Source organism: Cebidichthys violaceus, unplaced genomic scaffold (assembly GCF_023349555.1).
Source record: "Cebidichthys violaceus isolate CVI_PGR_0920_01 unplaced genomic scaffold, fCebVio1.0.p SCAF_2, whole genome shotgun sequence".
Lineage (NCBI taxonomy): Eukaryota > Metazoa > Chordata > Actinopteri > Perciformes > Stichaeidae > Cebidichthys > Cebidichthys violaceus.
The window spans coordinates 8,694,111-8,832,972 of record NW_027176372.1 but is presented as its reverse complement, the minus strand read 5'-3'; the positions used below and the strand labels follow the sequence as shown (position 1 = coordinate 8,832,972).

Below are 138,862 nucleotides of genomic sequence, written 5' to 3'. Positions count from 1 at the left end.
CCTTTTCTGCACTGATCATCAGCCAAGGTGAAAGAAGAATTTACTTTCAAATTTTGGGCACTTATCCATTTACTCCGAGCAAACCTGGGGAGTGATGAAAGCATCTACACGTCCTTGTCAACTGTGCCCTTTGGTTTGGCCTAAGGCCATGTCTTTTCAAGGACTGGGAATGAAGACTGACAAGTTGGATGGAAATCGAATGAAAGATTAAATGCTATTGACACCGACATTATCCTCACAGGAGGATAAACCTGTCACCAACCTAAACGCTTAAAAATGGGTTTAATGATCATATTTTTATGATATTCTTACTCATATTTAACAATATGCATTGTCAATATTTTGGATATCATGTGGTTCCACCCACCGTTCTCCTTTCCCCTTCAAAAAAATCCTCCATTATCTCTCATTGCTCTCTGATTAAAAGCACATATTCTTTCTCTGAAGTTTTTTTTTATATCCAAAGATGTATTTTTTTGTTTGTTTTGCAAGTAACACACCTGAAACTTTCATCATGTGAAACTGTCGGAAACTTCCACAGATTACGTAGCATGTCTATTTCTAGGATGTACATTTTTAACTTTCTTGCTATTTTATCCCCTTTTGTAAAGTGTCTTTGATTTTTTGAAAAGTGCGTATTAAATGCAATTTATTATTATGAGCATGAATAAAGTGACAATCATGTGTTCCCATGGCAGAATTATGTGACAGTATGTCCTCTTACATATATCATAATCTAGTGGAGTAAGATGTAGGAGTCACTTTAGCACATTTGGTTTCTGTGCACTAAATTCATAAGCATGCCTGGCTGATTTCTAGGCCTCAAAATTTTGGCTGTTTGCCGTGGACTTATGCAAGCGCTGCCAGCACTTCCTGAAGAGCCTAATTAGCAGTGTCCCCACGGCACGTCAGACAGGTTAAAGTCAGCGCCCCTGGAAAATCAGAAAGTATTTAACTAACAATGTGACCCCACTCTGTTGGCCATAAGGTTTTCAAAGCCGTTAGAGTTGTCACCTGTCAGGGGACGGTGCCCCCGCTACGCTAGCATCTGTCCCTCTGACATGCACACACACCACACACAAATAAAAATGACTCTTTTTGGATGCAAATACAGATGCTCCGGGCTGTCCGTCTCTGACCTCCAGCACCTGTCCTTTCTTGTCCACAGTGGTAAAGTCCACGGCCTCTAAAGTGCTGCAGCAGATGGGAGCTGATTCCCAAACTCACCTCCTGACTCTCCTGCTGTGTACCTGTTTACCCTCCAGGCACCTTTGCCCACATTAGCATACAATTACTTCACGTTATTATTTTCCATACATATTTTTTCAGCTTGCTCGCAAGAAAAAAAAGAAAACCTTGGTTAAAACCCTGGTAAAAACTTCCTATTACATGCAAAAAGTAAACGGACTGGTTCGTTTAAAAATGTTGTTCAAACCTTACCAACTGTTCAACTACTGAATGAACCACTCTACTGCAACATCTGCACCAAATTTAATGGCAATCCATCCAACAGTTTTTAGGACATTTAACTCTAAAACAAAAATGGCAACCTCCAGGTGGCACAGGGACAACCAAAATCATAAGGATTTATCTTCTGGTTATGATGAATGTAACCATTTCTGTGCCAGTGTATCTTAAAAATATTGAAAATAACTCTCTATTTAAACTGTGACTCTGTGGCCCTTCGATATTTAAATCAAGTTGTGTGACAATTCATCCAACAGGTATTGAGACATTTGACTCAAAACCAAAGTGGTGGACTGGCTGACTGCTTGCTGTATTGCCACCATAATGCCACAAAACTATCATGGATTAAAAACCAGTTGAATGCATGTTTTAACATATATTTTAACGCTGGTTAGAAAGCACTCTTTAAACCGTTTCAGCATGTAAAGCTTTTCAGTGTATGCGCTCACAAAACAAAGTTATAGTGATTAAACAACTTTTTGTAATGTTAACACCCAAAGCAAGTGTTTGAAAGACTATGAATATAAGAAACAAATATTGTAAATTCAGTACTACTGTACTGTAGACGCATGATTCAAATTGTACAGTTATTACGGCTGATGTGTTAGCAAACAGTTGCCAGTTTACAGATCCAGAAGTCTTTTGGAGTCATGTTTCTGGTCACCTGGCCAACAATGTCTCTTAGCTCTTTGATAGAAGGTTGAACCACAACAATTAAATACGTGACCTAAAATGCCTCATAGAGCTGCAGAGTTGGTGGTAATTCTCGGTGGATTTGTCAATACGAGCAGCTTCTTTTATAGTTTTATTAGAATATTTATTCGTTTAGCTTGGAAGAAACATTTCTGCAACATAATTCTATTGGATTCAAAGAGTCAGCAATGTTCTTATGAATGAGGACTCTTTTATTTTTTTCCACACGTTTTCTATCTACCTCCTGCATGAAACCTTGCGCAACTACTTGACCCTTTTGACTGGCAAAGTTAAAGTGAACAATAAGTTTCTCATTAAATTTGTTCCTAATTCATAAAACCTTTCTTGCATAAAGGAGGGGCAGGAGGTGGGTCGGAACTCTGGAGTCACTTTCAAAGTTCTGTCAGGAATGAGCACCTTATGCTTTGTTGTTTTTTTTCTTTGCACAACCTGCATTTAGGGGCGTAGGCTAATTATCTAAAAATAATGTCATAACAACATTTAAATGACTTTTTAAAATGTAGTTGCTTCATCATGCTTTAAATGCGTGGCCATTAATCCTATGTTTCCTCTTACCTGTTTACCCTCTATTTTCTCTGGTGATAGCTTATTGTCCTTGTTCCAGTATAGTTTGAGTATTGTTCCAGTATAGTTTGAGTATTTTACTTTTGCTTGCATTTGATTTTCAAAGTGCAATGCATGCTCTCTGAGCAAAGATTTTACAGGAGGCCAAGTTACACATCACACTGTGATCTGCTTTGGAAACTGTTTTGAACTGATATTATAAATAGTCATTGCATCAAACCATGGAGGTTGTGACATTGTCACTATTCTCACTAGGCTAGTTTGTGAACTGCTGTATCTGGTCTTGCCAGGCTTGAAGTCAGGATACCAAGCTTGCTAATGGTCAGTTAGCAAACTCATTAACTTGGCTCAATCGCTAATGGGACCACTGCCCACAATTCATTCAATAAAAGTTATTGGTGAAAGCTTCTTCCATTTTGTACACTCTCTGGCCCCTATAAGGTAGGCACTGTCAAGACAGCATATTTGGTCAATGGTGCAAATTGATGGGTCAAAGTAAACCAAATTTGAACATGCAACAAAAGCAACTTTGCCACTGAAAACTAATCTACAAATTGTAGCTAATTCCATTCATCCCAAGTGAAATGATAGTGATTATTGCTATTTAAATGCTGGTGTGTCCAGGCCTAAAACATCAGTGGTTCCATCCATCAGTCATTCTGTCAGTGAAATCTTTGCACTTTTGTTTTGTGGGGAGCTTTGTCCTTGTGCGCAGAGAAATGCAGGATGAGCAGGCTACACATCTTTACAAACAACATAGTCACTACATAACTAACTGTGATGGCAATAGAGAAAGGTGATAGAAAGGGAGGACAGTGTGACGCAGTGCAGCGCTGCTCAGACGCCCTCTGCTCCACTACTGAATGCTGGTGAAGTCAGCTGAACTGCTTTTGAACCACATTATTGCCGCCTGCGCTCGGATTTTATGACAAAACTGAGACCAAGATGCACACTTTTTATTTCTTCGAAAAAAGATGATCAAAAACACTAAAGGTGAGTCTTTTAGTTCCGATATGTAGACTATAGGAGCGGTGTAGGGTGGCTGCTGAGGTCTATTATAAATCACAATATTTTTGGCAAATGGGTTATTGAGCAGTGAATAGCACATTTCTCATAATCATAGGTAAGCCATTTCTCATTATCATAAGTGAGCCATCTCTGTTTAATTTTCAGGCACATGAGAGAAAGCGTGTGAGCATGTGTGTCCAGTATCTCTATGCAATGAGAGATAATCATCAGTGACACACACACACACACACACACACACACACACACACACACACACACACACACACACACACACACACACACACACACACACACACACACACACACACACACACACACACACACACACACACACACACACAGTGATATATTAGGCTACTATCCCAGTAGGGGTATGTCACGACCTGGCTCTGCAGCCGTGACACTAGTGAGGGAGATGCAGTCAGTTTGCACCAGTAAATAGTTTATTAGACATAGCAATGGTGGAACACGAGCCGTCCTCGCTGCTCCACGGGTGGTATGAGAGAGAGAGCGAGATTGCAAAGAGGGCGGATCCTTATACGGGAGCACCGGGCCCAGGTGTCTCCTCTTAAGGATCACCACGTCTGGTCCTGCTGGGTTAAAAGAACAACACGTAACCCAGACAGGGAACCGTTATTGAGCAGTGAATAGCACATTTCTCCTGATCATAAGTGAGCCATCTCTGTTTCATTTTCTGGCACAGGAGAGAAAGCGTGTGAGCATGTGTGTCCAGTATCTCTATGCAACAAGAGATAATCATCAGTGAGGCACACGCGCGCACACACACACCTACACAGTGATATATTAGGCTACTATCCCAGTAGGGGTATCATTACACCAGACCTGCTACTGTGAATACACAACATCACAGTGCATGGGCCTAGTTAAAGTGCGCATTTATGTGTGTGTTGTGCAGGCAATGATGATTGCTCTGACTGCTTGTGGCTCCGAATCAAAAAGTAATAATGTCTTTTCTTCCATCGCTCTTTTGTGTCCTTTCTCCCCTCTCGCTGCCCTCTCTCCTCACCCGTCTCTCGCATTCCTCAATTTATGTCTTCCCACTTCTGAAATCCCATCCAATTTGTTCCGTTTCATCTCTTTCCTTTCTCCTGCGTTTGTCGTATACACCTTACTTTTCCAATTTTTCTCCTCCCTCGCTAATCTCTTTTTGCCCTCTTATTCTCGCTCACTCGTCTTCCTCCCTCCCGCCTTTCTCTCGGTCTCATTTCCTCCGCGGTGCTTTGGCTCGGCTCAAGTGAGACAAGCGAGGAGCAGAAGGCAACTCTCCACCTGTAAAGCATGTCATCATCTCGTGCTCCGTCTACATCGTGGTGTACGATGGGGAATCGTGCTCACTGTAAATCTCTAGAAAGCAGCAATATATAGAATGTATGATTAAGGGAGCGACTGCATCCCTGTACTGTAACAGCGCCAGCATCGTCCTGCGGTTATACTATATGAAACCAACCTTTTTTATTAGCTGAAATGTTGCCAGCTCAGTTTAAACATAAGGTCACATCGAATGGTATTGACACGTGGATCATATCTGCGTTTTCAGAGTTGTGACTTGAAGAAAGAGGACAAATTTTGACTCAAATTCACCTCATGCAGTACCTTTTGTCTCACGTCTCTCACCCCCCTGTGGACGAGTTTGGCTTTGTCCCTGCTGAATGTCTATCTATTGCAGACCGCATCCTGTAATTCCTCACAAATGGCTTTGGACGGCATTACTTTTGAGCGAAGTGGTGAAAACTCTAAATATGCAGTGAGAGCACTGAATTATTGGGACGCATTAACATTCGTTTTTTGAATTAAGTTGAAAGTGTAGCAAATGCAAGAAAGGCTTGAAAAGACAGCGAGAGAAACATGTTCACATGCATTTTAGACTCGTACAATTTCTGGTCTGAATTAATTTGTGAAACTCTCTCTGGACAAAGGCAGACTCACCAGCAGGGATGAGAAGCTCATCCGTAATTTCAGTCAGTCATCCAGATGGTGAAATAATTTAGTTGGAGATGGACTGTGGTAAAGCAGGGACTCCCACACATATTCAGCCCACAGCACAGCAGAGCTGGCCTCTCTCCATTGTGGCGTTATGTGTTTGTAACACCAGATTCTGCACTCCTTTACAGAAAATGTTTTTCAGTTGTGCCTGAATGCATTTCCTGTCGTAGCTGACTACGATTCTGGATTCCGCATGGGGGATCATCACATAATCCCTGTGTTCTCAGAGTGAGACATGTTTAGCAAGAAAGAAAGAAAGAAAGAAAGAAAGAAAGAAAGAAAGAAAGAAAGAAAGAAAGAAAGAAAGAAAGAAAGAAAGAAAGAAAGAAAGAAAGAAAGAAAGAAAGAAAGAAAGAAAGAAAGAAAGAAAGAAAGAAAGAAAGAAAGAAAGAAAGAAAGAAAGAAATGTTGAGAAAATGCTGTTGGAGTCTGATGACTTAATCTAAAGGCCGAAAAACACACCATGACCAGGAGAGGAGCTGAAAGGGACTGTCAACCATGTGAGGGGTGTTTGAGACAGTGTCCTAAACTAAAGTGTGGTTAAGTTATTTTGAAGTTACATTAAGTGGTGTTTGTGATATGTTTTCCGTACTTAAGTTACATTGCTACTGTTAGAGAAATTCACTCGAAGCCGATGTAAAAGTAATAATCACAGGACATTTATTCTTGCAAGAAGGAGACAGAGTTGAAACGTGTACAAGTGATGTATCAAGGCTGCTCAGAGGTCTGTCTCTGAGTCTCTGATATTTATACTTCGGATAACACACAAGTGCGTTTGCACAGAATCATTTGCATAAAGCTACGTGGCATGTCTTGAACTCGCCCCTTCCGCACAAGCAAACGTCATCTTGATGTTTAGTAAGATATACAATCGTCCCTTACAGAAGGTCACAGTGACTGCTAAACGAGGAACATCTGAGGATAACAAGTGTGAAGAGATTTCACACAGTAGTCACAGACTTCATGGAGCTTGTATGTTAAACAATAAGAACTGGTCATTCTAAAAGTTATTTTTCTCCAACAGCTACCATTTTCCTTAGTTTGCGTAGCTATTTTAAGCCCAACTATGATGTTTTCTTAAAGGATGATTATGTGGTTTTGTTGCCTAAATCAAGCTTTTTTTTTTTTGAATTCACAAAGTTATTTTACATGTTGTGATTCCATTTACGAGAGGTTACTGAAGCCCCTTTCCTTTGAGCTTTGATAGTCTGGTCATTTGCCATCATCACTCCTGGACCCATGAAAGACAGACAGCTTATGCTAGCCAGATCCACATCTTCTTTTATGAAGTACAACATTGTCCCACCCCATGCGGGACGTCCTGGCAGCTCTGTGCAGCTCCTTCACCCACAGGCTGATTCACCCCTGGTGTGTGAAGGAGAGGTACCGCAGGTCCTTCCTTTCTGCTGCTCTCAGGCTAAAATTTTTAGTTATACTTTACTGTGCTTTTTGTACTTTTTTACTTAGTTGATATTCTTACTGTTTATTACTTATTTACTTATTTATATTACTTGTTGCTCTTGTTTTTTACTCTGTATCTTTTGTGCACTGTCCACTTTGCTGCTGTGATCCTGTGAATTTCCCCACTGCGGGACTAATAAAGAATTATCTTATCTTATTGAGCAGTTGTAAAGTTACATTTAGTGTGAATGCTAACAAACTAAAAAAGGTAAGGAAACTAGTGTTAACTTTCCAAGTGGAAGCGTGTTAGTTTGTTTCAGGATGCTTAAATGGGAATTTATAGTAAATACTATATAGGAAAAGGATATTTGAATTAAACATTCATAGGTACACAGTTTTAAGTTTCTGCAGTTATTAGTGTCTCATGACAACACAACTCTCTAACTTCAGTCACCTGCCATCCTTAAAAAACGCCCACCAGAAGGGTTGAAGCTAGTATATTGTTTCCACAAATCTGTTCAAAATATTTTAATCCCCCACTTGAAAATTAGAAAACTACATATTCGTACACAAAACTTTAGTTTGACTTTAATGAAATGGGTTCCCTTTAAATGTTTTGGCACTCAAACCTGCAACCAAATAACTCAACCAACTATCCAGAAGCCCCAAATTTCAGCCACTGTTCAATCGTCCTTTTCTATTCACAGCACATGTTGGTGCTCGAACAAGCTCAGCTCAGCCGCTGTTCCAAAGCATTCCTGTGTACAAGCTTAAGTCTGTAACTCCCTCTGTAACTTGCCTCCCTCCATTCCTTTTAGACCTTCACAGATGATGTTCCCACATTGATCAGGGCTGCACAGTTTGTCTATTTGACATCACTTACTGGAAATATTTTTTTTTCCAATTCTGCATTTCTCCTTCACCTCAAGACTGTCACCCGACCCTGACTTCACCCCCTACTAGCACTGCAGAGCCTCGCGTTCTTGCTGTTATACCAATTTTCAGACCGCTGACAGGATAGATGTTACTATTTACCCGTCTTTGTCACGGGGTGTAAGCCGAACAGAGGTGGACTCAAATGCTGGATTCAATTGTATGAAAAAGATTTATTTTTCTCTTTTAGAGAAGTGGAACGAGATAGGAACGCTGGATCATGAGCCGGAGAAACGTTGGGGAAACCAGGAGAACGCAGGAGTCCGAACGACAGGTGCAACTGGATGTAGAGAGATTGGTTAGTGTGGGCGTCCAAGTAGGGGAATGTTCCAAAGAGGGGAAACTGAGACTGTCTTACTGTGAGCTGGTGAAAGCACAACTGGAGGGTGAGGCAGAGACTGACTGGCTGGAGGGTGTTTTCCAGTGTGGCGGCAGGTGAGCAGGCAGGTGGTGAGGCAGATCCAGGTAATGCAGAGATGTGGGAGAGATGCAACAGGAAGCCAGGGAATCCGTCAGACTCGGGAGGAATGAGGCTTGAACGAGGAGACAGGTTAAAGACACAACAACAACTTCTTTAGTCAAAGAAAACTCGAGAGAGACAGGAGCTGGCCTGATTACCACGGGAATGGTAAAACGATCTGGCGAAGACTGGTGCTCCTGCTGCTCCTTAAGTAGGGTTCTTGATGGTGAATGAAGAACAGGTGTGACAGCAGGCAGCAGCCAGACTCCGCCCTGGTCTCCATGGAAACCTGCTCACCCAGCCTGAAACTCAGAAGACACACCTCCCAGCCAAGTCAGTTCATGACACTACCCCCCCCTCAACGGCTGCCCCCAGGCAAGCCGGAAGACTCACCCTGCCGAGAACGGAGAAAGTCGGTGATCAGTGAGGGATCCAGGATCTGCGACCGAGGGACCCAGGAACGTTCCTCCGGGCCATATCCTTCCCAGTCAACCAGGTATTGCTGGCCCCTCCCACGACGACGGACATCGAGGATCCGGCGGACTGTGTAAGCCGGGAAGTTGTCAACCAGCCGGGGGGGCGGAGGGGGTTGAGCCGGAGGGCACAGAGGGCTGGTGGAAACGGGTTTGATTTGGGAGACATGGAAGGTGGGATGGATCCGGAGGGAAGCAGGTAAGTTCAATCGAACGGCCGTAGGACTGATGATAGACTGGATCTCGAACGGACCGATGAAGCGAGGTGAGAGTTTTCTGGTGGAAGCCTTTAATGGCACGTCCTTGGTATTGAGCCAAACCCTCTGGCCAGGAATGTATTGAGGGGCTGGTGACCTATGACGATCTGCCTGGCGGCGATTCCGATCAGCGGTACGTAGAAGGGCTTCCCGGACAGTAACCCATGTCTGCTGTGCTCGTTGTAGATGATGTTGGACCGAAGGCACATCCAAATCTCTTTCCAACTCTGGGAACAAGGGGGGTTGGTAGCCAAGGGAACACTCGAAGGGAGAAAGACCGGTAGCTGCGGAGGTTAAGGAATTGTGTGCGTATTCCACCCAGGGTAACTGTTGGCTCCAAGTGGAGGGGTCCTTGGTGGTGACGCACCTGATGGTTGCTTCTAGCTCCTGATTGAGGCGCTCAGTCTGCCCGTTGGTTTGTGGATGGTACCCTGAGCTCAAAGAGACCTTGGCCCCAAGGGAAGAGCAGAACGTCTTCCAGACGCTGGAGATGAATTGAGGTCCGCGATCTGAGACCACTTCGGTGGGAATACCATGGAGTCTGAAGACATGTTTAATTAAGAGGTCAACAGTCTCCAACGCAGAGGGAAGCTTCATCAGAGGGACGAAATGAGCTGCTTTGGAAAAACGATCGACAATGGAGAGAACAGTTGTGTGACCTTGGGATGGTGGAAGTCCCGTAACGAAATCCAGGGCGATGTGGGACCAGGGTCTCATGGGGATGGCTAGTGGTTGGAGTAGGCCAGCGGGGGGACGGTTACCACTCTTGCTGCGTGCACAAATGGGACAGGTGGAAACATATTCCCGAACATCGCTATCCATGGACAGCCACCAGAAGTACCTCTTAAGGAAGGACAGGGTGCGTTGGACGCCAGGGTGACAGGTGAATTTGGCCGTGTGAGCCCAGTGGATAACAGGTGACCTCGCAGGGGACGGAACGTATCGACGATTAAGAGGCCCGGTACCGGGATCAGGATCGTTGTTAAGACCACGTTGGATCGGGTCTTCCACGGCCCAGGTAACACCTAAAACGCAGGTACGTGGCAGGATATTGTCGGGGGTATCCGGAGAGCTAGCGGAGAACTGACGAGAGAGGGCATTGGGTTTCACGTTGCGGGTGCCTGGTCGGTAAGTGATGGCAAAGTTAAACCGTCCGAAGAATAGCGCCCAGCGTGCCTGCCTGGAGTTTAACCTCTTGGCATCTCGGAGGTAAATGAGGTTCTTGTGGTCGGTCCAGACCACAAACGGATGTTTGGCACCCTCCAGCCAGTGTCTCCATTCCTCTAGAGCTAGTTTGACAGCCAGGAGCTCTCTGTTGCCCACATCGTAGTTACGCTCGGCTGGTGACAGTTTGTGGGAGAAATAGGCACATGGCTGCATCTTCCCTTCAGTCTCTGATCTTTGAGATAAGACGGCCCCAACTCCAGAATCAGATGCATCCACTTCAACAACAAACTGTCGCTCGGGGTCGGGCTGGATAAGGATCGGTGCTGAAGTAAAACGGTCTTTAAGGGTAGCAAACGCTGCTTCAGCCTCGGGAGACCACTGGAATGGCAGTTTCGTGGAAGTCAAGCGGGTAAGAGGTGCAGCAACCTGACTGTAGTTGAGAATAAATCGGCGATAGAAATTAGCGAACCCTAAAAACCGTTGCAGGTCTTTGCGAGAGGATGGAACCGGCCACTCAGCTACCGCTGCGATCTTGTGTGGATCTGTCCTGACCTGCCCACCCTCAAAAATATATCCCAAGAAAGGCACAGAAGTGGTATGAAATTTGCATTTCTCAGCCTTAACGTAAAGGCAATTCTCAAGTAATCTCTGCAGCACAGCACGCACGTGACGCTTGTGCTCCTCCAGGGAACGAGAAAAAATAAGAATGTCGTCCAGATAAACAAAAACGAACTTGTGGAGAAAATCCCTCAGAACGTCGTTGACCAAGGCTTGAAAGACTGCTGGGGCGTTGGTTAGGCCGAAGGGCATTACCAGGTACTCGAAGTGACCTAATGGAGTGTTGAAGGCGGTCTTCCATTCATCTCCCTGACGTATGCGCACCAGATGGTACGCGTTACGGAGGTCCAGTTTGGAAAAGATGGTAGATCCCTGTATAGGCTCGAAAGCGGAGGAGATGAGCGGTAGGGGGTATTTGTTCTTGACAGTAATTTCATTCAAGCCACGGTAATCAATACAGGGACGGAGTGTCTTGTCCTTCTTGGCAACAAAAAAGAATCCTGCTCCCACTGGTGACGAAGAGGGGCGGATGATACCAGCGGTTACAGACTCTTGTATGTACAGTTGTGGTCAAAAGTTTACATACACTTGTAAAGAACATAATGTCATGGCTCTCTTGAGTTTCCAGTTATTTCTACAACTCTGATTTTTCTCTGATAGAGTGATTGGAACAGATACTTCTTTGTCACAAAAAACATTCATGAAGTTTGGTTCTGTCATGACTTTATTATGGGTTAACAGAAAAAGTGATCAAATCTGCTGGGTCAAAAATATACATACAGCAGTGCTAATATTTGGTTACATGTCCCTTGGCCATTTTCACTTCAATTAGGAGCTTTTGGTAGCCATCCACAAGCTTCTGGCAAGCTTCTCGTTGAATCTTTGACCACTCCTCTTGACAGAATTGGTGCAGTTCAGTTAAATTTGATGGCTTTCTGACATGGACTTGTTTCTTGAGCATTGTCCACATGTTCTCAATGGGATTTAAGTCAGGACTTTGGGAAGGCCATTCTAAAACCCTAATTCTAGCCTGATTTAGCCATTCCATTACCGCTTTTGATGTGTGTTTGGGGTCATTGTCCTGTCGGAACACCCAACTGCGCCCAAGACCCAACCTTCGGGCTGATGATTTTAGGTTATCCTGAAGAATTTGAAGGTAATCCTCCTTCTTCATTATCCCATTTACTCTCTGTAAAGCACCAGTTCCATTGGCAGCAAAACAGCCCCACAGCATAATACTACCACCACCGTGCTTGACGGTAGGCATGGTGTTCTTGGGGTTAAAGGCCTCACCTTTTCTCCTCCAAACATATTGCTGGGCATTGTGGCCAAACGGCTCGATTTTTGTTTCGTCTGACCACAGAACTTTCCTTCAGAAGGTCTTATCTTTGTCCATGTGATCAGCAGCAAACTTCAGTCGAGCCTTAAGGTGCCGCTTTTGGAGCAAGGGCTTCCTTCTTGCACGGCAGCCTCTCAGTCCATGGAGATGCAAAACACGCTTGACTGTGGACACTGACACCTGTGTTCCAGCAGCTTCTAATTCTTGGCAGATCTGCTTTTTGGTGGTTCTCGGTTGACTCTTCACCCTCCTGACCAATTTTCTCTCAGCAGCAGGTGATAGCTTGCGTTTTCTTCCTGATCGTGGCAGTGACAAAACAGTGCCATGCACTTTATACTTACAAACAATTGTTTGCACTGTTGCTCTTGGGACCTGCAGCTACTTTGAAATGGCTCCAAGTGACTTTCCTGACTTGTTCAAGTCAATGATTTGCTTTTTCAGATCCATGCTGAGCTCCTTTGACTTTCCCATTGTAGCGTTTGTGGCCGTTTGTATCCAATGAGCCCTATTTAAATGGCCTCAGAGAAGTCACCAGCTGTAGTCACTCATAATCACTCACAAGAAGTTAAGAGGCCATGCTATGAAGCTCATTTCATTGACACAACTTTCTAAGTCACCAAAATTGCTAATTCATGTTGCTGTATGTATATTTTTGACCCAGCAGATTGTCACTTTTTCTGTTAACCCATAATAAAGTCATGAAAGAACCAAACTTCATGAATGTTTTTTGTGATAAAGAAGTATCTGTTCCAATCACTCTATCAGAGAAAAATCAGAGTTGTAGAAATAACTGGAAACTCAAGAGAGCCATGACATTATGTTCTTTACAAGTGTATGTAAACTTTTGACCACAACTGTACGTCTCCATAGCTAATCTCTCAGGGCGAGACAGGTTAAACAAGCGACTGGAGGGTAACGGAGCACCGGGGCGCAGATCGATAGCGCAATCATAAGGTCTATGCGGAGGAAGGGAGAGAGCCTTATCCTTGCTAAACACGGAACCCAAATCATGATAATCGACAGGGATGTTAGAAAGATCGATTGGAACCTCCGGCTGAGAGTTGGGCTGGTTGGTAGCGGGTGATGCGGAACGAAGACAAGAGGACAAGCAATGCAAGCTCCAACTCTCGATTCTCTGGCTAGCCAAGTGTATATGTGGGTTATGGATGGCGAGCCAAGGGAAACCCAAGATAATGGGATGATTAGCAACTGGGAACAAATAAAGCTCGAGACACTCGCGATGATTACCCGAAACAATTAATGTAATGGGTCTGGTCTTATGTGTGATGGTGGCAAGAAAAACACCATCCAGGGCAGAAACGGAGATAGGTGTAGGTAACCTAATAAGTAGGAAGTCAAGGCGAGTGGCTAGATCAGGATCTATTAGGTTCTTTTCTGAACCAGAATCTATTAGGGCCTGAGTGGAATGGGAGACTCTTTCAAACATCAGAGTGATAGGTAATGTAAGGCGAGGAAGATTTGTTCCACCCACCAGTATCCTCGCGTTCACTGGTCGGCGTATTCTTTTGGGCGAACCGAACAGGAAGCAATAAAATGCCTAGATGAACCACAGTAAATGCACTCCTTATTACGCATACGCCTCAATCTTTCCTCAGGCGTTAACCGAGTACGTCCTAACTGCATGGGCTCAGAAACTTCGGTTTCCGTGACAGGAGGATTGTCAACCGGGTGAAGGTACGGCAGCGAACGCAGACGGTAATTCTCGCGAGAGCTGCGCTCGCGCAGAGGCTTATGGGAGTTTGAGTCCCTTTCTTTTTTCCGTTCTCTGATGCGGTTATCAATTCGGATGGCTAAAGAAGCTAATTCTTCAAATGAAGACGGTTCATCACGGAACGCAAGTTGGTCCTTAATTTGTTCGCTGAGTGAATTTAGAAGTGTACCTCTTAAGGCATCGGAACCCCAACCGGTCTCAGCCGCGAGGATGCAAAACTCGATCAGGAAGTCCGCCACCGATTGAGTTCCCTGCCGTAAGTTCAGTAAGCGCTTCGAGGCGTTGTCATGGCCAAGTGGGTGGTCGAAAGCGTTGCGAAACTCTTTAATAAAGTCGGCAAAGGGATACGATTCGAGAGCGTTGGTTCTGGAGAACGCTAAGGCCCAAGCTAAGGCTTTGCCCTTCAGAAGGCCGATAACAAAAGCGTTTTTCGCCAAGTCAGAAGGAAAAGAACGAGGGGACTGAGTCATAACTAGGGTACACTGGAGAAGGAAGCCTTCACACCCCCCAACGTCACCAGCATAGGAGTCAGGAGTAGGAAAGGCGATATTCCGGAACTGAGGTTCGGCCGGAGGTGTGGGGGGCGCCGGAACTTGAGGTGGAACAGGTGGGTTTCTGTCAGCAGAGGGGACTGTGGAGAGAGTAGACAGATGATCATTCACTTTCACTATCATCTCAAACACTTGGTCCAGACGTTGGTTACAATGTCCTTGTTGGTCAATTAATGATCGGAGCGCCCTTTCATGCTCTCCCAAGAGCAATCCCTGGCTAGAAAGGGCAGTACGGAATGAATCCGCTGAGTCCATGCTTGGCCAGATCGTGATGTCACGGGGTGTAAGCCGAACAGAGGTGGACTCAAATGCTGGATTCAATTGTATGAAAAAGATTTATTTTTCTCTTTTAGAGAAGTGGAACGAGATAGGAACGCTGGATCATGAGCCGGAGAAACGTTGGGGAAACCAGGAGAACGCAGGGGTCCGAACGACAGGTGCAACTGGATATAGAGAGATTGGTTAGTGTGGGTGTCCAAGTAGGGGAATGTTCCAAAGAGGGGAAACTGAGACTGTCTTACTGTGAGCTGGTGAAAGCACAACTGGAGGGTGAGGCAGAGACTGACTGGCTGGAGGGTGTTTTCCAGTGTGGCGGCGGGTGAGCAGGCAGGTGGTGAGGCAGATCCAGGTAATGCAGAGATGTGGGAGAGATGCAACAGGAAGCCAGGGAATCCATCAGACTGGGGAGGAATGAGACTGGAACGAGGCTGGAACGAGGAGACAGGTTAAAGACACAACAACAACTTCTTTAGTCAAAGAAAACTCGAGAGAGACAGGAGCTGGCCTGGTTACCACGGGAATAGTAAAACGATCTGGCGAAGACTGGTGCTCCTGCTACCTTAAGTAGGGTTCTCGATGGTGAATGAAGAACAGGTGTGACAGCAGGCAGCAGCCAGACTCCGCCCTGGTCTCCACGGAAACCTGCTCACCCAGCCTGAAACTCAGAAGACACACCTCCCAGCCAAGTCAGATCATGACAGTCTTGACTGATATAGAACTCGCTTCTTATTGCGCTCTGAAGTACTGGACTCTTTACTCAGTTGATGCTTGAGGAATCGTCACTTTGGCACTTACTGTAAGTCATTCTGAATAAAAGCATCTGCCAAATGCCTAAATGTAAATTTTAATAGGAGTGAGAGAACACATCTGTGTTGAAGCAACAGCTTTCGCATGCCTCATTTACAGAGGGTTACTTTCTTTTTCACGTCAAAGTATTCCACAGGGTCGTCAGCTTGTACACTCGGCATCAAGCGAAGTGGCACTACAAGAACTACAATAACTTCGGTGAGATATTGGGGGGGACGGTACTCCAGATTGAGTGGTAGAAACATTTACTAATTTGGAAAACAGTCACCTATCTTATCTTCAAAGTGCTGGATTGAACTAACGTGCAACATAGCAGGTTGCGAACCAGTCATACTTAAACTCTCAGGAAGCAAAAACATGGAGACCATTCTTGGACCGCATCAACAATAGACCATGTACAACAATTGATGTGGGGTCGATTGCTTGGGGAGTGTTTTGGTATAAAAAATGTCCTAACAAATGTCAAATGGCAACCTTCATGTTATGAAAAATTAGTGGACACAAAAATCAATGATAAAAAAAGTAGCATGCCTATTTTCATTACATAGACAAATAACACTATTAAGGAAATAATCCTACAGATGAATAATAAGGCAAATAAGAAAGTACACACCAATTAATTTTGACAATTTATATCACTTTGCCATTAACTTAATAATTGCATTCAAAGGTGTAATTGCATTGACTGGTGAGTGCTGTGTGGTATACTGAACAGATATCATCCAAATTGATCCTGTTGACAGCTGCAGTCTCCCCTTTGGCAGCTGTGCTACAAATAACATTAGCTTACAGTAGTTAAACGTTCTCATTTCACAGACCGACAAGACAGCAGTATTGATCATGCCCTTGATTTTATGGGGGACAAATTGAGCCCAGGGAGGTTGCTGTGCAATTAAAAACACCTCATCTAATATCATCCCTAAAAAGAGTATATTGCTCCCCCGGAACGTCTGAGCTCCTCACACTCATCTCTAAGGCCGAGCCCAGCCACCTTACGCCGGAGACTCATTTCGGCAGCTTGTATCTTCGATCTTGTTCTTTTGGTCACAATCCAAAGCTCATGGCCATAGGTGAGGGTCGAAATGAAGATTGACTGGAGTAGAGAAGCTGCTGCTTCGCATCAAAAATGGCCAACTGAGGTGGTTTGGGACATCCGATTAGGATGCCTCTTATTAGAGTTTTTTTCCGGGCCCACCCAACAGGTAAGAAGCACCGGGTAGACCCAGAACTCCCTGAAGGGATAATATATCATTTGTCCTGGGTACATCTTGGGGTTCCACAGGAAGATTTACAAAACTTTGCTGTGGATAGGGTCCATCTGGAATAACAAGCAGATGACAATGGATGGCAGGGTGGATGAGGATAGGGATCAAAAAGACGGATCTCTAACAACTGTGAATGTTCCCTTTAGATAATGGCAAGCATATAGGCCTGGCATGTATTGTAGCTGCTATATATATATATATATATATATATATATATATATATATATATATATATATATATATATATATATATATATATATATATATATATATATATATATAGTAAGAAACATAGTAAAAAACATGACACATAGACTTGCGGTCATGGCCTTAAGTCTGTTCAAGTATTACTCAATGACCTTATAGTGTATCCAAGTGCATTTGTGCATGCATGTGTATGTTTCATTAGTCATGGAGCAAACTCTTCTCAGAAAATCCAATGACATTTTGTCCATCATGCTGTGTCCTAAACTTTATGTGAAGGCACAATACTGGGTTTGTATGCGAGTTTGAGTGTATGCCTTGCTTGTGACTATATACCTCTGAATCTGTGTATGATTGGCCAAACCCTGTGGATTAGCTGCGTCGTCGTCACAAAACGGCATCTGTGTTTGTGTGTGGTAAAAAAAAAATCAAAGGTTGCGTGTGAATGTTCTAAATACATGAGTAGGCTTCTGTGTCATCACGTTATACATTAAAAAACACTTGAGTGGGTGCGTGTGCCTTCCTGTCAATAAGAGCAGGACTCAAGCTTATCCTGTATTTGTAGCCTTATCCTGTAGCCTTTGTGCAGTCACAATAACAAGGTTAATGACTATGTTAAGGAACAAGAGGCATTTCCGATTTGGCTCCAGACACTGGAGCTGCTAATAGCCAGAGTCCGGCTGCTTGTACAGTTGATTCCCTGTCCGTTGCTCCTCTCTTTAACCTAGTCAGGGTCGTGGGCAGAAGGAGACTTGCAAGTAGTTGTTTGTGTTGCTGCTTTCTTCTGCATCCTAAGGAGAAATCCACCTTCATATCAGTATTTGAATGTTAGATATCAGCGTGTGCTGATTTTTGCTCTTCAAGTGTTACAGTGTATCATTATGAAGTCGTTATACTTTTGCTGTGCCCACATTACTCAACCTTCTTCATTGGATTCCTTTCATACTTTTGACACGTGCTGAAAATGTAATAAAATGTGCTCTAAATTTAACCCTAATCCGTTGAGAATGGTAAAAAGAATTGCCCACCAGATAATGTAATGAATCCCTAATAATGTAATAAGGTACTAGATTATCTGTAAAAACGTTATCATAATATTAGTCAAATTACATTATAGGGTTATGTTACATTTTCACGTTAACTGCAAAAAAAAAAAAAAAAAAAACAGGAAAAGATTATGATTATTATTATTAGTAGGCTTCTGTTGGTGGAAACATGACAATTTCTGCCTGTTCTGTGATTGTAATGTAATGAGGGCTTGCAGTGACTAACAATGTATTAGATAGCTGAGAACTTCATTGAAAACTTCAACTTTAAACTAGATTGCATGGTACAGGAAACATGTGAGGCTGGATTGACTATCTTTAAAGGGAAATACACCACCAAGTAATAAGTGATTTTTTTTTTTGGGCCACAATAAGGCTCTAGGAATGGCAACATTAGCTGCTAAGTCCATACATATTGGATGAATTGCAACACATTTTGGTACACACTTGTTGGGCCCAAGGCAACATATGTAATTAATTACCAAAAACTGGCGACATGGCCATTTGCCTCAGCTTTCTTCTATTGATAACTTGCATATCAGCAAATGTTAGCATACAAATAGGCTAAACTCATATGGTGAACATGACAAACATCACCTGGTGACTTGAGCATGGAGGGACGTTCAGTCCCAACAGTAGTAGTGTGACAAAATAGTCTGAAATCAACAAATTGAAGGGGCCTAGGTTCAACATGTGACCTAGGTGTGGAATTTCTGTTGGGTGATGACAACAATCACAATACATAATACCTGCTAAATATCTACATGTTGAATCTGTCATTATGTGCTAACTCAAAGGTGCTTTTACTGCCTTTTTACAGAGCTTTCAGTTGATTGCGAAACTTCTGTCACACATTAACACACACCGTATTACCTGCTAAATACTCAAATGCCCATTAATATTGTCATTGTGAGTTTGGCAAAATATATAGAACTAAATATATAAATAAAATGTATTCAAACAAACTGAATGTAGACAGGAATGTATACTTGTATGTGTAATGAGGTGAAAAATAAATACAGAGATATCAACGGGTTGTTGACAACAGTTAGGTAAAGTATATAAAGGTAAAAGTGACAGCCATCTACCACATTTACATTTACTTCACTGCCACTGTTAAAGCTCAAAAACTAATTTTGGACCTTAACTTTTATCCATCTTACTATTTTGTTTTTCTTCACAATAAGCATTATAGCCTCACAGAGATGGCTGCAGACTGTAACAAATGAATGAAACATTTGAGTAAACATAGAGTATCATAACTTCAATATGAAAATCTCTTGCCTTTTCCGCACTGCCGACACACCAGACTCCAAACTGCAATTGTTAAAAGGTTATTGATATGCAGTAGAGTAGGCTGACATTTACTCAGTGCCCTCACTATCACAGCTCCTGTTTGGCTTTTTACACAAGCAGTTATGTAAAGCAAGGAGTGATTTCCACCAGAAAACATGCCTTGTCATTTTCAGCCAGATAACCTGACACAAGCTCAGGCCAGCAGAACTCTGCTTCGTTTGCATTTGCCTCAGCAATCGTTTCATTCCTTTTCAGCTTTTATAGAATACCATCACATCGAGGCGTTAAACTACTCCCTGCTCCTTTCACTGCTCCTCCACTGCAATCTACATGAAGACATTCCAGCAAGCTTTTGACTGGCGAAGATGTGCAACACTAGGTGTTCTTAATAAAACACAATGTGGTAAAAAGTTGTCTTAGCTTCCATTTTGGGAGCAAGCTGCTTTGAAAGTAGCTGCAAGTAGTCGTGTAAATATCTATTCAATGACAAAATCCTTGCTGGGCATGAGAGTCAGATGAAACGAGATCGAGAGCTCATGTTTAGAGGTGGGTCTTGAATGGGAGATTACTACACTGGAGCTTTGCATATCATCTTCTTGTCAGGTCGGGTCGACTTTGCCAGGAAAACGTTTTAACATACTAACAGAAGTGCCATCTACCATCCAGCATGTTTCTATTGGCAACAGGGTGTAAAAACGCTGACAATAAGGCTGCAATGGGGGCGGTAAGGCCTAAGTCATGAACGAATCGTTTTTGGGTTGACCAAGTTAAGCGAAATATCCAGGCTTCTGCAGTTTCAGTGATGTTAGATAAATTGCCAGTTTAAAGCATCTCATGTGTTACACACAAGCATACATGGAAAGTTTATATGCCCACGTTTTGCGATGTCCACCAGCATGTTTGCTTAACAGTATTTCCCATATTTACAGTGCTTGTTCTTAAAGGTATATTTCAACATTTTGGGAAACATTTGTGTCACCACTGCACTGGCAAACCGACAGCGACGACAAGAGGTTAAAACACATCTTGATTCGCTTGTGTACAAATGGAACAAACAAGATACATTTAGAAGTTTTAGAAGGCTGCTTCCCGTGCACAGATATGAGAGTGGTATCGATTTTCTCATCTCAAAATTCTGTAGAAAATAAGCATATTTCCTAAAATATTAAATCATTCCTTTAGTGTAGACAATATGATATACAGTATATGTATCAGTGGCGGACCGTGCATTTTATACCTGGACCTTCTGTGCTGTCCTACTAGACTTGAGCCATGTCCTAATAGGCTCATTATGACGCCACAGCTATGGTTATTTGTTTCTAGGGGTGTAATAATACACGTATTCGTATTAAACCGTTTGGTACGAGGCGAACCGAACAATACGTTTGAATAATACTAGTGCATTTGGAAAATGCAGAAGCTTAAATTGTGGGAAATATAATGTTTTCGGTGGACTGCGGTCACGTAACAGACAACAGGCTTTGTGACCTCTGAACCCGGAACAATAACAAAAAACAGCTGAGACACTGCAGCTAAGCTAGCGGAGAAACAACAGCCCAAATGGATTCAACTGTCCAGACAATAACCCTGTGCATGACGGGATGCTTCGTAATTAACGGACAATGCATATAGTCCAAATCAATGTAATTAACACAATGACAAGAAAAACTCACAAGAACCAGTCACATATATTTAAATGACAACAAATCAATCCAGCAACACTGCGGCGCAACATTTATTATTCATAAAAATGACACAATAGACAAATGAACACAGTAGAAACGCTACTGCAGATGTAAAGACTCAAAATCAGTTAACTTACCACAGCTGCTCTTCACTTAAAAAGTCCACTCAGTTCTCCAAAAGTTTTCAAAAGCACGTAGCTTGTGCGTGTCCTGTCATGTAGCTCCCTTGGTTATCTTAGCATAGCTCCAAACACCAAGAGCTAGTTGCAAATGAAACACATTCTTAACCATAAAATGTACAACGCTGTCAGCCAGAAATACTGTTCGTACAAATCCTTTTCCATGCTGGGTCAGGGCTGCTAGCTGTGGGCTTGACCGACTCTTTGATATGATGTCCAGCTTTTCTGGAAATGTCCTTCTCCAGAAATCCATTTAAAAACGCTAAAAATGTCATGTTAATGTCATAACTTCTTACATATGTTTCAACTTGAACTCTTACTAAACACTAAGATCTGCTAGCTAGCTTTCTGTTTGACAAAAGTCACGCTGGCCCACTGACCAATCACAGCGCACCTTAATGCTGACGTACTTAGCAGGCTACCTGGGTAGCTCTGGCACGTCAAAGAATACGCCCAACATGTCAAACTAAAGATCTGATTGGTTAAAGACGATGACAGTCAACAATATCGTCCCAATATACTTTAATCTGCAAGGTCTACCTAGAGGACCTCGGCCCTCTCTCCTTACATAGAGAAATAGAGGCTGAATCTGATTGGATAAGAGCTCTACTTAAAACAAGCTGCACTGGAAGCAGAGCAACTGAGGAAGACAGGAGCTGTGCAATGACAAAATAAGGTAATGGGAAAAATATTATAATACTTGTAGTATTTGTGAAAAAATATTAAATTATAAAATAGTTATAACTTTGTGATTCTGTTTAGGCCAGCAGAGAAGGCTTAGCTGGCCTTGATGGCCCACCACTGATTTGTATATTTATTTACATTATATATTATTTCATAAAACTTTCATTTATATTATATAAAACTTTCTATTCATGTTTTTCATATGACTTTACATAGAAATAAAATGAACCTTATTCTATTGTAACTAGTGCTGGGCAACAATTACAATTTTTAATTGCGATTAATTGTATGATTTTTTTTGCGATTAATCGCATTATGTGCAAAGTTCAATAATTAATTCAAAAGTAGTGTATTGCGCACTTGTATTTTAAAAGTACTGCTATATGAACAAAAGTGATATAACATTTGGTTTGCAAACACTAAAGAAATAAGGTTCTTTTTAACAGCAGTATTCCCTTTACACAGTAGCAGTTAAAATACAGTTTTAATGATTCTGAGAATAGATATTCAGCCGGTGTTCACAACTTTATCTTCATGTGTGTAATAGATGCAATTTGAAATATACACCTTAATAAAACTGCAAACCTATCTACGTCATGGTTTTGTTTGTTAAATTCTCAGTAGTAATAACTAAATTATATGCTTATTATACATATTCCAAACAAAAACACTTTAAAAACTCTAAAAAAAATAATTGAAATTAATCATTTCTTTTTTGCTTTTTCTGGTATTTTGGTCAGACAAATATATAACACTGATTACCATGTGTGGTATGAGTTATGTACATAGAGGGTGATAAGAAGCTGTACTTGGAGGGACTTAAGACCCAGGGGAATGTAGGTGAAGGAAACAGGAAGAGACGCCACACAAACAGCTGTTCACCGCTCGCTGCCTGGTGTTACGGTTAAAAACTGCATCCGTTGTCTTAGTTACGGTGCAGTCGGCTGAAGGTTGCCAGTTAACAGGGTCCCTGGTTAAACCGTAACACCGGTTCTTGTGTTAAAAATGTCCCCTTGATAATAAAAAAAGCTGCATTAAAGCGCGATAAAATAATTGTTGGCGTTAATTAATGCGTTAACTTGCCCAGCCCTAATTTTAACTCATCAAATTGATAGAAGTTGATGTTACAAACAAATTTAATATGGCATTCAACAATCTAAATTACAGAAAAACTAAACAAGACAAAGTAAAGCAGGATGGAGATTTAATAAATGTACATGACCTAGCAATGTTCTCCCCGGTAACTCAGTGACCCACGCTTACGGCATATTGCTCAAAATGACAAACTCCTCCTGTAAAAAGACTGTATGGAGAAAAGGAGATTGGGAGAAACTGGGTAGGCCCAGTCAGACCCAAGCCAGAAAAACCCTTAACTTGATGTAGCCAGCAATATGTTCCAGGGTGAACCCAAAAACGAACAGTACCACACAGGGTGACATTGAGACAGAGAGAAACACGATGCAGTGGCACCGTCCACAGAGGCACCAGCAGCGCCTGCATCCACTGCCAGGTTCAGGCACCATGTTGGCAAGGAGTCTGAGAGAGTGAATGGCAAACATTCAGAACCATGGTGAGGACCACCTACACACATCCAGCCATGTGTTCACTCATACAGACAGCAATCACAGCAAGGCAACAGGAGTCCTTTCATTGCTGTCTTAGCTGTGTTGAGGAGGGTCTGCCAGGTGGCAATTACAGGTGGCAGTCCATCAGGTCACAGTTCGCCTTCTGGACACTCAGAGGCCCTCCAAAAGCCAGGCAGGTTCCCGAAAAACTGTTCATACCCCTCAGGGGATAAGGGCCTGAAACCTTGGTCCGCTGAGTCCAACAAGTCTCGGTTAGCTTTTTGGAAACTCCCGAGGCCCTCCAAGGGCCTGGGAGGTTCCCGCAAACTGTTCATACCACTCAGGGGATAAGGGCCTAAAACCTTGGTCCGCTGAGTCCAACGAGTGGCGGTTAGCTCCTTGGAAACACCAAGGTCCTCCCCTGGCCCAACAGATCTCCCTGAACGGGTCCAACAGGTGTGGTGCGAAGCGCACCAAATGGCGGTCTGCTGAGTCTGACATGGTTGGATCGTTCTGTCACGAGGTGTGGTGCAGGGGTAGAGCAAAGACTCAAACGCAGACACTGGAGACGAGGTGGAGTTGAAAACAAAGTCTTTTACTGGACATCAAAAGGGTAATAAACCAGAACCAAAAGCGATTCAAAACGAGAGCGAGCAAAAACTGTAGAAAAGGGCAAAGTCACAAACCATAAAAAGCAAAGTCACAAACCATAGGACCTAGTAACCAACATGAGGACAAAACGTCAGAACACGAAGCACACTCGGGGAAGGACAAATGCTGGAACATGGACCACACACAGGGAAGCAACAAAAAACTATCCGACAACCCGAACAGGGAAGCAGGGGAGTTTATATGAGAGGGGTTGGCAGAGGGAAAACCAAAGGGCAGGTGATTGGGCACAGGTGTAGTGAATGAGGGTAAATTAGGCAACACACTCAGACCCAGTAGGGAGCTGGGAGGAGACCAGGGGCGGAGCTACACAGACAGAGGAACAACAGGGGCCAAAGCCCAATCCTGACAGAGGGTATCTCCTCAGAAAATCAGATAACAGTCTGACTCAGGCAACAGTCTCTATTTCCAGAGTTACTGGCTCAGGCGCGCACTGGTCCGTCAGATGTTACTGATGTTGTGGAAAAATATAGATTTGCTGATGCTGAATTGATGTGACAGGTTAGCATTATTGGATTTCACCGCCGTTAGTGTAATATTTGAGAGAGTGTTCACGGTGAACTGTGATACTTAAGTCTTCTGGGATGTCCTGAAGGACATTGCAAAAACATTTAAACACTGCTCATTCTGGATTTCAACCTGACCTCAGTTATCTTTGCAGTTGACTGATACATACTTAGACCAGATATCTCTAATGTGTTTTTTCAATTTACATTTCATTGTATCAATGTATGTGATGGATTGTTGTGAAACATCGACAGGGATTGGAAACACTTTGGGGAGAATTTATAAAATTTACACAGATTAGACAAGAAACCAAGTTATTCTCAAAGCAACCCCTAACTGCACTGCTAAGTAAATAGTGCCTCAGTGCTCGGTTTGCATTTATTTAAATTAAGAAATATTGCACGAAATATGCTGCAAATATTCTATACAAATGAGTCTCATTGCCAAAACAGTCCAATTCACAAAGACCAGCGCTAAATGCCACACACAGTTACGGTGACATTAATGGGGGTGTAAACCCCGACTAGTAAATCCCAAACGTACAGCCTCAAAATTAATTCTCTAACATTGTTCGGCCTTGGCGTATAGGTGACATTTACACTTTGCCACATGGCAAGAGAGAGGAAACTTATTCTGATTAGCTTGTATCATAGCTTGCTACATTCAACAAAAGTGTTAATGTAGCGGTGTATCGTGCTAGCTTTGAGCTTTATAGCTAAAGCGAGAAAGTAGCTCCCCCACATAGTAAATGAAGATGGATGTGGGACATAGTGGACAGCCTGAACACGCCTGCACAGTCCGAGGATGCGGTCCAATCAGCCACAGTAACTAAAATCACCTGTGAGAGGTAACATGGATGTGCAGGGCCTTTATCCATGTTCCCATACAGAAAATGCAAATGAATGTGACTTAGCATTCACTATTGTTACTGATTTTGAATACTAGGATGGGTGCATAAACAGCTGGTGACACAAATTTTCCATTTAGGTGCCATTAGACTATTAGCAGAAGAAGAAGTCGCCACAAGATGATGTAATTAAAAGAGCACCAGAAAGACAACCTCAAATAATGTATAAAACATGATAGAAATATAGCATTTCTGTTTATTTCATGTCTTTTCTTTCGCTGCCATTTTTGACCTCATTTGAGCTGAAGCGTTCCACTCGGGTGGATGAAAACACACTTTATAACGCAAACTCTGGTGAAATACAAAGCAGCAAAACTAGTTTTGTACGGTTATAGGTCATTTCTCTGAGCAAACAACGAAAATATAATTTTACGGCTGTATAATAGTAACGACTTGCTTGTTTTACAATAAGCAGAAATACAGTGCTGCACTAGTATACAGGAATGACATTCAAAACTGAGATTAACTTTTGCTTATGAAGCATTTAAGTGAATAGTCCAGTATTGCTGCTGCAGCCAATCATGATTATGTCTCCAGTATGTTCCTCAATTAGAGGTTGATGGCACTAAGTCTTCCCTCTGGCTACTGCAAACACAGTCTGTTGAGTAATTTAAGCTGTAATGTCCACATGAAGGGTACAGGAATACCATATTTCAAAACTTCCATTCAGTCTCATTCCTCTTTTAAGTGAACAGTTCAGCAGTTTTTAATGCCACCACAGCAAAATAGAGCTAAATCTTTGACTCCCGCTCTCTGAGCCTTCTGCTCTATGAAATATGGATTTTCAGACAGCTGCTGTTGAATCAATGTGGGAGATTAACAATATTGCATTTTAAAGCAGAGACCGTTTGACAGGGAGAGTTGCAGTCTTTGTGAACAAGTATCCACTGTGAACTCTTCTTTCCGCTTTGCTAAAACTCCCTCACATGTGTTGTAATGGTCTCATCATTCAACCAGTTTGCTTCTTTGCCCTCCTATTGAATGACTTATACAGGCAAGCTGTTTGCCGCCAATCATCACAATTGATAGCAGAAAATAGTCCTCCAAAAATTGGGGAATTATTGGAAACAATAATCAATTCAGTTATTAAATTCTGGTTGATGAAGGTGATGTGGGAAAAAAGAGGTTTCAGAGGAAAAGGACATTTTGGTTGTAGGAGCCTCCTGTCTTAAAATCAATACATACTGTGATTCTGTTGAAACATCCCAAAAATTTCAGAGTAAAAGCTTGGTCCTCATTGCTCTTTTACTCACTCATGCATTTAACAGAGCCTTTACAGTGTAAGAGGTCATTTCTGGCAGTTAGTAAAACTCCACAAATGTCATGAGTGACATTTGTGGAAGTTTGAGGTGAAAAGGACTCCCTGAAGAAAGACTTTAGAAATTAGAGCCACGATTATCTAATCATGTTGTCTTTCACTCTAAAATCTCTTTTTTTTATTTCGGTTAGATCAAAGCATAAAGCTAAATAATAAGATCAATCCCAAAATTATGCCTCCCTTAGAAATCAAACCAATGTTTCGTCTTTTCTTTCTCAAGCACAGTAATAAAATTGCATCTTCACCATATTCTCTTTGCTGTTAGCCATAACCCCACTTTGGAACGATCCCAGTTTTTGTATCAGTCAAAGAAAAAACTTCTTTCTTCCCTAAATGACAGCAGAGGGGAGTTACCACCCGGGTCATCTCTGCAATAGTAGCTGCTCAGGAACTTTGACCAGCTACAAGACGAATATACCTGCACAGTCTTATTTTCAGCATAGTAGAGGAATGCATAATCAGTTTTAAAATGTCAGCATCCCACTCGGTCGCTCCATACTCTGCTAATGGCTGGGACACATTAGAATTGTTGTGCCAAATGTAAAAATGCTGTTGGCAGCTAGAGTGATTGAACTGAGTCGGTCTGAGTCCAAGCCAGTCTGGACCAGTTGGTGTTGACAGTTTGGAGATAAAATCATGGAGTGTATGGTGGTTAAAAGAGCACACACTCATTAAGCTTTGCACTCAGAACATTGTGAGGGACAGTGAAAGAAAAGAATCAAAATTGATACAGCAGAAGCAGAGTTATTGTCTTCTTTCATTCTATGCATTCTTCTTCTTTGTCAAAACCTGCCACCTATGTTACCCACAATGCAACTCGACTGCAGACAGTTAATCAGCAGCTAATTTAGCCTAGCGCGCACTGTAGATAGATACACTACTTTAATAATGAATTAAAAAGTAGTGTATTGCGCACTTTTATTTTAAAAGTACTGCTATATGAACAAAGTGCAATAACATTTGGTCTGCAAACACTTTAAACAAATACGGTGCTTTTTAACAGCAGTATTCCATTTACACAGTAGCAGTTAAAATGCAGTTATGATTCTGATAATAGATATTCAGCCGAGACACAACTTTATTTACATGTGTGTAATAGATGCAATTTGAAATATACACCTTGAAAACTGAAAAACCATCTACGTCATGTGTTTTTTATTGTTTTTGTTATGTTTGTTAAATTCTCGGTAGCGATAATAAAAATGATATGCTTATTATACATATTCCAAACAAAAACACTTTAAAAACTCTACAAAAATAATTTAAATGAATCATTTCATGAATATATTGCTTCTTTGTTTATTTGTCGAGGCAGAGGTATTTAAGTTTTAAATTTCACATTTATTTATTGTATTTCTCATTTTTATGTTTCGTCACTTATTTATTTATTTCATGAAATTCTATGTATTAATTTGTATAATCATGACCCATTTAGTCTTTAGTGATACTTCACCTCAGTTTGCACTGCTTGGAACAGTTTATTTGAATTGACTTTGTACAAAATCACACAGCTGCTAAAAGTTGCTTAGCATTCCGTTTGAACACTTCTTAATAATTTGTTCCCTATTTTTGCATCTCTTGATTTCTGACAGTGATAAAATGTCATCTTTTCAACTCAACTTTAGTTTCTGCACGCCATCCCTTGCTGCAACACATTATATTGAATGCATTTCTGCCGTACAAGGCAGGCTGTATTCAAAACGTGTGAGAGCAAAGTCTCATGCGTGTATTCATTCCTCTAACACTGAGTTTCAAAACACTTCATTATGTAATTCTAATTAGATCCTATTGCTCTCACTATTTCCTTCCCCAATCTCTCTCCCTCCCCAGCACCCCCTGCACTCCCTCTTCTTCTTCCCCTTTCTTCCTTTCTCCCCCTCTCTTCCATATGCTGGCTTGCACAACAGAACAGCCAAATCAATATGGCCGAGGCGATTAATGCGCTGGTGGTGGCGATGTACTTATAAAGCGCTTTCATGGCCCAGTGAAGGATGAAATCACCCTCTGAGTACCGAGATCTTAAAAACCTGAGGTGCACCGGGCAAAGACAGAGAGAAAGAGAGAGAGAGAGAAAGGCAAGCTGGGGGAGAGTGAGCAAGATCAGTGCAGAGTTCATTGGGTGTCCTCCAAAAGGTGAAAATGTAGAAGGGAAGAGAAATGTGAAATCTTCGAGGAGGGCATTGGACCTTCTCCAATAACCATGTAAAAGAGGCATGAGTCCACCTTTTGACGGGAGGAACGTGTCAGGAAAGCAGAATGAAAGGGAGCGCAGCAAGGACTGGGAGAGCTGGAGAGAGAATGACGGGGCTATTATTGCTTTGGGTGCTAGTGAACTCCTCTATTTAACGCCTTGGTGGTGCTGCTAAAGATCTCTGGGACTGAAGACAAGCTTTTACCATGTTAACAGTCACAAGGGATTTTCTACTTGAACGCAGAGTTGAGACAGGTAGAAAGACAATCCTTTTAAACATGAAATTCAGAATGATTCCTATGTATAATAAATGGTCCAAATGAATAGATGATAAACCAGAATGATTCCTATGTATAATAAATGGTGCAAATGAATAGATGATAAACTAAACACAATAAAATGAATTCCAATAAAGTTGGAAGTAAATTTTGCTCTGTGAATATGAGTACTTGTTACATGCTAAATACCAGAAATACATTGTTGTGGAATACAACTGCAGTGCTAAAATGGAACGGCTGCAAAAGGGGGACCTTTTAGACATGGCAACTTGCACAGGATCTGCCATGATGAGGGAGAAATATTAGTTTCTGCAACTTGTTAGGAAGCTCTAACCACATAGTGACTACATATGAATCAGATAAAATGTGCAGGAAAGTACAGTAAAGCTCAGAATTGCTGCAGATCTCGAGTACAGATATGTTTGGTAAGGTAGACACTTGAGGTGATGAGAGAGAGAGAGAGAGAGATATTACAAAAACACTTTATTTACATATTTATAATTTGTACAATTTCAACAATTCAATAAAGTGCTAATGCATTAAATTCACAGGTTGTTTAAAAAAAGATATATATATAATAGTTTATCTGATAAAAACTTGTGCAAACATCAACTCATCACTAACCACTGAACAAACAATGTTATTAATAAAACACCAACGCTGTTTAAAAGCTTCCAAGTCTCCAATGTGTTTATAAAACCTGAACTCTAGCCAGAGTCTGGCCCTGATATTGCACAGCCACACTAACCTGGCCTCCTGCCCCTCCCTGTTCTCCACTGTGTTCTTCCTGCTCAAATAAATTGCCATTTTGGCTTACCCTGAAAGATAATTAAGGAGCTGCCACTTTTCTTTTCCTGTTTTCTTGTATGCAGCTCCCATGATAAAAACCCTTTCAGTAAAAACCACATCAAAAAGACTAAAAACCAATGTTAAAAGAGAAAAACTCTGCAAGTCTCCTACACTCAGTAAAAAACATGGTAAACAGTCTCGCGAAGGCCACAGCACAGACATTGGTTAAGAACAGAAGGATTAAGAGCAGAAATAAAAGCATTGGAGGCGACAGCACCATGTAAAATTCTCCACTGGAGGTCGGCAGTCCGTTTTTTGAGGGGAGGTTTATATAAAATCCTCCACTGTGGGCCAGGTCCGTTTTGTCTCAGTCTGTCTGACCACACAGTGGGGAGCCTGTTGCACAGTCCGGTCTTGTTTGTGCCCTTTACACAGTTAAGATACAAGGTATTTTTGTCCGCCTTGTGTAATATCAACTTTTCTGGGGGTGTTGTAGCAAGCAGGGGGCTGGTGAGTTCCCCTAGCCCCGGCAGGGAGATCTGAGGGAAAGGGTCTGCAGGGTCTGGCTTGATTTTTCCTTGGCTGTAGTTCATGAGGAGGCTCCTCTCTTTCCCCGTCAGCCTCTGGCTCCACAGCCCCAGGAGCCGCCTCGCCACCCGGACAGAATGCAGACCCAGCAGAGAGCCTGAGGGAGGGTCTAGGCAGGTTAGACGGTGCCACAGTTGGGATGCTATACGATTGTTTAAAACCAATTCTCTACCTTTTTAAGGTAAAAAAGGTAGAGGCCAAAACTCTGAAGTCTTCCAGAGGTAAAGGTGCTCAACCCGGTCAAAAGCCTTTTCCTGGTCTAGCGAAATGAGACCAGTTTTAATGCCCAAAGAACCAGAGATGTCCAAAATATCACAAATTAAGGACACATTGTCCAGGGTGCTCCTACCAGGCACACAATAGGTCTGATCTTGGTGGATCACCTGGTCCATCACTTCTCTTAGTCTGTTGGCCAGCGCTTTGGACAGGATCTTGTAGGAAGAACAGAGAAGGGACACAGGACGCCAATTCTTGATTTCTTGCAGATCTCCTTTTTTTGGTAACAAAGTTATTATTGCCCTCCTGCAACTGAGCGGCAGCATGATATCTTTAAAACTCTTGTTAAAAACAGTTAAAAGATCCTCCCTCATCAAGCTCAAAAACTATTTGAAGAGTTCTATTAGGATCCCGTCAATTCCGGGGGCCTTCCCCCCCTCCATGCCCTGCAGAGCCGTGTACAGTTCATCTATCACCAGAGGACCCTCCAACCCGGCGTTCACATCCTCTGTGACCTTTGGCAGCTCTTCACAGAAGGACTCAAACAGTTCATTGTTATTTGTGTATTCCTCAGAGTAGAGTTTAGAGTAAAAACTCACCACTCTCTTCCGGATCTCATTTGTGTCTCTGAACTTGTTGCCCTGAATCAGAGCGTAGAGTATGAATGACCCTTCTCTGCCCATTCTTCTTCTCCAGTCCGAAGAAGAACTTTGACGGTGCGTCCATTAGCGTTCGTGAAGTGAGACCTGACCAGCGCCCCCTGAGCCTTAGTGCCTTAAGAGCAGACTGTAACAGCAGACTTTTTAGACTTGAGATCTTTAATATGATCTTGATTTACAGTGGATTCTGCTAAACTCTGCAGCGCCACGATTTCAATCTCCAGGTCTTTCATAGATCCGGTAATGTCCTGTGTGACATTGAGAGTGTACTGCTGACAGTGGTGGGATCGTGGAAAAGTAGAGGTAAAGCAGCTCTGTTTTAAAGACGTAAAATAATTTTTTGTGTCTTTAAAACTGCTAAAAAAAAATCTAAAAACCTCCTTAAAGTGTGCATCATCTAAAAGAGCCGTGTTAAAATGCCAGTATGCGCTTTCTGACTTTACGTTAGGGATAACAATGTTGCAAATAACCAGAGCGTTGTCAGTAAACCCAACAGGCAACATGTTGCACTTTTTAAAAATGTTAAAATGGTGTTTAAAACAATAAAACCTGTCCAACCGAGCAAATTATATTCCCTCTCGAGTGAGCCCAAGTATACTGTCTCTTGTCTCCATTCATCCTCCTCCACACATCGACCACATCATGCACCTTTAACAGCTCGCTGTGATGGACCGTGAGGTTCCAGGTGGTTCCTGTCTATTGAATCATTCTCAGTACAGTTAAAATCTCCTCCCAAAAATAAACAAAATCCTCCACATTCACTCTGCCTAAAACACTGCTTAAAATCTTTTGGAGAAGAGGATCCCCACCCCCCCACTGGTGGTGCTCCTGTGGCTCAGCACCACCACTTTAAGTCGTTGAGCACTTTACCCTAATGCAGATGGTGTCTGTGGTTTTAGTTCAGTGACATGAGAGTGTGAAGATAGACAGCAGTACTAGAGGTTGTGAAGACAATGGCAGAAGTAAAAGCATTCCTTTGCTGCTACACTAACATAGCTCCTTTCCAAAGTAGTCAAGGCTGTCAGGACTTTAAATGTCGCTTCATTAAGGTTTTTGAAAATCTGACCAGCATGATCTGAAATACTGTTTGACATGGATGAATAGAAATGTGGACGGATAGACTGCTACCACTCTTGGCTTTGTTGCAGTGAGAAAGAAACATGCTGCATCAACTACAGTGTGTTAGAAATAACGATGGGTGCATTTTGAAGCAGACAACCAGATGAAATCAAATTTTTTTACATAGAAAAGTTTGAAAATTAATAAGGATTTAATGAAGTAAATCCTCCACTATATTTCATGTGCAAAGACATGCTGCAGGGTTGTATTTGGTTGATGTTGTCTTTGACTTTGAGTATCATCGCAGCCAAAGGCTTGCAGCAAAGTGCTGTTTGTGTTTTGGCAGGCTTTGAAAGGTGCGTCTATTTCCCAACTGGGATTGCATAGTGGCAGTGTGGGTGACTTTGGAACTTCCTGAACTGCCTCTGCAGAGTTATTGTAAAACCCCGGATGTGGAAATTTTTTTTAAATAAGACAGTTTCTAAGGGACATCGTGTGTATGTGTGTGTAGTCATGTCCATGGTACTGACACGAAGCAGATATCAATAGACAAAGAAACACTTTTACTTCTAATGCTTGCTTTTCTAGGTTGTAAATAGAACTTTCCAACCCAATTCCATTTCCCCCATTGCTGCAATCCACAGACAGAAGGGAAATGACGGGGAAGTTAAGGGACAGTCAAAGAAAGCGAGACAGAGAAAGAGTTGACGCAAGCTGCAAAAAGTTGTTTCTATGTGCCTCACCCAACAGATTTTAGAGAATTCCATCTTAAATTCTAAATATATTTTGTGTTCCGATAGTGCTACCTTTCTGATTTTGAAATAGCCATGTTGTTTTTAATTAATGAATTATGCTTTGCTTCTATGCCATATGTTCCCTGTGACATCTCAACTGTGAGGCTCCTTCGATAGAATCAACCAAAAGTCAACTATTTGAGGTTACCCCTTATATAATGTCAAATTAACTTAAAAAGAAAACATATAGTCATCAAAGGAAGTTTAAATGTCATTATTTTTATTGCCATGTATTCCCTCTTTCCTTCACAGTAACTGTTGAAAGTACAGTGCTTCTTCTCAACACTGAATCCACCTATACAAAAATCAAAGGTTCCAAAAAAAAGGTTTATTCTTCTTTTCTTTATCAAAATCCAAAAAAACTCCAAGCGGAGATAAAGGTTCTTTAAACTGAACAGCATTAGAAAAAACTCAACTTAGAATGTCCCCTGTTTCCACAGGCTACAGGGTTTTCTTTCTGTGAATCATTTTCAGTCTGGTCCTGTACGTTCCTTTAAGCAGTTCTCCAGTCCAATATGGTTCTCTGAGCTCCTTCCAGCCGTGTGCTGTCTCTCCCTCTCCTCCTCTCCTCTGCCTCCTGCAGCTCTCCAGTCCTGCCTCAATTAGGTGGCTTAAACACCTACATCTGGGTGAGTGGTGAGGCATTCTGGGAGCTGTAATGTGTGCATCGGCGCCGATTTTGTGGTGTGGCTGCTGATCTTGAAAGGGAATGTAGCACCCCTCTAATACATGGCCCCTTGTGATGCCACATAACCCAAATCCAATTATTGCATTTCATTAAAAAAAGAAAGAAGGTTATGCACTCGTACCAGCACGAGAGCACCTGACTGAAATACATGAATAGCACCGGCCTGGTATTACAATCTCGGACCACACTGGTGGCCCACAAAGTGTTCTATTCTGTATTGTAAATAAAGTTAATCTTACCTTAGATGTTCTTCTTTACTTAATACTTTTTGTTTGAAGCAATATTGACCACTTCTTCACAGCAGGAGCTCTTCTCTCCGCAATTTCCTGCTGGCATGTCAGAGTCACACAGTATTCTTCATACAGTTCATCTACGTCCAGTTTCCCCCTTTTCTGGATGACCTCCAGTGCATCACAGAGATGCGAGAGTGTGAATACTTTCTTCGATGCCAAGCATGCAACATTCTTCTGGTGGTTGTTGTCTTCAGAAGTCATACCAGTTTTCAAGATAGTTGAGTGCAACCTTGTAGAAAGTTGAAAGATCCTGTTAGATTGCTGCTGTCTTTCGGTCTGGAAACTGTTGGAGGATGGCACTGGTCTTTATTCCAAAGAAGGAATCTGTCTGTGTTTGTTGGATCTTTGCCTTGAGAGTGAACATAATCTCATATAGTTCACACATAATCTCGGCCTCTCAACAGCGGCACAATATCATGGAAAATCTTCAGCACATTACTGAGGAAGTACAGGTTGACCTGAAGCTCAAGGCGTCCTAGTCACTTTTTGATAACTGACACAGTAACACTGCTTTCTATTCTTCTGTACGTTTTGAGGATGCTGAAAATGGCTGAATGTTTTGCTCACTGTGGACTCAATGTATTTTGGTACTAGAGGGTTGACAGTCTATGAACAATTTAAATGTTCATCAGAGTGACGGCCTCCCAGAAGAACAGGTTCAGTTCTGTTTTAGTCATTTTCGTTTTAGATTTTTATCAGTCATATGTAAGTTAATACAGGGTCAACAGTTGGACAAGAAAAACAAAAAATATAACAACAAAAAAAGATTAAACAACTCTTCATAATACTTTGAATGTTCAAATAATCATAATACACTTGAGATAAATTAAAAACACAAAACTCAAGGACACTGTACAGTGTAAAACAAGTAAAAAGTAAAGCAAAAAGTGACTAAATGCATTACTGTCTATGTTTAGACATGCTTAGATTTCTTTATTTGTCATTGCATGTTATACAATGAAATATTGTTTAAACAGTCTGTTCTGTTTAGCAGCATATTGACATATAGTAAAACAGTAAAAAGCAACAGTTATTACACGTAGACCACCATTGCACAGAGCCGATGATCCTCTCAGCCGTCTTGACAACCCGCTGCAGGTCTTTTTTTTCAGCTGCAGTGCAGCTGGAGTACCACACAGTGCAGCAGTATGTCAGTATGCTCTCAATGGTGCTGAGGTAGAAGTTGACCATGAGTTTCTGAGGTAGCCTGTTGCGTTTCAGTGTCCTCAGAAAGAACAACCTCTGCTGGGCTTTTTTGATGATGTGGGCGGTGTTCAGGCTCCAGGTCAGGTCCTCAGCTATGTGCACCCCCAGGAACTTAAAACTTGCAACCCTCTCCACCTCCTCCCCGTTAATACACAGTCCGCTATGATGTGTTTTTTTGGTTTTCCTGAAGTCAATTATTATTTCTTTTGTTTTCTTTGTATTGAGAATGAGGTTGTTGTCCTTGCGCCAGGCAGACAAGGTCTGGGCCTCTTCCCTGTAGGTTATTTCGTTATTGTTTGATATGAGTCCCACTATGGTAGTGTCATCTGCAAATTTATTGACGATGGCTCGCACTCATCCTGCTTGGCGACTTCAACATCCAGACTGATAAGTTTGAACCTCTTCTCTCCTTCCTCTCCACCTTCGACTTTTACCACTCCTCTTCTCCTCCTACCCACAAGGCCGGCAACCAGCTGGATCTTATCTTCACTAGACACTGCTCTACTGCTAACCTCTCTGTCACTCCCCTCCAGCTCTTTGACCACTACTTCATGTCCTACTCCCTCGCCACCATCACTTCCTCCACCTACCCACATGGTTTCTACCCGTAGTCATCTCCGCTCCCTCTCCCCTGCTGATCTTTCCTCTTCTGTTACCTCTGCTCTCCCTGACCCTGAATACTTATCTCTCCTATCCCCTGATACTGCTACTGATCTTCACCTCTCCACCCTTACTTCTTCTTTGGACAAACTCTGTCCCTTCACCTCCAGGCCTGCACTGCCAACCCCACCTGCCCCCTGGCTGTCGGACTCAGTGCGTACTGATAGACGGAGCCTAAGAGAGGCAGAGCGTAAATGGAGAAAAGGCAAACTCCTGGAGGACCTTCTTAACTTCCAAGCTCTTCTTTCCTCTTTTTCCTCCTCTCTATCTACTGCTAAAGCTGCGTTCTTCCACTCTAAAATCCTAACCTCTGCTTCCAATCCTAAGAAACTCTTTGAAACTTTCACTTCACTCCTCCAACCCCCACCCCCCTCTCCTACTTCCTCCCTTCTCCCTGATGATTTTGCCAACTTCTTTGACAAGAAGGTAAACAATATCAGATCCTTCGTCTCTCAGCCCCCCTCTCCCTGTCCACCCTCTCTCTCCCTCTCCGTGTCCTTGTCCACCATCTCCCTCTCCACCCTGTCCAGCCCTGCCCCCACAGCTCTCCCTCCCCTCTCCATGCCCCATCTTACACTATCTGGCTCCCCTCTCCCCTAACGAGGTCCTCAACCTTGTTATATCCAACTGCCCCACCACGTGCTCCCTTGACCCGATCCCTTCCCCTCTTATTCAGTCTATTGCGACTGAACTCCTTCCTTTCCTCACCCACCTCATCAACCCATCTCTTGTTTCAGGATGCTTTCCCACGGCCTTCAAGACTGCCAGAGTCACCCCCCTTCTGAAGAAACCATCGCTCGACCCCTCTGATGTCAAGAACTTCAGACCGTTTTCTCTTCTACCCTTTCTATCCAAAACACTTGAACGTGCTGTCTTTAACTGTCTTTCTATCTCCACCAGAACAGCCTTTTGGACCCCCACCAGTCCGGGTTCAAAGTGGGTCACTCGACAGAGACAGCCCTCCTTGCGGTGACAGAGTCGATTGGTTGCCCTGCCGCTCAGAGGTCCCTGTGGCCGATTGACCCAGTCAAGGCTGTTTTCTGTCCTGGCCCCACAGTGGTGGAATGAACTTCCCACTGACGTCTGGACAACAGAGTCGCTGCCCATCTTTCGGCACAGGCTGAAAACCCACCTCTTCAGGAAGTGCTACCCTGAGCCTTCCACTTAGCACTTATTGTATTCATACTAGCTTGTTGCACTTTTTTTTGCACTTACTGTTTTTGTTTGTTTCTGCACTGTACTTTGGCTCTGAGTTATGCTCCGCTTCATGCTCTTGGATGCTTGTTTGGAAAAGGAGATGTACTTATGACTTCTCTTGAATACCTATGTTGAATGCACTTATTGTAAGTTGCTTTGGATAAAAGTGTCTGCTAAATGACTGTAATGTATTCAGAGTGTTGGAGTTGTGAGAGGGAGTGCAGTCGTGTGTGGAAAGTGAGTAGAGAGCTGGACTGAGAACACAGCCCTGGGGGATGCTGGTGTTGTGAATGATGGTGGAGGAGGTGTGGTGGCCGATCCTGACATGCTGGGGTCTGTTGGTGAAAAGGTCTTTAATCCACCTATCAGAGGCTCTTAAAGGTTACATTTGTTAAAGGGAGGCATTCCCTACAACTAAAGATTCTGCGGATTCCACAGATACAAATAACTCCATGGTAAATACCAGTTTTGCAGTGCACTGAATGTCATCATTTATGCAGCTCCCTGTTTATAAGCATAGACCGTTTTGATTGGTATCTGGAGATGTCCATTTTGTCAAGAAAAATGCTCTGAACATTACTTTACTACAGCAGAGACCACCCAAATTTCAGATCAAAGCCTGGCTGAAAGCCGACCCACAGCCCTTTGCAGCATGTCTTCTCCTCGCTCTTCCCCTTTACTGACTGAGCGAAAAAAGAAAAAAAAAGTCAAGCTGAATTTATTCTAAAGAGATCCCAAATGTCCTACTGGGAAAGTGCACAACTAATGTTCCATTGAACAAGTGCTCCTACTCTTACATTTTTCATTTTTGTTTGTTCATGAAGCATGACCTGAGCTTGAATGAGTGGGGAGAAAGGTAGAGTGAACGCACTTAAAAAGTGTATGTGTGTGTGTGTGTAAGACAGAGAAAAGGAGAGATGGATTGAAACTAGGGCTGTTGTGAGGCTGATGTTGCTCATGTATCACACAAGGGAACTAATACCATGAATACACCACATACAAAATTAACTCAATAACTAACAGCACCCTATTCTTTGACTAAACTTTTTTGTGTGTTTGTGCATGTGCGTGTGTGTCCGCTTTCCACGCTGGGACTTGGAAGAAGTCTATAAGAGGTGGGAGAGAAAGAAAAAGGGAAGCGTAGATGTAAGGACTGTATAATTTGACTGGTTTCAATTGTGGCCACCAGGGGGCATCTATCAGCATGCACTCCAGACAAGATGTTCCTTAGAGATGTTTATTGACAGTAGTCAAACAAGCAAGTGTGTGTGGTTCTGAAACAGATATACATGAAATAAAATAAAATTAGTAAAAAACCTCTATATAAAGTAACATGTTGTTGTACCATACAAGTCCACAGTGCAACTCCACATGTCAGCAGAGATGTTTAGTAGATGCCTAATATGAACTACAAACCAGTAACTACTAAGGCATCATTTCTGCAACCTTTGTACAAACATTGCTTTGCTAGTAAGAACATGCAATGATAAAGGCAACATGCTGAATAGGCTGTACATTGTATCTCCTACGGTCGTCACTAAGCAAACAACAACGAACGAGCGGCTAAATAGAAGAGACTAGATTGCCGTGCAAATGACAGAAGATAAACCTTATGGTGAAATACAACCAACACCGAACTTTGTTACTTACTGGTTATTTGCACGCACACAGTCTTGAAACTTTAAAACACTTTAATCTAGGTACAGACACGGCCGTCATTTCGCGCCGCCACTCTCGTCAGAGCCTTTTCACCAACTTACTGCCGGTGATATTAGTCCGCGAGCAGCTAACTGCCGTCCTCTTCCGCAAGGGGCGTAGTGTGGTTTCTGCTCGGCTGCTTCTCCGAAACCCGTCTATAAAGGTTGTCCTTTGTCATAGTAGAGCTAAGGGAAAGCATGGGGAGAGGAGAAAAAAAACGTGTTTAGATATGTAGGCCAGTGGGAAGGCATTCTACATTTTGAGATCCATACCATAGGTATTACAAAGCACAATTTTTTAATTTTTTTTTTATTTGCTGAGATCTCCCACATATACAATTGATTCTTACATTATTAAATTACATGAGTTTAGGTGTATCATGTCCCATTTAGCCTGGCTTTATTTTGTCACAATATCAGTCAATTTAAGCAAATCATTCAAATGTTTTTATATAATAATAATAATCCATTTTATATGTGTGAGACTTGAAGGAACAAACATACTTGGTTCTACCTCCAGTAGGGGTCCCAGATACTAAAGCACTTTTGGGGATCCTCCCTCTTGCCTTCGTATATCGGTTTCCTGAGGCTTGAGGTTCTGCAGTAGCTGATAGTCAATTTTTCTGGGACTTGGTTGGTTATGCATCTCCTTAACCCCGAGTGCCCCCACCGGCGGGGGGAACGCATGCATCCAAAAATTAATCCACTCATAACGTGCACTCATATGTAACGAATATAATGATGCTGCATACCTGCTCAAACTGCAGCTCCTGCGCTACAATGTCATCTCAGCTGTTTGTACACACTCCAAACACAACATATGACAAAGCTACGTATAATATCAAGTAACACAATCAATATAGCGCCCCCTAGGCAGTCCCACTCGCCACATTTATGCCAATAACGTTTTGAAAAATTAATTCAATGCTAACACCCGTTAGCTCAGGAGATCGCTAGCGACCAGACGTCTCAGCCAATTTTTCACATTCCGCTACAACAGCCTCGTAGTTTTACTTACAAAACAAAGCCATCATCATAATCCGGATAATCGATCACATCATAAACCAGCTCCTTACTTTGAGATGTTCTGCAGCAAAAAAAATAATTAATCTGTTCATGTTTACAGTCAATCTGTTCATCGCCAAGCCGCTCTGTGTGAATTCAAAGCTGGCGCTGCTGTCGTGTGTCATGATCTGACTTGGCTGGGAGGTGTGTCTTCTGAGTTTCAGGCTGGGTGAGCAGGTTTCCGTGGAGACCAGAGTGGAGTCTGGCTGCTGCCTGCTGTCACACCTGTTCTTCATTCACCATCAAGAACCCTACTTAAGGAGCAGCAGGAGCACCAGTCTTCGCCAGATCGTTTTACCATTCCCGTGGTAATCAGGCCAGCTCCTGTCTCTCGAGTTTTCTTTGACTAAAGAAGTTGTTGTTGTTGTGTCTTTAACCTGTCTCCTCGTTCCAGCCTCGTTCCAGTCTCATTCCTCCCGAGTCTGACGGATTCCCTGGCTTCCTGTTGCATCTCTCCCACATCTCAGCATTACCTGGATCTGCCTCACCACCTGCCTGCTCACCCGCCGCCACACTGGAAAACACCCTCCAACCAGTCAGTCTCTGCCTCACCCTCCAGTTGTGTTTTCACCAGCTCACAGTAAGACAGTCTCAGTTTCCCCTCTCTGGAACATTTCCCTACTTGGACGCCCACACTAACCAATCTCTCTATATCCAGTTGCACCTGTCGTTCGGACCCCTGCGTTCTCCTGGTTTCCCCAATGTTTCTCTGGCTCAGCCAGTGTTCCTATCTCGTTCCACTTCTCTAAAAGAAAAAAATAAATCTTTTTCATACACTTGAATCCAGCATTTGAGTCCACCTCTGTTCGGCTTACACCCTGTGACATTGTGTGCCTGCTAGCGGAAGGGGCAGGGTTATACGTCTCAGCAAATCGGACTTGAGAAATTTGACACTCAGGTAGTTTTTATTTTCTGATTGGCTAACGGATTCTGTCAATCAAAGTCACGTTGGGTTGTCTCAACAGAGCAGGCTGTGACACGTCTATGGAATGTTCATTGGGTCAAATCGGCCCTTCACACAGGCTGTAAGGCTCTGGAAGAGAACAAAAACTGGAATTCAGATGATAAAATCCCATGGATGACAAACATTAACAGTCTCAGAGAGGATCCAGGCTCTCAAAATTATGCCAAACTGCTGCATATGGATAGATTGAACACTATTAGTGATAAAGGAAGTGAAATATATAATTATATAGTATATAAAATTACAACGAAACAGCTGGAACAAGATTACATTTTGGTTGACCTCGTTTGATCTCTCCGTACTAGATCAAGATGTACTAGATAAAGCTTCACTTTGTCAAAGTAAAAATTTGTTTAGAGACCCTCAACATATAGTTATATGATCTGGGTGAGCTTGAAAGCTCGTATCTACATGATTTCTAATCAAGAAATATCCTGAAATTGCCTTTTTTTTTTTCCAGTCAAATTTGAATTTTCAATTTGTGCTGTGCCATCTTAATTAATTTACTCTTAACCATCTATCTATCTATCTATCTATCTATCTATCTATCTATCTATCTCTCACAAGTGTTAGGGTTATTTTAATACCAAAAGTATTAAAATAGCCCTTACAGTTGCAACGCTACACTCATCGTATGGGTATGCTATTTTCAAGCTGAGGGCCTAAAAATCGGTCTAGGGTCCAAAAGGTTTTAAATGCTTCTTCCTGTGTCCAGCTTCTTCGGACAGCAGTTTGTTTTCCTAAGTAGGAATAAAAATGTTAAAGGTTTAAGAATTTACTAAGTCATAATAAAACACTTTTGGATTGATCACACTCTCCAACAGTCCCTAAGAAATATAGTCTTTATTACCCACAACAGTTGTGGGTAGATTATCTAAACTTCTGTCTACTTTCAGACCTCTAACCAAACTAATGTCTTCCTGGTACCTCTTTCACACGCAAAGCCGAGGTATGACACATGGAACTTGGGTGTTATCCGCTTCGGAAAGGAAGTACAAATAATGGTATTGTTCATTTTCATCATTATTATTATTCCTGGCTAATGCAGTAAACCCCAAGTATCAAATCTTCTCCAGTCATGCGAATCATGTCACTGTGAAGGAGAAGCTCCGTACTCCTCATGTTGAGATTTTGGCTGTAGAGTCTACTATGTGATAATGGGTTTTCACAAACATATTGCTAATCTATATGTCTCCATTTAGTGCAGAAAAAGGACTTTGTTTTTGTTCTACCCCAAAACGGCACTATTTAACAGTTTGGTGAAACATATCACGCCACAGCGCGCATCTCCTTTGCTCTCTGTGTCGGTCGGGGCTGAGCTCCTTCAACTACACCTACACAGAGCGTAGCAGAGAGGATGCAGTGGAGACAATGAAGTGAAGCAGGTGAAGTGAAGATAACCATGACAACTATGCTCCTTTCTGTAGCCAATACTTTATCAATTCACCTGTTCAACAAGAGTAAACATGTAGAGAAGCGATATTTTCGTCTGCTCGGTCTGCAGTTTCTCATTCATCTACGCTAATGTTCACAAAAGCGCAGCGGGCTACCTTGGCTAATAGAAAAATTTTACATACAAACAAACAAAAGCTGAACTTATCTGCTGGCTCAAACAAAGCAGCCCCTCCCTTCTCTACCAAATATTCTTCTGAAAAATAATAGATAAGAGTATTCATAAAGAACCAAACCGCTAAGAATATTAGTATCAATAAAATCCTCATCCTACACGAAATACCCCAAGGGAAACACTCGGACCATCAATCTGCTTTATTCCTTTACGCTCACCTGTTTTGCTGACTTCCTCTGGTTTTTGGGTAGACACAATGGAGGTAGCGTCTTGCATGGATGTCACACTATGACCCCTATGCTTTTAACATACTGGCATCTGGGCACAGAAAATACCATAGACACATACAATAACTTACAATATGAGTGGCTGTCAGTAAAGCAGGCTGGATAAACGTTTTTCTTTTCTTTGTGACAGCAATCAGTTTGGAGTGATCAGGAGTATAGATTGTATAGAACAATATAGTTTAGTATATCGCATGTGTGTCTCTTAAAGATAAACAGGAAAACCATAAGGCGTTTTTCATATTTCTGGTCTCATTTGAAAGGTAAGAAGCTAAGAAATCTGAATCCATTGTAAGTAAACCTACATTTTCTTTTATCATTCCAGAGTAAATGCAATAAAGAAAAAACCTTTTGTCAGATTTTTATCCTCGCCTAGTGTATATATAAATACCGTATATTTATTATAAAGTTGGAGTGGTCGAAGTGTGACTCATGTCAGAGTTCAAGTGGACGCAAAAGGAGATGACGCTCCGTGCCAGTAGACTCCCAGGAGCCACGAGAGGACACAGGGTTAACATAATGATAACCCAGCTACTGACAGTTGTTCCTGGCTGCTGCGGGCACCAGGCAGCAGCTCCATTTTCTCCTGGCCACGAAGCTGTCTGTGTTTGTGCTTTATTAAAGCATGTTTTGTTGAGTAGGTCACTTGTGTCTGATTGTGTGAGGGATAGATTAAACTTGACTAAACTGAAATATTCACTGGTGAGTGACTCCTGATTGCCAGCAGCTACCAACATCTCTGAAACTGTGTATTCTGCAAAAAAAAATTCTGTGTTCACATTTTAAATCGGTGCAATATTCAAAAGCACCCAGTTCACTCGCTCCAAGCCCAAAAAACACTAAGCAAACATGCCCACCGCTCCCCTTGATAATGCTTGCCAATATGAGATTGCTGCGAAATGAACAGGATGAACTCCAGTGATTTTTTTTTGATTTTTTTATTTTTTATTTTTTTTTATTTTTTTTTTTTTTTGTTGCCCGTTTTGGTTAATTGGGCGGGAATATTCACTTTAAACTAACACATAAATTGAGACTTTAAGTTTTCAAGAATTTTTGTTTTCACAAGTGGGTAATTAGGGGTCTTTCTTTTTGTTCATGGAGAAGGTTTGATGGTTATTGTTTTTATTTCGCACATTCGCACACCCAAGTGGAGACGCGCATCGCTGTGTGTTTGGCTGACATCTCGAAGTGGATGACGACACACCACCTCAAGCTCAACCTAGACAAAACTGAGCTACTGTTCCTCCCGGGGAAGGGTTGCCCGCACCGGGACCTGTCCATCACCATTGATGATACCGTGGTGACGCCAACTCGGACTGCGAGGAACCTGGGTGTGACCCTGGATGACCAACTGTCATTCTCGGCAAATATTTCATCCGTTACACGCTCCTGCAGATTCCTGCTCTACAACATCAGGAGGATTCGTCCCTTCCTGACTGACGAGACGGCGCAGGTTCTCATCCAGGCTCTTGTCATCTCCCGCCTGGACTACTGCAACTCTCTACTCGCCGGAGCCCCGGCGTCGGCCATCAGACCTCTGGAGCTTGTCCAGAAAGCCGCAGCTCGCCTGGTGTTCAATCGCCCCAAGTTCTCCCACACAACTTCCTTTCTCCGTTCTCTACACTGGCTACCTGTAAGAGCTCGCATCCAGTTTAAGACTCTGTTGCTAGCCTACAGGGCAGTGAAAGGAACAGCTCCTTCCTATCTCCAGGCCATGGTCAAGCCTTACACCCCCGCCCGACCACTTCGCTCTGCTGCCTCGGGGCGATTGGTTGCCCCGTCGCTCAGAGGTCCTGGCGGCCGATCGACCCAGTCACGGCTGTTTTCTGTCCTGGCCCCACAGTGGTGGAATGAACTTCCCACTGACGTCAGGACAGCAGAGTTGCTGCCCATCTTTCGGCGCAGGCTGAAAACCCACCTCTTCAGGAAGTGCTACCCTGAGACTTCCACTTAGCACTTATTGTATTCATACTAGCTTGTTGCACTTATTGTATTCGTATTACTTATAGCACTAACTGTTTTTCTTGTTTCTGCACTGTACTTTGGCTCTGAGTTATGCTCTGCTTCATGCTCTTAGATGCTTGTTTGGAAAAGGAAATGTACTTATGACTTCTGGTGACTAGTAGTTCTTTTGATTACCAATGTTGATGCACTTATTGTAAGTCGCTTTGGATAAAAGCGTCTGCTAAATGACTAATGTAATTTAGTTTTTCTTCCTCTTGTAAATAACATGTAAATCATTTTGTGTAAAAGATGAAGTGAATCGATTTGATTATATTTTGTATTTTTGATAATAAAAGGTAAAAAGAAAAAATACGGTTGTCACTTGTGTAACAATACCGCTTACTGTTAATTTCACATTCTATATTTGACCGATATACAAGTAGATGGTGATGCGAGATAAAAATAAAAAAACATCAGTGTTGACAATGTCTTGTAACATTAATCAGGCATTTGAGTCCATCTCTAAAAAGTTGTGGCAGATTATTGACAGCATTGTCCAGCAAAAGCTCACATTTAGGCACTGCAGAGCAAATTCCCTCTTTGCAGCTTCCTGGTCCTGTGCTCTGTGAAAGGGGTTGGTGCCAAAGTGTGACACTCATGTCAGTGAGCCCACCTCTTCTTCATACCACTCTGCAGCCGGCAAAGATCTGTGAACAGCGCATCCTTCTCTGGCCAAGTAACTAGGGATCCCTTTCCCTATGATAAAAATGTAATGTTTAACAATGGTTTTCTCTTTGAAATGAAATTGTTCTAATTATGTGGCCCTTCTGAGCATTCGAGAAGCTGAACTAAAATCTGGCTTTGAGGTGGAACTCAAATTATAACAATAATTTAAGGCTGACTATTTTCAAAATATTATTAAATCTGACGGTCTGCATTCGTCTACAGCTCCAGAGATCAACTGACAAGTAACATGGTAGCAAAGAAGAGAAAAGAGAACCAATTAATCTTGTTTTTGCTCTTGTTTTCAAAAATTTAAAATATTCTAGAGTCAAACTTTCTGAATCTCAATGGCAATGAAACTGAAGTCATTTTATTTGGACCACAGCATTTGACCAACATTATATCTTTTTATCTTGGCCCTTTGACCTCTTGTTGTTTAATCATTCAATTCAGGATTTAAGTGTGACAAATAAATCAATGTGGTAGGTAAATTATGCTTAGTATTTAAAAATAAACCAAAAGTCTCTTTTTTTTTTTTAAAGCCATTATTTTTTGCCTCTTGATCAACACATGCTCACTCTTACATGTAGGTATGTTTAGTTCTTAAATGACACAAATAAAACAAGTAAATACATGATGGATATAACTAGGTTACAAATTAAGCATCAACAACAAATACCAGGTCAAATAAACTGCTACATCTGTATCAATAATCTAGAAAATTCACAAAGATACAGGTAAATATAACTAAATCTATGGCTTTTATTTGGACATACCCGTTCTTGCGTGTCTCTTCAAAAGAAAAAACAAAAGAGGGATTTGCAAAAAACTTTGGTTCTCTTGTTTTTCCGTTTTTGGATTCAGACAACACAAATGGAAAAACGGCTGTGCTTTTCCTTTTTTGTTTTTGATTAAAAATGGAGAACAAAAAAAAACATGGTATTCCTGTATTTTCGTTTTTTTAGATAAAACAGACTATCAAAATGTACACAGACCAAGAATGTCTTTTTGTTTAGTTTTTTCATTAAAATATCAAAACGTATCGGATTTGTCTTTGGAGGCTTCTTTGATAAGATTCGCATCCACTGAGGACGCTTTGGAACAGTGGTTGAAAAACAAGAAGAGAGCCAACTGCTCTTCTTGTGCATCCATTTGCAGTTTCTACATAGGCATATTCAATTTCTGAAGATTGGGTGATTAATCATGTGTTACAAAAAACTAGTGCCAAATGTCAACAAATTTGCGTCTTTACTTTTCTCAACACACACAGTGCATGCACACTGTCCAACTGCTGTTAAATAGATTTTGTTGTAAAATTGTTACGACTTTGAATAGTTTTTTTAAAGTTCACATATTATTCTGTGGCACCATTGAAAAATAAAAAAAATGTTTCTACACCATTCATGTCTAAAAACAAAATGTAATTTAAGTGTTCAGGGTTGCATGAAGTCGGGAGAAGACCAACATGAAGCGATAAAGGTTTGGGGTAGCAGTATTGGAAAAAACTTTTTTACGTACGTTAAGTAACTATTTACTTTCAGCACTGGTGCACACACACACACACACACACACACACACACACACACACACACACACACACACACACACACACACACACACACACACACACACATACATACACACACACACACACACACATCAAACACTCTGGCATGCATAGAGCGTTTGTTTGTGTGCATAATGTCCACAAACACCTTGAGGGTGAACGTGAGCGCTGTTTTGTGTGTGTGTGTGTGTGTGTGTGTGTGTGTGTGTGTGTGTGTTGGTGACAGTCACCCTTTGTCACCTTTTCATCGAATCATCTACATATCAATCAGCCACCTCATCCTCCTCCTGTCCTCCACGTCCTTATCTCTCTCTCCTCAACTTCAGAATGAAGGCAGGTTATCTTTGACATCTCAACGTATTAGAGCATAACGGCAGTATAAGCCAGTCAGAGGGGGGCTGGGGGACTTGGGGGACTTGGGAGAGGGCAGATGTGACATTAACAAAGGTCAGGTCAGTCAACGTGTTGTGTGCCTGCCGTGTGTGGGAGGAGGCAAGGGAGAGCATGTGAGGTCATCAGGCACATGAGTTAGTCACGTTTTTGTCCATTTGTAACTGTGTGACTATGCATCATTTATTAATATTTATTTGTCTGCCTGCATGTATATGCTTGTGTGTGGTTTTGTGTGTAGTCATGTGTTTGTATGTGTACTTTTGCAAAAAGGATTTTTAAATCAAACATATGTTCTGTATTTGGTCCCTTGTTGGTGGATCTGTATGCATCTATATGCACACATTTATATTTGGTTCTGATTATTTGTGTGTGTAAATGTTTGTGAGAGAGGGTCCCCCCCAGGTATTCCCTGCAGCCTTTATGCGCTACAAAGAAAACAACATATAACCGCAGGCTTTTGCGTAAAGCAATATGTAGGTCTGTTTAACCCCGTTCAGCAGTGACTAAAATTTTGGGTTTGTGATTGAATCCGATTTTAATGGCCGTGGCACAACCTTAATTCTGTCTTTCATAGCATGCTTTGGTATATATTAGGATATGCCAACGTTCAGTAACATGGTGTTCTACCCACAGCACAATTTGCAGACTCCATGCACAGACCACAAAAAATAAAATTTTGAGTTTGTTGTCAAAATAAAGTTTTGTTCTTACAAATTGCTTTGTTTATAGCTTCAAGTTGAAAGTTTTCCTCTTTTAAACATTTGCTATAGATGAGTGAATTTGTTCCGAGGAATGAACAGGTACAGTGGGGAAACATTGTTTAGGTGATCGACCGGACATTTGACACACTGTTTGAAAAAGTATACAAAGCATTTGCTGACTCACATACACCATGCATCATTCATCAAAGTCCTTCCAGTTAACTCAGTGAAAAGGAAGTAAGACCATCAAATCTCTCATTACCAGAGACCTTTCATTGACAATGGCAGTGGTGGGATTTGAACCCACGCCTCCTGAGAGACTGGAGCCTTAATCCAGCGCCTTTGACCACTCGGCCACACTACCCGTAAATAAAACAGTTGCATCAGCTTCTTGGGACGAATATTTGATGTCCATTGCCGCACTAAAGAGTGAAAACATTACCTTCAGACACTTGGGGGAATGGCTGCTTAGTCAACTGAAAACATTGCAATATAAGAATGGATTGAAAATATAGAGAAGTTTGCCTTATCTAAAGTCTTTACAATTAGCAGAGGATGGTTTCGATCCATCGACATCTGGGTTATGGGCCCAGCACGCTTCCGCTGCGCCACTCTGCTCTCTCTTTCAAAGAGTGGGACTTGTAAATATCTTTTAGTTGTTGTGGAAATCTTTGGGAATCAGAGGGAATCAATATTTCAGCAGCTAACTGGTTGCAAAAGTATGCATATTTTGGATGTTGCAGCGACCTTGTTTCTAGTGATTTCCCCAAATCCAAACAAGAATCTTAAAAGCGTTCACAAGACATTTCACAAATACACTTGTGGGAATGAATGCTTAGGCATTTGAAAACATGGCAATGTGAGTATGGACTGAAGTAAGTGTTGAGCCACTCCACCGTGAAGGTATTACAATGAGAACTTACTGGGTACACACATTAACTTAAGTGAAGATGCACAAACACAACAGTGAGTATGTGTATGCATGTGTTCCAATAATCTTAAAGTAAAGTCCAGAAAGAACGGCAGTGGTGGGATTAGAACCCACGCCTCCTTAGAGACTGGAGCGACCTTGTTTCTATTGATTTCCCCAATTCCAAACAAGAATCTTGAAAGTGTCTACAAGACATTTCACGAATACACTTGTGGGAATGAATGCTTAGGCATTTGAAAACATGGCAATGTGAGTATGGATTGAAGTAAGTGTTGAGCCACTCGCCGTGAAGGAATTACAATGAGAACTTACTGGGTACACACATTAACTTAAGTGAAGATGCACAAACACAACAGTGAGCATGTGTATGCATGTGTTCCAATAATCTTAAAGTAAAGTCCAGAAAGAATGGCAGTGGTGGGATTTGAACCCACGCCTCCATAGAGACTGGAGCCTAAATCCAGCGCCTTCGACCAGTCGGCCGCACTACCTTGGCTTCAGAGAAGTGTTCCTGCTCCGCCCAGTTGTTCTGAACACACTCTAAGCAAATTCGTCAGCCTTCAATGTTCATTGTAACCCAAACAGCAATCGGAGAAGCTAACTAAATAGTTTAGAACAATCAGTCACAGGAGCAACATTTAACAGTTGCCCTCGCTTGGACAAGTGTTTTCAAACTGAGACAAATAAGACAATAACCTTAAGCAAGGGTTTCCATTGACCTGCGGATGCCTGTTTCAAGTATAACACTTAGATTAGTAATCTTAGATTAGTTATCTAAAAACATAGCATTTTGAGTATAACAGAAAGGGTCAAGCCAGCATGGAGTGACACAAATTACTGATCATTGTTGATTCACACAAGATTAGCTATGAATGCAAGTCAGAATGAGGTGAGACCATCAAATCTCTCATTTTACCAGAGACCTTTCATTGACAATGGCAGTGGTGGGATTTGAACCCACGCCTCCTGAGAGACTGGAGCCTTAATCCAGCGCCTTTGACCACTCGGCCACACTACCCGTAAATAAAACAGTTGCATCAGCTTCTTGGGACGAATATTTGATGTCCATTGCCGCACTAAAGAGTGAAAACATTACCTTCAGACACTTGGGGGAATGGCTGCTTAGTCAACTGAAAACATTGCAATATAAGAATGGATTGAAAATATAGAGAAGTTTGACTTATCTAAAGTCTTTACAAGTAGCAGAGGATGGTTTCGATCCATCGACATCTGGGTTATGGGCCCAGCACGCTTCCGCTGCGCCACTCTGCTCTCTCTTTCAAAGAGTGGGACTTGTAAATATCTTTTAGTTGTTGTGGAAATCTTTGGGAATCAGAGGGAATCAATATTTCAGCAGCTAACTGGTTGCAAAAGTATGCATATTTTGGATGTTGCAGCGACCTTGTTTCTAGTGATTTCCCCAAATCCAAACAAGAATCTTAAAAGCGTTCACAAGACATTTCACAAATACACTTGTGGGAATGAATGCTTAGGCATTTGAAAACATGGCAATGTGAGTATGGACTGAAGTAAGTGTTGAGCCACTCCACCGTGAAGGTATTACAATGAGAACTTACTGGGTACACACATTAACTTAAGTGAAGATGCACAAACACAACAGTGAGTATGTGTATGCATGTGTTCCAATAATCTTAAAGTAAAGTCCAGAAAGAACGGCAGTGGTGGGATTAGAACCCACGCCTCCTTAGAGACTGGAGCGACCTTGTTTCTATTGATTTCCCCAATTCCAAACAAGAATCTTGAAAGTGTCTACAAGACATTTCACGAATACACTTGTGGGAATGAATGCTTAGGCATTTGAAAACATGGCAATGTGAGTATGGATTGAAGTAAGTGTTGAGCCACTCGCCGTGAAGGAATTACAATGAGAACTTACTGGGTACACACATTAACTTAAGTGAAGATGCACAAACACAACAGTGAGCATGTGTATGCATGTGTTCCAATAATCTTAAAGTAAAGTCCAGAAAGAATGGCAGTGGTGGGATTTGAACCCACGCCTCCATAGAGACTGGAGCCTAAATCCAGCGCCTTCGACCAGTCGGCCGCACTACCTTGGCTTCAGAGAAGTGTTCCTGCTCCGCCCAGTTGTTCTGAACACACTCTAAGCAAATTCGTCAGCCTTCAATGTTCATTGTAACCCAAACAGCAATCGGAGAAGCTAACTAAATAGTTTAGAACAATCAGTCACAGGAGCAACATTTAACAGTTGCCCTCGCTTGGACAAGTGTTTTCAAACTGAGACAAATAAGACAATAACCTTAAGCAAGGGTTTCCATTGACCTGCGGATGCCTGTTTCAAGTATAACACTTAGATTAGTAATCTTAGATTAGTTATCTAAAAACATAGCATTTTGAGTATAACAGAAAGGGTCAAGCCAGCATGGAGTGACACAAATTACTGATCATTGTTGATTCACACAAGATTAGCTATGAATGCAAGTCAGAATGAGGTGAGACCATCAAATCTCTCATTTTACCAGAGACCTTTCATTGACAATGGCAGTGGTGGGATTTGAACCCACGCCTCCTGAGAGACTGGAGCCTTAATCCAGCGCCTTTGACCACTCGGCCACACTACCCGTAAATAAAACAGTTGCATCAGCTTCTTGGGACGAATATTTGATGTCCATTGCCGCACTAAAGAGTGAAAACATTACCTTCAGACACTTGGGGGAATGGCTGCTTAGTCAACTGAAAACATTGCAATATAAGAATGGATTGAAAATATAGAGAAGTTTGACTTATCTAAAGTCTTTACAAGTAGCAGAGGACGGTTTCGATCCATCGACATCTGGGTTATGGGCCCAGCACGCTTCCGCTGCGCCACTCTGCTCTCTCTTTCAAAGAGTGGGACTTGTAAATATCTTTTAGTTGTTGTGGAAATCTTTGGGAATCAGAGGGAATCAATATTTCAGCAGCTAACTGGTTGCAAAAGTATGCATATTTTGGATGTTGCAGCAACCTTGTTTCTAGTGATTTCCCCAAATCCAAACAAGAATCTTAAAAGCGTTCACAAGACATTTCACAAATACACTTGTGGGAATGAATGCTTAGGCATTTGAAAACATGGCAATGTGAGTATGGACTGAAGTAAGTGTTGAGCCACTCCGCCGTGAAGGTATTACAATGAGAACTTACTGGGTACACACATTAACTTAAGTGAAGATGCACAAACACAACAGTGAGTATGTGTATGCATGTGTTCCAATAATCTTAAAGTAAAGTCCAGAAAGAACGGCAGTGGTGGGATTTGAACCCACGCCTCCTTAGAGACTGGAGCGACCTTGTTTCTATTGATTTCCCCAATTCCAAACAAGAATCTTGAAAGTGTCTACAAGACATTTCACGAATACACTTGTGGGAATGAATGCTTAGGCATTTGAAAACATGGCAATGTGAGTATGGATTGAAGTAAGTGTTGAGCCACTCCGCCGTGAAGGAATTACAATGAGAACTTACTGGGTACACACATTAACCTAAGTGAAGATGCACAAACACAACAGTGAGCATGTGTATGCATGTGTTCCAATAATCTTAAAGTAAAGTCCAGAAAGAATGGCAGTGGTGGGATTTGAACCCACGCCTCCATAGAGACTGGAGCCTAAATCCAGCGCCTTCGACCACTCGGCCACACTACCTTGGCTTCAGAGAAGTGTTCCTGCTCCGCCCAGTTGTTCTGAACACACTCTAAGCAAAGTCGTCAGCCTTCAATGTTCATTGTAACCCAAACAGCAATCGGAGAAGCTAACTAAATAGTTTAGAACAATCAGTCACAGGAGCAACATTTAACAGTTGCCCTCGCTTGGACAAGTGTTTTCAAACTGAGACAAATAAGACAATAACCTTAAGCAAGGGTTTCCATTGACCTGCGGATGCCTGTTTCAAGTATAACACTTAGATTAGTAATCTTAGATTAGTTATCTAAAAGCATAGCATTTTGAGTATAACAGAAAGGGTCAAGCCAGCATAGAGTGACACAAATTACTGATCATTGTTGATTCACACAAGATTAGCTATGAACGCAAGTCAGAATGAGGTGAGACCATCAAATCTCTCATTTTACCAGAGACCTTTCATTGACAATGGCAGTGGTGGGATTTGAACCCACGCCTCCTGAGAGACTGGAGCCTTAATCCAGCGCCTTTGACCACTCGGCCACACTACCCGTAAATAAAACAGTTGCATCAGCTTCTTGGGACGAATATTTCATGTCCATTGCCGCACTAAAGAGTGAAAACATTACCTTCAGACACTTGGGGGAATGGCTGCTTAGTCAACTGAAAACATTGCAATATAAGAATGGATTGAAAATATAGAGAAGTTTGACTTATCTAAAGTCTTTACAAGTAGCAGAGGATGGTTTCGATCCATCGACATCTGGGTTATGGGCCCAGCACGCTTCCGCTGCGCCACTCTGCTCTCTCTTTCAAAGAGTGGGACTTGTAAATATCTTTTAATTGTTGTGGAAATCTTTGGGAATCAGAGGGAATCAATATTTCAGCAGCTAACTGGTTGCAAAAGTATGCATATTTTGGATGTTGCAGCGACCTTGTTTCTAGTGATTTCCCCAAATCCAAACAAGAATCTTAAAAGCGTTCTCAAGACATTTCACAAATACACTTGTGGGAATGAATGCTTAGGCATTTGAAAACATGGCAATGTGAGTATGGACTGAAGTAAGTGTTGAGCCACTCCGCCGTGAAGGTATTACAATGAGAACTTACTGGGTACACACATTAACTTAAGTGAAGATGCACAAACACAACAGTGAGTATGTGTATGCATGTGTTCCAATAATCTTAAAGTAAAGTCCAGAAAGAACGGCAGTGGTGGGATTTGAACCCACGCCTCCTTAGAGACTGGAGCGACCTTGTTTCTATTGATTTCCCCAATTCCAAACAAGAATCTTGAAAGTGTCTACAAGACATTTCACGAATACACTTGTGGGAATGAATGCTTAGGCATTTGAAAACATGGCAATGTGAGTATGGATTGAAGTAAGTGTTGAGCCACTCCGCCGTGAAGGAATTACAATGAGAACTTACTGGGTACACACATTAACCTAAGTGAAGATGCACAAACACAACAGTGAGCATGTGTATGCATGTGTTCCAATAATCTTAAAGTAAAGTCCAGAAAGAATGGCAGTGGTGGGATTTGAACCCACGCCTCCATAGAGACTGGAGCCTAAATCCAGCGCCTTCGACCACTCGGCCACACTACCTTGGCTTCAGAGAAGTGTTCCTGCTCCGCCCAGTTGTTCTGAACACACTCTAAGCAAAGTCGTCAGCCTTCAATGTTCATTGTAACCCAAACAGCAATCGGAGAAGCTAACTAAATAGTTTAGAACAATCAGTCACAGGAGCAACATTTAACAGTTGCCCTCGCTTGGACAAGTGTTTTCAAACTGAGACAAATAAGACAGTAACCTTAAGCAAGGGTTTCCATTGACCTGCGGATGCCTGTTTCAAGTATAACACTTAGATTAGTAATCTTAGATTAGTTATCTAAAAACATAGCATTTTGAGTATAACAGAAAGGGTCAAGCCAGCATGGAGCGACACAAGCTACTGATCATTGTTTATTCACACAAGATTGGCTATGAATGCAAGTCAGAATGAGGTGAGATCATCAAATCTCTCATTTTACCAGAGACCTTTCATTGACAATGGCAGTGGTGGGATTTGAACCCACGCCTCCTGAGAGACTGGAGCCTTAATCCAGCGCCTTTGACCACTCGGCCACACTACCCGTAAATAAAACAGTTGCATCAGCTTCTTGGGACGAATATTTGATGTCCATTGCCGCACTAAAGAGTGAAAACATTACCTTCAGACACTTGGGGGAATGGCTGCTTAGTCAACTGAAAACATTGCAATATAAGAATGGATTGAAAATATAGAGAAGTTTGACTTATCTAAAGTCTTTACAATTAGCAGAGGATGGTTTCGATCCATCGACATCTGGGTTATGGGCCCAGCACGCTTCCGCTGCGCCACTCTGCTCTCTCTTTCAAAGAGTGGGACTTGTAAATATCTTTTAGTTGTTGTGGAAATCTTTGGGAATCAGAGGGAATCAATATTTCAGCAGCTAACTGGTTGCAAAAGTATGCATATTTTGGATGTTGCAGCGACCTTGTTTCTAGTGATTTCCCCAAATCCAAACAAGAATCTTAAAAGCGTTCACAAGACATTTCACAAATACACTTGTGGGAATGAATGTTTAGGCATTTGAAAACATGGCAATGTGAGTATGGGTTGAAGTAAGTGTTGAGCCACTCCACCGTGAAGGTATTACAATGAGAACTTACTGGGTACACACATTAACTTAAGTGAAGATGCACAAACACAACAGTGAGTATGTGTATGCATGTGTTCCAATAATCTTAAAGTAAAGTCCAGAAAGAATGGCAGTGGTGGGATTTGAACCCACGCCTCCTTAGAGACTGGAGCGACCTTGTTTCTATTGATTTCCCCAATTCCAAACAAGAACCTTGAAAGTGTCTACAAGACATTTCACGAATACACTTGTGGGAATGAATGCTTAGGCATTTGAAAACATGGCAATGTGAGTATGGATTGAAGTAAGTGTTGAGCCACTCCGCCGTGAAGGAATTACAATGAGAACTTACTGGGTACACACATTAACTTAAGTGAAGATGCACAAACACAACAGTGAGCATGTGTATGCATGTGTTCCAATAATCTTAAAGTAAAGTCCAGAAAGAATGGCAGTGGTGGGATTTGAACACACGCCTCCATAGAGACTGGAGCCTAAATCCAGCGCCTTCGACCAGTCGGCCGCACTACCTTGGCTTCAGAGAAGTGTTCCTGCTCCGCCCAGTTGTTCTGAACACACTCTAAGCAAATTCGTCAGCCTTCAATGTTCATTGTAACCCAAACAGCAATCGGAGAAGCTAACTAAATAGTTTAGAACAATCAGTCACAGGAGCAACATTTAACAGTTGCCCTCGCTTGGACAAGTGTTTTCAAACTGAGACAAATAAGACAGTAACCTTAAGCAAGGGTTTCCATTGACTTGCGGATGCCTGTTTCAAGTATAACACTTAGATTAGTAATCTTAGATTAGTTATCTAAAAACATAGCATTTTGATTATAACAGAAAGGGTCAAGCCAGCATGGAGTGACACAAGTTACTGATCATTGTTGATTCACACAAGATTAGCTATGAACGCAAGTCAGAATGAGGTGAGACCATCAAATCTCTCATTTTACCAGAGACCTTTCACTGACAATGGCAGTGGTTGGATTTGAACCCACGCCTCCTGAGAGACTGGAGCCTTAATCCAGCGCCTTTGACCACTCGGCCACACTACCCGTAAATAAAACAGTTGCATCAGCTTCTTGGGACGAATATTTGATGTCCATTGCCGCACTAAAGAGTGAAAACATTACCTTCAGACACTTGGGGGAATGGCTGCTTAGTCAACTGAAAACATTGCAATATAAGAATGGATTGAAAATATAGAGAAGTTTGCCTTATCTAAAGTCTTTACAATTAGCAGAGGATGGTTTCGATCCATCGACATCTGGGTTATGGGCCCAGCACGCTTCCGCTGCGCCACTCTGCTCTCTCTTTCAAAGAGTGGGACTTGTAAATATCTTTTAGTTGTTGTGGAAATCTTTGGGAATCAGAGGGAATCAATATTTCAGCAGCTAACTGGTTGCAAAAGTATGCATATTTTGGATGTTGCAGCAACCTTGTTTCTAGTGATTTCCCCAAATCCAAACAAGAATCTTAAAAGCGTTCACAAGACATTTCACAAATACACTTGTGGGAATGAATGCTTAGGCATTTGAAAACATGGCAATGTGAGTATGGACTGAAGTAAGTGTTGAGCCACTCCGCCGTGAAGGTATTACAATGAGAACTTACTGGGTACACACATTAACTTAAGTGAAGATGCACAAACACAACAGTGAGTATGTGTATGCATGTGTTCCAATAATCTTAAAGTAAAGTCCAGAAAGAACGGCAGTGGTGGGATTTGAACCCACGCCTCCTTAGAGACTGGAGCGACCTTGTTTCTATTGATTTCCCCAATTCCAAACAAGAATCTTGAAAGTGTCTACAAGACATTTCACGAATACACTTGTGGGAATGAATGCTTAGGCATTTGAAAACATGGCAATGTGAGTATGGATTGAAGTAAGTGTTGAGCCACTCCGCCGTGAAGGAATTACAATGAGAACTTACTGGGTACAAACATTAACCTAAGTGAAGATGCACAAACACAACAGTGAGCATGTGTATGCATGTGTTCCAATAATCTTAAAGTAAAGTCCAGAAAGAATGGCAGTGGTGGGATTTGAACCCACGCCTCCATAGAGACTGGAGCCTAAATCCAGCGCCTTCGACCACTCGGCCACACTACCTTGGCTTCAGAGAAGTGTTCCTGCTCCGCCCAGTTGTTCTGAACACACTCTAAGCAAAGTCGTCAGCCTTCAATGTTCATTGTAACCCAAACAGCAATCGGAGAAGCTAACTAAATAGTTTAGAACAATCAGTCACAGGAGCAACATTTAACAGTTGCCCTCGCTTGGACAAGTGTTTTCAAACTGAGACAAATAAGACAGTAACCTTAAGCAAGGGTTTCCATTGACTTGCGGATGCCTGTTTCAAGTATAACACTTAGATTAGTAATCTTAGATTAGTTATCTAAAAACATAGCATTTTGAGTACAACAGAAAGGGTCAAGCCAGCATGGAGTGACACAAGCTACTGATCATTGTTTATTCACACAAGATTGGCTATGAATGCAAGTCAGAATGAGGTGAGATCATCAAATCTCTCATTTTACCAGAGACCTTTCATTGACAATGGCAGTGGTGGGATTTGAACCCACGCCTCCTGAGAGACTGGAGCCTTAATCCAGCGCCTTTGACCACTCGGCCACACTACCCGTAAATAAAACAGTTGCATCAGCTTCTTGGGACGAATATTTGATGTCCATTGCCGCACTAAAGAGTGAAAACATTACCTTCAGACACTTGGGGGAATGGCTGCTTAGTCAACTGAAAACATTGCAATATAAGAATGGATTGAAAATATAGAGAAGTTTGACTTATCTAAAGTCTTTACAATTAGCAGAGGATGGTTTCGATCCATCGACATCTGGGTTATGGGCCCAGCACGCTTCCGCTGCGCCACTCTGCTCTCTCTTTCTAAGAGTGGGACTTGTAAATATCTTTTAGTTGTTGTGGAAATCTTTGGGAATCAGAGGGAATCAATATTTCAGCAGCTAACTGGTTGCAAAAGTATGCATATTTTGGATGTTGCAGCGACCTTGTTTCTAGTGATTTCCCCAAATCCAAACAAGAATCTTAAAAGCGTTCACAAGACATTTCACAAATACACTTGTGGGAATGAATGTTTAGGCATTTGAAAACATGGCAATGTGAGTATGGGTTGAAGTAAGTGTTGAGCCACTCCACCGTGAAGGTATTACAATGAGAACTTACTGGGTACACACATTAACTTAAGTGAAGATGCACAAACACAACAGTGAGTATGTGTATGCATGTGTTCCAATAATCTTAAAGTAAAGTCCAGAAAGAATGGCGGGATTTGAACCCACGCCTCCTTAGAGACTGGAGCGACCTTGTTTCTATTGATTTCCCCAATTCCAAACAAGAACCTTGAAAGTGTCTACAAGACATTTCACGAATACACTTGTGGGAATGAATGCTTAGGCATTTGAAAACATGGCAATGTGAGTATGGATTGAAGTAAGTGTTGAGCCACTCCGCCGTGAAGGAATTACAATGAGAACTTACTGGGTACACACATTAACTTAAGTGAAGATGCACAAACACAACAGTGAGCATGTGTATGCATGTGTTCCAATAATCTTAAAGTAAAGTCCAGAAAGAATGGCAGTGGTGGGATTTGAACACACGCCTCCATAGAGACTGGAGCCTAAATCCAGCGCCTTCGACCAGTCGGCCGCACTACCTTGGCTTCAGAGAAGTGTTCCTGCTCCGCCCAGTTGTTCTGAACACACTCTAAGCAAATTCGTCAGCCTTCAATGTTCATTGTAACCCAAACAGCAATCGGAGAAGCTAACTAAATAGTTTAGAACAATCAGTCACAGGAGCAACATTTAACAGTTGCCCTCGCTTGGACAAGTGTTTTCAAACTGAGACAAATAAGACAGTAACCTTAAGCAAGGGTTTCCATTGACTTGCGGATGCCTGTTTCAAGTATAACACTTAGATTAGTAATCTTAGATTAGTTATCTAAAAACATAGCATTTTGATTATAACAGAAAGGGTCAAGCCAGCATGGAGTGACACAAGCTACTGATCATTGTTTATTCACACAAGATTGGCTATGAACGCAAGTCAGAATGAGGTGAGATCATCAAATCTCTCATTTTACCAGAGACCTTTCATTGACAATGGCAGTGGTGGGATTTGAACCCACGCCTCCTGAGAGACTGGAGCCTTAATCCAGCGCCTTTGACCACTCGGCCACACTACCCGTAAATAAAACAGTTGCATCAGCTTCTTGGGACGAATATTTGATGTCCATTGCCGCACTAAAGAGTGAAAACATTACCTTCAGACACTTGGGGGAATGGCTGCTTAGTCAACTGAAAACATTGCAATATAAGAATGGATTGAAAATATAGAGAAGTTTGACTTATCTAAAGTCTTTACAATTAGCAGAGGATGGTTTCAATCCATCGACATCTGGGTTATGGGCCCAGCACGCTTCCGCTGCGCCACTCTGCTCTCTCTTTCAAAGAGTGGGACTTGTAAATATCTTTTAGTTGTTGTGGAAATCTTTGGGAATCAGAGGGAATCAATATTTCAGCAGCTAACTGGTTGCAAAAGTATGCATATTTTGGATGTTGCAGCGACCTTGTTTCTAGTGATTTCCCCAAATCCAAACAAGAATCTTAAAAGCGTTCACAAGACATTTCACGAATACACTTGTGGGAATGAATGTTTAGGCATTTAAAAACATGGCAATGTGAGTATGGGTTGAAGTAAGTGTTGAGCCACTCCGCCGTGAAGGTATTACAATGAGAACTTACTGGGTACACACATTAACTTAAGTGAAGATGCACAAACACAACAGTGAGTATGTGTATGCATGTGTTCCAATAATCTTAAAGTAAAGTCCAGAAAGAATGGCAGTGGTGGGATTTGAACCCACGCCTCCTTAGAGACTGGAGCGACCTTGTTTCTATTGATTTCCCCAATTCCAAACAAGAACCTTGAAAGTGTCTACAAGACATTTCACGAATACACTTGTGGGAATGAATGCTTAGGCATTTGAAAACATGGCAATGTGAGTATGGATTGAAGTAAGTGTTGAGCCACTCCGCCGTGAAGGAATTACAATGAGAACTTACTGGGTACACACATTAACTTAAGTGAAGATGCACAAACACAACAGTGAGCATGTGTATGCATGTGTTCCAATAATCTTAAAGTAAAGTCCAGAAAGAATGGCAGTGGTGGGGTTTGAACCCACACCTCCATAGAGACTGGAGCCTAAATCCAGCGCCTTCGACCACTCGGCCACACTACCTTGGCTTCAGAGAAGTGTTCCTGCTCCGCCCAGTTGTTCTGAACACACTCTAAGCAAAGTCGTCAGCCTTCAATGTTCATTGTAACCCAAACAGCAATCGGAGAAGCTAACTAAATAGTTTAGAACAATCAGTCACAGGAGCAACATTTAACAGTTGCCCTCGCTTGGACAAGTGTTTTCAAACTGAGACAAATAAGACAGTAACCTTAAGCAAGGGTTTCCATTGCCCTGCGGATGCCTGTTTCAAGTATAACACTTAGATTAGTAATCTTAGATTAGTTATCTAAAAACATAGCATTTTGAGTATAACAGAAAGGGTCAAGCCAGCATGGAGTGACACAAGTTACTGATCATTGTTGATTCACACAAGATTAGCTATGAACGCAAGTCAGAATGAGGTGAGACCATCAAATCTCTCATTTTACCAGAGACCTTTCATTGACAATGGCAGTGGTGGGATTTGAACCCACGCCTCCTGAGAGACTGGAGCCTTAATCCAGCGCCTTTGACCACTCGGCCACACTACCTGTAAATAAAGCAGTTGCATCAGCTTCTTGGGACGAATATTTGATGTCCATTGCCGCACTAAAGAGTGAAAACATTACCTTCAGACACTTGGGGGAATGGCTGCTTAGTCAACTGAAAACATTGCAATATAAGAATGGATTGAAAATATAGAGAAGTTTGCCTTATCTAAAGTCTTTACAATTAGCAGAGGATGGTTTCGATCCATCGACATCTGGGTTATGGGCCCAGCACGCTTCCGCTGCACCACTCTGCTCTCTCTTTCAAAGAGTGGGACTTGTAAATATCTTTTAGTTGTTGTGGAAATCTTTGGGAATCAGAGGGAATCAATATTTCAGCAGCTAACTGGTTGCAAAAGTATGCATATTTTGGATGTTGCAGCAACCTTGTTTCTAGTGATTTCCCCAAATCCAAACAAGAATCTTAAAAGCGTTCACAAGACATTTCACAAATACACTTGTGGGAATGAATGCTTAGGCATTTGAAAACATGGCAATGTGAGTATGGACTGAAGTAAGTGTTGAGCCACTCCGCCGTGAAGGTATTACAATGAGAACTTACTGGGTACACACATTAACTTAAGTGAAGATGCACAAACACAACAGTGAGTATGTGTATGCATGTGTTCCAATAATCTTAAAGTAAAGTCCAGAAAGAACGGCAGTGGTGGGATTAGAACCCACGCCTCCTTAGAGACTGGAGCGACCTTGTTTCTATTGATTTCCCCAATTCCAAACAAGAATCTTGAAAGTGTCTACAAGAAATTTCACGAATACACTTGTGGGAATGAATGCTTAGGCATTTGAAAACATGGCAATGTGAGTATGGATTGAAGTAAGTGTTGAGCCACTCCGCCGTGAAGGAATTACAATGAGAACTTACTGGGTACACACATTAACTTAAGTGAAGATGCACAAACACAACAGTGAGCATGTGTATGCATGTGTTCCAATAATCTTAAAGTAAAGTCCAGAAAGAATGGCAGTGGTGGGATTTGAACCCACGCCTCCATAGAGACTGGAGCCTAAATCCAGCGCCTTCGACCAGTCGGCCGCACTACCTTGGCTTCAGAGAAGTGTTCCTGCTCCGCCCAGTTGTTCTGAACACACTCTAAGCAAAGTCGTCAGCCTTCAATGTTCATTGTAACCCAAACAGCAATCGGAGAAGCTAACTAAATAGTTTAGAACAATCAGTCACAGGAGCAACATTTAACAGTTGCCCTCGCTTGGACAAGTGTTTTCAAACTGAGACAAATAAGACAGTAACCTTAAGCAAGGGTTTCCATTGACTTGCGGATGCCTGTTTCAAGTATAACACTTAGATTAGTAATCTTAGATTAGTTATCTAAAAACATAGCATTTTGAGTATAACAGAAAGGGTCAAGCCAGCATGGAGTGACACAAGTTACTGATCATTGTTGATTCACACAAGATTAGCTATGAACGCAAGTCAGAATGAGGTGAGACCATCAAATCTCTCATTTTACCAGAGACCTTTCACTGACAATGGCAGTGGTGGGATTTGAACCCACGCCTCCTGAGAGACTGGAGCCTTAATCCAGCGCCTTTGACCACTCGGCCACACTACCCGTAAATAAAACAGTTGCATCAGCTTCTTGGGACGAATATTTGATGTCCATTGCCGCACTAAAGAGTGAAAACATTACCTTCAGACACTTGGGGGAATGGCTGCTTAGTCAACTGAAAACATTGCAATATAAGAATGGATTGAAAATATAGAGAAGTTTGCCTTATCTAAAGTCTTTACAATTAGCAGAGGATGGTTTCGATCCATCGACATCTGGGTTATGGGCCCAGCACGCTTCCACTGCGCCACTCTGCTCTCTCTTTCAAAGAGTGGGACTTGTAAATATCTTTTAGTTGTTGTGGAAATCTTTGGGAATCAGAGGGAATCAATATTTCAGCAGCTAACTGGTTGCAAAAGTATGCATATTTTGGATGTTGCAGCAACCTTGTTTCTAGTGATTTCCCCAAATCCAAACAAGAATCTTAAAAGCGTTCACAAGACATTTCACAAATACACTTGTGGGAATGAATGCTTAGGCATTTGAAAACATGGCAATGTGAGTATGGACTGAAGTAAGTGTTGAGCCACTCCGCCGTGAAGGTATTACAATGAGAACTTACTGGGTACACACATTAACTTAAGTGAAGATGCACAAACACAACAGTGAGTATGTGTATGCATGTGTTCCAATAATCTTAAAGTAAAGTCCAGAAAGAACGGCAGTGGTGGGATTTGAACCCACGCCTCCTTAGAGACTGGAGCGACCTTGTTTCTATTGATTTCCCCAATTCCAAACAAGAACCTTGAAAGTGTCTACAAGACATTTCACGAATACACTTGTGGGAATGAATGCTTAGGCATTTGAAAACATGGCAATGTGAGTATGGATTGAAGTAAGTGTTGAGCCACTCCGCCGTGAAGGAATTACAATGAGAACTTACTGGGTACACACATTAACCTAAGTGAAGATGCACAAACACAACAGTGAGCATGTGTATGCATGTGTTCCAATAATCTTAAAGTAAAGTCCAGAAAGAATGGCAGTGGTGGGATTTGAACCCACGCCTCCATAGAGACTGGAGCCTAAACCCAGCGCCTTCGACCACTCGGCCACACTACCTTGGCTTCAGAGAAGTGTTCCTGCTCCGCCCAGTTGTTCTGAACACACTCTAAGCAAAGTCGTCAGCCTTCAATGTTCATTGTAACCCAAACAGCAATCGGAGAAGCTAACTAAATAGTTTAGAACAATCAGTCACAGGAGCAACATTTAACAGTTGCCCTCGCTTGGACAAGTGTTTTCAAACTGAGACAAATAAGACAGTAACCTTAAGCAAGGGTTTCCATTGACCTGCGGATGCCTGTTTCAAGTATAACACTTAGATTAGTAATCTTAGATTAGTTATCTAAAAACATAGCATTTTGAGTATAACAGAAAGGGTCAAGCCAGCATGGAGTGACACAAGCTACTGATCATTGTTTATTCACACAAGATTGGCTATGAACGCAAGTCAGAATGAGGTGAGATCATCAAATCTCTCATTTTACCAGAGACATTTTACCATTGACAATGGCAGTGGTGGGATTTGAACCCACGCCTCCTGAGAGACTGGAGCCTTAATCCAGCGCCTTTGACCACTCGGCCACACTACCTGTAAATAAAGCAGTTGCATCAGCTTCTTGGGACGAATATTTGATGTCCATTGCCGCACTAAAGAGTGAAAACATTACCTTCAGACACTTGGGGGAATGGCTGCTTAGTCAACTGAAAACATTGCAATATAAGAATGGATTGAAAATATAGAGAAGTTTGCCTTATCTAAAGTCTTTACAATTAGCAGAGGATGGTTTCGATCCATCGACATCTGGGTTATGGGCCCAGCACGCTTCCGCTGCGCCACTCTGCTCTCTCTTTCAAAGAGTGGGACTTGTAAATATCTTTTAGTTGTTGTGGAAATCTTTGGGAATCAGAGGGAATCAATATTTCAGCAGCTAACTGGTTGCAAAAGTATGCATATTTTGGATGTTGCAGCAACCTTGTTTCTAGTGATTTCCCCAAATCCAAACAAGAATCTTAAAAGCGTTCACAAGACATTTCACAAATACACTTGTGGGAATGAATGCTTAGGCATTTGAAAACATGGCAATGTGAGTATGGACTGAAGTAAGTGTTGAGCCACTCCGCCGTGAAGGTATTACAATGAGAACTTACTGGGTACACACATTAACTTAAGTGAAGATGCACAAACACAACAGTGAGTATGTGTATGCATGTGGTCCAATAATCTTAAAGTAAAGTCCAGAAAGAACGGCAGTGGTGGGATTTGAACCCACGCCTCCTTAGAGACTGGAGCGACCTTGTTTCTATTGATTTCCCCAATTCCAAACAAGAATCTTGAAAGTGTCTACAAGACATTTCACGAATACACTTGTGGGAATGAATGCTTAGGCATTTGAAAACATGGCAATGTGAGTATGGATTGAAGTAAGTGTTGAGCCACTCCGCCGTGAAGGAATTACAATGAGAACTTACTGGGTACACACATTAACCTAAGTGAAGATGCACAAACACAACAGTGAGCATGTGTATGCATGTGTTCCAATAATCTTAAAGTAAAGTCCAGAAAGAATGGCAGTGGTGGGATTTGAACCCACGCCTCCATAGAGACTGGAGCCTAAATCCAGCGCCTTCGACCACTCGGCCACACTACCTTGGCTTCAGAGAAGTGTTCCTGCTCCGCCCAGTTGTTCTGAACACACTCTAAGCAAAGTCGTCAGCCTTCAATGTTCATTGTAACCCAAACAGCAATCGGAGAAGCTAACTAAATAGTTTAGAACAATCAGTCACAGGAGCAACATTTAACAGTTGCCCTCGCTTGGACAAGTGTTTTCAAACTGAGACAAATAAGACAGTAACCTTAAGCAAGGGTTTCCATTGACCTGCGGATGCCTGTTTCAAGTATAACACTTAGATTAGTAATCTTAGATTAGTTATCTAAAAACATAGCATTTTGAGTATAACAGAAAGGGTCAAGCCAGCATGGAGTGACACAAGCTACTGATCATTGTTTATTCACACAAGATTGGCTATGAACGCAAGTCAGAATGAGGTGAGATCATCAAATCTCTCATTTTACCAGAGACCTTTCATTGACAATGGCAGTGGTGGGATTTGAACCCACGCCTCCTGAGAGACTGGAGCCTTAATCCAGCGCCTTTGACCACTCGGCCACACTACCCGTAAATAAAACAGTTGCATCAGCTTCTTGGGACGAATATTTGATGTCCATTGCCGCACTAAAGAGTGAAAACATTACCTTCAGACACTTGGGGGAATGGCTGCTTAGTCAACTGAAAACATTGCAATATAAGAATGGATTGAAAATATAGAGAAGTTTGACTTATCTATCTAAAGTCTTTACAAGTAGCAGAGGACGGTTTCGATCCATCGACATCTGGGTTATGGGCCCAGCACGCTTCCGCTGCGCCACTCTGCTCTCTCTTTCAAAGAGTGGGACTTGTAAATATCTTTTAATTGTTGTGGAAATCTTTGGGAATCAGAGGGAATCAATATTTCAGCAGCTAACTGGTTGCAAAAGTATGCATATTTTGGATGTTGCAGCGACCTTGTTTCTAGTGATTTCCCCAAATCCAAACAAGAATCTTAAAAGCGTTCACAAGACATTTCACAAATACACTTGTGGGAATGAATGCTTAGGCATTTGAAAACATGGCAATGTGAGTATGGACTGAAGTAAGTGTTGAGCCACTCCGCCGTGAAGGTATTACAATGAGAACTTACTGGGTACACACATTAACTTAAGTGAAGATGCACAAACACAACAGTGAGTATGTGTATGCATGTGTTCCAATAATCTTAAAGTAAAGTCCAGAAAGAACGGCAGTGGTGGGATTTGAACCCACGCCTCCTTAGAGACTGGAGCGACCTTGTTTCTATTGATTTCCCCAATTCCAAACAAGAATCTTGAAAGTGTCTACAAGACATTTCACGAATACACTTGTGGGAATGAATGCTTAGGCATTTGAAAACATGGCAATGTGAGTATGGATTGAAGTAAGTGTTGAGCCACTCCGCCGTGAAGGAATTACAATGAGAACTTACTGGGTACACACATTAACCTAAGTGAAGATGCACAAACACAACAGTGAGCATGTGTATGCATGTGTTCCAATAATCTTAAAGTAAAGTCCAGAAAGAATGGCAGTGGTGGGATTTGAACCCACGCCTCCATAGAGACTGGAGCCTAAATCCAGCGCCTTCGACCACTCGGCCACACTACCTTGGCTTCAGAGAAGTGTTCCTGCTCCGCCCAGTTGTTCTGAACACACTCTAAGCAAAGTCGTCAGCCTTCAATGTTCATTGTAACCCAAACAGCAATCGGAGAAGCTAACTAAATAGTTTAGAACAATCAGTCACAGGAGCAACATTTAACAGTTGCCCTCGCTTGGACAAGTGTTTTCAAACTGAGACAAATAAGACAGTAACCTTAAGCAAGGGTTTCCATTGACCTGCGGATGCCTGTTTCAAGTATAACACTTAGATTAGTAATCTTAGATTAGTTATCTAAAAACATAGCATTTTGAGTATAACAGAAAGGGTCAAGCCAGCATGGAGCGACACAAGCTACTGATCATTGTTTATTCACACAAGATTGGCTATGAATGCAAGTCAGAATGAGGTGAGATCATCAAATCTCTCATTTTACCAGAGACCTTTCATTGACAATGGCAGTGGTGGGATTTGAACCCACGCCTCCTGAGAGACTGGAGCCTTAATCCAGCGCCTTTGACCACTCGGCCACACTACCCGTAAATAAAACAGTTGCATCAGCTTCTTGGGACGAATATTTGATGTCCATTGCCGCACTAAAGAGTGAAAACATTACCTTCAGACACTTGGGGGAATGGCTGCTTAGTCAACTGAAAACATTGCAATATAAGAATGGATTGAAAATATAGAGAAGTTTGACTTATCTAAAGTCTTTACAATTAGCAGAGGATGGTTTCGATCCATCGACATCAGAGTTATGGGCCCAGCACGCTTCCGCTGCGCCACTCTGCTCTCTCTTTCAAAGAGTGGGACTTGTAAATATCTTTTAGTTGTTGTGGAAATCTTTGGGAATCAGAGGGAATCAATATTTCAGCAGCTAACTGGTTGCAAAAGTATGCATATTTTGGATGTTGCAGCGACCTTGTTTCTAGTGATTTCCCCAAATCCAAACAAGAATCTTAAAAGCGTTCACAAGACATTTCACAAATACACTTGTGGGAATGAATGTTTAGGCATTTGAAAACATGGCAATGTGAGTATGGGTTGAAGTAAGTGTTGAGCCACTCCACCGTGAAGGTATTACAATGAGAACTTACTGGGTACACACATTAACTTAAGTGAAGATGCACAAACACAACAGTGAGTATGTGTATGCATGTGTTCCAATAATCTTAAAGTAAAGTCCAGAAAGAATGGCAGTGGTGGGATTTGAACCCACGCCTCCTTAGAGACTGGAGCGACCTTGTTTCTATTGATTTCCCCAATTCCAAACAAGAACCTTGAAAGTGTCTACAAGACATTTCACGAATACACTTGTGGGAATGAATGCTTAGGCATTTGAAAACATGGCAATGTGAGTATGGATTGAAGTAAGTGTTGAGCCACTCCGCCGTGAAGGAATTACAATGAGAACTTACTGGGTACACACATTAACTTAAGTGAAGATGCACAAACACAACAGTGAGCATGTGTATGCATGTGTTCCAATAATCTTAAAGTAAAGTCCAGAAAGAATGGCAGTGGTGGGATTTGAACACACGCCTCCATAGAGACTGGAGCCTAAATCCAGCGCCTTCGACCAGTCGGCCGCACTACCTTGGCTTCAGAGAAGTGTTCCTGCTCCGCCCAGTTGTTCTGAACACACTCTAAGCAAATTCGTCAGCCTTCAATGTTCATTGTAACCCAAACAGCAATCGGAGAAGCTAACTAAATAGTTTAGAACAATCAGTCACAGGAGCAACATTTAACAGTTGCCCTCGCTTGGACAAGTGTTTTCAAACTGAGACAAATAAGACAGTAACCTTAAGCAAGGGTTTCCATTGACTTGCGGATGCCTGTTTCAAGTATAACACTTAGATTAGTAATCTTAGATTAGTTATCTAAAAACATAGCATTTTGATTATAACAGAAAGGGTCAAGCCAGCATGGAGTGACACAAGTTACTGATCATTGTTGATTCACACAAGATTAGCTATGAACGCAAGTCAGAATGAGGTGAGACCATCAAATCTCTCATTTTACCAGAGACCTTTCACTGACAATGGCAGTGGTTGGATTTGAACCCACGCCTCCTGAGAGACTGGAGCCTTAATCCAGCGCCTTTGACCACTCGGCCACACTACCCGTAAATAAAACAGTTGCATCAGCTTCTTGGGACGAATATTTGATGTCCATTGCCGCACTAAAGAGTGAAAACATTACCTTCAGACACTTGGGGGAATGGCTGCTTAGTCAACTGAAAACATTGCAATATAAGAATGGATTGAAAATATAGAGAAGTTTGCCTTATCTAAAGTCTTTACAATTAGCAGAGGATGGTTTCGATCCATCGACATCTGGGTTATGGGCCCAGCACGCTTCCGCTGCGCCACTCTGCTCTCTCTTTCAAAGAGTGGGACTTGTAAATATCTTTTAGTTGTTGTGGAAATCTTTGGGAATCAGAGGGAATCAATATTTCAGCAGCTAACTGGTTGCAAAAGTATGCATATTTTGGATGTTGCAGCAACCTTGTTTCTAGTGATTTCCCCAAATCCAAACAAGAATCTTAAAAGCGTTCACAAGACATTTCACAAATACACTTGTGGGAATGAATGCTTAGGCATTTGAAAACATGGCAATGTGAGTATGGACTGAAGTAAGTGTTGAGCCACTCCGCCGTGAAGGTATTACAATGAGAACTTACTGGGTACACACATTAACTTAAGTGAAGATGCACAAACACAACAGTGAGTATGTGTATGCATGTGTTCCAATAATCTTAAAGTAAAGTCCAGAAAGAACGGCAGTGGTGGGATTTGAACCCACGCCTCCTTAGAGACTGGAGCGACCTTGTTTCTATTGATTTCCCCAATTCCAAACAAGAATCTTGAAAGTGTCTACAAGACATTTCACGAATACACTTGTGGGAATGAATGCTTAGGCATTTGAAAACATGGCAATGTGAGTATGGATTGAAGTAAGTGTTGAGCCACTCCGCCGTGAAGGAATTACAATGAGAACTTACTGGGTACAAACATTAACCTAAGTGAAGATGCACAAACACAACAGTGAGCATGTGTATGCATGTGTTCCAATAATCTTAAAGTAAAGTCCAGAAAGAATGGCAGTGGTGGGATTTGAACCCACGCCTCCATAGAGACTGGAGCCTAAATCCAGCGCCTTCGACCACTCGGCCACACTACCTTGGCTTCAGAGAAGTGTTCCTGCTCCGCCCAGTTGTTCTGAACACACTCTAAGCAAAGTCGTCAGCCTTCAATGTTCATTGTAACCCAAACAGCAATCGGAGAAGCTAACTAAATAGTTTAGAACAATCAGTCACAGGAGCAACATTTAACAGTTGCCCTCGCTTGGACAAGTGTTTTCAAACTGAGACAAATAAGACAGTAACCTTAAGCAAGGGTTTCCATTGACTTGCGGATGCCTGTTTCAAGTATAACACTTAGATTAGTAATCTTAGATTAGTTATCTAAAAACATAGCATTTTGAGTACAACAGAAAGGGTCAAGCCAGCATGGAGTGACACAAGCTACTGATCATTGTTTATTCACACAAGATTGGCTATGAATGCAAGTCAGAATGAGGTGAGATCATCAAATCTCTCATTTTACCAGAGACCTTTCATTGACAATGGCAGTGGTGGGATTTGAACCCACGCCTCCTGAGAGACTGGAGCCTTAATCCAGCGCCTTTGACCACTCGGCCACACTACCCGTAAATAAAACAGTTGCATCAGCTTCTTGGGACGAATATTTGATGTCCATTGCCGCACTAAAGAGTGAAAACATTACCTTCAGACACTTGGGGGAATGGCTGCTTAGTCAACTGAAAACATTGCAATATAAGAATGGATTGAAAATATAGAGAAGTTTGACTTATCTAAAGTCTTTACAATTAGCAGAGGATGGTTTCGATCCATCGACATCTGGGTTATGGGCCCAGCACGCTTCCGCTGCGCCACTCTGCTCTCTCTTTCTAAGAGTGGGACTTGTAAATATCTTTTAGTTGTTGTGGAAATCTTTGGGAATCAGAGGGAATCAATATTTCAGCAGCTAACTGGTTGCAAAAGTATGCATATTTTGGATGTTGCAGCGACCTTGTTTCTAGTGATTTCCCCAAATCCAAACAAGAATCTTAAAAGCGTTCACAAGACATTTCACAAATACACTTGTGGGAATGAATGTTTAGGCATTTGAAAACATGGCAATGTGAGTATGGGTTGAAGTAAGTGTTGAGCCACTCCACCGTGAAGGTATTACAATGAGAACTTACTGGGTACACACATTAACTTAAGTGAAGATGCACAAACACAACAGTGAGTATGTGTATGCATGTGTTCCAATAATCTTAAAGTAAAGTCCAGAAAGAATGGCGGGATTTGAACCCACGCCTCCTTAGAGACTGGAGCGACCTTGTTTCTATTGATTTCCCCAATTCCAAACAAGAACCTTGAAAGTGTCTACAAGACATTTCACGAATACACTTGTGGGAATGAATGCTTAGGCATTTGAAAACATGGCAATGTGAGTATGGATTGAAGTAAGTGTTGAGCCACTCCGCCGTGAAGGAATTACAATGAGAACTTACTGGGTACACACATTAACTTAAGTGAAGATGCACAAACACAACAGTGAGCATGTGTATGCATGTGTTCCAATAATCTTAAAGTAAAGTCCAGAAAGAATGGCAGTGGTGGGATTTGAACACACGCCTCCATAGAGACTGGAGCCTAAATCCAGCGCCTTCGACCAGTCGGCCGCACTACCTTGGCTTCAGAGAAGTGTTCCTGCTCCGCCCAGTTGTTCTGAACACACTCTAAGCAAATTCGTCAGCCTTCAATGTTCATTGTAACCCAAACAGCAATCGGAGAAGCTAACTAAATAGTTTAGAACAATCAGTCACAGGAGCAACATTTAACAGTTGCCCTCGCTTGGACAAGTGTTTTCAAACTGAGACAAATAAGACAGTAACCTTAAGCAAGGGTTTCCATTGACTTGCGGATGCCTGTTTCAAGTATAACACTTAGATTAGTAATCTTAGATTAGTTATCTAAAAACATAGCATTTTGATTATAACAGAAAGGGTCAAGCCAGCATGGAGTGACACAAGTTACTGATCATTGTTGATTCACACAAGATTAGCTATGAACGCAAGTCAGAATGAGGTGAGACCATCAAATCTCTCATTTTACCAGAGACCTTTCACTGACAATGGCAGTGGTGGGATTTGAACCCACGCCTCCTGAGAGACTGGAGCCTTAATCCAGCGCCTTTGACCACTCGGCCACACTACCCGTAAATAAAACAGTTGCATCAGCTTCTTGGGACGAATATTTGATGTCCATTGCCGCACTAAAGAGTGAAAACATTACCTTCAGACACTTGGGGGAATGGCTGCTTAGTCAACTGAAAACATTGCAATATAAGAATGGATTGAAAATATAGAGAAGTTTGCCTTATCTAAAGTCTTTACAATTAGCAGAGGATGGTTTCGATCCATCGACATCTGGGTTATGGGCCCAGCACGCTTCCGCTGCGCCACTCTGCTCTCTCTTTCAAAGAGTGGGACTTGTAAATATCTTTTAGTTGTTGTGGAAATCTTTGGGAATCAGAGGGAATCAATATTTCAGCAGCTAACTGGTTGCAAAAGTATGCATATTTTGGATGTTGCAGCAACCTTGTTTCTAGTGATTTCCCCAAATCCAAACAAGAATCTTAAAAGCGTTCACAAGACATTTCACAAATACACTTGTGGGAATGAATGCTTAGGCATTTGAAAACATGGCAATGTGAGTATGGACTGAAGTAAGTGTTGAGCCACTCCGCCGTGAAGGTATTACAATGAGAACTTACTGGGTACACACATTAACTTAAGTGAAGATGCACAAACACAACAGTGAGTATGTGTATGCATGTGTTCCAATAATCTTAAAGTAAAGTCCAGAAAGAACGGCAGTGGTGGGATTTGAACCCACGCCTCCTTAGAGACTGGAGCGACCTTGTTTCTATTGATTTCCCCAATTCCAAACAAGAATCTTGAAAGTGTCTACAAGACATTTCACGAATACACTTGTGGGAATGAATGCTTAGGCATTTGAAAACATGGCAATGTGAGTATGGATTGAAGTAAGTGTTGAGCCACTCCGCCGTGAAGGAATTACAATGAGAACTTACTGGGTACAAACATTAACCTAAGTGAAGATGCACAAACACAACAGTGAGCATGTGTATGCATGTGTTCCAATAATCTTAAAGTAAAGTCCAGAAAGAATGGCAGTGGTGGGATTTGAACCCACGCCTCCATAGAGACTGGAGCCTAAATCCAGCGCCTTCGACCACTCGGCCACACTACCTTGGCTTCAGAGAAGTGTTCCTGCTCCGCCCAGTTGTTCTGAACACACTCTAAGCAAAGTCGTCAGCCTTCAATGTTCATTGTAACCCAAACAGCAATCGGAGAAGCTAACTAAATAGTTTAGAACAATCAGTCACAGGAGCAACATTTAACAGTTGCCCTCGCTTGGACAAGTGTTTTCAAACTGAGACAAATAAGACAGTAACCTTAAGCAAGGGTTTCCATTGACCTGCGGATGCCTGTTTCAAGTATAACACTTAGATTAGTAATCTTAGATTAGTTATCTAAAAACATAGCATTTTGAGTATAACAGAAAGGGTCAAGCCAGCATGGAGTGACACAAGCTACTGATCATTGTTTATTCACACAAGATTGGCTATGAATGCAAGTCAGAATGAGGTGAGATCATCAAATCTCTCATTTTACCAGAGACCTTTCATTGACAATGGCAGTGGTGGGATTTGAACCCACGCCTCCTGAGAGACTGGAGCCTTAATCCAGCGCCTTTGACCACTCGGCCACACTACCCGTAAATAAAACAGTTGCATCAGCTTCTTGGGACGAATATTTGATGTCCATTGCCGCACTAAAGAGTGAAAACATTACCTTCAGACACTTGGGGGAATGGCTGCTTAGTCAACTGAAAACATTGCAATATAAGAATGGATTGAAAATATAGAGAAGTTTGACTTATCTAAAGTCTTTACAATTAGCAGAGGATGGTTTCGATCCATCGACATCTGGGTTATGGGCCCAGCACGCTTCCGCTGCGCCACTCTGCTCTCTCTTTCAAAGAGTGGGACTTGTAAATATCTTTTAGTTGTTGTGGAAATCTTTGGGAATCAGAGGGAATCAATATTTCAGCAGCTAACTGGTTGCAAAAGTATGCATATTTTGGATGTTGCAGCGACCTTGTTTCTAGTGATTTCCCCAAATCCAAACAAGAATCTTAAAAGCGTTCACAAGACATTTCACAAATACACTTGTGGGAATGAATGTTTAGGCATTTGAAAACATGGCAATGTGAGTATGGGTTGAAGTAAGTGTTGAGCCACTCCACCGTGAAGGTATTACAATGAGAACTTACTGGGTACACACATTAACTTAAGTGAAGATGCACAAACACAACAGTGAGTATGTGTATGCATGTGTTCCAATAATCTTAAAGTAAAGTCCAGAAAGAATGGCAGTGGTGGGATTTGAACCCACGCCTCCTTAGAGACTGGAGCGACCTTGTTTCTATTGATTTCCCCAATTCCAAACAAGAACCTTGAAAGTGTCTACAAGACATTTCACGAATACACTTGTGGGAATGAATGCTTAGGCATTTGAAAACATGGCAATGTGAGTATGGATTGAAGTAAGTGTTGAGCCACTCCGCCGTGAAGGAATTACAATGAGAACTTACTGGGTACACACATTAACTTAAGTGAAGATGCACAAACACAACAGTGAGCATGTGTATGCATGTGTTCCAATAATCTTAAAGTAAAGTCCAGAAAGAATGGCAGTGGTGGGATTTGAACACACGCCTCCATAGAGACTGGAGCCTAAATCCAGCGCCTTCGACCAGTCGGCCGCACTACCTTGGCTTCAGAGAAGTGTTCCTGCTCCGCCCAGTTGTTCTGAACACACTCTAAGCAAATTCGTCAGCCTTCAATGTTCATTGTAACCCAAACAGCAATCGGAGAAGCTAACTAAATAGTTTAGAACAATCAGTCACAGGAGCAACATTTAACAGTTGCCCTCGCTTGGACAAGTGTTTTCAAACTGAGACAAATAAGACAGTAACCTTAAGCAAGGGTTTCCATTGACTTGCGGATGCCTGTTTCAAGTATAACACTTAGATTAGTAATCTTAGATTAGTTATCTAAAAACATAGCATTTTGATTATAACAGAAAGGGTCAAGCCAGCATGGAGTGACACAAGTTACTGATCATTGTTGATTCACACAAGATTAGCTATGAACGCAAGTCAGAATGAGGTGAGACCATCAAATCTCTCATTTTACCAGAGACCTTTCACTGACAATGGCAGTGGTGGGATTTGAACCCACGCCTCCTGAGAGACTGGAGCCTTAATCCAGCGCCTTTGACCACTCGGCCACACTACCCGTAAATAAAACAGTTGCATCAGCTTCTTGGGACGAATATTTGATGTCCATTGCCGCACTAAAGAGTGAAAACATTACCTTCAGACACTTGGGGGAATGGCTGCTTAGTCAACTGAAAACATTGCAATATAAGAATGGATTGAAAATATAGAGAAGTTTGCCTTATCTAAAGTCTTTACAATTAGCAGAGGATGGTTTCGATCCATCGACATCTGGGTTATGGGCCCAGCACGCTTCCGCTGCGCCACTCTGCTCTCTCTTTCAAAGAGTGGGACTTGTAAATATCTTTTAGTTGTTGTGGAAATCTTTGGGAATCAGAGGGAATCAATATTTCAGCAGCTAACTGGTTGCAAAAGTATGCATATTTTGGATGTTGCAGCAACCTTGTTTCTAGTGATTTCCCCAAATCCAAACAAGAATCTTAAAAGCGTTCACAAGACATTTCACAAATACACTTGTGGGAATGAATGCTTAGGCATTTGAAAACATGGCAATGTGAGTATGGACTGAAGTAAGTGTTGAGCCACTCCGCCGTGAAGGTATTACAATGAGAACTTACTGGGTACACACATTAACTTAAGTGAAGATGCACAAACACAACAGTGAGTATGTGTATGCATGTGTTCCAATAATCTTAAAGTAAAGTCCAGAAAGAACGGCAGTGGTGGGATTTGAACCCACGCCTCCTTAGAGACTGGAGCGACCTTGTTTCTATTGATTTCCCCAATTCCAAACAAGAATCTTGAAAGTGTCTACAAGACATTTCACGAATACACTTGTGGGAATGAATGCTTAGGCATTTGAAAACATGGCAATGTGAGTATGGATTGAAGTAAGTGTTGAGCCACTCCGCCGTGAAGGAATTACAATGAGAACTTACTGGGTACAAACATTAACCTAAGTGAAGATGCACAAACACAACAGTGAGCATGTGTATGCATGTGTTCCAATAATCTTAAAGTAAAGTCCAGAAAGAATGGCAGTGGTGGGATTTGAACCCACGCCTCCATAGAGACTGGAGCCTAAATCCAGCGCCTTCGACCACTCGGCCACACTACCTTGGCTTCAGAGAAGTGTTCCTGCTCCGCCCAGTTGTTCTGAACACACTCTAAGCAAAGTCGTCAGCCTTCAATGTTCATTGTAACCCAAACAGCAATCGGAGAAGCTAACTAAATAGTTTAGAACAATCAGTCACAGGAGCAACATTTAACAGTTGCCCTCGCTTGGACAAGTGTTTTCAAACTGAGACAAATAAGACAGTAACCTTAAGCAAGGGTTTCCATTGACTTGCGGATGCCTGTTTCAAGTATAACACTTAGATTAGTAATCTTAGATTAGTTATCTAAAAACATAGCATTTTGAGTACAACAGAAAGGGTCAAGCCAGCATGGAGTGACACAAGCTACTGATCATTGTTTATTCACACAAGATTGGCTATGAATGCAAGTCAGAATGAGGTGAGATCATCAAATCTCTCATTTTACCAGAGACCTTTCATTGACAATGGCAGTGGTGGGATTTGAACCCACGCCTCCTGAGAGACTGGAGCCTTAATCCAGCGCCTTTGACCACTCGGCCACACTACCCGTAAATAAAACAGTTGCATCAGCTTCTTGGGACGAATATTTGATGTCCATTGCCGCACTAAAGAGTGAAAACATTACCTTCAGACACTTGGGGGAATGGCTGCTTAGTCAACTGAAAACATTGCAATATAAGAATGGATTGAAAATATAGAGAAGTTTGACTTATCTAAAGTCTTTACAATTAGCAGAGGATGGTTTCGATCCATCGACATCTGGGTTATGGGCCCAGCACGCTTCCGCTGCGCCACTCTGCTCTCTCTTTCTAAGAGTGGGACTTGTAAATATCTTTTAGTTGTTGTGGAAATCTTTGGGAATCAGAGGGAATCAATATTTCAGCAGCTAACTGGTTGCAAAAGTATGCATATTTTGGATGTTGCAGCGACCTTGTTTCTAGTGATTTCCCCAAATCCAAACAAGAATCTTAAAAGCGTTCACAAGACATTTCACAAATACACTTGTGGGAATGAATGTTTAGGCATTTGAAAACATGGCAATGTGAGTATGGGTTGAAGTAAGTGTTGAGCCACTCCACCGTGAAGGTATTACAATGAGAACTTACTGGGTACACACATTAACTTAAGTGAAGATGCACAAACACAACAGTGAGTATGTGTATGCATGTGTTCCAATAATCTTAAAGTAAAGTCCAGAAAGAATGGCGGGATTTGAACCCACGCCTCCTTAGAGACTGGAGCGACCTTGTTTCTATTGATTTCCCCAATTCCAAACAAGAACCTTGAAAGTGTCTACAAGACATTTCACGAATACACTTGTGGGAATGAATGCTTAGGCATTTGAAAACATGGCAATGTGAGTATGGATTGAAGTAAGTGTTGAGCCACTCCGCCGTGAAGGAATTACAATGAGAACTTACTGGGTACACACATTAACTTAAGTGAAGATGCACAAACACAACAGTGAGTATGTGTATGCATGTGTTCCAATAATCTTAAAGTAAAGTCCAGAAAGAATGGCAGTGGTGGGATTTGAACCCACGCCTCCTTAGAGACTGGAGCGACCTTGTTTCTATTGATTTCCCCAATTCCAAACAAGAACCTTGAAAGTGTCTACAAGACATTTCACGAATACACTTGTGGGAATGAATGCTTAGGCATTTGAAAACATGGCAATGTGAGTATGGATTGAAGTAAGTGTTGAGCCACTCCGCCGTGAAGGAATTACAATGAGAACTTACTGGGTACACACATTAACTTAAGTGAAGATGCACAAACACAACAGTGAGCATGTGTATGCATGTGTTCCAATAATCTTAAAGTAAAGTCCAGAAAGAATGGCAGTGGTGGGATTTGAACACACGCCTCCATAGAGACTGGAGCCTAAATCCAGCGCCTTCGACCAGTCGGCCGCACTACCTTGGCTTCAGAGAAGTGTTCCTGCTCCGCCCAGTTGTTCTGAACACACTCTAAGCAAATTCGTCAGCCTTCAATGTTCATTGTAACCCAAACAGCAATCGGAGAAGCTAACTAAATAGTTTAGAACAATCAGTCACAGGAGCAACATTTAACAGTTGCCCTCGCTTGGACAAGTGTTTTCAAACTGAGACAAATAAGACAGTAACCTTAAGCAAGGGTTTCCATTGACTTGCGGATGCCTGTTTCAAGTATAACACTTAGATTAGTAATCTTAGATTAGTTATCTAAAAACATAGCATTTTGATTATAACAGAAAGGGTCAAGCCAGCATGGAGTGACACAAGTTACTGATCATTGTTGATTCACACAAGATTAGCTATGAACGCAAGTCAGAATGAGGTGAGACCATCAAATCTCTCATTTTACCAGAGACCTTTCACTGACAATGGCAGTGGTTGGATTTGAACCCACGCCTCCTGAGAGACTGGAGCCTTAATCCAGCGCCTTTGACCACTCGGCCACACTACCCGTAAATAAAACAGTTGCATCAGCTTCTTGGGACGAATATTTGATGTCCATTGCCGCACTAAAGAGTGAAAACATTACCTTCAGACACTTGGGGGAATGGCTGCTTAGTCAACTGAAAACATTGCAATATAAGAATGGATTGAAAATATAGAGAAGTTTGCCTTATCTAAAGTCTTTACAATTAGCAGAGGATGGTTTCGATCCATCGACATCTGGGTTATGGGCCCAGCACGCTTCCGCTGCGCCACTCTGCTCTCTCTTTCAAAGAGTGGGACTTGTAAATATCTTTTAGTTGTTGTGGAAATCTTTGGGAATCAGAGGGAATCAATATTTCAGCAGCTAACTGGTTGCAAAAGTATGCATATTTTGGATGTTGCAGCAACCTTGTTTCTAGTGATTTCCCCAAATCCAAACAAGAATCTTAAAAGCGTTCACAAGACATTTCACAAATACACTTGTGGGAATGAATGCTTAGGCATTTGAAAACATGGCAATGTGAGTATGGACTGAAGTAAGTGTTGAGCCACTCCGCCGTGAAGGTATTACAATGAGAACTTACTGGGTACACACATTAACTTAAGTGAAGATGCACAAACACAACAGTGAGTATGTGTATGCATGTGTTCCAATAATCTTAAAGTAAAGTCCAGAAAGAACGGCAGTGGTGGGATTTGAACCCACGCCTCCTTAGAGACTGGAGCGACCTTGTTTCTATTGATTTCCCCAATTCCAAACAAGAATCTTGAAAGTGTCTACAAGACATTTCACGAATACACTTGTGGGAATGAATGCTTAGGCATTTGAAAACATGGCAATGTGAGTATGGATTGAAGTAAGTGTTGAGCCACTCCGCCGTGAAGGAATTACAATGAGAACTTACTGGGTACAAACATTAACCTAAGTGAAGATGCACAAACACAACAGTGAGCATGTGTATGCATGTGTTCCAATAATCTTAAAGTAAAGTCCAGAAAGAATGGCAGTGGTGGGATTTGAACCCACGCCTCCATAGAGACTGGAGCCTAAATCCAGCGCCTTCGACCACTCGGCCACACTACCTTGGCTTCAGAGAAGTGTTCCTGCTCCGCCCAGTTGTTCTGAACACACTCTAAGCAAAGTCGTCAGCCTTCAATGTTCATTGTAACCCAAACAGCAATCGGAGAAGCTAACTAAATAGTTTAGAACAATCAGTCACAGGAGCAACATTTAACAGTTGCCCTCGCTTGGACAAGTGTTTTCAAACTGAGACAAATAAGACAGTAACCTTAAGCAAGGGTTTCCATTGACTTGCGGATGCCTGTTTCAAGTATAACACTTAGATTAGTAATCTTAGATTAGTTATCTAAAAACATAGCATTTTGAGTACAACAGAAAGGGTCAAGCCAGCATGGAGTGACACAAGCTACTGATCATTGTTTATTCACACAAGATTGGCTATGAATGCAAGTCAGAATGAGGTGAGATCATCAAATCTCTCATTTTACCAGAGACCTTTCATTGACAATGGCAGTGGTGGGATTTGAACCCACGCCTCCTGAGAGACTGGAGCCTTAATCCAGCGCCTTTGACCACTCGGCCACACTACCCGTAAATAAAACAGTTGCATCAGCTTCTTGGGACGAATATTTGATGTCCATTGCCGCACTAAAGAGTGAAAACATTACCTTCAGACACTTGGGGGAATGGCTGCTTAGTCAACTGAAAACATTGCAATATAAGAATGGATTGAAAATATAGAGAAGTTTGACTTATCTAAAGTCTTTACAATTAGCAGAGGATGGTTTCGATCCATCGACATCTGGGTTATGGGCCCAGCACGCTTCCGCTGCGCCACTCTGCTCTCTCTTTCTAAGAGTGGGACTTGTAAATATCTTTTAGTTGTTGTGGAAATCTTTGGGAATCAGAGGGAATCAATATTTCAGCAGCTAACTGGTTGCAAAAGTATGCATATTTTGGATGTTGCAGCGACCTTGTTTCTAGTGATTTCCCCAAATCCAAACAAGAATCTTAAAAGCGTTCACAAGACATTTCACAAATACACTTGTGGGAATGAATGTTTAGGCATTTGAAAACATGGCAATGTGAGTATGGGTTGAAGTAAGTGTTGAGCCACTCCACCGTGAAGGTATTACAATGAGAACTTACTGGGTACACACATTAACTTAAGTGAAGATGCACAAACACAACAGTGAGTATGTGTATGCATGTGTTCCAATAATCTTAAAGTAAAGTCCAGAAAGAATGGCGGGATTTGAACCCACGCCTCCTTAGAGACTGGAGCGACCTTGTTTCTATTGATTTCCCCAATTCCAAACAAGAACCTTGAAAGTGTCTACAAGACATTTCACGAATACACTTGTGGGAATGAATGCTTAGGCATTTGAAAACATGGCAATGTGAGTATGGATTGAAGTAAGTGTTGAGCCACTCCGCCGTGAAGGAATTACAATGAGAACTTACTGGGTACACACATTAACTTAAGTGAAGATGCACAAACACAACAGTGAGCATGTGTATGCATGTGTTCCAATAATCTTAAAGTAAAGTCCAGAAAGAATGGCAGTGGTGGGATTTGAACACACGCCTCCATAGAGACTGGAGCCTAAATCCAGCGCCTTCGACCAGTCGGCCGCACTACCTTGGCTTCAGAGAAGTGTTCCTGCTCCGCCCAGTTGTTCTGAACACACTCTAAGCAAATTCGTCAGCCTTCAATGTTCATTGTAACCCAAACAGCAATCGGAGAAGCTAACTAAATAGTTTAGAACAATCAGTCACAGGAGCAACATTTAACAGTTGCCCTCGCTTGGACAAGTGTTTTCAAACTGAGACAAATAAGACAGTAACCTTAAGCAAGGGTTTCCATTGACTTGCGGATGCCTGTTTCAAGTATAACACTTAGATTAGTAATCTTAGATTAGTTATCTAAAAACATAGCATTTTGATTATAACAGAAAGGGTCAAGCCAGCATGGAGTGACACAAGTTACTGATCATTGTTGATTCACACAAGATTAGCTATGAACGCAAGTCAGAATGAGGTGAGACCATCAAATCTCTCATTTTACCAGAGACCTTTCACTGACAATGGCAGTGGTGGGATTTGAACCCACGCCTCCTGAGAGACTGGAGCCTTAATCCAGCGCCTTTGACCACTCGGCCACACTACCCGTAAATAAAACAGTTGCATCAGCTTCTTGGGACGAATATTTGATGTCCATTGCCGCACTAAAGAGTGAAAACATTACCTTCAGACACTTGGGGGAATGGCTGCTTAGTCAACTGAAAACATTGCAATATAAGAATGGATTGAAAATATAGAGAAGTTTGCCTTATCTAAAGTCTTTACAATTAGCAGAGGATGGTTTCGATCCATCGACATCTGGGTTATGGGCCCAGCACGCTTCCGCTGCGCCACTCTGCTCTCTCTTTCAAAGAGTGGGACTTGTAAATATCTTTTAGTTGTTGTGGAAATCTTTGGGAATCAGAGGGAATCAATATTTCAGCAGCTAACTGGTTGCAAAAGTATGCATATTTTGGATGTTGCAGCAACCTTGTTTCTAGTGATTTCCCCAAATCCAAACAAGAATCTTAAAAGCGTTCACAAGACATTTCACAAATACACTTGTGGGAATGAATGCTTAGGCATTTGAAAACATGGCAATGTGAGTATGGACTGAAGTAAGTGTTGAGCCACTCCGCCGTGAAGGTATTACAATGAGAACTTACTGGGTACACACATTAACTTAAGTGAAGATGCACAAACACAACAGTGAGTATGTGTATGCATGTGTTCCAATAATCTTAAAGTAAAGTCCAGAAAGAACGGCAGTGGTGGGATTTGAACCCACGCCTCCTTAGAGACTGGAGCGACCTTGTTTCTATTGATTTCCCCAATTCCAAACAAGAATCTTGAAAGTGTCTACAAGACATTTCACGAATACACTTGTGGGAATGAATGCTTAGGCATTTGAAAACATGGCAATGTGAGTATGGATTGAAGTAAGTGTTGAGCCACTCCGCCGTGAAGGAATTACAATGAGAACTTACTGGGTACAAACATTAACCTAAGTGAAGATGCACAAACACAACAGTGAGCATGTGTATGCATGTGTTCCAATAATCTTAAAGTAAAGTCCAGAAAGAATGGCAGTGGTGGGATTTGAACCCACGCCTCCATAGAGACTGGAGCCTAAATCCAGCGCCTTCGACCACTCGGCCACACTACCTTGGCTTCAGAGAAGTGTTCCTGCTCCGCCCAGTTGTTCTGAACACACTCTAAGCAAAGTCGTCAGCCTTCAATGTTCATTGTAACCCAAACAGCAATCGGAGAAGCTAACTAAATAGTTTAGAACAATCAGTCACAGGAGCAACATTTAACAGTTGCCCTCGCTTGGACAAGTGTTTTCAAACTGAGACAAATAAGACAGTAACCTTAAGCAAGGGTTTCCATTGACCTGCGGATGCCTGTTTCAAGTATAACACTTAGATTAGTAATCTTAGATTAGTTATCTAAAAACATAGCATTTTGAGTATAACAGAAAGGGTCAAGCCAGCATGGAGTGACACAAGCTACTGATCATTGTTTATTCACACAAGATTGGCTATGAATGCAAGTCAGAATGAGGTGAGATCATCAAATCTCTCATTTTACCAGAGACCTTTCATTGACAATGGCAGTGGTGGGATTTGAACCCACGCCTCCTGAGAGACTGGAGCCTTAATCCAGCGCCTTTGACCACTCGGCCACACTACCCGTAAATAAAACAGTTGCATCAGCTTCTTGGGACGAATATTTGATGTCCATTGCCGCACTAAAGAGTGAAAACATTACCTTCAGACACTTGGGGGAATGGCTGCTTAGTCAACTGAAAACATTGCAATATAAGAATGGATTGAAAATATAGAGAAGTTTGACTTATCTAAAGTCTTTACAATTAGCAGAGGATGGTTTCGATCCATCGACATCTGGGTTATGGGCCCAGCACGCTTCCGCTGCGCCACTCTGCTCTCTCTTTCAAAGAGTGGGACTTGTAAATATCTTTTAGTTGTTGTGGAAATCTTTGGGAATCAGAGGGAATCAATATTTCAGCAGCTAACTGGTTGCAAAAGTATGCATATTTTGGATGTTGCAGCGACCTTGTTTCTAGTGATTTCCCCAAATCCAAACAAGAATCTTAAAAGCGTTCACAAGACATTTCACAAATACACTTGTGGGAATGAATGTTTAGGCATTTGAAAACATGGCAATGTGAGTATGGGTTGAAGTAAGTGTTGAGCCACTCCACCGTGAAGGTATTACAATGAGAACTTACTGGGTACACACATTAACTTAAGTGAAGATGCACAAACACAACAGTGAGTATGTGTATGCATGTGTTCCAATAATCTTAAAGTAAAGTCCAGAAAGAATGGCAGTGGTGGGATTTGAACCCACGCCTCCTTAGAGACTGGAGCGACCTTGTTTCTATTGATTTCCCCAATTCCAAACAAGAACCTTGAAAGTGTCTACAAGACATTTCACGAATACACTTGTGGGAATGAATGCTTAGGCATTTGAAAACATGGCAATGTGAGTATGGATTGAAGTAAGTGTTGAGCCACTCCGCCGTGAAGGAATTACAATGAGAACTTACTGGGTACACACATTAACTTAAGTGAAGATGCACAAACACAACAGTGAGCATGTGTATGCATGTGTTCCAATAATCTTAAAGTAAAGTCCAGAAAGAATGGCAGTGGTGGGATTTGAACACACGCCTCCATAGAGACTGGAGCCTAAATCCAGCGCCTTCGACCAGTCGGCCGCACTACCTTGGCTTCAGAGAAGTGTTCCTGCTCCGCCCAGTTGTTCTGAACACACTCTAAGCAAATTCGTCAGCCTTCAATGTTCATTGTAACCCAAACAGCAATCGGAGAAGCTAACTAAATAGTTTAGAACAATCAGTCACAGGAGCAACATTTAACAGTTGCCCTCGCTTGGACAAGTGTTTTCAAACTGAGACAAATAAGACAGTAACCTTAAGCAAGGGTTTCCATTGACTTGCGGATGCCTGTTTCAAGTATAACACTTAGATTAGTAATCTTAGATTAGTTATCTAAAAACATAGCATTTTGATTATAACAGAAAGGGTCAAGCCAGCATGGAGTGACACAAGTTACTGATCATTGTTGATTCACACAAGATTAGCTATGAACGCAAGTCAGAATGAGGTGAGACCATCAAATCTCTCATTTTACCAGAGACCTTTCACTGACAATGGCAGTGGTGGGATTTGAACCCACGCCTCCTGAGAGACTGGAGCCTTAATCCAGCGCCTTTGACCACTCGGCCACACTACCCGTAAATAAAACAGTTGCATCAGCTTCTTGGGACGAATATTTGATGTCCATTGCCGCACTAAAGAGTGAAAACATTACCTTCAGACACTTGGGGGAATGGCTGCTTAGTCAACTGAAAACATTGCAATATAAGAATGGATTGAAAATATAGAGAAGTTTGCCTTATCTAAAGTCTTTACAATTAGCAGAGGATGGTTTCGATCCATCGACATCTGGGTTATGGGCCCAGCACGCTTCCGCTGCGCCACTCTGCTCTCTCTTTCAAAGAGTGGGACTTGTAAATATCTTTTAGTTGTTGTGGAAATCTTTGGGAATCAGAGGGAATCAATATTTCAGCAGCTAACTGGTTGCAAAAGTATGCATATTTTGGATGTTGCAGCAACCTTGTTTCTAGTGATTTCCCCAAATCCAAACAAGAATCTTAAAAGCGTTCACAAGACATTTCACAAATACACTTGTGGGAATGAATGCTTAGGCATTTGAAAACATGGCAATGTGAGTATGGACTGAAGTAAGTGTTGAGCCACTCCGCCGTGAAGGTATTACAATGAGAACTTACTGGGTACACACATTAACTTAAGTGAAGATGCACAAACACAACAGTGAGTATGTGTATGCATGTGTTCCAATAATCTTAAAGTAAAGTCCAGAAAGAACGGCAGTGGTGGGATTTGAACCCACGCCTCCTTAGAGACTGGAGCGACCTTGTTTCTATTGATTTCCCCAATTCCAAACAAGAATCTTGAAAGTGTCTACAAGACATTTCACGAATACACTTGTGGGAATGAATGCTTAGGCATTTGAAAACATGGCAATGTGAGTATGGATTGAAGTAAGTGTTGAGCCACTCCGCCGTGAAGGAATTACAATGAGAACTTACTGGGTACAAACATTAACCTAAGTGAAGATGCACAAACACAACAGTGAGCATGTGTATGCATGTGTTCCAATAATCTTAAAGTAAAGTCCAGAAAGAATGGCAGTGGTGGGATTTGAACCCACGCCTCCATAGAGACTGGAGCCTAAATCCAGCGCCTTCGACCACTCGGCCACACTACCTTGGCTTCAGAGAAGTGTTCCTGCTCCGCCCAGTTGTTCTGAACACACTCTAAGCAAAGTCGTCAGCCTTCAATGTTCATTGTAACCCAAACAGCAATCGGAGAAGCTAACTAAATAGTTTAGAACAATCAGTCACAGGAGCAACATTTAACAGTTGCCCTCGCTTGGACAAGTGTTTTCAAACTGAGACAAATAAGACAGTAACCTTAAGCAAGGGTTTCCATTGACTTGCGGATGCCTGTTTCAAGTATAACACTTAGATTAGTAATCTTAGATTAGTTATCTAAAAACATAGCATTTTGAGTACAACAGAAAGGGTCAAGCCAGCATGGAGTGACACAAGCTACTGATCATTGTTTATTCACACAAGATTGGCTATGAATGCAAGTCAGAATGAGGTGAGATCATCAAATCTCTCATTTTACCAGAGACCTTTCATTGACAATGGCAGTGGTGGGATTTGAACCCACGCCTCCTGAGAGACTGGAGCCTTAATCCAGCGCCTTTGACCACTCGGCCACACTACCCGTAAATAAAACAGTTGCATCAGCTTCTTGGGACGAATATTTGATGTCCATTGCCGCACTAAAGAGTGAAAACATTACCTTCAGACACTTGGGGGAATGGCTGCTTAGTCAACTGAAAACATTGCAATATAAGAATGGATTGAAAATATAGAGAAGTTTGACTTATCTAAAGTCTTTACAATTAGCAGAGGATGGTTTCGATCCATCGACATCTGGGTTATGGGCCCAGCACGCTTCCGCTGCGCCACTCTGCTCTCTCTTTCTAAGAGTGGGACTTGTAAATATCTTTTAGTTGTTGTGGAAATCTTTGGGAATCAGAGGGAATCAATATTTCAGCAGCTAACTGGTTGCAAAAGTATGCATATTTTGGATGTTGCAGCGACCTTGTTTCTAGTGATTTCCCCAAATCCAAACAAGAATCTTAAAAGCGTTCACAAGACATTTCACAAATACACTTGTGGGAATGAATGTTTAGGCATTTGAAAACATGGCAATGTGAGTATGGGTTGAAGTAAGTGTTGAGCCACTCCACCGTGAAGGTATTACAATGAGAACTTACTGGGTACACACATTAACTTAAGTGAAGATGCACAAACACAACAGTGAGTATGTGTATGCATGTGTTCCAATAATCTTAAAGTAAAGTCCAGAAAGAATGGCGGGATTTGAACCCACGCCTCCTTAGAGACTGGAGCGACCTTGTTTCTATTGATTTCCCCAATTCCAAACAAGAACCTTGAAAGTGTCTACAAGACATTTCACGAATACACTTGTGGGAATGAATGCTTAGGCATTTGAAAACATGGCAATGTGAGTATGGATTGAAGTAAGTGTTGAGCCACTCCGCCGTGAAGGAATTACAATGAGAACTTACTGGGTACACACATTAACTTAAGTGAAGATGCACAAACACAACAGTGAGCATGTGTATGCATGTGTTCCAATAATCTTAAAGTAAAGTCCAGAAAGAATGGCAGTGGTGGGATTTGAACACACGCCTCCATAGAGACTGGAGCCTAAATCCAGCGCCTTCGACCAGTCGGCCGCACTACCTTGGCTTCAGAGAAGTGTTCCTGCTCCGCCCAGTTGTTCTGAACACACTCTAAGCAAATTCGTCAGCCTTCAATGTTCATTGTAACCCAAACAGCAATCGGAGAAGCTAACTAAATAGTTTAGAACAATCAGTCACAGGAGCAACATTTAACAGTTGCCCTCGCTTGGACAAGTGTTTTCAAACTGAGACAAATAAGACAGTAACCTTAAGCAAGGGTTTCCATTGACTTGCGGATGCCTGTTTCAAGTATAACACTTAGATTAGTAATCTTAGATTAGTTATCTAAAAACATAGCATTTTGATTATAACAGAAAGGGTCAAGCCAGCATGGAGTGACACAAGTTACTGATCATTGTTGATTCACACAAGATTAGCTATGAACGCAAGTCAGAATGAGGTGAGACCATCAAATCTCTCATTTTACCAGAGACCTTTCACTGACAATGGCAGTGGTGGGATTTGAACCCACGCCTCCTGAGAGACTGGAGCCTTAATCCAGCGCCTTTGACCACTCGGCCACACTACCCGTAAATAAAACAGTTGCATCAGCTTCTTGGGACGAATATTTGATGTCCATTGCCGCACTAAAGAGTGAAAACATTACCTTCAGACACTTGGGGGAATGGCTGCTTAGTCAACTGAAAACATTGCAATATAAGAATGGATTGAAAATATAGAGAAGTTTGCCTTATCTAAAGTCTTTACAATTAGCAGAGGATGGTTTCGATCCATCGACATCTGGGTTATGGGCCCAGCACGCTTCCGCTGCGCCACTCTGCTCTCTCTTTCAAAGAGTGGGACTTGTAAATATCTTTTAGTTGTTGTGGAAATCTTTGGGAATCAGAGGGAATCAATATTTCAGCAGCTAACTGGTTGCAAAAGTATGCATATTTTGGATGTTGCAGCAACCTTGTTTCTAGTGATTTCCCCAAATCCAAACAAGAATCTTAAAAGCGTTCACAAGACATTTCACAAATACACTTGTGGGAATGAATGCTTAGGCATTTGAAAACATGGCAATGTGAGTATGGACTGAAGTAAGTGTTGAGCCACTCCGCCGTGAAGGTATTACAATGAGAACTTACTGGGTACACACATTAACTTAAGTGAAGATGCACAAACACAACAGTGAGTATGTGTATGCATGTGTTCCAATAATCTTAAAGTAAAGTCCAGAAAGAACGGCAGTGGTGGGATTTGAACCCACGCCTCCTTAGAGACTGGAGCGACCTTGTTTCTATTGATTTCCCCAATTCCAAACAAGAATCTTGAAAGTGTCTACAAGACATTTCACGAATACACTTGTGGGAATGAATGCTTAGGCATTTGAAAACATGGCAATGTGAGTATGGATTGAAGTAAGTGTTGAGCCACTCCGCCGTGAAGGAATTACAATGAGAACTTACTGGGTACAAACATTAACCTAAGTGAAGATGCACAAACACAACAGTGAGCATGTGTATGCATGTGTTCCAATAATCTTAAAGTAAAGTCCAGAAAGAATGGCAGTGGTGGGATTTGAACCCACGCCTCCATAGAGACTGGAGCCTAAATCCAGCGCCTTCGACCACTCGGCCACACTACCTTGGCTTCAGAGAAGTGTTCCTGCTCCGCCCAGTTGTTCTGAACACACTCTAAGCAAAGTCGTCAGCCTTCAATGTTCATTGTAACCCAAACAGCAATCGGAGAAGCTAACTAAATAGTTTAGAACAATCAGTCACAGGAGCAACATTTAACAGTTGCCCTCGCTTGGACAAGTGTTTTCAAACTGAGACAAATAAGACAGTAACCTTAAGCAAGGGTTTCCATTGACCTGCGGATGCCTGTTTCAAGTATAACACTTAGATTAGTAATCTTAGATTAGTTATCTAAAAACATAGCATTTTGAGTATAACAGAAAGGGTCAAGCCAGCATGGAGTGACACAAGCTACTGATCATTGTTTATTCACACAAGATTGGCTATGAATGCAAGTCAGAATGAGGTGAGATCATCAAATCTCTCATTTTACCAGAGACCTTTCATTGACAATGGCAGTGGTGGGATTTGAACCCACGCCTCCTGAGAGACTGGAGCCTTAATCCAGCGCCTTTGACCACTCGGCCACACTACCCGTAAATAAAACAGTTGCATCAGCTTCTTGGGACGAATATTTGATGTCCATTGCCGCACTAAAGAGTGAAAACATTACCTTCAGACACTTGGGGGAATGGCTGCTTAGTCAACTGAAAACATTGCAATATAAGAATGGATTGAAAATATAGAGAAGTTTGACTTATCTAAAGTCTTTACAATTAGCAGAGGATGGTTTCGATCCATCGACATCTGGGTTATGGGCCCAGCACGCTTCCGCTGCGCCACTCTGCTCTCTCTTTCAAAGAGTGGGACTTGTAAATATCTTTTAGTTGTTGTGGAAATCTTTGGGAATCAGAGGGAATCAATATTTCAGCAGCTAACTGGTTGCAAAAGTATGCATATTTTGGATGTTGCAGCGACCTTGTTTCTAGTGATTTCCCCAAATCCAAACAAGAATCTTAAAAGCGTTCACAAGACATTTCACAAATACACTTGTGGGAATGAATGTTTAGGCATTTGAAAACATGGCAATGTGAGTATGGGTTGAAGTAAGTGTTGAGCCACTCCACCGTGAAGGTATTACAATGAGAACTTACTGGGTACACACATTAACTTAAGTGAAGATGCACAAACACAACAGTGAGTATGTGTATGCATGTGTTCCAATAATCTTAAAGTAAAGTCCAGAAAGAATGGCAGTGGTGGGATTTGAACCCACGCCTCCTTAGAGACTGGAGCGACCTTGTTTCTATTGATTTCCCCAATTCCAAACAAGAACCTTGAAAGTGTCTACAAGACATTTCACGAATACACTTGTGGGAATGAATGCTTAGGCATTTGAAAACATGGCAATGTGAGTATGGATTGAAGTAAGTGTTGAGCCACTCCGCCGTGAAGGAATTACAATGAGAACTTACTGGGTACACACATTAACTTAAGTGAAGATGCACAAACACAACAGTGAGCATGTGTATGCATGTGTTCCAATAATCTTAAAGTAAAGTCCAGAAAGAATGGCAGTGGTGGGATTTGAACACACGCCTCCATAGAGACTGGAGCCTAAATCCAGCGCCTTCGACCAGTCGGCCGCACTACCTTGGCTTCAGAGAAGTGTTCCTGCTCCGCCCAGTTGTTCTGAACACACTCTAAGCAAATTCGTCAGCCTTCAATGTTCATTGTAACCCAAACAGCAATCGGAGAAGCTAACTAAATAGTTTAGAACAATCAGTCACAGGAGCAACATTTAACAGTTGCCCTCGCTTGGACAAGTGTTTTCAAACTGAGACAAATAAGACAGTAACCTTAAGCAAGGGTTTCCATTGACTTGCGGATGCCTGTTTCAAGTATAACACTTAGATTAGTAATCTTAGATTAGTTATCTAAAAACATAGCATTTTGATTATAACAGAAAGGGTCAAGCCAGCATGGAGTGACACAAGTTACTGATCATTGTTGATTCACACAAGATTAGCTATGAACGCAAGTCAGAATGAGGTGAGACCATCAAATCTCTCATTTTACCAGAGACCTTTCACTGACAATGGCAGTGGTGGGATTTGAACCCACGCCTCCTGAGAGACTGGAGCCTTAATCCAGCGCCTTTGACCACTCGGCCACACTACCCGTAAATAAAACAGTTGCATCAGCTTCTTGGGACGAATATTTGATGTCCATTGCCGCACTAAAGAGTGAAAACATTACCTTCAGACACTTGGGGGAATGGCTGCTTAGTCAACTGAAAACATTGCAATATAAGAATGGATTGAAAATATAGAGAAGTTTGCCTTATCTAAAGTCTTTACAATTAGCAGAGGATGGTTTCGATCCATCGACATCTGGGTTATGGGCCCAGCACGCTTCCGCTGCGCCACTCTGCTCTCTCTTTCAAAGAGTGGGACTTGTAAATATCTTTTAGTTGTTGTGGAAATCTTTGGGAATCAGAGGGAATCAATATTTCAGCAGCTAACTGGTTGCAAAAGTATGCATATTTTGGATGTTGCAGCAACCTTGTTTCTAGTGATTTCCCCAAATCCAAACAAGAATCTTAAAAGCGTTCACAAGACATTTCACAAATACACTTGTGGGAATGAATGCTTAGGCATTTGAAAACATGGCAATGTGAGTATGGACTGAAGTAAGTGTTGAGCCACTCCGCCGTGAAGGTATTACAATGAGAACTTACTGGGTACACACATTAACTTAAGTGAAGATGCACAAACACAACAGTGAGTATGTGTATGCATGTGTTCCAATAATCTTAAAGTAAAGTCCAGAAAGAACGGCAGTGGTGGGATTTGAACCCACGCCTCCTTAGAGACTGGAGCGACCTTGTTTCTATTGATTTCCCCAATTCCAAACAAGAATCTTGAAAGTGTCTACAAGACATTTCACGAATACACTTGTGGGAATGAATGCTTAGGCATTTGAAAACATGGCAATGTGAGTATGGATTGAAGTAAGTGTTGAGCCACTCCGCCGTGAAGGAATTACAATGAGAACTTACTGGGTACACACATTAACCTAAGTGAAGATGCACAAACACAACAGTGAGCATGTGTATGCATGTGTTCCAATAATCTTAAAGTAAAGTCCAGAAAGAATGGCAGTGGTGGGATTTGAACCCACGCCTCCATAGAGACTGGAGCCTAAATCCAGCGCCTTCGACCACTCGGCCACACTACCTTGGCTTCAGAGAAGTGTTCCTGCTCCGCCCAGTTGTTCTGAACACACTCTAAGCAAAGTCGTCAGCCTTCAATGTTCATTGTAACCCAAACAGCAATCGGAGAAGCTAACTAAATAGTTTAGAACAATCAGTCACAGGAGCAACATTTAACAGTTGCCCTCGCTTGGACAAGTGTTTTCAAACTGAGACAAATAAGACAGTAACCTTAAGCAAGGGTTTCCATTGACCTGCGGATGCCTGTTTCAAGTATAACACTTAGATTAGTAATCTTAGATTAGTTATCTAAAAACATAGCATTTTGAGTATAACAGAAAGGGTCAAGCCAGCATGGAGTGACACAAGCTACTGATCATTGTTTATTCACACAAGATTGGCTATGAACGCAAGTCAGAATGAGGTGAGATCATCAAATCTCTCATTTTACCAGAGACCTTTCATTGACAATGGCAGTGGTGGGATTTGAACCCACGCCTCCTGAGAGACTGGAGCCTTAATCCAGCGCCTTTGACCACTCGGCCACACTACCCGTAAATAAAACAGTTGCATCAGCTTCTTGGGACGAATATTTGATGTCCATTGCCGCACTAAAGAGTGAAAACATTACCTTCAGACACTTGGGGGAATGGCTGCTTAGTCAACTGAAAACATTGCAATATAAGAATGGATTGAAAATATAGAGAAGTTTGACTTATCTAAAGTCTTTACAATTAGCAGAGGATGGTTTCAATCCATCGACATCTGGGTTATGGGCCCAGCACGCTTCCGCTGCGCCACTCTGCTCTCTCTTTCAAAGAGTGGGACTTGTAAATATCTTTTAGTTGTTGTGGAAATCTTTGGGAATCAGAGGGAATCAATATTTCAGCAGCAAACTGGTTGCAAAAGTATGCATATTTTGGATGTTGCAGCGACCTTGTTTCTAGTGATTTCCCCAAATCCAAACAAGAATCTTAAAAGCGTTCACAAGACATTTCACGAATACACTTGTGGGAATGAATGTTTAGGCATTTGAAAACATGGCAATGTGAGTATGGGTTGAAGTAAGTGTTGAGCCACTCCGCCGTGAAGGTATTACAATGAGAACTTACTGGGTACACACATTAACTTAAGTGAAGATGCACAAACACAACAGTGAGTATGTGTATGCATGTGTTCCAATAATCTTAAAGTAAAGTCCAGAAAGAATGGCAGTGGTGGGATTTGAACCCACGCCTCCTTAGAGACTGGAGCGACCTTGTTTCTATTGATTTCCCCAATTCCAAACAAGAACCTTGAACGTGTCTACAAGACATTTCACGAATACACTTGTGGGAATGAATGCTTAGGCATTTGAAAACATGGCAATGTGAGTATGGATTGAAGTAAGTGTTGAGCCACTCCGCCGTGAAGGAATTACAATGAGAACTTACTGGGTACACACATTAACTTAAGTGAAGATGCACAAACACAACAGTGAGCATGTGTATGCATGTGTTCCAATAATCTTAAAGTAAAGTCCAGAAAGAATGGCAGTGGTGGGGTTTGAACCCACACCTCCATAGAGACTGGAGCCTAAATCCAGCGCCTTCGACCACTCGGCCACACTACCTTGGCTTCAGAGAAGTGTTCCTGCTCCGCCCAGTTGTTCTGAACACACTCTAAGCAAAGTCGTCAGCCTTCAATGTTCATTGTAACCCAAACAGCAATCGGAGAAGCTAACTAAATAGTTTAGAACAATCAGTCACAGGAGCAACATTTAACAGTTGCCCTCGCTTGGACAAGTGTTTTCAAACTGAGACAAATAAGACAGTAACCTTAAGCAAGGGTTTCCATTGCCCTGCGGATGCCTGTTTCAAGTATAACACTTAGATTAGTAATCTTAGATTAGTTATCTAAAAACATAGCATTTTGAGTATAACAGAAAGGGTCAAGCCAGCATGGAGTGACACAAGTTACTGATCATTGTTGATTCACACAAGATTAGCTATGAACGCAAGTCAGAATGAGGTGAGACCATCAAATCTCTCATTTTACCAGAGACCTTTCATTGACAATGGCAGTGGTGGGATTTGAACCCACGCCTCCTGAGAGACTGGAGCCTTAATCCAGCGCCTTTGACCACTCGGCCACACTACCTGTAAATAAAGCAGTTGCATCAGCTTCTTGGGACGAATATTTGATGTCCATTGCCGCACTAAAGAGTGAAAACATTACCTTCAGACACTTGGGGGAATGGCTGCTTAGTCAACTGAAAACATTGCAATATAAGAATGGATTGAAAATATAGAGAAGTTTGCCTTATCTAAAGTCTTTACAATTAGCAGAGGATGGTTTCGATCCATCGACATCTGGGTTATGGGCCCAGCACGCTTCCGCTGCGCCACTCTGCTCTCTCTTTCAAAGAGTGGGACTTGTAAATATCTTTTAGTTGTTGTGGAAATCTTTGGGAATCAGAGGGAATCAATATTTCAGCAGCTAACTGGTTGCAAAAGTATGCATATTTTGGATGTTGCAGCAACCTTGTTTCTAGTGATTTCCCCAAATCCAAACAAGAATCTTAAAAGCGTTCACAAGACATTTCACAAATACACTTGTGGGAATGAATGCTTAGGCATTTGAAAACATGGCAATGTGAGTATGGACTGAAGTAAGTGTTGAGCCACTCCGCCGTGAAGGTATTACAATGAGAACTTACTGGATACACACATTAACTTAAGTGAAGATGCACAAACACAACAGTGAGTATGTGTATGCATGTGTTCCAATAATCTTAAAGTAAAGTCCAGAAAGAACGGCAGTGGTGGGATTAGAACCCACGCCTCCTTAGAGACTGGAGCGACCTTGTTTCTATTGATTTCCCCAATTCCAAACAAGAATCTTGAAAGTGTCTACAAGAAATTTCACGAATACACTTGTGGGAATGAATGCTTAGGCATTTGAAAACATGGCAATGTGAGTATGGATTGAAGTAAGTGTTGAGCCACTCCGCCGTGAAGGAATTACAATGAGAACTTACTGGGTACACACATTAACTTAAGTGAAGATGCACAAACACAACAGTGAGCATGTGTATGCATGTGTTCCAATAATCTTAAAGTAAAGTCCAGAAAGAATGGCAGTGGTGGGATTTGAACCCACGCCTCCATAGAGACTGGAGCCTAAATCCAGCGCCTTCGACCAGTCGGCCGCACTACCTTGGCTTCAGAGAAGTGTTCCTGCTCCGCCCAGTTGTTCTGAACACACTCTAAGCAAAGTCGTCAGCCTTCAATGTTCATTGTAACCCAAACAGCAATCGGAGAAGCTAACTAAATAGTTTAGAACAATCAGTCACAGGAGCAACATTTAACAGTTGCCCTCGCTTGGACAAGTGTTTTCAAACTGAGACAAATAAGACAATAACCTTAAGCAAGGGTTTCCATTGACCTGCGGATGCCTGTTTCAAGTATAACACTTAGATTAGTAATCTTAGATTAGTTATCTAAAAACATAGCATTTTGAGTATAACAGAAAGGGTCGAGCCAGCATGGAGTGACACAAGCTACTGATCATTGTTGATTCACACAAGATTGGCTATGAATGCAAGTCAGAATGAGGTGAGACCATCAAATCTCTCATTTTACCAGAGACCTTTCATTGACAATGGCAGTGGTGGGATTTGAACCCACGCCTCCTGAGAGACTGGAGCCTTAATCCAGCGCCTTTGACCACTCGGCCACACTACCTGTAAATAAAGCAGTTGCATCAGCTTCTTGGGACGAATATTTGATGTCCATTGCCGCACTAAAGAGTGAAAACATTACCTTCAGACACTTGGGGGAATGGCTGCTTAGTCAACTGAAAACATTGCAATATAAGAATGGATTGAAAATATAGAGAAGTTTGCCTTATCTAAAGTCTTTACAATTAGCAGAGGATGGTTTCGATCCATCGACATCTGGGTTATGGGCCCAGCACGCTTCCGCTGCGCCACTCTGCTCTCTCTTTCAAAGAGTGGGACTTGTAAATATCTTTTAGTTGTTGTGGAAATCTTTGGGAATCAGAGGGAATCAATATTTCAGCAGCTAACTGGTTGCAAAAGTATGCATATTTTGGATGTTGCAGCAACCTTGTTTCTAGTGATTTCCCCAAATCCAAACAAGAATCTTAAAAGCGTTCACAAGACATTTCACAAATACACTTGTGGGAATGAATGCTTAGGCATTTGAAAACATGGCAATGTGAGTATGGACTGAAGTAAGTGTTGAGCCACTCCGCCGTGAAGGTATTACAATGAGAACTTACTGGGTACACACATTAACTTAAGTGAAGATGCACAAACACAACAGTGAGTATGTGTATGCATGTGTTCCAATAATCTTAAAGTAAAGTCCAGAAAGAACGGCAGTGGTGGGATTTGAACCCACGCCTCCTTAGAGACTGGAGCGACCTTGTTTCTATTGATTTCCCCAATTCCAAACAAGAATCTTGAAAGTGTCTACAAGACATTTCACGAATACACTTGTGGGAATGAATGCTTAGGCATTTGAAAACATGGCAATGTGAGTATGGATTGAAGTAAGTGTTGAGCCACTCCGCCGTGAAGGAATTACAATGAGAACTTACTGGGTACACACATTAACCTAAGTGAAGATGCACAAACACAACAGTGAGCATGTGTATGCATGTGTTCCAATAATCTTAAAGTAAAGTCCAGAAAGAATGGCAGTGGTGGGATTTGAACCCACGCCTCCATAGAGACTGGAGCCTAAATCCAGCGCCTTCGACCACTCGGCCACACTACCTTGGCTTCAGAGAAGTGTTCCTGCTCCGCCCAGTTGTTCTGAACACACTCTAAGCAAAGTCGTCAGCCTTCAATGTTCATTGTAACCCAAACAGCAATCGGAGAAGCTAACTAAATAGTTTAGAACAATCAGTCACAGGAGCAACATTTAACAGTTGCCCTCGCTTGGACAAGTGTTTTCAAACTGAGACAAATAAGACAGTAACCTTAAGCAAGGGTTTCCATTGACCTGCGGATGCCTGTTTCAAGTATAACACTTAGATTAGTAATCTTAGATTAGTTATCTAAAAACATAGCATTTTGAGTATAACAGAAAGGGTCAAGCCAGCATGGAGTGACACAAGCTACTGATCATTGTTTATTCACACAAGATTGGCTATGAACGCAAGTCAGAATGAGGTGAGATCATCAAATCTCTCATTTTACCAGAGACCTTTCATTGACAATGGCAGTGGTGGGATTTGAACCCACGCCTCCTGAGAGACTGGAGCCTTAATCCAGCGCCTTTGACCACTCGGCCACACTACCCGTAAATAAAACAGTTGCATCAGCTTCTTGGGACGAATATTTGATGTCCATTGCCGCACTAAAGAGTGAAAACATTACCTTCAGACACTTGGGGGAATGGCTGCTTAGTCAACTGAAAACATTGCAATATAAGAATGGATTGAAAATATAGAGAAGTTTGACTTATCTAAAGTCTTTACAATTAGCAGAGGATGGTTTCAATCCATTGACATCTGGGTTATGGGCCCAGCACGCTTCCGCTGCGCCACTCTGCTCTCTCTTTCAAAGAGTGGGACTTGTAAATATCTTTTAGTTGTTGTGGAAATCTTTGGGAATCAGAGGGAATCAATATTTCAGCAGCTAACTGGTTGCAAAAGTATGCATATTTTGGATGTTGCAGCGACCTTGTTTCTAGTGATTTCCCCAAATCCAAACAAGAATCTTAAAAGCGTTCACAAGACATTTCACGAATACACTTGTGGGAATGAATGTTTAGGCATTTGAAAACATGGCAATGTGAGTATGGGTTGAAGTAAGTGTTGAGCCACTCCGCCGTGAAGGTATTACAATGAGAACTTACTGGGTACACACATTAACTTAAGTGAAGATGCACAAACACAACAGTGAGTATGTGTATGCATGTGTTCCAATAATCTTAAAGTAAAGTCCAGAAAGAACGGCAGTGGTGGGATTTGAACCCACGCCTCCTTAGAGACTGGAGCGACCTTGTTTCTATTGATTTCCCCAATTCCAAACAAGAATCTTGAAAGTGTCTACAAGACATTTCACGAATACACTTGTGGGAATGAATGCTTAGGCATTTGAAAACATGGCAATGTGAGTATGGATTGAAGTAAGTGTTGAGCCACTCCGCCGTGAAGGAATTACAATGAGAACTTACTGGGTACACACATTAACCTAAGTGAAGATGCACAAACACAACAGTGAGCATGTGTATGCATGTGTTCCAATAATCTTAAAGTAAAGTCCAGAAAGAATGGCAGTGGTGGGATTTGAACCCACGCCTCCATAGAGACTGGAGCCTAAATCCAGCGCCTTCGACCACTCGGCCACACTACCTTGGCTTCAGAGAAGTGTTCCTGCTCCGCCCAGTTGTTCTGAACACACTCTAAGCAAAGTCGTCAGCCTTCAATGTTCATTGTAACCCAAACAGCAATCGGAGAAGCTAACTAAATAGTTTAGAACAATCAGTCACAGGAGCAACATTTAACAGTTGCCCTCGCTTGGACAAGTGTTTTCAAACTGAGACAAATAAGACAGTAACCTTAAGCAAGGGTTTCCATTGACCTGCGGATGCCTGTTTCAAGTATAACACTTAGATTAGTAATCTTAGATTAGTTATCTAAAAACATAGCATTTTGAGTATAACAGAAAGGGTCAAGCCAGCATGGAGTGACACAAGCTACTGATCATTGTTTATTCACACAAGATTGGCTATGAACGCAAGTCAGAATGAGGTGAGATCATCAAATCTCTCATTTTACCAGAGACCTTTCATTGACAATGGCAGTGGTGGGATTTGAACCCACGCCTCCTGAGAGACTGGAGCCTTAATCCAGCGCCTTTGACCACTCGGCCACACTACCCGTAAATAAAACAGTTGCATCAGCTTCTTGGGACGAATATTTGATGTCCATTGCCGCACTAAAGAGTGAAAACATTACCTTCAGACACTTGGGGGAATGGCTGCTTAGTCAACTGAAAACATTGCAATATAAGAATGGATTGAAAATATAGAGAAGTTTGACTTATCTAAAGTCTTTACAATTAGCAGAGGATGGTTTCAATCCATCGACATCTGGGTTATGGGCCCAGCACGCTTCCGCTGCGCCACTCTGCTCTCTCTTTCAAAGAGTGGGACTTGTAAATATCTTTTAGTTGTTGTGGAAATCTTTGGGAATCAGAGGGAATCAATATTTCAGCAGCTAACTGGTTGCAAAAGTATGCATATTTTGGATGTTGCAGCGACCTTGTTTCTAGTGATTTCCCCAAATCCAAACAAGAATCTTAAAAGCGTTCACAAGACATTTCACGAATACACTTGTGGGAATGAATGTTTAGGCATTTGAAAACATGGCAATGTGAGTATGGGTTGAAGTAAGTGTTGAGCCACTCCGCCGTGAAGGTATTACAATGAGAACTTACTGGGTACACACATTAACTTAAGTGAAGATGCACAAACACAACAGTGAGTATGTGTATGCATGTGTTCCAATAATCTTAAAGTAAAGTCCAGAAAGAATGGCAGTGGTGGGATTTGAACCCACGCCTCCTTAGAGACTGGAGCGACCTTGTTTCTATTGATTTCCCCAATTCCAAACAAGAACCTTGAAAGTGTCTACAAGACATTTCACGAATACACTTGTGGGAATGAATGCTTAGGCATTTGAAAACATGGCAATGTGAGTATGGATTGAAGTAAGTGTTGAGCCACTCCGCCGTGAAGGAATTACAATGAGAACTTACTGGGTACACACATTAACTTAAGTGAAGATGCACAAACACAACAGTGAGCATGTGTATGCATGTGTTCCAATAATCTTAAAGTAAAGTCCAGAAAGAATGGCAGTGGTGGGGTTTGAACCCACACCTCCATAGAGACTGGAGCCTAAATCCAGCGCCTTCGACCACTCGGCCACACTACCTTGGCTTCAGAGAAGTGTTCCTGCTCCGCCCAGTTGTTCTGAACACACTCTAAGCAAAGTCGTCAGCCTTCAATGTTCATTGTAACCCAAACAGCAATCGGAGAAGCTAACTAAATAGTTTAGAACAATCAGTCACAGGAGCAACATTTAACAGTTGCCCTCGCTTGGACAAGTGTTTTCAAACTGAGACAAATAAGACAGTAACCTTAAGCAAGGGTTTCCATTGCCCTGCGGATGCCTGTTTCAAGTATAACACTTAGATTAGTAATCTTAGATTAGTTATCTAAAAACATAGCATTTTGAGTATAACAGAAAGGGTCAAGCCAGCATGGAGTGACACAAGTTACTGATCATTGTTGATTCACACAAGATTAGCTATGAACGCAAGTCAGAATGAGGTGAGACCATCAAATCTCTCATTTTACCAGAGACCTTTCATTGACAATGGCAGTGGTGGGATTTGAACCCACGCCTCCTGAGAGACTGGAGCCTTAATCCAGCGCCTTTGACCACTCGGCCACACTACCTGTAAATAAAGCAGTTGCATCAGCTTCTTGGGACGAATATTTGATGTCCATTGCCGCACTAAAGAGTGAAAACATTACCTTCAGACACTTGGGGGAATGGCTGCTTAGTCAACTGAAAACATTGCAATATAAGAATGGATTGAAAATATAGAGAAGTTTGCCTTATCTAAAGTCTTTACAATTAGCAGAGGATGGTTTCGATCCATCGACATCTGGGTTATGGGCCCAGCACGCTTCCGCTGCACCACTCTGCTCTCTCTTTCAAAGAGTGGGACTTGTAAATATCTTTTAGTTGTTGTGGAAATCTTTGGGAATCAGAGGGAATCAATATTTCAGCAGCTAACTGGTTGCAAAAGTATGCATATTTTGGATGTTGCAGCAACCTTGTTTCTAGTGATTTCCCCAAATCCAAACAAGAATCTTAAAAGCGTTCACAAGACATTTCACAAATACACTTGTGGGAATGAATGCTTAGGCATTTGAAAACATGGCAATGTGAGTATGGACTGAAGTAAGTGTTGAGCCACTCCGCCGTGAAGGTATTACAATGAGAACTTACTGGGTACACACATTAACTTAAGTGAAGATGCACAAACACAACAGTGAGTATGTGTATGCATGTGTTCCAATAATCTTAAAGTAAAGTCCAGAAAGAACGGCAGTGGTGGGATTAGAACCCACGCCTCCTTAGAGACTGGAGCGACCTTGTTTCTATTGATTTCCCCAATTCCAAACAAGAATCTTGAAAGTGTCTACAAGAAATTTCACGAATACACTTGTGGGAATGAATGCTTAGGCATTTGAAAACATGGCAATGTGAGTATGGATTGAAGTAAGTGTTGAGCCACTCCGCCGTGAAGGAATTACAATGAGAACTTACTGGGTACACACATTAACTTAAGTGAAGATGCACAAACACAACAGTGAGCATGTGTATGCATGTGTTCCAATAATCTTAAAGTAAAGTCCAGAAAGAATGGCAGTGGTGGGATTTGAACCCACGCCTCCATAGAGACTGGAGCCTAAATCCAGCGCCTTCGACCAGTCGGCCGCACTACCTTGGCTTCAGAGAAGTGTTCCTGCTCCGCCCAGTTGTTCTGAACACACTCTAAGCAAAGTCGTCAGCCTTCAATGTTCATTGTAACCCAAACAGCAATCGGAGAAGCTAACTAAATAGTTTAGAACAATCAGTCACAGGAGCAACATTTAACAGTTGCCCTCGCTTGGACAAGTGTTTTCAAACTGAGACAAATAAGACAATAACCTTAAGCAAGGGTTTCCATTGACCTGCGGATGCCTGTTTCAAGTATAACACTTAGATTAGTAATCTTAGATTAGTTATCTAAAAACATAGCATTTTGAGTATAACAGAAAGGGTCGAGCCAGCATGGAGTGACACAAGCTACTGATCATTGTTGATTCACACAAGATTGGCTATGAATGCAAGTCAGAATGAGGTGAGACCATCAAATCTCTCATTTTACCAGAGACCTTTCATTGACAATGGCAGTGGTGGGATTTGAACCCACGCCTCCTGAGAGACTGGAGCCTTAATCCAGCGCCTTTGACCACTCGGCCACACTACCTGTAAATAAAGCAGTTGCATCAGCTTCTTGGGACGAATATTTGATGTCCATTGCCGCACTAAAGAGTGAAAACATTACCTTCAGACACTTGGGGGAATGGCTGCTTAGTCAACTGAAAACATTGCAATATAAGAATGGATTGAAAATATAGAGAAGTTTGACTTATCTAAAGTCTTTACAAGTAGCAGAGGATGGTTTCGATCCATCGACATCTGGGTTATGGGCCCAGCACGCTTCCGCTGCGCCGCTCTGCTCTCTCTTTCAAAGAGTGGGACTTGTAAATATCTTTTAGTTGTTGTGGAAATCTTTGGGAATCAGAGGGAATCAATATTTCAGCAGCTAACTGGTTGCAAAAGTATGCATATTTTGGATGTTGCAGCGACCTTGTTTCTAGTGATTTCCCCAAATCCAAACAAGAATCTTAAAAGCGTTCACAAGACATTTCACGAATACACTTGTGGGAATGAATGTTTAGGCATTTGAAAACATGGCAATGTGAGTATGGACTGAAGTAAGTGTTGAGCCACTCCGCCGTGAAGGTATTACAATGAGAACTTACTGGGTACACACATTAACTTAAGTGAAGATGCACAAACACAACAGTGAGTATGTGTATGCATGTGTTCCAATAATCTTAAAGTAAAGTCCAGAAAGAACGGCAGTGGTGGGATTTGAACCCACGCCTCCTTAGAGACTGGAGCGACCTTGTTTCTATTGATTTCCCCAATTCCAAACAAGAATCTTGAAAGTGTCTACAAGACATTTCACGAATACACTTGTGGGAATGAATGCTTAGGCATTTGAAAACATGGCAATGTGAGTATGGATTGAAGTAAGTGTTGAGCGACTCCGCCGTGAAGGAATTACAATGAGAACTTACTGGGTACACACATTAACTTAAGTGAAGATGCACAAACACAACAGTGAGCATGTGTATGCATGTGTTCCAATAATCTTAAAGTAAAGTCCAGAAAGAATGGCAGTGGTGGGATTTGAACCCACGCCTCCATAGAGACTGGAGCCTAAATCCAGCGCCTTCGACCACTCGGCCACACTACCTTGGCTTCAGAGAAGTGTTCCTGCTCCGCCCAGTTGTTCTGAACACACTCTAAGCAAAGTCGTCAGCCTTCAATGTTCATTGTAACCCAAACAGCAATCGGAGAAGCTAACTAAATAGTTTAGAACAATCAGTCACAGGAGCAACATTTAACAGTTGCCCTCGCTTGGACAAGTGTTTTCAAACTGAGACAAATAAGACACTAACCTTAAGCAAGGGTTTCCATTGACTTGCGGATGCCTGTTTCAAGTATAACACTTAGATTAGTAATCTTAGATTAGTTATCTAAAAACATAGCATTTTGAGTATAACAGAAAGGGTCAAGCCAGCATGGAGTGACACAAGCTACTGATCATTGTTTATTCACACAAGATTAGCTATGAACGCAAGTCAGAATGAGGTGAGACAATCAAATCTCTCATTTTACCAGAGACCTTTCATTGACAATGGCAGTGGTGGGATTTGAACCCACGCCTCCTGAGAGACTGGAGCCTTAATCCAGCGCCTTTGACCACTCGGCCACACTACCCGTAAATAAAACAGTTGCATCAGCTTCTTGGGACGAATATTTGATGTCCATTGCCGCACTAAAGAGTGAAAACATTACCTTCAGACACTTGGGGGAATGGCTGCTTAGTCAACTGAAAACATTGCAATATAAGAATGGATTGAAAATATAGAGAAGTTTGACTTATCTAAAGTCTTTACAAGTAGCAGAGGATGGTTTCGATCCATCGACATCTGGGTTATGGGCCCAGCACGCTTCCGCTGCGCCACTCTGCTCTCTCTTTCAAAGAGTGGGACTTGTAAATATCTTTTAGTTGTTGTGGAAATCTTTGGGAATCAGAGGGAATCAATATTTCAGCAGCTAACTGGTTGCAAAAGTATGCATATTTTGGATGTTGCAGCAACCTTGTTTCTAGTGATTTCCCCAAATCCAAACAAGAATCTTAAAAGCGTTCACAAGACATTTCACAAATACACTTGTGGGAATGAATGCTTAGGCATTTGAAAACATGGCAATGTGAGTATGGACTGAAGTAAGTGTTGAGCCACTCCGCCGTGAAGGTATTACAATGAGAACTTACTGGGTACACACATTAACTTAAGTGAAGATGCACAAACACAACAGTGAGTATGTGTATGCATGTGTTCCAATAATCTTAAAGTAAAGTCCAGAAAGAATGGCAGTGGTGGGATTTGAACTCACGGCTCCATAGAGACTGGAGCGACCTTGTTTCTATTGATTTCCCCAATTCCATACAAGAATCTTGAAAGTGTTTACAAGACATTTCACGAATACACTTGTGGGAATGAATGCTTAGGCATTTGAAAACATGGCAATGTGAGTATGGATTGAAGTAAGTGTTGAGCGACTCCGCCGTGAAGGAATTACAATGAGAACTTACTGGGTACACACATTAACTTAAGTGAAGATGCACAAACACAACAGTGAGCATGTGTATGCATGTGTTCCAATAATCTTAAAGTAAAGTCCAGAAAGAATGGCAGTGGTGGGATTTGAACCCACGCCTCCATAGAGACTGGAGCCTAAATCCAGCGCCTTCGACCACTCGGCCACACTACCTTGGCTTCAGAGAAGTGTTCCTGCTCCGCCCAGTTGTTCTGAACACACTCTAAGCAAAGTCGTCAGCCTTCAATGTTCATTGTAACCCAAACAGCAATCGGAGAAGCTAACTAAATAGTTTAGAACAATCAGTCACAGGAGCAACATTTAACAGTTGCCCTCGCTTGGACAAGTGTTTTCAAACTGAGACAAATAAGACACTAACCTTAAGCAAGGGTTTCCATTGACTTGCGGATGCCTGTTTCAAGTATAACACTTAGATTAGTAATCTTAGATTAGTTATCTAAAAACATAGCATTTTGAGTATAACAGAAAGGGTCAAGCCAGCATGGAGTGACACAAGCTACTGATCATTGTTTATTCACACAAGATTGGCTATGAACGCAAGTCAGAATGAGGTGAGATCATCAAATCTCTCATTTTACCAGAGACCTTTCATTGACAATGGCAGTGGTGGGATTTGAACCCACGCCTCCTGAGAGACTGGAGCCTTAATCCAGCGCCTTTGACCACTCGGCCACACTACCTGTAAATAAAACAGTTGCATCAGCTTCTTGGGACGAATATTTGATGTCCATTGCCGCACTAAAGAGTGAAAACATTACCTTCAGACACTTGGGGGAATGGCTGCTTAGTCAACTGAAAACATTGCAATATAAGAATGGATTGAAAATATAGAGAAGTTTGACTTATCTAAAGTCTTTACAAGTAGCAGAGGATGGTTTCGATCCATCGACATCTGGGTTATGGGCCCAGCACGCTTCCGCTGCGCCACTCTGCGACCTTGTTTCTATTGATTTCCCCAATTCCAAACAAGAATCTTGAAAGTGTCTACAAGACATTTCACGAATACACTTGTGGGAATGAATGCTTAGGCATTTGAAAACATGGCAATGTGAGTATGGATTGAAGTAAGTGTTGAGCCACTCCACCGTGAAGGAATTACAATGAGAACTTACTGGGTACACACATTAACTTAAGTGAAGATGCACAAACACAACAGTGAGCATGTGTATGCATGTGTTCCAATAATCTTAAAGTAAAGTCCAGAAAGAATGGCAGTGGTGGGATTTGAACCCACGCCTCCATAGAGACTTGAGCCTAAATCCAGCGCCTTCGACCAGTCGGCCGCACTACCTTGGCTTCAGAGAAGTGTTCCTGCTCCGCCCAGTTGTTCTGAACACACTCTAAGCAAAGTCGTCAGCCTTCAATGTTCATTGTAACCCAAACAGCAATCGGAGAAGCTAACTAAATAGTTTAGAACAATCAGTCACAGGAGCAACATTTAACAGTTGCCCTCGCTTGGACAAGTGTTTTCAAACTGAGACAAATAAGACAGTAACCTTAAGCAAGGGTTTCCATTGACTTGCGGATGCCTGTTTCAAGTATAACACTTAGATTAGTAATCTTAGATTAGTTATCTAAAAACATAGCATTTTGAGTATAACAGAAAGGGTCAAGCCAGCATGGAGTGACTGATCATTGTTGATTCACACAAGATTAGCTATGAACGCAAGTCAGAATGAGGTGAGATCATCAAATCTCTCATTTTACCAGAGACCTTTCATTGACAATGGCAGTGGTGGGATTTGAACCCACGCCTCCTGAGAGACTGGAGCCTTAATCCAGCGCCTTTGACCACTCGGCCACACTACCTGTAAATAAAACAGTTGCATCAGCTTCTTGGGACGAATATTTGATGTCCATTGCCGCACTAAAGAGTGAAAACATTAACTTCAGACACTTGGGGGAATGGCTGCTTAGTCAACTGAAAACATTGCAATATAAGAATGGATTGAAAATATAGAGAAGTTTGCCTTATCTAAAGTCTTTACAAGTAGCAGAGGATGGTTTCAATCCATCGACATCTGGGTTATGGGCCCAGCACGCTCCCGCTGCACCACTCTGCTCTCTCTTTCAAAGAGTGGGACTTGTAAATATCTTTTACTTGTTGTGGAAATCTTTGGGAATCAGAGGGAATCAATATTTCAGCAGCTAACTGGTTGCAAAAGTATGCATATTTTGGATGTTGCAGCGACCTTGTTTCTAGTGATTTCCCCAAATCCAAACAAGAATCTTAAAAGCGTTCACAAGACATTTCACGAATACACTTGTGGGAATGAATGTTTAGGCATTTGAAAACATGGCAATGTGAGTATGGATTGAAGTAAGTGTTGAGCCACTCCGCCGTGAAGGTATTACAATGAGAACTTACTGGGTACACACATTAACTTAAGTGAAGATGCACAAACACAACAGTGAGTATGTGTATGCATGTGTTCCAATAATCTTAAAGTAAAGTCCAGAAAGAACGGCAGTGGTGGGATTTGAACCCACGCCTCCTTAGAGACTGGAGCGACCTTGTTTCTATTGATTTCCCCAATTCCAAACAAGAATCTTGAAAGTGTCTACAAGACATTTCACGAATACACTTGTGGGAATGAATGCTTAGGCATTTGAAAACATGGCAATGTGAGTATGGATTGAAGTAAGTGTTGAGCCACTCCACCGTGAAGGAATTACAATGAGAACTTACTGGGTACACACATTAACTTAAGTGAAGATGCACAAACACAACAGTGAGCATGTGTATGCATGTGTTCCAATAATCTTAAAGTAAAGTCCAGAAAGAATGGCAGTGGTGGGATTTGAACCCACGCCTCCATAGAGACTGGAGCCTAAATCCAGCACCTTCGACCAGTCGGCCGCACTACCTTGGCTTCAGAGAAGTGTTCCTGCTCCGCCCAGTTGTTCTGAACACACTCTAAGCAAAGTCGTCAGCCTTCAATGTTCATTGTAACCCAAACAGCAATCGGAGAAGCTAACTAAATAGTTTAGAACAATCAGTCACAGGAGCAACATTTAACAGTTGCCCTCGCTTGGACAAGTGTTTTCAAACTGAGACAAATAAGACAATAACCTTAAGCAAGGGTTTCCATTGACCTGCGGATGCCTGTTTCAAGTATAACACTTAGATTAGTAATCTTAAATTAGTTATCTAAAAACATAGCATTTTGAGTATAACAGAAAGGGTCAAGCCAGCATGGAGTGACACAAATTACTGAACATTGTTGATTCACACAAGATTAGCTATGAACGCAAGTCAGAATGAGGTGAGACCATCAAATCTCTCATTTTACCAGAGACCTTTCATTGACAATGGCAGTGGTGGGATTTGAACCCACGCCTCCTGAGAGACTGGAGCCTTAATCCAGCACCTTTGACCACTCGGCCACACTACCTGTAAATAAAACAGTTGCATCAGCTTCTTGGGACGAATATTTGATGTCCATTGCCGCACTAAAGAGTGAAAACATTACCTTCAGACACTTGGAGGAATGGCTGCTTAGTCAACTGAAAACATTGCAATATAAGAATGGATTGAAAATATAGAGAAGTTTGACTTATCTAAAGTCTTTACAAGTAGCAGAGGATGGTTTCGATCCATCGACATCTGGGTTATGGGCCCAGCACGCTTCCGCTGCGCCACTCTGCTCTCTCTTTCAAAGAGTGGGACTTGTAAATATCTTTTAGTTGTTGTGGAAATCTTTGGGAATCAGAGGGAATCAATATTTCAGCAGCTAACTGGTTGCAAAAGTATGCATATTTTGGATGTTGCAGCGACCTTGTTTCTAGTGATTTCCCCAAATCCAAACAAGAATCTTAAAAGCGTTCACAAGACATTTCACGAATACACTTGTGGGAATGAATGTTTAGGCATTTGAAAACATGGCAATGTGAGTATGGATTGAAGTAAGTGTTGAGCCACTCCGCCGTGAAGGTATTACAATGAGAACTTACTGGGTACACACATTAACTTAAGTGAAGATGCACAAACACAACAGTGAGTATGTGTATGCATGTGTTCCAATAATCTTAAAGTAAAGTCCAGAAAGAATGGCAGTGGTGGGATTTGAACTCACGGCTCCATAGAGACTGGAGTGACCTTGTTTCTATTGATTTCCCCAATTCCATACAAGAATCTTGAAAGTGTTTACAAGACATTTCACGAATACACTTGTGGGAATGAATGCTTAGGCATTTGAAAACATGGCAATGTGAGTATGGATTGAAGTAAGTGTTGAGCGACTCCGCCGTGAAGGAATTACAATGAGAACTTACTGGGTACACACATTAACTTAAGTGAAGATGCACAAACACAACAGTGAGCATGTGTATGCATGTGTTCCAATAATCTTAAAGTAAAGTCCAGAAAGAATGGCAGTGGTGGGATTTGAACCCACGCCTCCATAGAGACTGGAGCCTAAATCCAGCGCCTTCGACCACTCGGCCACACTACCTTGGCTTCAGAGAAGTGTTCCTGCTCCGCCCAGTTGTTCTGAACACACTCTAAGCAAAGTCGTCAGCCTTCAATGTTCATTGTAACCCAAACAGCAATCGGAGAAGCTAACTAAATAGTTTAGAACAATCAGTCACAGGAGCAACATTTAACAGTTGCCCTCGCTTGGACAAGTGTTTTCAAACTGAGACAAATAAGACACTAACCTTAAGCAAGGGTTTCCATTGACTTGCGGATGCCTGTTTCAAGTATAACACTTAGATTAGTAATCTTAGATTAGTTATCTAAAAACATAGCATTTTGAGTATAACAGAAAGGGTCAAGCCAGCATGGAGTGACACAAGTTATTGATCATTGTTGATTCACACAAGATTAGCTATGAATGCAAGTCAGAATGAGGTGAGACCATCAAATCTCTCATTTTACCAGAGACCTTTCACTGACAATGGCAGTGGTGGGATTTGAACCCACGCCTCCTGAGAGACTGGAGCTTTTATCCAGCGCCTTTGACCACTCGGCCACACTACCTGTAAATAAAACAGTTGCATCAGCTTCTTGGGACGAATATTTGATGTCCATTGCCGCACTAAAGAGTGAAAACATTACCTTCAGACACTTGGGGGAATGGCTGCTTAGTCAACTGAAAACATTGCAATATAAGAATGGATTGAAAATATAGAGAAGTTTGCCTTATCTAAAGTCTTTACAATTAGCAGAGGATGGTTTCAATCCATCGACATCTGGGTTATGGGCCCAGCACGCTTCCGCTGCGCCACTCTGCTCTCTCTTTCAAAGAGTGGGACTTGTAAATATCTTTTAGTTGTTGTGGAAATCTTTGGGAATCAGAGGGAATCAATATTTCAGCAGCTAACTGGTTGCAAAAGTATGCATATTTTGGATGTTGCAGCAACCTTGTTTCTAGTGATTTCCCCAAATCCAAACAAGAATCTTAAAAGCGTTCACAAGACATTTCACAAATACACTTGTGGGAATGAATGCTTAGGCATTTGAAAACATGGCAATGTGAGTATGGACTGAAGTAAGTGTTGAGCCACTCCGCCGTGAAGGTATTACAATGAGAACTTACTGGGTACACACATTAACTTAAGTGAAGATGCACAAACACAACAGTGAGTATGTGTATGCATGTGTTCCAATAATCTTAAAGTAAAGTCCAGAAAGAACGGCAGTGGTGGGATTTGAACTCACGGCTCCATAGAGACTGGAGCGACCTTGTTTCTATTGATTTCCCCAATTCCATACAAGAATCTTGAAAGTGTTTACAAGACATTTCACGAATACACTTGTGGGAATGAATGCTTAGGCATTTGAAAACATGGCAATGTGAGTATGGATTGAAGTAAGTGTTGAGCGACTCCGCCGTGAAGGAATTACAATGAGAACTTACTGGGTACACACATTAACTTAAGTGAAGATGCACAAACACAACAGTGAGCATGTGTATGCATGTGTTCCAATAATCTTAAAGTAAAGTCCAGAAAGAATGGCAGTGGTGGGATTTGAACCCACGCCTCCATAGAGACTGGAGCCTAAATCCAGCGCCTTCGACCACTCGGCCACACTACCTTGGCTTCAGAGAAGTGTTCCTGCTCCGCCCAGTTGTTCTGAACACACTCTAAGCAAAGTCGTCAGCCTTCAATGTTCATTGTAACCCAAACAGCAATCGGAGAAGCTAACTAAATAGTTTAGAACAATCAGTCACAGGAGCAACATTTAACAGTTGCCCTCGCTTGGACAAGTGTTTTCAAACTGAGACAAATAAGACACTAACCTTAAGCAAGGGTTTCCATTGACTTGCGGATGCCTGTTTCAAGTATAACACTTAGATTAGTAATCTTAGATTAGTTATCTAAAAACATAGCATTTTGAGTATAACTGAAAGGGTCAAGCCAGCATGGAGTGACACAAGTTATTGATCATTGTTGATTCACACAAGATTAGCTATGAACGCAAGTCAGAATGAGGTGAGACCATCAAATCTCTCATTTTACCAGAGACCTTTCACTGACAATGGCAGTGGTGGGATTTGAACCCACGCCTCCTGAGAGACTGGAGCTTTTATCCAGCGCCTTTGACCACTCGGCCACACTACCTGTAAATAAAACAGTTGCATCAGCTTCTTGGGACGAATATTTGATGTCCATTGCCGCACTAAAGAGTGAAAACATTACCTTCAGACACTTGGGGGAATGGCTGCTTAGTCAACTGAAAACATTGCAATATAAGAATGGATTGAAAATATAGAGAAGTTTGCCTTATCTAAAGTCTTTACAATTAGCAGAGGATGGTTTCGATCCATCGACATCTGGGTTATGGGCCCAGCACGCTTCCGCTGCGCCACTCTGCTCTCTCTTTCAAAGAGTGGGACTTGTAAATATCTTTTAGTTGTTGTGGAAATCTTTGGGAATCAGAGGGAATCAATATTTCAGCAGCTAACTGGTTGCAAAAGTATGCATATTTTGGATGTTGCAGCAACCTTGTTTCTAGTGATTTCCCCAAATCCAAACAAGAATCTTAAAAGCGTTCACAAGACATTTCACAAATACACTTGTGGGAATGAATGCTTAGGCATTTGAAAACATGGCAATGTGAGTATGGACTGAAGTAAGTGTTGAGCCACTCCGCCGTGAAGGTATTACAATGAGAACTTACTGGGTACACACATTAACTTAAGTGAAGATGCACAAACACAACAGTGAGTATGTGTATGCATGTGTTCCAATAATCTTAAAGTAAAGTCCAGAAAGAACGGCAGTGGTGGGATTTGAACTCACGGCTCCATAGAGACTGGAGCGACCTTGTTTCTATTGATTTCCCCAATTCCATACAAGAATCTTGAAAGTGTTTACAAGACATTTCACGAATACACTTGTGGGAATGAATGCTTAGGCATTTGAAAACATGGCAATGTGAGTATGGATTGAAGTAAGTGTTGAGCCACTCCGCCGTGAAGGAATTACAATGAGAACTTACTGGGTACACACATTAACTTAAGTGAAGATGCACAAACACAACAGTGAGCATGTGTATGCATGTGTTCCAATAATCTTAAAGTAAAGTCCAGAAAGAATGGCAGTGGTGGGATTTGAACCCACGCCTCCATAGAGACTGGAGCCTAAATCCAGCGCCTTCGACCACTCGGCCACACTACCTTGGCTTCAGAGAAGTGTTCCTGCTCCGCCCAGTTGTTCTGAACACACTCTAAGCAAAGTCGTCAGCCTTCAATGTTCATTGTAACCCAAACAGCAATCGGAGAAGCTAACTAAATAGTTTAGAACAATCAGTCACAGGAGCAACATTTAACAGTTGCCCTCGCTTGGACAAGTGTTTTCAAACTGAGACAAAAAAGACACTAACCTTAAGCAAGGGTTTCCATTGACTTGCGGATGCCTGTTTCAAGTATAACACTTAGATTAGTAATCTTAGATTAGTTATCTAAAAACATAGCATTTTGAGTATAACAGAAAGGGTCAAGCCAGCATGGAGTGACACAAGTTACTGATCATTGTTGATTCACACAAGATTAGCTATGAATGCAAGTCAGAATGAGGTGAGACCATCAAATCTCTCATTTCACCAGAGACCTTTCATTGACAATGGCAGTGGTGGGATTTGAACCCACGCCTCCTGAGAGACTGGAGCCTTAACCCAGCGCCTTTGACCACTCGGCCACACTACCTGTAAATAAAACAGTTGCATCAGCTTCTTGGGACGAATATTTGATGTCCATTGCCGCACTAAAGAGTGAAAACATTACCTTCAGACACTTGGGGGAATGGCTGCTTAGTCAACTGAAAACATTGCAATATAAGAATGGATTGAAAATATAGAGAAGTTTGCCTTATCTAAAGTCTTTACAATTAGCAGAGGATGGTTTCGATCCATCGACATCTGGGTTATGGGCCCAGCACGCTTCCGCTGCACCACTCTGCTCTCTCTTTCAAAGAGTGGGACTTGTAAATATCTTTTAGTTGTTGTGGAAATCTTTGGGAATCAGAGGGAATCAATATTTCAGCAGCTAACTGGTTGCAAAAGTATGCATATTTTGGATGTTGCAGCAACCTTGTTTCTAGTGATTTCCCCAAATCCAAACAAGAATCTTAAAAGTGTTCACAAGACATTTCACAAATACACTTGTGGGAATGAATGCTTAGGCATTTGAAAACATGGCAATGTGAGTATGGACTGAAGTAAGTGTTGAGCCACTCCGCCGTGAAGGTATTACAATGAGAACTTACTGGGTACACACATTAACTTAAGTGAAGATGCACAAACACAACAGTGAGTATGTGTATGCATGTGTTCCAATAATCTTAAAGTAAAGTCCAGAAAGAATGGCAGGATTTGAACCCACGCCTCCATAGACACTGGAGCCTAAATCCAGCACCTTCGACCACTCAGCCACACTACCTTGGCTTCAGAGAAGTGTTCCTGCTCCGCCCAGTTGTTCTGAACACACTCTAAGCAAAGTCGTCAGCCTTCAATGTTCATTGTAACGCAAACAGCAATCGGAGAAGCTAACTAAATAGTTTAGAACAATCAGTCACAGGAGCAACATTTAACAGTTGCCCTCGCTTGGACAAGTGTTTTCAAACTGAGACAAATAAGACATTAACCTTAAGCAAGGCTTTCCATTGACCTGTGGATGCCTGTTTCAAGTTTAACACTTTTGGCAAAGATTGATTAGTTATCTAAAAACGTGACAATTTGAGTATAACAGAAAGGGTCAAGCCAGAATGGAGCGAAACAAGTTACTGATCATTGTTGATTCACACAAGTATAATAAGCTTAGCTATGAACGCAACTTGAATGAGGTCAGACCATCACATCTCTCATTTTACCAGAGAACTTTCCTTTGTTGTGGATATCTTTGGGAATCGGAGATTCCAATAATAAGATCCAATAATCTTAAAGTAAAGTCCAGAAGGGCCAACCATGATGAATTTTCCTAAACCTTACACATTAGTTTTGTTACTTAAACATAACTTTGATTTTGTAGATTGAAGAAAAAGATGTCAGAAAAAAAAGAAAAAAATAAGCACGGAAACCAAAAGACAAACTTTTGCAACTATTTCTCAAACTTCTTTGAGGAGTCACACTGTATGGCTCAAGTTGCTCAAGTTGACCTGAACCAACAACTTGTACTGCAAGAAATCTACATTCCAATCAATATGAACAGCACAAAAAATAACGGGGACTGTTAAACACACATTTCACATGGCTTGTCATGGCTGAATACAATAGATATTGTACTATTTCTGCCAACACTTGCAAGCTGTCATGGACAATGCCATAAATGGTGTGTGGTGTGGCTGTACAGTTATGACAAGTTACATAGATCAGTGCCAATAAAGGTAACCTACAATATTTTTTTCACATCTTCTAGGCATCGTCACTAGCAGTAGATCCTCTCCAAAAAAGGAGTGAAACACTAGTGAACCAAACAACTTTCTGAAAATAGCAGAAAGTGAGCTCCTCATCCGGACCACACTAGACTCACCACTTAATTAGAAATCTGTTGATTATCATAAAGGTTGCCAGAGATGGCAATGTTGGTCGATCTGTCTACCACTTTTATCCAGACTGAAACAATTTTTAAATAGATTGTCATGGAATTCTGTACAGACATTCATGGTCACCAGATGGTGAATCCGACTGACTTTGGTGATCCCCTGAATTTTACCCTTGTGCCCCCACAAGGTTCACATTCATGGTTTGGATTGACATGCAATTTACAAAAGGGTCCTATAGGCTACTTTAATTGACATAGGTTGACTTTTTAGTTCATGATTGTATTATCTCAACTATTGGATGGACTACAGACACAAATTTGCTAATTAATTGTAATGGCTTTAATCCTATGATTTTTCCTCAAGGCACATCATCAGATAAAAATTACACCTTGTACAGTGCTTTGATTTATCCCCAAATACATGCAAGCCCCATAAGCTGATCTTTGTGGTTAATGCTAATTAACATATATTTGCATGCTAACGTGCTTAGCCAAGACAATGAACATGGAAAACATTATACCGGATAAGAATCAAATTGTCAGCATTATCATTGTGAGCATGTTAACGTGCTGATGTGAGCATTTAGCCCAGCCCAAGCCTTGAACATGCAAGAAAAACACAAGGATCTTTTCATTTAAAAGATAAAAGGTCAGTACCTATCAATTTGTGTCCTATGCTTTCCACCTCCAGACTTTCTGAAACATCTAAACAAAAGGGTGTCCATCAACTTAATCAACCACACGATCAGTGAATACTAACTACACAATGTGAGCAAGTGACTCACTCTCTTCCCCATTTGGGAATATCACTGTTGAATGAAGTATTCAAAAAGACTGACCTTGTAACAAACCTGCCTCTATAAACTCTCACCTAACAGTCCCTCAATCGAACTCAGACAAAAGTTTTGTTCATTTTCTACTAGGGGCAACTTCACGAGTAGTGCCATTAAATTCCATTTCACCCCAGATAGAGACTCAATTTGAGTGAGTGTATCTGCGTGTGTTTATGTCCTTAAGGTTTATGTGCATTGTGTGTGTGTGTGTGTGTGTGTGTGTGTGTGTGTGTGTGTGTGTGTAAGCGGATAGAAGGTCCTCGTTTTTTTTTTCCAGAAACAGTGTGTGTCCGAGTCAATTCAGGATTTATTTCCTGGCACATTGGGTGTGTCTCAGATTGTGGAGCGACATTGTGTATTTGTGTATGTGTGTGATAGCAAGTGCACATCTTTGTGTTACTGTCTCAATAGCCCATTTCCCCGAAGTCATTTCTCATCTCTGTGATGGTCTTTGGTTCAAGGGTGCAGGCTCATACCCTAAAGTGGCTTTTTTATTTTACCACCACCACCAAACCACTACACAAATAAAGCTGAAGTGCCTCAGTTTTTTATGGCGTCTCTGCTTCATTAGAGAGAGGGATGACAGGAAAGATAGACAGAGTGGCATGCATTTGAACTTGTGATGAGCATCTACAGGATTATGCATCTTGCTCTGATGAGCAATAAGGTCACCTTGCATATATATAGTACTGTTAATGCACTACCGACTTGCCTAACATTTGCAAACTGTGGCTGGTCCTTGTCTGAAATGACTAAATACTCTAGGGGGGAAGTAACACCACTTACAAAAGTGGCAAAAGCAACATCAAGAAGTCCACAAAAACAATAACAAGAAATTACACAAATTATTTAACATGAACTGTAGTTGTCCTTAAAAAAGATACAATATAATTAATATATGTTGAAACCAAACATTCAACAAATATTTGGCAAAATGCATTCTTCCCATTTTATTTATCGATTTATTTATTTTTTGTAACACGATTTTGATTGAATATCTATATAGTGTAATAATTTACCCAACATGAAATATATATAAATCCTTCTAGAAATCATCAATTTGTGAAATCACACATTTTCAAATAAACATGCTTGTAAACAAGTTATGTGTATGTTTAGTGTTTACATTCATATATTAAATTCATTCATTCATATTGCACACCAAATTTTACGAGCTTGAAGTCTTCTCCCTTAACTTTGTCACTTCATTACTACATCAAAGTTAATGCTGTCAACTATCACTCAGTAGGAAACCAATGGCTGGAACATGTATTGTGTCAGCAGAATACTTGTCAGCAAGCATGATTTAAACAAAACAGGGATTCACTCATTAAACCATTGCTACATACCACTACTGTGAAAAACCAGCAGGGTGCTTTCACTACTGAAATTAGGTACATTTGTCCTGCACCAAAAGAAAAACAAATATACTGTACATTGTTGTCTTCTAGTTCTGCTCCAGTTCCTTTTCACACTGACTTTTTACAAATGAAGCAGAGGAATAAACATGAAGTCTGACTGACTGTTTAGGCGATTGCCATCTTGCATCATTGGGGCATCATCAGGACCCACAGGGACATCAAATACCAGGGACTGACAGCAGGTCATGTTGCACTGTAATGCTTCTAATGAGTATATTTAATTTCTGTGATGTCACAAAAAGCTAATGGTGAAATAATTAGAATTCAAAAACATCTTAGGAATATTGACAAACAGGACAAAAAAGAGGTGTCTTGTACAGCAATATTACAGAGGGGATTACTACGGGATAAGTATGACACACCTTTTAGTGGCTTTATAGTAATAAAAGTACACAGAGTAGGATACAAGCACTGTCGTTTTATTGTCAGTCAGGGAAAATCCCTGCACTTGCAGACACATACATTTTTTTGTTTTTTATACGTATGCATTCCGGAAAAATCTGATTTTTTTTTGTAATTACATAAAAGACGGAACACATTTTGGATTACCTAATAAGTTATGTAGAAATAAAAGGTAAAATATATGTAATTATATAAATAAGTATTCAAAGTAAGACAATAACTGTAAACTTAAAAATCTGTTTTGAATTTCATACTTTATTTGAATGAACTTTAGCACAGCAAAGGTTCAGAGAGTTAAAATAAGTTAAAAACACATGCTCTACTCCCACCCTCCATCATCTTGTATTAATACTAACAGTGCGTCCTTTGCTGGCTGCCAGCTACAGGCATGTCAGACCACAACAAAGGCATGATGCAATGTGTGGATAAGGCTGGCCAGACCTGATTGCTTCCTTGAGACAGAACTCATTTTCTGTTGTGATGGATTGCAACATTAGAGGCTTACAGAAGATGAGGCCGGGAGGGTTCAACTCACTTAAGTTAACTTATTTTAGACTTCGCCCAAGTATTTAGCTTTGATTAGTCCCATTATTAAACCATGCTTGATCAACGGTGATCATTGTACTTGTACTTGAGCCATACAGACAGGGTCAGTGTGGCAGCTTCTGTCGGACAATACAACGACACAAAGTGTTTCACTTGTTTCACTTCCCCTGCCTCTCACACATGGAGACAGGGTCTATTTTATGATGGGAGAGATTACAACAGCCAGTTCAGGAGATGGAGTGGAGGAATGGATTTGTAAATGTATGTATGTGTGTGTGTGTGTGTGTGTGTGTGTGTGTGTGTGTGTGTGTGTGAGGAAAATATAGAACTGACTTTGTTCCGTGATTGGAAGTAGGGTTGAGAGAAGGGAAAGGAATTTTTAAATGTTTTCAGAGTAACTAGGAGGACTGGATAAGTGAGTTTCAATGCAAAAGTGTTAATAGCCACAAAACTGATTATTTCTAGTAGGGAAATAGCCAAAGCATTAATAATGTACTGAGTATTTCTGTACAGTTGATTATATGGCATACATGGTTCTCTTTCAAACTTTAATTTTGATCAAAATATGTGTCCACTTTCTTCAAAAGGCTTATGCCAGGGGTTGGCAACCCGCGGCTCCGGAGCCGCATGCGGCTCTTCAGCCCCTCTGTTGCGGCTCCCTGAGTCTACATCCACACTAATAAAAATTAAAAAAGTTTTAACAAACAAAAACGATCTTCGTCCACGCGGCGTTTCAGCATCATTTTAGAGACGGTCTCCGTCCAGACTACAACGCCTGAAAACGAATATCACGTGACTATTCACATACACTGGGCACGCGGGTGGGGCCGGTATAAACAGCAAGTAGATTGGTTGCTCAAAGCCGCTAACCGACGGCTGCTCCTTAGGTCTGTTAAGGCTGCTGGACACGCTACTCGCTACAATAATAGCTGCTTCCTTCGCAGATATGCAGACTTTAACTGAACAACAGCTGCTAGTAAAGACAACAAGGTCAGCAACACCTGTAATCAGTTGTCCATGTTAAATTAACCTGGTAGTCGATCTGTAATCAATGCTGTTTGTGAATTTCCGGGTAAGGGTCACGTTATAGGGGTGTGACGAATCAGGGAAGGACACGTCGTGACTGCTAAGAACCAATCAAGTAGCGAAACGCGGGTGTCTACGTCTACTGTGTCACTGAAAATAAAAAAAAATGTTTTAATATTTTGTCAACTAAAATGTGCGTGACATCCTATTAGCTTGATATGTGCAAAAAATGTAATGTAGAAAGGCACTTCCAGAACAAACACACCGCATTTGCTGAAAAGTATCACACTGGAGATGAGCGAAAAAGAGTGATTTCTCAACTGCTGCAGCAAACTCTCCTCTTCATAGGAGTTTGATATTGTTATAACAGGTGAAATAGCAATATAATGTCAAGAACTGTATTTTTTTGTATACATAATATAACTATATTTAAAACTTTATAAGCTGTAATATCAAATAGCTTTTGCGGCTCCAAACTAAATTTATTTGGTGGAAAACAGGGCAAAATGGCTCTTTGGATATTAAAGGTTGTGTCACGGAGGGAGCTCTTGAGGAGGACTCGGACGCAGAGTAGAGGTTCAGCTGACAATCTTTTATTTCCAACAAAAATACACAGGGAAATCCCTGGAAACAAAAACCTCTCTCAGCGAGGAAAGAAGAAAATAACAAAGTAGAACTAAAAATGCTCTGGCGAGGAAAGAAGAAAATAACAAAGTAGAACTAAAAATGCTCCGATTTAACTCAAGGAGCTGCAAAGTCAAAACAGCAAAAGCCAAACCAAAAATCACTTCTCGAGGAAGGTATTAAACTACAAATAAAAATGCTCTGATTTAACATGAAGAGCTGAATGGTCGAAAAGGCAAAATGCAAAACAAAATCTCTCGTACCGAGGAAACAAGAAACAAGAACGGGACAGACAAAACTATGACTTGGACTTGATAATAGCATAAGGCGGGCGTGCAAGACGAAAGGACATGACACACTGGCACAGGACAAGGGGAGACGCAGACTATAAGAACACATGAGGGAAGTGGGGGAACAGGTGGACACAATCAGGAATCAGGGAAGACAATCAGACTGGTGACACATGAGGAAGGCCAAGGAACCTGAAACGAGAGGAGAGTTAATTTCCAAAATACAACAGGAAGTCACAAAACAAACGTGGAGACAGGACAAAAACCCAGCTTGACATACAGGTGTGACATTACCCCCCCCTTAAGGCCGAATACCAGACGGCCTTGGAATGTCCGGGTGATCTCTATAAAAGTCCCGAATGAGATCCGGGTCGACTATGAGGCTAGGAGAGACCCATTGTCGTTCCTCTGGGCCGTATCCCTCCCAGTCCACGAGGAACTGCCTGCCCCGGCCCCGCTTACGTACTGCCAACAATTTCTTCACCGTGTAGACAGGCCCCCCTTCGATCATTCGAGGGGGCGGGGGTGGCTTGGGGTTCGGCGTCATGGCGCTCTCCCTGACTGGCTTGATCTTGCTAACGTGAAAAGTGGGATGAACCCTGAGGGACCGGGGCAGGCGGAGGCGCACAGCTGCTGGGTTGATGATCCTCGAGATGGGGAACGGGCCGACAAAACGTGGAGCCAGCTTTCGTGATTCCACCTGTAAGGGTAGTTCCTTGGCCGCGAGCCATACTCGCTAGCCGGGCTGATGTACAGGTGCCGGTCTCCTCCTGCGGTCTGCTGCTCTTTTTACTCTGTCCCCCTGTCGGATTAGTGTCTGTCATGCTGCTGCCCAGATGCGGCGGCAGCGACGGACTAAGGCATGGGCGGAGGGCACAGACACCTCTGGTTCGGACTCGGGAAAAACAGGAGGTTGGTAACCAAACACACAATGGAAGGGAGACATACCAGTGGCGGAGGTGGGAAGGGAGTTATGGGCGTACTTGACCCATGTCAGGTGTTGGCTCCAGGACGCAGGATTCTGGGCCACCAGGCACCGAAGGCCGGTTTCCAGCTGTTGATTGAGGCGCTCCGTCTGGCCGTTAGCCTCGGGATGGTACCCAGATGTGAGGCTAGCGGTGGCTCCGATGAGCTTACAGAACTCCTTCCAGAACCGTGAGACAAATTGGGGCCGCCGATCCGACACAATGTCTTGGGGGAATCCGTGGGTCCTAAACACATTGTTCATCATAATATCCGCCGTCTCTTTAGCTGACGGCAACTTGGGCAAGGCTAGAAAATGTGCCATTTTAGAGAATCTGTCCATCACGGTCCAAACCGTGGTGTTACCTTTGGAGATCGGGAGCCCTGTGACAAAGTCCATAGAGATTTCTGCCCACAGCCGGGACGGAATGGGCAGCGGCTGCAGCAAGCCTGCACGGGTTCTGGAGGAGTTCTTGTTCCTGGCGCAGACGGAACATGCCTCAACGTACTCCCGGACCTTCGGCTCCATGGACGGCCACCAGAACCTCTGCGTGATGGCGAACATGGTCCGACGTACGCCCGGATGGCAGGTGAGCAAAGACGAGTGAGCCCAGTGGATCACCTGTGGGCGCAGATTAACGGGGACAAACAGACGATTATCTGGGCACCCACGAGGTGGAGGGGTCTCACCGTTAGCCTGCTTCACCTCGGTTTCTATAGGCCAGGTAACCGCTCCAACCACACAGTTAAGTGGAAGGATGGGCTCAGGTTCCATGGCCACAGGCTCGGGGCTGAAAAGACGGGACAGGGCATCAGGCTTGGTATTCTTTGACCCCGGTCTGTAGGATAGGGAAAAATCACAACGGTTAAAGAACAAAGACCAGCGGGCTTGACAGGAATTTAAACATTTAGCTTTCTTAATATACTGCAGGTTCTTGTGGTCTGTCCAAACCAGAAACGGGTGCTGTGCCCCCTCAAGCCAGTGCCGCCACTCCTCCAGCGCCACCTTCACCACCAGCAGCTCACGATCTCCCACATTGTAGTTCCGTTCCGCTGCCGTCAGTCGTCGTGATAAGAAGGCACAGGGGTGAAGCTTGTTATCCAACACTGCTCGCTGGGAGAGAATGGCCCCGATCCTGTCATTAGAGGCGTCCACCTCCACCACGAACTGGCGAGCGGGATCAGGGAGCGTGAGGATGGGTGCTGTGGTGAACCGCCGCTTAAGCTCTCGGAAGGCTGCGTCCGCGTCGGCGGACCAGTGAAAAGGTACCTGCGGAGAAGTGAGAGCATGGAGTGGAGCTGCTGTCGCGCTGAAGCCTCTGATAAACCGCCTGTAAAAGTTGGCAAAACTGAGGAATTGCTGCACTTTTTTGCGGCTATCAGGTGTTGGCCATTCGGCTACAGCGCTTACTTTAGCCGGGTCCATCTGAACCCTTCCAGGGGCTACGATAAAGCCCAGATAGGAGACAGTATTGGCATGCAATTCACTCTTTTCTGCTTTAACGTATAACCTGTTGTCTAGGAGACGTTGCAAGACGAGTTCAACATGATTTTTATGAGTGTCTAGGTCGGGGGAATAAATCAGAATGTCATCAATATAAACATATACAAAATGATCTAAGAATTCTCTCAACACGTCGTTTATCATCGTCTGAAAAACTGCTGGGGCGTTGGTGAGACCAAAAGGCATGACAAGATATTCATAATGTCCGGATGGCGTGTTGAATCCTGTCTTCCACTCATCCCCTTCCCTAATGCGAACCAGATGATAAGCGTTGCGTAAGTCCAGTTTGGTGAAAATCTGTGCCTGTTGAAGCTGGTCGAATACTGTAGTCATGAGGGGAAGGGGATATCTGTTCTTAACTGTGATTTCGTTAAGTGGGCTATAGTCAATGCAGGGGCGAAGAGTTCCATCCTTTTTTCCCCACAAAGAAGAAACCAGCCCCTGCTGGGGATGAGGAAGGTCGGATCAAACCTGCTCTCAGAGACGACTCGATATAGTCTTTCATGGCCTGCCTCTCAGGCCCAGAAACCGAATAAAGACGGCCCTTCGGGATGGTGAAGCCGGGCAGGAGATCAATGGCGCAGTCAAATGCGCGATGAGGCGGTAGGGCTGTGGCTTTGCTTTTACTAAAAACCTCTGCGAGATGATGGTAGCAGCTTGGAACCTTGGTCAGATCGGTGGTCTCTGAGTCTGTGATAGAGTGAGTAAAAACACTGTTAAGAGTAGGGTTCTTCTCTTGGGGCTGTGATTCCCGACATTGGTTCCTACAACTCTCCCCCCACGCCAGAATGTCCCCGGTGAGCCAATCTATGCGTGGGTTGTGGCAAATTAGCCTCGGAAACCCGAGGATGAGATGGTGCAGAGGTGAGTGTATAAGGTACAGCCTTATGCGCTCCCAATGATCGGCGATGCAAAGATCTACTGGTTCGGTAACATGTGTTATAGTGAACAATGCGCTTCCATTGAGCGCGCTCGCCTTAACAGGCTTACTCAGTGGGTTAACCCGAAGCCCCAGTCTCCGTGCTAAACCCCAGTCGATTAGACTCTCATCTGCCCCCGAGTCAATCAGTGCTCCCAGCTCGAGGTCTTTATTGTGGTGTTTAATCTTCACTGTGGTTAATCGTCGTGGGGTGAGAGTAACTGCTGTGACATGACTCACCAACAGGTTGGCCTTCACGGGGCAAGCGGTGATGAGGTGGCCATGTTTACCACAGTAAAAGCACCTGCCCTCCTGATAGCGCCGCTGCCGCTCCTCCTGAGAGAGCCGGGGAAGGGTCCCATCTGCATGGGCTCCTCTTCTCCTCCGGCGGGAGGTCGTGAACGTTGCTCAGGAGAAGTCCGACGTGATGCGGCGTGCCAGAGAGTCGCTGAAGAACCAGGTGCCGTGGCTGTCGACCTGGACCCGCACTGCCGCCTCCGTTCCCGCAGCCGGTTGTCTGTGCTCTCCGTCGCCAGGGTGCGAAAGCAAATGGCGTAATCACAAACAGGCTCTCCTCCCTGTTTTATCCGGCTGAGCTCCCGAGCCCTTTCTCGGTCTGTCGCCACAGGGTCAAAGACTAGTTTGAGAGCGTCGGCAAACCTCTTAAGAGAAGCACAGATTGCCGAATTCCTGGCCCACTCAGCGGTGGCCCGCGCCTTGGCCCTTCCCGTGAGATGAGACATCATGAAGGCGACCTTGGATCTTTCTGTGCGAAAGTGAAGACGAGTGCTCAAAGTGCATTTCGCATTCAATAATGAATGACCTACTTTGTCCGATGGTCCCAGAGTATCGTTCCGGGGGTGCCAGCCTGGTGCAAGCGTCAGCATGTGTGGCTACGGGGGAGGGCTCAGAAGGCGTGGGAGGTTGCTCGGGAGCAGCGGCTGGGTTTGTGGAGAGGAGGGTGAGGATCTGTTCCACCTGGGTGCTGAGAAGTCCCACCTGCGTGGTTATAGTGGCTTTAAACCCCTCCTGGCTTTGAGCTAGTCCCCTGACTCCTCGAGTGCTCATGCTGTGCCAGCCTTGAGGCTTGAGTGCGCAGCGACGCAGTCAGCTGGTCCTTCTCTGCCGAGTCCATTCTGGCCAGTGTGTACTGTCACGGAGGGAGCTCTTGAGGAGGACTCGGACGCAGAGTAGAGGTTCAGCTGACAATCTTTTATTTCCAACAAAAATACACAGGGAAATCCCTGGAAACAAAAACCTCTCTTAGCGAGGAAAGAAGAAAATAACAAAGTAGAACTAAAAATGCTCTGGCGAGGAAAGAAGAAAATAACAAAGTAGAACTAAAAATGCTCTGATTTAACTCAAGGAGCTGCTAAGTCAAAACAGCAAAAGCCAAACCAAAAATCACTTCTCGAGGAAGGTATTAAACTACAAATAAAAATGCTTTGATTTAACATGAAGAGCTGAATGGTCAAAAAGGCAAAATGCAAAACAAAATCTCTCTTACCGAGGAAACAAGAAACAAGAACGGGACAGACAAAACTATGACTTGGACTTGATAATAGCATAAGGCGGGCGTGCAAGACGAAAGGACATGACACACTGGCACAGGACAAGGGGAGACGCAGACTATAAGTACACATGAGGGAAGTGGGGGAACAGGTGGACACAATCAGGAATCAGGGAAGACAATCAGACTGGTGACACATGAGGAAGGGCAAGGAACCTGAAACGAGAGGAGAGTTAATTTCCAAAATACAACAGGAAGTCACACAACAAACGTGGAGACAGGACAAAAACCCAGCTTGACATACAGGTGTGACAGGTTGCCGACCCCTGGCCTATGCAAGGCTTTTCATTACTGGAGAGTTATAGTGGAATCAAACCAAAGAGCAGCAAATAAAAAGATGTATATAAATCCAGTCTCCGTTATAAACCTACATTGGAAGTTTATTTTGAAAATACATAGTTTGCATGTAATGAGCAGAAACTGTATGTTTCCTTTGCAAAGACACTGTGCAATGAGCGGAAACCTGACTATGCGCCCCTGATAAGTCCAAAAACGATGCTAGAGGGGTAGCTAGAGTGTCATAGTTTGAAGTGTAGGGCCACTGAACAAGTGTTGGAATTTGACCAGCTGGTAACGAGAATGAATGAGTGGGAATTCATACCTCCACGCGCCATACTTTACTGTTCAACAAGTATCTGTTTAGTCACCCAAACCGCTCAGAAATGTAGGAGCAACAATATCTCACACTGGATCATCAATTAGACCTTCCTCTGTGATCAACTAAATGACAGTATGTGATTTACAGTACACAGTGGTGGATACAGTGGCTATGCCATATTTGTAGGGACCGGTGGGCCAGGTGAGTCTGGATGGGTCTGTGCCACCAGGGTTCTGTACAAATTACATCCATTTAAAAGATCGCCCGTGCCATGACGGTGAGAAACATTCTCAAAGTCAGTCAGGTCATAGAGTTGTGTCCAGTCTCCAAAATGACAGCCAGGCAATAAAAGGTGCCTCTTTTGAGGCATTGTCTCTGAGTCATTCTCTACTATGCATTGAATGATTGATAAGTCAAGATCATTCTGCAATCAAAGTCCTCACTGTAAAGTAGTTTGTGAGCTACTCACCGACAGTCATCTGTATATGGAGCTACTGTTCATGAGTTAACAAAGCTGCCTTTGCATTTGTTTTAAGTCAACTCTGTTCTGGTGTTTCTGTTTTGGAAGCACTTTCTTTAAACCTACAGTTGTCTGCTACATTGTGTTGTATTATGCATTGTGTTGAGTTTCTGGTGCTTATATCAGTCTCAGTGTAACTGATATAAAGCATCCAAAATAACCTGTTGTCTTAAAATTCTGTATTTAATATAGTTTAATGGAAAATAACTCAGGGTTTTCCTCTTCTTAGCTTCAAATTAACCTTGTGGCACATAATAATACAAATTAAGACCCACCCATTATAATATTTAGCAATAATATAATATTTACAATACTTGTTATTGGGCTGTGTATAACAATGGAATCATTGCTTTGGCTGTCATGGCATTGATTCTGTCCACTTTTGCCTGCCCATCACTACCCCACCCCTACACCAGATCCTGCAATACCTAGTCCCATCACCAGCCCCCCTTAGTGTGTGTATGTATATAATATATTCGTTTCCATTTGCTGATGGTCGGATCTTCTATCGCGCTTTGAGTGCGTGAGCATTTTGATCCAGTAAAAGAAAAAAACTTTCATGACTGGCGCTGCTTTGTCCCGAGCTTTCCTGAGTGTTCTTATGGCTGACAAGTTAATATTCAACTGTAATTTCACTTTAGCCTGTAGTGGTGTAGTGGTGTGCTTTTGCAAAATCCATTATTGAGCTGAGACAGTACAACAAATCAGACGTCAACCATATCGAGGAATCAGTCAGACAGCCAGTAATGGGAAGCAGTGATGTGAAACTAGCATGCATGTCTGCAAATAACCTTTAAAGCTCAAAAAACTCCTCCCAGGCGTATGCTATTATGAATAAATTGCACTGTAGTAGCCTTTATAATGCTGGATTTAACATTTCCTCACGGTTTTCTGTCAAAAACTTGCTAACTTTCTTCTGAGCTCAGCTTCCTTTCAGTAATTGTTAAGAGATGTAAAAAAAATATTATTTCTCTCTATATTGGAGAGAGAAGGAGAGAGATAGAGCTGGTCACAAGTTGCCAAAGGCCATGGAAGGATTACACAAGCGGCCAGCCGAGTTTGCATGCAATCCTATTTTTGAATGTGCCCCTGAGTCTTATTTTTAGTATTTCCATGTAATTTGGCCATTAAAATGTCGAGTCACATCTGATTTATAAATAGCAGAAGTCACACGCACATTGTGTTAATCTGCTTTTCTGCCTCCCAAATCTGACGCAAGTCATGAAACTTAAAAAGGAAGTACAGCACACTGTTAAATTCCCACTAGAACTGATTTGAATTACATGCATAAGCAATGCCCTCCAAATGAATTCCATTCTGCTCCTCTTATTAAATTAAATAGATTTCAAACAGAGAAAACTTTACAAATCATCCACCCTATGCTTTTTGGCTGTTGATGACCTGAACTTCGACTGAACTTACAGTTTATTTTAGCTCTCAACATTCTGAATACCGCAGTGGCCAACAGTGTCTGTTGGTTTCTTTGACAGTCGAAGAATTATCTGAGAAATTTGGTAATCCCTTAATTTGGTTTGACATGGACCAAATATAAATATTAATTGATCACAACTCAATAGGTACACCTGAGTTAGCATTCATTAAAATAAATTGTGAACTTTTTAATCCATTTCAGTGAAAAATAAAAAATAAATGCAATTACAAGAGCAAGAAATCCTTTAGCTCCTCGGTTTAACAGCGTCACGCTTCACAAATCGGTGGTGCAGCTGTTATTCATGCGTACTCACCGACTCACTGATGACAATAAAGATAACAATAGACCAGCATGGCTTGACGTCTGGAATGCCTAATGTCCATCCTGAGTGTGTTTGTCAGAGAAAGCAGACACCATCTCTCCGTTCTAGTTTGTCTCCTTGAGAACATTAGAGGAAATGATGTTCATAATTACATTCAGTAACAGCAAGAAGGTTCAGCTCAATCGAAAATATTGTCACATGGTGGATCCTAGTTTTCATTAACTACCATAAAATAATACCTTGCTGCTGCTGTAAATTACTTCCTTTATTATGATTTTTTTCTGCATGAGAGGAATTAAAAAGTCTTCAAAGTCTTCCATATGACACAAAAGTACTGCTGCTCCTAGACCCCCGATGTCAGAATTTGGTGTCTGTGGGGCATGCATTCTAGGCTACATGTTAATGGTTTGTGAATTATATTAGGCCTACAATGTGTGAACTGAGATGAATTGTTGCATATGTGTAGGCTTTGTTGTGTCAATGTAACGTTATGTGCATTTATTTAAACCACATTGAAGATTTGGTCTAATAAACTGTATATGGGTTGCCTGTCTATGAGGTATGTATGTACAGTTGTGGTCAAAAGTTTACATACACTTGTAAAGAACATAATGTCATGGCTCTCTTGAGTTTCCAGTTATTTCTACAACTCTGATTTTTCTCTGATAGAGTGATTGGAACAGATACTTCTTTGTCACAAAAAACATTCATGAAGTTTGGTTCTTTCATGACTTTATTAAGGGTTAACAGAAAAAGTGACAAAATCTGCTTTTTTTGCCAGAAGCTTGTGGATGGCTACCAAAAGCGCCTAATTGAAGTGAAAATGGCCAAGGGACATGTAACCAAATATTAGCACTGCTGAATGTATATTTTTGACCCAGCAGATTTGATCACTTTTTCTGTTAACCCATAATAAAGTCATGAAAGAACCAAACTTCATGAATGTTTTTTGTGACAAAGAAGTATCTGTTCCAATCACTCTATCAGAGAAAAATCAGAGTTGTAGAAATAACGGGGAAACTCAAGAGAGCCATGACATTATGTTCTTTACAAGTGTATGTAAACTTTTGACCACAACTGTATGTATAAGAGGCCAGTATAATGTGCTGTAAAATATGGGTGGGTAAACATGACCAAACACAAAAATCAAAAGGATTCATTCCCAGATTCATGTCTGAAGGAAAACAAACCTCTTCAACCCACTTGATATGAAGTGGTTTCAGACTGATCTTATTGTGAAGCTTTTTCATTTCTGACATGGCTGCACTGGAAGAAAATTAAGGTCCACTTGTGAGGATTTATGTCTACCTTGGTGTTCTTTCCCTCTGTTTTCCCCGATCACCTCTCCTCATGTGGGTTGTCGTTCCCCTGTCCCCTGTTATTGTTTTGCCACGTGCTTGTGTTTTGTTCTGTGTCCCTCAGTAGTGTCCTCCTCCGAGTCCCGCCCATTGCCGCGTCTCTCTCCGTAGGCACAGCTGTGCCTCATCTCCTGTGATCATCTCCAGCCGACATAAATACTCCAGTCATTCTTTTCGCCTGCCTGTCAGCAAGCCACGTACACGGCATAGCCACTTTCCGGCTCGGACCTAAGCAGAGCGCGCGTACGCACCTCCGCTTTTACGTGACTGTATCCTGCCGGTTTCTGTCTGCCACTCAGAGCGGGAGAGGCACTCTCTCACTCTGGGATTCGGAGGTGAGAGAGAGGAGGGACAATTCGCCACTATAAGCGCCTGGCCGCCTCAGAACTTTCTTGTTAACTTTGTTTCCTGTGTTTTGACTGGCCTGAGATAATTAAAACGCCTTGTTTTGTGAAAGAACTCAGCTGTCCTGTGTCTGCATTTGGGTCCGTGTGCACACCACATCATAACAGAACGGACCGACCAAGATTATGGACCCAGCAGCCGCAGCTGGATTGCCTCTTGCAGATTCCCTGCAGGAGGCGATCACCAACCAAGGCGTTCTTCTCGGACAGCAACACCATCTGCTGCAGGATCTACGGGGATTGCAGCGAGCCATCGGTTCTCAGGTGGCCGAGATCGGCAGCATGGTGCAGGGACTCGCACAGCCCCGCCCCTCCTCCCAAGAACCAACGGAGAGGGATGCGCAACAGGTCCGTGAGTCTTTTGTTCCGTCTCCTAAACCCTTCCACAGGGACATGAGGGGATGTAAAGGTTTCCTACTCCAGACAACGTTTGTGTTCAACCAACAGCCCCGTACGTATGCATCGGACAGTTCTAAGATTGCCTATCTGACTGGGTTGTTACATGACCGGGCTCTCGACTGGGTCCAGGCCTGGTTCACCCAAAACCCGGTGGTTTCTTTTGGACAACTCCTGGAGGCGTTTAAGAGAGCTTTCGACCACCCTATGTACTCACTGGATGCTGTTCAGCACCTCCACTGCCTCCATCAGGACTCTGCTAGCGGCGCTGAACATTCTATTGACTTTCGAATCCTGGCCGCAGAGTCCGGTTGGGAGGAGAGGGCGCTGAAGGGGTTTTTTCTCAACAGCCTTTCGGAGGGATTAAAGGACGAGCTTGCCGTTCTGGAGGAGTCCAGGACACTGGAGGAGTCCAGGACACTGGAGGTCCGGATTGCCCTCACCATTCGACTGGATACTCGGAGGCGGGAATGTCAGAGAGAGCGGAACTACAGGACCCCGGCATCGGTTCGTCAGCCCATAACCACTTCCGGTCACCGGTCTCCAGTTCCACCTAGCCACCGCAGCCCAGGCCACCAGTACTCACCCACTCTGGTCTCTCCTCCCGAGGATCGGGATGAACCTATGCAGCTGGGACGGTTCCACCTGTCTCAGGGAGAGAGGGAGCGACGAATCCGTTCCGGAGCCTGCCTCTACTGTGCCGTATCCCGGTCCGACCAAAAGAGAGGGCTCGCCAGTAAGAGTGGGAATACTGGGGAGCGACTCCACCCGATCCTCCTGTCCCAAGCCCCGTCTCACACTTCCCGCTAAGTTATGCCGGTCCTCTACCGGTCTTGGCGCTCATTGACTCTGGAGCAGAACAGAGCTTTTTGGACTCCTCCTTGGCCTTCGCTCATGGTATCCCGTTGGAGGAGTTGGAATGCCCCCTTCGGGTGAACGCTCTGAATGGAAGTCCCTTGACTGATATCACTCACCGGACTCGCCCTATTCCCCTGCTTGTTTCAGGAAACCACCGACACGAGATCCGTTTATACATTTTCCCTATGCCCCAGACACCTCTGGTTCTGGGTCACCCCTGGCTCTGGGACCACAACCCACAGATCAACTGGTCAGGAAACAGAATAATTGGTTAAAGCACTACATGTCTCTCGAGGTGTCTCAAGTCCGCCATTCCCCGGCAGACCTCTTCTCTCTGCACCCTGACTACCGGAACCGACCTCACCTCGGTCCCCTTGGAATATGCAGATCTCAGCGAGGGATTCAGCAAGGAACGAGCCCTATTCCTGCCACCCCACCGACCCTACGATTGCGCCATCGAACTATTCCCCGGCGCCACCCTGCCCTCCAGTCAACTATACAACCTTTCCCGACCGGAACGCGAGGCAATGGAGACCTGTATCTCTGACTCCCTCGCTGCCGGAATTATCCGCCCGTCATCCTCCCCGGTGGGAGTGGGGTTCTTCTTCGTGGCCAAAAAGGACAAGAGTCTCCGTCCTTGTATCGACTACCGAGGGTTAAACCAGATCACCACCCTTAACAAGTACCCACTACCCCTGCTCAGCTCTGCTTTTGAATCCCTACCCGGAGCCTGAGCCTGGCAGCCGATCGACCCAGTCACGGCTGTTTTCTGTCCTAGCTCCACAGTGGTGGAATGTGGTGGCCCATCTTTTGGCGCAGGCTGAAAACCCACCTCTTCAGGAAGTGCTACCCTGAGCCTTCCACTTAGCACTTATTGTATTCATACTAGCTTGTTGCACTTATTGTATTCGTATTACTTTTTGCACTAACTGTTTTTCTTTGTTTCTGCACTGTACTTTGGCTCTGAGTTATGCTCTGCTTCATGCTCTTAGATGCTTGTTTGGAAAAGGGAATGTACTTATGACTTCTGGTGAAGAGTAGTTCTTTTGATTACCAATGTTGAATGCACTTATTGTAAGTCGCTTTGGATAAAAGCGTCTGCTAAATGACTGTAATGCATTGTAATGTTATATTTTATGTACATACAATCTGGATATGAGACATATTTTTGTTTAATTTTAAATGATCAACCCTCCTGTTATGTTCCGGGTCAATTTGACCCGTTTCAAAGTTTGAAAATCTCGAAAAAATATTTTAAAGTACTTTTTCTGGATGAAACTTCTGTAATCAACATTTTAAAAAAAAGAAGAAAGTATTCCTTACTCCCTCCCACCATGTTTCACCCCATTTCTCTCTCTCTCTCTCTCTCTCTCTCTCTCTCTCTCTCTCTCTCTCTCTCTCTCTCTCTCTCTCTCTCTCTCTCTCTCTCTCTCACACACACACTCACACACACACACACACACACACACACACACACACACACACACACACACACACACACACACACACACTTTCTCACGACCCCACCTGTGCGAGAAATACAGATACTATTTTGACGGGAACCTTTAATAAACTCCACCCACACTTAGCAGGGGAGGGTTGCTTGAGAGTCCTACCAACATTACACTCATTACAACATTGCAGATGCATACAACACAGCAGCTTACTGTAGGACAACATGAGCACAGAAACAAAGGATGAGGCTCTGGATCACATCCTTGATCACGACAGTGAAATAGAGGAGGATGTGTCTGAAGATGAAGACCATCTTGAGGTCAATTCAGATTATAATGATACTGATTATGAACCATCAGATGAGGAAACGAGGAAATGAGGAAACACAATCACACACACACCTCGTTCATTGTGCTCATCGCTTGTTCATTTTTGTAAATTTATGTTTCTTAACACTATAAATGAACATAAATGAAGTTTACTTTCAATACAAATCCTTTTGGATTCATTTGGCTTGATTTTGAGTGAGCGGGTCAATGTGACCCTGAACAGCAGAGGTGTCTCATCTCTATTTATCTACATCACCCCATGAAAAAAAGAAAGTTTCAAAATGTACAAAAAATTTAGAAATAAATACATGTTATGGTAGACTAATGCAATTTATATCTAGGTTTTTCCAAAGTACCAAAAAAAATGTTTGAACATGTTGATCTATGGAGGGGTGAATAACTCCATTCCACTAAATACTGATTGAATTGTTAGTAATGGAGTTGGTGATGAGGCACAAACTATATTTATTAGGATTTTTTGGTATCTGACCACTTTTGGATGATTAAACATGCACCGGGTCAAATTGACCCGCGAACATTATGGCTGTACCTAAAAAACGAACATATCAGGAGGGTTAACCACCAAAAAGAAAGGCCCACCTAAAGAAATTCAATATCACAGCATGTGTACGCTATGTTCAGAATATTTTCACCATTTTAGCTTGCCGTCAGACAGCCCTTTCTGATGGAGAACTGATGCTGTTATGCCATTTTCAAAACCACCATACTCAATTCACAAAAACAGTAATTTAACCTCGCAGAACTTGTAGATTGCTGGTTTACCGCTGCCTTGATCAGTTATTTTTTTCTGTTATTGGTGACTTTCTTTCAGGTGGTTGAAATACGTTCTGCTGCTGTGTCCGTCCACAGCAATACTTTGTTTTGCACAAGTGCTGGTACTACTGTGTGTTTTCTCCAAACTGGGGGCATACCGACCACCACCTACTGACAATGGATAAGTGCCTCGCATAACTCCACTTCAGAACACCTGAACTAATCAAGTACTCCACAGAACACTTAACCTTTCGTTCTTCATTAAATTAAAATCACAAATTACAGTCATGAAAGATATGATAATATAATCATACCTTTGAAATATGACATTTGTCATATCAGTATGCGCTACTGTTAGTATTCCTCTTATCATAAATGGGGGGAAAAAAAGTTATCTTCTTTGCAGGAGCCGGGTTGCAAATCTCTCTGTGCAGAGCTAAAAGTGTCCGGAGTTGTTTTCATGTTTTCATTTTCATTATTTACAGCTTCATGTACTTTTGCAGAGTAACACATTCTCGGCAAACATAATCACACAGCAGTGCAAACTGATTACTCTAGTGTGACATTTGAGATGGAGAGCTTTCCCAGCTGCAGAATATGTTTGTGTGATTGCTCCAAATCAATGAATATGTTTTGAGCAGACAATTTCCTTCATATCATAGCAAGCGTGCGTCAGTGGCCTTGGGGTTAATTTGTGTAACATGTGGTGATGGCTGCTGAGCAACAAACAGACAATAAATGGAAATGAAGACAGCTATCCTATTGCACCTTTAATATTAACACTGTTCCTTTTCCCCAAGGGACTTGGTATATTGTACGATAGCTGGATATTAAAGATGAGCAAAGGGTAAAGTTCATATAATGTTAATAATAATGGAGTTGTTTGGGTCATATGCGATAGTAAGGTTGATCAGTCTCCTTTAACCATGTTGTCCAATGGGAATAACCGCATTCCGTTGTTTTTTAAAGTGAGATGTACGCATGTCCCAGTTGGAGCTCTGTCTATTGTATATTGTAGTCGTTCTGTTCCTTATGCGCAAAATTAGCTGTAACCCCTTTGTGTTGTGTTTTCTTATGGTGATCCAAGTTACATGAACGCATCACATTTGGTTGTGTCCCAATCTCTTTAAGTGGGAGAAGATGGTTTGCTGTTGCTGTTGTAATTGCTGCTGTCATTTAGTTTGTTTAGTTTAGTCTTCATCTGATGACATTAAAGAAAAGTAATAGGTTTCACAATTTTCCTATGATTACCTTTGTTTAATTTTTTTTCAGGCTGTTCGCGTTCATAGGTATAGCTAAGAAAATTAATTTGCTGTAATTTGTAGGTATCCCATAAAATCAATTTGCAGCCGGCAGCTGCTAAACGGGCTGCAAGGTTATCACTCTGGGCAATGGCGCACTGTCAATAGACGTCCACTAAAAGTGTCTGTTTTTACCGCTGACAGGGTTGGATTGGTATTATAATTGTCTGACAACATTATATAAAGTACCATACGGCGAAATAAAATGTGTTTCTTTACCTTTCGCATACCCTTAAAAGCGAACAGAGTGGCGCAGCGGAAGTGTGCTGGGCCCATAACCCAGATGTCGATGAATTGAAACCATCCTCTGCTAATTGTAAAGGCTTTAGGTCAGGCAAATTTCTCTATACTTTCAATCCATTCTCACATTTTCAGTTGACTAAGCAGCCATTGCCTCAAGTGTCTGAAGGAAAAGTCTTCGCTCTTTAGTGCTGTAGTAGACAACAAATATTCATCCCAATAAGCTGATGCATACATTGTGTTTATAGGTAGTGTGGCCGAGTGGTCAAAGGCGCTAGATTAAGTCACCAGTCCCTCAGGAGGTGTAGGTTCAAATCCCACCACTGCCATTAACAATGAAAGGTCTCTCTTGCATGCATTGTTATGCGAAGCAATCACCATTAGAAGAGGAGGAGTTGCAACTTGGGTTGCTCCATGCTGCCTCTACCCTTTCCATCCATACTCAAATTGCCATGTTTTTAGATAACTAGTCAATTATCCCAGAGTGTGAAATTTGAAATAAGCATTGAGTATCTTACTCATCTCAGTTTGTAAAAACACATAAGGTAGTGTGGTTGAGTGGTTGAAGGTGCTGGATTTAAGCTCCAGTCTCTGTGGAGGCAATCCCACCACTGATATCCTTTCTGGACTTGACTTCAAGAATATTGGAAGAAATGCATACACATACCCACTATTTCACAGTTGTTGGCCAATGACTAAAACAGTTAAATGCACCTGTTAGCAACAGAATCACTGTCTATAATTAAGACATTCATAAAAAAATGACAAAGTAGCTATCACAATTGGGAAACAGGGACTTAGCTTGTTTTACAATTCCCCTTAACTTTTAAAAGTTTAAATAGTTGCACAGGTACAGTAAATAGGTCACCTTTTGCTTTGACAGACATCATATTTCAGTAGCGTAATTGAATGCACAAAACATGAATAGCCTTTTAACAGTCATTAACACTCCCTACAGATAAATCAGCTCACAGTGGCTTTTGTCAACCTCTGCTGGCACTTCATCTTACTTCTGCCTCACAAACATCATTTAGCAATTCACAGTAAAAGATTTCTATAGTTTAGTCGTTGCCACATGGAAGCAATAAGCTGCTTTGAAAAGGGCTTTAAATGCCTCATTCACTTCACTCGGTTCTTTAAGGAATGCTTTCAGGTGTGTTATTTCATATCAACTCTGACTATTCTGCACTCTAAAAGAGGAGAAAACTGCACTAAGACGATTATATTTGATATACGGCTGTCCAATCCATCATGACTAAACCTGTTCGAAAATAAAACTGAATGTGTTTGAATAGCAGAGGTGCTGTCTGGGAAAAAAAAAAATTCTTATTTCCCGAGCTTTGGAAGAGTAAAAATGTGTCATCTTAAGAAAAGGTGTGTACTTTTTAGAGATTTCCTTTGAGCTTCAAAGAGTTGGGGGTCCTAAAACTTTGTGTTGTTCCTTACATTATCATAACAAAAAGGGGTGCTGATATGGCAGTCGTATTATTCTTGTAGCTTCTGGGAATATTAAAACTCACTGAAGTGTCAAAATTATGAAAGGTGCAGTCAAGTGGTAGATAGCAGATTTTGCTCTCACTTTTATGGCAGTGGGTGGTTATGGCATCTATTTAGAGCTGCATAACTGTGTATACAGTGTGCGTGTGTGTGAGAGTGTTATGACTGTTAAAAACCCACAGACAATGCTAAAGTCATTGTCAGGTCTTCTTTTATTTAAAAATGATTATACATTGTCTGGTCTTTTATTTAAAAATGACTTTACAGTAAGCTCCCCTCCACTTCCATATGCATGCTGAATAATACAAATAGAACCCATGAATAAAGATACAGCAGAATGTGCCTGTAGAGCTTTGTTATGCCCTTACATAATCACAATTTCAGTCATTTAAAAAAAGTGTTATATTTTTCCCACTCTAACTGCAGTTTGCTTGAGCAAAAATCACAAGAGGCTTTTCATTATTCACAGACATGGAAATAACAAAAATCACTTCCTTTTTTACATTTAATATATTTGTAGTATGTAATTGTGCTTAATACATGTGTTGTATTATTTATCTCTGTTTCAGTTGTTCGTTCAATAATTGAATAAACAATTACTGAATATTATTAAATGAACTGAAAGAGCTGCACATTCATACTACAATCACAAGTATTTTCTGTGTAAGATACACATTGTATACCTGTGTACTAATAGTACCAGCCTGTTCTCATTCCTAGGTCATCAAATCCAGACTCTTTGTCGCAGCCCTCGGCGTCCAATGCCGACGCACAAGACACCCTTTAGCATCTGTATGAGACACACCGGGTTTACACTCGTAGCAAGTGCTCCTAAAGTCGGACAACATAGTATGAAGAGCGACAAAGTCAGTGTAGGGAGTAGGACTGGATGGATGGAAGGCATAACATGACTGTTGATGAACTGATGGAGTTATCGTTCAGTTATTAGAGTACTGTTAATTCAAACCCACAATCGTCTCTACACAAACTGTATTTTGTTTATTTTAAATTCGGTCATTATTACTGTAGCTTAACGGTAATAATTTATTTGACTGAAACATCATAATCAGTCATTTCAACATGGTGCCACACAGTAGTGGTATTGTGAGAGTTTATGATCCAAGAAGCAAAATATTACAACGGAGAAATGCAAATACTATCCAAAATCTATGAATGAAGTTGGACTGTTGCATTTCATGGTGACTGAACGAAACAAGTGTAAAGTTACAAACTTAACACATTTCATTTCTTTCATGCTTCTACTCTTACATTTGTACAGCTTTTCACTACATGCTGTACTGCAATGAGCTACAGCTATTATCTATCAAGGCAGGCTTTCAGCTCATGACGAAGTTGAACTGTACACCTAACATGCATCAAACTCCCCTACAGAAAGTGACATGGAAAACCCTTTTTCATTTCCATCCCCCTGTTTAAAAAGCAGCTGAGACCAAAGTTTGTGACCCATGAGATATTTATTTAAGGCCTGTACCTGAACTTTAACCCAGTTGTTCGTGGTAGACAGATAAATCAGCCAGGCCCATATATCTGCCCGGTATGATTATTCTTTGCAGACATATTGCGTCAGCCTATACATTGGCTGATTAGTCACAAGAAGCTGTAGGACATAAGATC

The 138,862-nt window shown here is 42.1% G+C and overlaps 73 non-coding genes across 73 annotated transcripts; all 73 read right to left on the bottom strand.

The window, feature by feature from the left end:
* Positions 1-48,865: 48,865 nt before the first annotated feature.
* Positions 48,866-48,947, bottom strand: trnal-aag (transfer RNA leucine (anticodon AAG)). Its single transcript has one exon. It is a non-coding gene; the product is annotated as a tRNA-Leu (tRNA).
* Positions 48,948-49,923: 976 nt separating this feature from the next.
* On the bottom strand, positions 49,924-50,005 carry trnal-uag (transfer RNA leucine (anticodon UAG)). The gene has a single exon. It is a non-coding gene; the product is annotated as a tRNA-Leu (tRNA).
* A 445-nt stretch (positions 50,006-50,450) lies between these two features.
* On the bottom strand, positions 50,451-50,532 carry trnal-aag (transfer RNA leucine (anticodon AAG)). Its single transcript has one exon. It is a non-coding gene; the product is annotated as a tRNA-Leu (tRNA).
* Positions 50,533-51,508: 976 nt separating this feature from the next.
* Positions 51,509-51,590, bottom strand: trnal-uag (transfer RNA leucine (anticodon UAG)). The gene has a single exon. It is a non-coding gene; the product is annotated as a tRNA-Leu (tRNA).
* Positions 51,591-52,035: 445 nt separating this feature from the next.
* Positions 52,036-52,117, bottom strand: trnal-aag (transfer RNA leucine (anticodon AAG)). Its single transcript has one exon. It is a non-coding gene; the product is annotated as a tRNA-Leu (tRNA).
* Positions 52,118-53,094: 977 nt separating this feature from the next.
* trnal-uag (transfer RNA leucine (anticodon UAG)) lies at positions 53,095-53,176 on the bottom strand. The gene has a single exon. It is a non-coding gene; the product is annotated as a tRNA-Leu (tRNA).
* A 445-nt stretch (positions 53,177-53,621) lies between these two features.
* trnal-aag (transfer RNA leucine (anticodon AAG)) lies at positions 53,622-53,703 on the bottom strand. Its single transcript has one exon. It is a non-coding gene; the product is annotated as a tRNA-Leu (tRNA).
* A 977-nt stretch (positions 53,704-54,680) lies between these two features.
* Positions 54,681-54,762, bottom strand: trnal-uag (transfer RNA leucine (anticodon UAG)). The gene has a single exon. It is a non-coding gene; the product is annotated as a tRNA-Leu (tRNA).
* A 445-nt stretch (positions 54,763-55,207) lies between these two features.
* Positions 55,208-55,289, bottom strand: trnal-aag (transfer RNA leucine (anticodon AAG)). The gene has a single exon. It is a non-coding gene; the product is annotated as a tRNA-Leu (tRNA).
* A 1,504-nt stretch (positions 55,290-56,793) lies between these two features.
* On the bottom strand, positions 56,794-56,875 carry trnal-aag (transfer RNA leucine (anticodon AAG)). Its single transcript has one exon. It is a non-coding gene; the product is annotated as a tRNA-Leu (tRNA).
* Positions 56,876-57,852: 977 nt separating this feature from the next.
* On the bottom strand, positions 57,853-57,934 carry trnal-uag (transfer RNA leucine (anticodon UAG)). The gene has a single exon. It is a non-coding gene; the product is annotated as a tRNA-Leu (tRNA).
* A 445-nt stretch (positions 57,935-58,379) lies between these two features.
* Positions 58,380-58,461, bottom strand: trnal-aag (transfer RNA leucine (anticodon AAG)). Its single transcript has one exon. It is a non-coding gene; the product is annotated as a tRNA-Leu (tRNA).
* Positions 58,462-59,959: 1,498 nt separating this feature from the next.
* Positions 59,960-60,041, bottom strand: trnal-aag (transfer RNA leucine (anticodon AAG)). The gene has a single exon. It is a non-coding gene; the product is annotated as a tRNA-Leu (tRNA).
* A 977-nt stretch (positions 60,042-61,018) lies between these two features.
* Positions 61,019-61,100, bottom strand: trnal-uag (transfer RNA leucine (anticodon UAG)). The gene has a single exon. It is a non-coding gene; the product is annotated as a tRNA-Leu (tRNA).
* A 445-nt stretch (positions 61,101-61,545) lies between these two features.
* Positions 61,546-61,627, bottom strand: trnal-aag (transfer RNA leucine (anticodon AAG)). The gene has a single exon. It is a non-coding gene; the product is annotated as a tRNA-Leu (tRNA).
* Positions 61,628-62,604: 977 nt separating this feature from the next.
* On the bottom strand, positions 62,605-62,686 carry trnal-uag (transfer RNA leucine (anticodon UAG)). Its single transcript has one exon. It is a non-coding gene; the product is annotated as a tRNA-Leu (tRNA).
* A 445-nt stretch (positions 62,687-63,131) lies between these two features.
* On the bottom strand, positions 63,132-63,213 carry trnal-aag (transfer RNA leucine (anticodon AAG)). The gene has a single exon. It is a non-coding gene; the product is annotated as a tRNA-Leu (tRNA).
* A 182-nt stretch (positions 63,214-63,395) lies between these two features.
* Positions 63,396-63,467, bottom strand: trnam-cau (transfer RNA methionine (anticodon CAU)). Its single transcript has one exon. It is a non-coding gene; the product is annotated as a tRNA-Met (tRNA).
* Positions 63,468-64,190: 723 nt separating this feature from the next.
* trnal-uag (transfer RNA leucine (anticodon UAG)) lies at positions 64,191-64,272 on the bottom strand. Its single transcript has one exon. It is a non-coding gene; the product is annotated as a tRNA-Leu (tRNA).
* A 448-nt stretch (positions 64,273-64,720) lies between these two features.
* Positions 64,721-64,802, bottom strand: trnal-aag (transfer RNA leucine (anticodon AAG)). The gene has a single exon. It is a non-coding gene; the product is annotated as a tRNA-Leu (tRNA).
* A 977-nt stretch (positions 64,803-65,779) lies between these two features.
* trnal-uag (transfer RNA leucine (anticodon UAG)) lies at positions 65,780-65,861 on the bottom strand. Its single transcript has one exon. It is a non-coding gene; the product is annotated as a tRNA-Leu (tRNA).
* Positions 65,862-66,306: 445 nt separating this feature from the next.
* Positions 66,307-66,388, bottom strand: trnal-aag (transfer RNA leucine (anticodon AAG)). The gene has a single exon. It is a non-coding gene; the product is annotated as a tRNA-Leu (tRNA).
* Positions 66,389-67,369: 981 nt separating this feature from the next.
* trnal-uag (transfer RNA leucine (anticodon UAG)) lies at positions 67,370-67,451 on the bottom strand. The gene has a single exon. It is a non-coding gene; the product is annotated as a tRNA-Leu (tRNA).
* A 445-nt stretch (positions 67,452-67,896) lies between these two features.
* trnal-aag (transfer RNA leucine (anticodon AAG)) lies at positions 67,897-67,978 on the bottom strand. The gene has a single exon. It is a non-coding gene; the product is annotated as a tRNA-Leu (tRNA).
* A 1,504-nt stretch (positions 67,979-69,482) lies between these two features.
* On the bottom strand, positions 69,483-69,564 carry trnal-aag (transfer RNA leucine (anticodon AAG)). Its single transcript has one exon. It is a non-coding gene; the product is annotated as a tRNA-Leu (tRNA).
* A 977-nt stretch (positions 69,565-70,541) lies between these two features.
* On the bottom strand, positions 70,542-70,623 carry trnal-uag (transfer RNA leucine (anticodon UAG)). The gene has a single exon. It is a non-coding gene; the product is annotated as a tRNA-Leu (tRNA).
* Positions 70,624-71,068: 445 nt separating this feature from the next.
* On the bottom strand, positions 71,069-71,150 carry trnal-aag (transfer RNA leucine (anticodon AAG)). Its single transcript has one exon. It is a non-coding gene; the product is annotated as a tRNA-Leu (tRNA).
* A 1,498-nt stretch (positions 71,151-72,648) lies between these two features.
* Positions 72,649-72,730, bottom strand: trnal-aag (transfer RNA leucine (anticodon AAG)). The gene has a single exon. It is a non-coding gene; the product is annotated as a tRNA-Leu (tRNA).
* Positions 72,731-73,707: 977 nt separating this feature from the next.
* Positions 73,708-73,789, bottom strand: trnal-uag (transfer RNA leucine (anticodon UAG)). The gene has a single exon. It is a non-coding gene; the product is annotated as a tRNA-Leu (tRNA).
* A 445-nt stretch (positions 73,790-74,234) lies between these two features.
* On the bottom strand, positions 74,235-74,316 carry trnal-aag (transfer RNA leucine (anticodon AAG)). The gene has a single exon. It is a non-coding gene; the product is annotated as a tRNA-Leu (tRNA).
* A 1,504-nt stretch (positions 74,317-75,820) lies between these two features.
* On the bottom strand, positions 75,821-75,902 carry trnal-aag (transfer RNA leucine (anticodon AAG)). Its single transcript has one exon. It is a non-coding gene; the product is annotated as a tRNA-Leu (tRNA).
* Positions 75,903-76,879: 977 nt separating this feature from the next.
* Positions 76,880-76,961, bottom strand: trnal-uag (transfer RNA leucine (anticodon UAG)). Its single transcript has one exon. It is a non-coding gene; the product is annotated as a tRNA-Leu (tRNA).
* Positions 76,962-77,406: 445 nt separating this feature from the next.
* Positions 77,407-77,488, bottom strand: trnal-aag (transfer RNA leucine (anticodon AAG)). Its single transcript has one exon. It is a non-coding gene; the product is annotated as a tRNA-Leu (tRNA).
* Positions 77,489-79,307: 1,819 nt separating this feature from the next.
* trnal-aag (transfer RNA leucine (anticodon AAG)) lies at positions 79,308-79,389 on the bottom strand. The gene has a single exon. It is a non-coding gene; the product is annotated as a tRNA-Leu (tRNA).
* A 977-nt stretch (positions 79,390-80,366) lies between these two features.
* trnal-uag (transfer RNA leucine (anticodon UAG)) lies at positions 80,367-80,448 on the bottom strand. Its single transcript has one exon. It is a non-coding gene; the product is annotated as a tRNA-Leu (tRNA).
* Positions 80,449-80,893: 445 nt separating this feature from the next.
* Positions 80,894-80,975, bottom strand: trnal-aag (transfer RNA leucine (anticodon AAG)). Its single transcript has one exon. It is a non-coding gene; the product is annotated as a tRNA-Leu (tRNA).
* A 1,498-nt stretch (positions 80,976-82,473) lies between these two features.
* trnal-aag (transfer RNA leucine (anticodon AAG)) lies at positions 82,474-82,555 on the bottom strand. The gene has a single exon. It is a non-coding gene; the product is annotated as a tRNA-Leu (tRNA).
* Positions 82,556-83,532: 977 nt separating this feature from the next.
* Positions 83,533-83,614, bottom strand: trnal-uag (transfer RNA leucine (anticodon UAG)). Its single transcript has one exon. It is a non-coding gene; the product is annotated as a tRNA-Leu (tRNA).
* Positions 83,615-84,059: 445 nt separating this feature from the next.
* trnal-aag (transfer RNA leucine (anticodon AAG)) lies at positions 84,060-84,141 on the bottom strand. Its single transcript has one exon. It is a non-coding gene; the product is annotated as a tRNA-Leu (tRNA).
* Positions 84,142-85,645: 1,504 nt separating this feature from the next.
* trnal-aag (transfer RNA leucine (anticodon AAG)) lies at positions 85,646-85,727 on the bottom strand. Its single transcript has one exon. It is a non-coding gene; the product is annotated as a tRNA-Leu (tRNA).
* A 977-nt stretch (positions 85,728-86,704) lies between these two features.
* On the bottom strand, positions 86,705-86,786 carry trnal-uag (transfer RNA leucine (anticodon UAG)). The gene has a single exon. It is a non-coding gene; the product is annotated as a tRNA-Leu (tRNA).
* Positions 86,787-87,231: 445 nt separating this feature from the next.
* On the bottom strand, positions 87,232-87,313 carry trnal-aag (transfer RNA leucine (anticodon AAG)). Its single transcript has one exon. It is a non-coding gene; the product is annotated as a tRNA-Leu (tRNA).
* Positions 87,314-88,811: 1,498 nt separating this feature from the next.
* trnal-aag (transfer RNA leucine (anticodon AAG)) lies at positions 88,812-88,893 on the bottom strand. The gene has a single exon. It is a non-coding gene; the product is annotated as a tRNA-Leu (tRNA).
* A 977-nt stretch (positions 88,894-89,870) lies between these two features.
* trnal-uag (transfer RNA leucine (anticodon UAG)) lies at positions 89,871-89,952 on the bottom strand. The gene has a single exon. It is a non-coding gene; the product is annotated as a tRNA-Leu (tRNA).
* A 445-nt stretch (positions 89,953-90,397) lies between these two features.
* trnal-aag (transfer RNA leucine (anticodon AAG)) lies at positions 90,398-90,479 on the bottom strand. Its single transcript has one exon. It is a non-coding gene; the product is annotated as a tRNA-Leu (tRNA).
* Positions 90,480-91,983: 1,504 nt separating this feature from the next.
* trnal-aag (transfer RNA leucine (anticodon AAG)) lies at positions 91,984-92,065 on the bottom strand. The gene has a single exon. It is a non-coding gene; the product is annotated as a tRNA-Leu (tRNA).
* Positions 92,066-93,042: 977 nt separating this feature from the next.
* On the bottom strand, positions 93,043-93,124 carry trnal-uag (transfer RNA leucine (anticodon UAG)). The gene has a single exon. It is a non-coding gene; the product is annotated as a tRNA-Leu (tRNA).
* A 445-nt stretch (positions 93,125-93,569) lies between these two features.
* trnal-aag (transfer RNA leucine (anticodon AAG)) lies at positions 93,570-93,651 on the bottom strand. Its single transcript has one exon. It is a non-coding gene; the product is annotated as a tRNA-Leu (tRNA).
* Positions 93,652-94,628: 977 nt separating this feature from the next.
* On the bottom strand, positions 94,629-94,710 carry trnal-uag (transfer RNA leucine (anticodon UAG)). The gene has a single exon. It is a non-coding gene; the product is annotated as a tRNA-Leu (tRNA).
* Positions 94,711-95,155: 445 nt separating this feature from the next.
* Positions 95,156-95,237, bottom strand: trnal-aag (transfer RNA leucine (anticodon AAG)). The gene has a single exon. It is a non-coding gene; the product is annotated as a tRNA-Leu (tRNA).
* A 977-nt stretch (positions 95,238-96,214) lies between these two features.
* Positions 96,215-96,296, bottom strand: trnal-uag (transfer RNA leucine (anticodon UAG)). Its single transcript has one exon. It is a non-coding gene; the product is annotated as a tRNA-Leu (tRNA).
* A 445-nt stretch (positions 96,297-96,741) lies between these two features.
* Positions 96,742-96,823, bottom strand: trnal-aag (transfer RNA leucine (anticodon AAG)). The gene has a single exon. It is a non-coding gene; the product is annotated as a tRNA-Leu (tRNA).
* Positions 96,824-97,800: 977 nt separating this feature from the next.
* Positions 97,801-97,882, bottom strand: trnal-uag (transfer RNA leucine (anticodon UAG)). Its single transcript has one exon. It is a non-coding gene; the product is annotated as a tRNA-Leu (tRNA).
* A 445-nt stretch (positions 97,883-98,327) lies between these two features.
* On the bottom strand, positions 98,328-98,409 carry trnal-aag (transfer RNA leucine (anticodon AAG)). Its single transcript has one exon. It is a non-coding gene; the product is annotated as a tRNA-Leu (tRNA).
* Positions 98,410-99,386: 977 nt separating this feature from the next.
* On the bottom strand, positions 99,387-99,468 carry trnal-uag (transfer RNA leucine (anticodon UAG)). Its single transcript has one exon. It is a non-coding gene; the product is annotated as a tRNA-Leu (tRNA).
* Positions 99,469-99,913: 445 nt separating this feature from the next.
* trnal-aag (transfer RNA leucine (anticodon AAG)) lies at positions 99,914-99,995 on the bottom strand. Its single transcript has one exon. It is a non-coding gene; the product is annotated as a tRNA-Leu (tRNA).
* Positions 99,996-100,972: 977 nt separating this feature from the next.
* On the bottom strand, positions 100,973-101,054 carry trnal-uag (transfer RNA leucine (anticodon UAG)). The gene has a single exon. It is a non-coding gene; the product is annotated as a tRNA-Leu (tRNA).
* Positions 101,055-101,499: 445 nt separating this feature from the next.
* On the bottom strand, positions 101,500-101,581 carry trnal-aag (transfer RNA leucine (anticodon AAG)). The gene has a single exon. It is a non-coding gene; the product is annotated as a tRNA-Leu (tRNA).
* Positions 101,582-102,558: 977 nt separating this feature from the next.
* Positions 102,559-102,640, bottom strand: trnal-uag (transfer RNA leucine (anticodon UAG)). The gene has a single exon. It is a non-coding gene; the product is annotated as a tRNA-Leu (tRNA).
* A 445-nt stretch (positions 102,641-103,085) lies between these two features.
* trnal-aag (transfer RNA leucine (anticodon AAG)) lies at positions 103,086-103,167 on the bottom strand. The gene has a single exon. It is a non-coding gene; the product is annotated as a tRNA-Leu (tRNA).
* A 977-nt stretch (positions 103,168-104,144) lies between these two features.
* On the bottom strand, positions 104,145-104,226 carry trnal-uag (transfer RNA leucine (anticodon UAG)). The gene has a single exon. It is a non-coding gene; the product is annotated as a tRNA-Leu (tRNA).
* A 445-nt stretch (positions 104,227-104,671) lies between these two features.
* trnal-aag (transfer RNA leucine (anticodon AAG)) lies at positions 104,672-104,753 on the bottom strand. Its single transcript has one exon. It is a non-coding gene; the product is annotated as a tRNA-Leu (tRNA).
* Positions 104,754-105,730: 977 nt separating this feature from the next.
* On the bottom strand, positions 105,731-105,812 carry trnal-uag (transfer RNA leucine (anticodon UAG)). Its single transcript has one exon. It is a non-coding gene; the product is annotated as a tRNA-Leu (tRNA).
* A 445-nt stretch (positions 105,813-106,257) lies between these two features.
* On the bottom strand, positions 106,258-106,339 carry trnal-aag (transfer RNA leucine (anticodon AAG)). The gene has a single exon. It is a non-coding gene; the product is annotated as a tRNA-Leu (tRNA).
* A 1,047-nt stretch (positions 106,340-107,386) lies between these two features.
* Positions 107,387-107,468, bottom strand: trnal-aag (transfer RNA leucine (anticodon AAG)). The gene has a single exon. It is a non-coding gene; the product is annotated as a tRNA-Leu (tRNA).
* Positions 107,469-108,445: 977 nt separating this feature from the next.
* trnal-uag (transfer RNA leucine (anticodon UAG)) lies at positions 108,446-108,527 on the bottom strand. The gene has a single exon. It is a non-coding gene; the product is annotated as a tRNA-Leu (tRNA).
* A 445-nt stretch (positions 108,528-108,972) lies between these two features.
* Positions 108,973-109,054, bottom strand: trnal-aag (transfer RNA leucine (anticodon AAG)). The gene has a single exon. It is a non-coding gene; the product is annotated as a tRNA-Leu (tRNA).
* Positions 109,055-110,031: 977 nt separating this feature from the next.
* On the bottom strand, positions 110,032-110,113 carry trnal-uag (transfer RNA leucine (anticodon UAG)). Its single transcript has one exon. It is a non-coding gene; the product is annotated as a tRNA-Leu (tRNA).
* A 445-nt stretch (positions 110,114-110,558) lies between these two features.
* On the bottom strand, positions 110,559-110,640 carry trnaf-aaa (transfer RNA phenylalanine (anticodon AAA)). The gene has a single exon. It is a non-coding gene; the product is annotated as a tRNA-Phe (tRNA).
* Positions 110,641-111,617: 977 nt separating this feature from the next.
* On the bottom strand, positions 111,618-111,699 carry trnal-uag (transfer RNA leucine (anticodon UAG)). Its single transcript has one exon. It is a non-coding gene; the product is annotated as a tRNA-Leu (tRNA).
* A 445-nt stretch (positions 111,700-112,144) lies between these two features.
* trnaf-aaa (transfer RNA phenylalanine (anticodon AAA)) lies at positions 112,145-112,226 on the bottom strand. The gene has a single exon. It is a non-coding gene; the product is annotated as a tRNA-Phe (tRNA).
* Positions 112,227-113,203: 977 nt separating this feature from the next.
* Positions 113,204-113,285, bottom strand: trnal-uag (transfer RNA leucine (anticodon UAG)). The gene has a single exon. It is a non-coding gene; the product is annotated as a tRNA-Leu (tRNA).
* Positions 113,286-113,730: 445 nt separating this feature from the next.
* Positions 113,731-113,812, bottom strand: trnal-aag (transfer RNA leucine (anticodon AAG)). Its single transcript has one exon. It is a non-coding gene; the product is annotated as a tRNA-Leu (tRNA).
* Between the last annotated feature and the right edge of the window lie 25,050 nt (positions 113,813-138,862).